Consider the following 144,179-nt stretch of genomic DNA (forward strand, 5'->3'; position numbering starts at 1 on the left):
TTTACCTACTAAGGTATTACATGGTCTGTAGGAGAATTAAAATTTCAGGGAGATGATCTTTTCAATTTTGAGTCCTTCAGGTTCACGAGGAGGTTTCTCCTTGACCAAAAGGTTTAATAATATTTTCTCATTAAAAAAAAAAGTAAGAAAAAAAAACAATTCACCGTTTAAACTGTTTTGTAACTACATGAATCAACGTAAATAGCCAAAGAAAAGGCTCGGTGCTATCTCCACCCACTCCCTTTTTTCTTAGTCTTATGTGTAAAGTGTTTCCTGACTCTTCTTCCCACATACTAAAATTAGGATAAAGGATCTCAAAGAAGATTCCTTTCTAAGCTTCTGCCCCTTGTATCAAAAGGGGGGGGGGAGGCGGATACCTAAGAAATGAAGAGACAAAGAAATGCGAAAAGGGCACACCCAACGGGAGACGATTTCTTTTATGTATATATAGGTTTTTTTTCATTCCTTACTTATCAGTGACTTTGTAGAGATCTTTGGTCTGTGGGACAGTAGGATAAGGTCAACCATTATCTTCTTTGGGAAATTGTCTGGGTAGTGGAGAACACAGAGGGAAAGCTCGTCTGAAAATTAAAGTGAGCAAACAAAGAGAACTCCCCCCTGCTGCTAGCAAGCACAGCGCTGCCGCATCGGGAGACGTCACAAACCTACTAGCGGTTCGAGTCCGCCTTCCTAGGAAAAGTGCAAATAAATAATTGATCGAGAAGATCAAACATCCCTGGGGCGGGCTAAACTAAAGAAAAAAAATTTGCCTCCACATTGAGAGCGATGAGCAAAGCCCTCTTTTTTCTATTGGCTTTGTTATATGTGGCCACGTGCGAGTAAACGAGGACGGGGCGCTGGGAGTGGATCTCGCTGGTCCAGCCTTGGGCGTGGCTTCTTTAGACGTTGTGCCTCCCCGGAGCATTTTTTTTTTCTCCTTTGCTTTGCTTTCTCCTTTCTTCTTCCTTCCCTCTTCAGTCAGTGGTTCTTTCTTCAGTCAGGCCCGGTGCGGTCAGCTCCTGAATTCTATTGCACTTCCTGAGAATAGCCTGGCCCCGCTTGGTACCTCGAGTGGATGCGTCTAGGGAACAGCAGCCGGGCAGCTGGCATCCTGGGTGAGTAATGAACGCTTGCTAGATCACTCGTTTGCTGCCACCACCCACGCCGCCTAACATTAACGCCATTGTTCTCAAGGCTCGGGTGGGGAAGGGGCCACGGGAAGGGATCTATACCGAGAAACTGAACTTTCTTCCACTTTTTAAGAAGCGGTCCACTACAAACCTTCCCTTAGTGTTCCTGGATTTTTTTTTAAACGCTAGAGACTTGTATCTTTCCAAACCGGTCGGAATAATTGTGTGTGAAGTAAGCACTTCTAATACGAAATTCTGGATTCCTGACGAGGCAGCCTACGGGCAGTTGGAACCTGTGCGTTTGGGAAGGATTGGTAGCTTTTGTTATTGTTATTGTAGCTGTTAGTCATTTTGTTTTTCCTTCTGTTCTTTTGGTTTCTTGGACGGAGATTTCTATAAGAAAAGCTTGAAAGAGAGGCTACATTCTGTCACTTTCTGACAACCACGTGATGGCAACTGGTCGCCCGAGTGTGGTGCTGACTTACAGCGGGCTAGGACATTGTTTCTGGACAGAAAGCAGCAGGGCAGACTGCAGTCTAATGGTGAGCTGCCAAGCATGCCCTGGATCGCAGGTGGTCTCTGCCAGTTACAAGCAAACAGGGGTCGACTCCTTAGTGCCCACTGGCATTGTAACTCGATTCAGGTCTCTTGGGCCCTTTCCAATGACTTTGATGCAGTGAAATTTCAGGAGGGCTTGCAGATTTCCTGTGAACAAATAGAATTGGGGGAGAAGATGAAGAAAGCAAGTTGGGACTTACCTTTCTTCAAGGTTTTCTTTGTTCTCCAATTTCTCGGGGGTCGACATTCCCTAACTCCTGGTGCAATATGGATTTGATTCAGTAAATACTGAATATTGGCAGAGGAAAAATGATATTTAAAATATTGGAGGAAGAGAAATAATATATGAAATGATATGTGGAATACTAGAGGGAATAATATATGAACTATATGCAGCCACCAGAGTAGCCAGAAACTACAGTTCTATTAGGAGCAGTTAATATTTGGGAACTTTCTGCCAAGTCATGCACTTTTCCTGCAATCATTTTTAGGTGCTTCTCTTCGGGGTTTGGGGTGGAGGAATCTCAAGATTGCTGGTAACCCCAATATTGCCAATTCGCCTTTTCCAATGGAGAATATTCCATAATCTAATTTTCACAGAGGGTATAAAATGGACTCTGACCTTGCCAAACTGAATCAGGACTGTTCCTGTGTGTTGCTCTGAGTCATTCTCTTCTAGGATACAGCTAGTTCAGGATTTTAAATGAAGTAACAACACTGTGCCTCAGTTTCTTCACATATAAAAATTATTACCTAATTCAAAGGTTGTTGTGAGGAATGTGTTTTATAAATCTTAGATTTCACAGGTAGATCAAGGACTGTAGCCCACCTATCATTTATTAGTCTGAGGCTCAGAGAGGTTAACTGATTTGCTCATGGTCATATCTAGTAAAGGGCAGAGGTGGAATTAAATCCAGGTCTTTCTGACTCCAAATCCAGAACTCTAGCCACTGTATATTACTCCATGCTGCCTCTCAAAATGCTATATAAATGTAAGCTATTGCAATTACATATTATTGTTGTATAAAATTGATCCTATTCTAGTGGAAGTTAAGTTGATAGGCTCTACAAAGTAGAAAAACACTTACCCTGTAAAGGCCAGTGACAGGCTGTATATCAAAACTCTGTTTCTCAAAAAACAGTGTTCTGAATTAAGGTGGCAGCTCTTAGAGACAAAGTGGAAACATCAGGATTGCAAGTTAAATGAGTCAGCCTTATTTTGATTGAATTTTTAAAATACATTGGCTACACTACAGATAGCAGTCAAATTAAAAATAATCGGGATTAACAATTCCCTAGTATTTTGACAAGCCATATTATTTAATCTTGTAGATTTTTTTTTAAAGCTAGACAGTAGGCAGTATAGTGGAAAGAGTTCTGAGTTTGGAGTCAGCAAAACTAAATTCAAATTCAGAATCTTTCCACTTACTATCTGTGTGATTGTGGGAGAATTAGTCAAACTCTTTGGGCCTTAGTTTCCTCAGGAGAGTTAAAGTATACAATTTCTGAGGATCCTTCCAGTTACAAATCCTGAGATTTTGCAGATCATTTAGCTCAACTCCCTCATTTTACTAATGAGAAAACCAAGAAGTACAGAAGATAAGGATCTTGTTCAAGGTTCTGAAGTCTGTGATTGGCAGAACCTGGACTAGAACCAAAGTCTGGATACCCAATCAGTTGCTTTTTTCTGCTTCACCAAGCTGTTTTCTTCCCTTTCGAATAACTCCAAGTGTTGTCTCCACTATGCTTTAAAGTCACATGTGGTATGGATAAATATTCTTGTATCTACCAAAACATAGAAGTTTAGAATTGTTTTGCCTATTTATCATGGTTTTGGTTGTAATACTTTTCTTTCTCCTCTCCCTTTTCCTTTCCTCATGGACCTCCTTATGCTCCCCGTTTCATCTCCCTTCCTCCTATTCTTTCTCTCTTTTCTCCTCTTTCTCCTGCCCTAGCTCCTTCGAACCAAGTCCCTCACTACATAATCACACATAATTTTCCACTTTATATGTCTAATTATATCGAATACAACCATAGCATCCAAAATAGAACCCACCTACAAAGTTTCTGTCTTAATATTAGTATGAAGGGTAATAATGACAGCACATCCCTAAAATGAAAGCTGAGTTGGCATCTCCCAAGACTATTCTCGGATGTAGAAACTTGTCATTTTCCTCCATTAGGAGAAAAGCACATTTGTGTTAAGTACCTCCCAAGCACTATCATTTTTCACTCAGCGATCTCTCCAAAGGGAGAGTACCCCTTTGACCTGTAACAATCAAGACAAGCATGTTTGTCTTCTATTTTTCTCTCAGCTTTAAAGATAAGGCAGTCGGCTATGGCGATGATTAAGAAGGAGGATCACCAAGTGATGAAAGTCGTTCAATCCCTTTTGGGAATGTGAGTCTAGATAAACCATCCGCGGCAGGCCATGAATCAGCTACCTGTCGGGGGCACTGCCCCGGCTGCCTCTGCTGCTGCAGCAGCAGCGGCTACTGCCGCCGCCACCGCGGAGCCTCGCCTTCATCCTGAGGGCAGCAGCAGGAAGCAGCAAAGGGCTCAGTCACCGGCTAGACCCCGGGACAGTACAGTCCGACAGACAGCCACTGCCGCCAGGACCCCTGTAGGAACGAGCACCAAACTCAACTCTGCACGACAGCAGCAGCTTCAGCAACAGCAGCAGCAGGGATTGAAATCCAATAGCAGTCGCCTAGTGACTCCCTCTGGCATCCGGGGAGGCGGCGGCAGCGGAGGCGGCGGCAGTGGTGGTGGTGGTGGTGGTGGTGGAGGCAGCGGCAGCGGCAGCGGAGGAGGAGGAGGAGGAGCAGGAGGAGGAGGAGGAGGAGGAGGGGAAGGAGGGGGAGGGGCAGGGGAAAAGCCGCCGCCGCCTGCTACGCTCAAAGGCGCCCCGCTGGGAGCTGTCCAAACAGGAGGTGGTGCTGAAGCATCCCCAGCCGGTACCCCAACCACGGTGGGGAACAGGAGACCCTGTCCCACTGAGGAGCCGTCTCGGGATGGAGAAGCCGCGACCCCCAAATCAGCGGAGAAGGCTCAGCTAGGAGGAGGGGGAGGGGGAGGGGGAGGGGGAGGAGCAGGAGCAGGAGTAGGAGCAGGAGGAGGCTCTGGGGAAAGGGAGGGGGGCGCTCTGCAGCCGCCGCCGCCCAGAGGCTGGCGAGGTAAAGCCGGGCGCACGCCACAGAAGGGTGGCAGCGGCGGAGGAGAGGTGGCCTCCTCTTCACCATCCTCCTCCTCCTCCTCTTCTACTGGCAAAACCCCGGTTCCCACCAGTAGAAACCCCGGGAGCGTTGTTGCGGGGGGCGGTGGCGGCTACTGGAAAGAGGGATGTCTGCAGTCTGAGCTCATCCAGTTTCATCTCAAGAAGGAGCGGGCGGCGGCAGCTGCGGCAGCAGCTCAAATGCAAACCAAGAGCAGCAGCAATAGCAATAGCAGCTCCCCAGTCGCCACAGCCGCCTCGGGGCCTCTTTCCTCCCCTTCCCCCTCCCCAATGGCGGCTGCAGCAGAGGGCCTACAGCAGGGGGCAGGGGGCAGCCCAAGCAGCGGGGGGATGCAGGCGACTGCTCCGCCCTCGACACCGCAGCAACAGCAACAGCTACAGGAACAAGAAGAAATGCAAGAGGAAATGGAGAAGCTGCGAGAAGAGAATGAAACCCTCAAGGTGAGGGAGTGGAGAAGTGGGAGAGGAAGGGTGTGGGCCTGAAAGAAATAGGGTGTGTCGGGCTAAGGGAGAGATGTTTCTAACCTGTTAATGCGGCTTGGACAGGAAAGGAAGGAAATCCAAGGAGGAAAGGGCAAAGCAAATTCCAAATATAAAGGCCAATTCCTCCCTTTATTGCCTATAATCCAACTAGGCATTTTCCTAGTTCCTAAGTGTTTGTTTTGGAAGGAAATGATAAAGCATGGGTTGGATAATGTTAGATTGTATCGAGAATCCACTTTTGGGCCTTTAATTCTTTCATGGTTGTTCCATATTTTCTGGAAAACAAAGCCAGAGGACGAAAGAAGACTAGGTAGGGCCTAATTTACTACTTTCCCCCTTTTCCCTGACAGTCCTTTCTCACTACTGTATACTGGGGGTGAGTTGTTATAGGGTGGGGTTTTTAGGGGGAAGTGAATGTATGTAGACTCAGTCTCCTACTGCTTTCCCCATTTCCTGCTCCCACCCCTTTCCCTTCCTCTCCTCAGAACGAAATTGACGAACTGAGGACCGAAATGGATGAGATGAGGGACAGCTTCTTTGAGGAGGATGCCTGTCAGCTGCAGGAAATGCGCCACGAGTTGGAAAGAGCCAACAAAAACTGCCGAATTCTGCAGTACCGCCTCCGCAAAGCAGAACGCAAGAGGCTCCGCTATGCGCAGACGGGGGAAATTGATGGGGAGCTACTAAGAAGCATGGAGCAAGATCTCAAGGTTTGTGCAGAATTGGGGTTGGGCAGCTAGGAACCTTTGGAGAGCCTAATGGGTGGGGCATTTAAAGGAAGTTGGGGGAGTGGGCAGGGATCTGCAGAGGCCTAGAGGTTGGGTGGAGTATGCAGCAAGATAATCAGGCCCAAAAGAGAAATCTAGAATAGCTCCAGATATGGGGTTTCTTGCCAGGTAGAACTCTTTGTAGGATCCTCTGGATAAAAACAGACACATTCAGGGAGAAGAGGTGCCTTTCTATTTCCTAGAGATTGGCAAAGGAGTGGCAATGACAACCTTTACTGGAGATCTCTCTCTGAGCTGTTCAGCATCTGAACTTTATTAGGATGTTGAATGCCCAGGATTAACAGAATGGGAACCTCTTCATCGGGAAGCCATATTGAAAGACATGGAATAGGGAGAAATACTGAAACTAAAAATCAGGAGATAGGAGTTCTTGTACAAGATCAGTCTCTCACTAGCTTTGTGAACTTAAGCAAAATTTCTTGCCCAAAGTTTTTTCACCTGTAAAATGTGGAAGCTGGACTAAATGATTTCTAATGTTCCTTCCAGTTCTAAGAAAGTCCAAACTCTTTACTTCTCCCCCAACTTTCTTCATACCTCCCTTTTACAACTCCTCACGTGCCCACTCAAAACTAAATGCGGCCCATTTGCTGCTTCCCAAAGAGCTGAAGAACTGGAGAGAAATGAAGTCATCGGGTTAATCATGCACTTCAGCTGAAATGAGCTGTTTTTCAAAACTTTTCCCAAGGGAGAAAATCTCATCATTGAAATGTTGGAAAATATCAAACAGGTATTATCAGTCAACAGTAGCTCCCCACCCCCCACTTTGGAATCTGAGTTGAAAATCCAACCACAAAATGTATTGTCATGGACAGTAATCACACATTAGATTGATTTCTACAGTGTGGTGGGAGGGCACTAGTTTTTTTTTCAACTGCATAAAAATAAAATATAGTTAACTTATTCTTATTTTGAAGGAAGTCAAGAGGGCATTTTTAAAGGAATTCTGATATTCATTTGGTTCTCCCCTACTACTAAAATCAAAGCCAGATTTCCAAGGATAATTAAAACCTGCTGACCAAGAATATTTGCCTTATTTTCGTAGGAAATGTAAAGAAAGGCCTTCATCGTACAAATTTAATATTGAAAACTAAAATCAAGTATTGAATTTTTTTTCTATTTGCTGCAAACACTTAGTGAGCCCTAATCATAATATAATTATTTTTTAGTGATTTTAAAATATAATTTAATTTAGGTTGCAAAGGATGTTTCAGTGAGACTTCACCATGAATTGGAAAATGTAGAAGAAAAACGTACCACAACAGAAGATGAAAATGAGAAGTTGAGGCAACAGCTTATAGAAGTTGAGATTGCAAAACAGGCTTTACAGAATGAATTGGAAAAAATGAAAGAGGTCAGTGTTGAATTATTTTATGTTGTGTACTTTAAGCTCTTAAAAAAACCCCTTAATTTTATTTAAGATATGACTGTTGTTGAATATCATTTTCTCTATGAAACTTGTAATTAAGAGTTGTTTGACTTTGTGAGATTCTGTCATTTATGGGATGGTTGACAAACAGGTTACAACTGTCTAGATACCTCAGTGGATATATAGCCCTGGGCCTGGAGTCAGGAAGAACTAAGTTCAAACTGACCTCAGATACTTTCTATCTGTGTGACCATGGGCAAGTTACTTAACCTCGGTTTGCCTCAGTCTCTTCAACTGTAAAATGGGTATAATAATAGCACTTATCTCCCAGCACTGTTATGGGGATCAAATGAGATAATAACTGTAAAGTGCTTAGCACAGTGCTTGGCACATAGTAAGTACTTTATAAATGTTAGTTATGATTATTATTAGCAAATATTTGCCTAACCTAGACAGAAGAGTAAGAGTAATAATTAAATAAGTCCTTTAGAGCTTGCAAAATACTTTTCTCAACAACCCTATGAGGTAAGGTGGAACAAGATACATTAATTAAGTTCCATATTATTTGTAAAACACTTTTCTAATCTTAAAGCATTATGTTAGTAGTTATAACTATTATCATCCCCATTTTACAGATGAGTAAACAGAGCCTCTGAAAATTTCAGGAACTTATCCATGGTTACACCAGTAGAAAGTGTTTGAGATGGTATTTGAACCTACGCCTGGCTCCAAGTCTAGCTCTCTTTCCAGATTATGCTAGGGTTCATTCATTATTTCATTTAACAAATATTTAAAACGTGCTTACTTAAGTACTGTGCTTGGTGCTGGAGGTGATTAGATAAGTAAGAAGTGGTTAAAATCTTGAAAGTAGAAATTTTTTCATTCATAGTATTTATATGCACAGTACTTAGTACATAGTAGGTACTTACTAAATGATTATTGATTGGTTGATACAGTCTAATATCAAGAATTAGTTGATAAAATTCTAGTATTGGCCTTACAAATTAACTTGGTATATTAACCATTAGAGAACACTTTGCCATTCTGTTACCTGGAAAAGAATTTTAATAAAAGTAATTTCATTCTGACAACATAAATATGTCAAGAAGGATAGATGGATGAATGAATGGATAGTTTTACAATAGGGGATGGGAAGATTTAGTCTTTTAGTGTCAAGAATAGAGCATGTGGATCTAGATTCTAAAAGAATGGATGAGTCAAGAAATTACTGTCTTAATTACCTTATTATTTGATGTACAATGCCTGAGAACACATAGTACAGCCTTTGCTGACTGCCTTAGTAGTTAGCAGATGTTCTTGTGGCTCTTCTAGTGATTTCAAGTACCTGAATGTGAAATTCTCAGGAGAATCTTAATGGAGACCACTGGATCCAAAGCACCTAGATTCTTTCCCTTATTTCCTACTAGTTTGTACATTGGAACCTAAGACAAATTACTGCACTGTGCTTCATGTCTCTAATCACTTTGCCAACAGTCTACCACTGGGGTGAGTGGTAGTGGGAATGATAACATTTCCAAAACATTTTGAAGCTCTTTGTAGCAAATGGTTTTTGGGAGGGATGGAAAGGAATAAGGGACATGAAATTCTGTAATTGATGCTTCTGCTTGTTAATTTTCATGTTAGCAATATAGTGGTCTTTTTTTTCTTTTGCTTTTTTCCTTAAAGTTGATTTCCGTAATGACTTTGCAGTTTTTAACCAGAGCAAAAAGGATAATAGTCATTTTGGTGATGCTCAAATATTGAAAAACCAATTTTAATAAATGCAATAAAATTTACAGTACATGACATATACTATTTAAGAAGGAAAGAGATGAGAAATAACAGCAACATGGATAAAAGCCAGTTTGGGTCCCAATGGTACTATGCAGTTTAAGTATGGGTCATACAATACAGTATCGATTATCTGCTTATGTGAGTTGATTTCCAAGAAAAATCAAAACAGGAAGCCATTTAAAAGGCTAATGCAGAAAAAGCAACCTGATGATTCAATTTTCTGTTCAGACTCCATTTCCAGCATTCCATTTAGGCCATGTCTATACTCGGCCAAACATATGAATAAAAACTGAAGAATCCAATTGCTTACTAAGGTGAAAATTTTAAATGTAGTCATTTACATAGACTTCTTTTGGTGTCATGGAAATAAGAGTTCAAATGGGCATTAAAGAGTTTGGGGACAAAGGGTTTTTTTTGGTTGTTGTTGTTCTCTTGAGGATGGGGAGGGGGTGACTGGGAACTGGCAGGAAGTAATTCTCAATGAGAGAGAGACAGAGAGAGAGACATTGATTTCAATTTTCTAAATTCAATATTGGGGAAAAGTGTTGTTTTTTTTAAGTCTTGGCAGGATTTGTTTGGGAGCCTTCTGCTCTAAACACTGATTGTATTCAGAACAGTGATGGGAACAGGGGAGAATATTTAGAAACGTGTTGGAATCATCTATAGTTTCATGAAGACAGTAGTTTTATGATCCATCAACACATCAAATAAAAAACAACTTGTAATGGAGAGTTGTTTTGCTTTGTACACACAGGGAAGCAGAGTGCACTTCAGGAGGTAGGAACAGAGGAAATTAGAAAGTGGGTTGGGGGTGAGACATAAACTAGAAGACCTGAGACTAGCCAAGAAAGGTAATAGTATAGTAGAAAGTACACTGATTTTGGAGTCAGATTATGAAAACTTGAATCTTGACTGTGACATTAGCCATATGACCACTTAAGTTTTCTGAGTTTCAGATTAATAACTTTCTCACAACATACTTTGCAAATTTAAAGCCCTACATAAGTATAATCTATATATGTATATACGTATAAACACTTGGGATTATATAGGAGGGGATTAGGCTGGAAACAGCCTTGGGGTGTCTAAATATTATGAATTCTAAGCCTAATTTTATACCTGTTTGACTTTAGATAACTTCAGTTAGCCATCTGTTTCCTTGGTTATAAAACAGCATCATATGCAAGTCCTTGGTGAATCTTAACCTTCAACATAAGCCATTAATCGAGGAAAGAGGAACCAACCCTAATATTCCATTATGGAGTGGAAGAAGCTAATTTCATACCATCATGAAATATAAACTACAACAGAGCAGTGAAAAGTCACCGTCTAGCTTCTAATCTCTGGCTGCTGTAATTGATATGCAGATGTTGCACAGTACAACAGACACCAATAAGCCATCTGCTTCAGACTGGAAGCTTCTGTGCTTAGGGTTTAACTGGCTTCAGGGATGCTGACCAGTTGCTCTCAGAGCAACATTATACCTTAGTTCCTGCATGCACCAGATTGCACATATCTGCCTGTCTCCTACCTTGGCAACTGGGACCAAGGGATGTGAGTGGGGTGGAAAGTGTCTATAAGACAGTAATTCAGTTTTTTTCAGTGCAACTGTATGTTCCCAGGAAGATAGCTAGCCAATGTTCAGCCAACTGGAAGCCTGTGGGACCTCTCAGTGAACTTCGGGACCTATGAACTCCAGACTATATCTCATTTCTATAGTTAGTTAGCATTCCTTCTCACTAAGAAAATAATGTACACAGAAAGACCTATAAGAGAGAGAAAATAGAAGAATAACATAGAAAATAATAGTGTCATAGTCATTCAGTTATAATGTTTAGGGAGATTCAAGTTGTTAACAAGATAGCAACATGGCAAAAGCAACTAGCTTTTTGATTGCTAAGATAAATACTCTGTCTCTCTGTCTCTCCATCTGTCTTTCTATCTGTCTCTCTGTCTCTGTCTTTGTCTGTATCTTTGTCTCTCTCTTTCTCCCTTCTTCCCTCTCTCCCTTCCCCCCCCTTTCCCCTTCATGACTCTACTTCTCCAAAGGAACTATTTCCCTTTCAGAGTATTCACCTTTTCCATTGTCACAGTCAGTCTGATGGACTGAGGATTATTTTCTCAGCTTTTCCCATTTCTTGCTCTAGAGGGCTCTTAACCATTCTGGCTTCGTATGGCAGCATCCATCTTGAGACATCTTTTTGTATTTCTGCCAACTAGCTCTTTTCTATTGAAATGTATTTTTAAAAAAATAATTTTTATTTGAAACTTGAAGAGTGACCAGGTTATATGTAGTCTCATAACAGGTAAAGGTTGCATCTCTACTACTCATCCTCTATTTATAGACAAAATTCTTTAATAAATGGATGACTATATAATTACTTTTTTCCCCCTCAACTGAACTAAAGCATCCCCTCACCTAATGCTATTAGATTCTATATTGCATAATTTCCTAAATTCTATCATTAAATGATAGGTTAGTGAAAACACTGCCTTTGAGCATGTGTTTCTTTGAAATTGTTTTGCTTTTTCAAGGAAAGGCAAAAAAATTTTTTTAGTACTTTTATTTTTTATTTCAATAGGAACATAGGCATGAGCATCTTAAAGAAAATAAACTGGTGTTAGTATTCACAATTTTTTTTTTGTTTTTCAGATAAAACACATTTATAAAATTAATCTTCCTACTACCCTCACTCTATTAAGCAAATAAAAAAGTCCCTCAATATATATACCTGCGTAGTTTGACAAAACAAATTTCCTCATTAACCATGTTCAAAAATGGATGTCACTTCTGCATTTTAAGTTCATAACCTGTTAAAGAGGTGCATGGTCATTCTTTTGGATTTGTGGTCTGTCATTGCACTGATTACTTATAAAGTCTTTCAAAGTTGTTTTTCTGTGTAATGTTGCTACATAATATATACTATATATTGTACATATACATAATATATATGTAGAATACATAGTTATATATGTAGATAACTTACTGTATAAATTATTCTCTTAGTTCTTCTCATTTCACTCTTCATCAATACATAAAGGTCTTCCCAGTTTCCTCCAAAATTATCCATTTTATCAGTTATTATGGTACAATGATATTCCATTATACTCAAATACCACAATTTGTTCAGTGATTAGCCACTAAGAGTATACTTTCTTAGTTTCCAGTTTTGACTACGGGAAGAACAACTTCTATAAATATTTTTGTACCTACAAATCTTTTTCCTTTTTCTTTGATTTTCTGGGGCTGTGTAAGCTTAGTAGTGCCATAGCTAGATAAGATGGTACATACAGTTTGGAAACTTTCTGGGCCTCGTTCCAAATTTCTTCCAAAATGGCCGGGCTACTTCACACCTTCCCCAACACTACCAGCAAACCAGTCAATATTTTCTTGAAAAATGTGGTGGAGGAAAAAAGAAATAACAAATAACAAAATTGCTACAAAGGGTACTGTTCATATTAATTTTAAATGTTTTTTAGTGTGAGAATTAAAATGTTTCTTAGATTTTTATTAAATTATGTACAACTTCTTTAGAAGTTGGAAATATTGTCTCTGTGAGTGTTCCACAAGGCTTATCTAATCCTCAAAGCCTTTTACCCTCTCTCTCCATAATCTCAGAGAACTCATTCTTCTGGCTTGAACTACTATCTCTGTACGTTGAGGACTCTTACATGTCTCAGTCTCCAGTACTGCCTTCTCCTTCTATTGAGGCCCCAATCTCATATCACCACAGGTACACACACACATATATATATACACATACACACACACATACACATATATACACACACATATATATGTATATTTATACATAAAGGACACCTTAATTTAACATGTCCAAAACCAAACCTGTCCCCACCCCCTAAACAATTTCCAGCTGCAGACTTCCTTGTCTTCACCAATCATATCAAGCATCTTTTAGTTATCCACACTCACAACCTCAGCATCTTTAATTCTTTGGCTTTCATCACCCACACCTAGAAAGGCAACATGGCATGGTAGATAGAGTTCTGGATTGGAATCAGGAAGACAAGGGCTCAATTCTTATGTTAGTCACTTAATGCGTGACTGTCAACAAATCACTTAACCTCTCTGAACCTCAGGAAACAAGATTTAACTCCTAAATTGATGTACTAGGGCAGGGAGTTCCCAAATTGACAGAATCATAGATTGTTAATACATATACTCTAATATAATGTTCTGTAGATTTTAAAGTCAGTACCAAATGAGTTCAAATCCTGCCTCAGTCACTTACTAGCTGTGTGACCCTGAGCAAGTCACTTAACCTCTATCTGCCTCAGTTTCTTCCTTTGTAGGATGGGGGCAATAATAGCTCTTGCCTCCCAGAGTTGCTGTGAGGATCAAATGAGATAATACTTGTAAAAGACTTTGCAAATCTTAAAGCACTATATAAATGCTGGTTATTATTATTCCTTCAAAATATCTTCCCTAAGCAACTCATTCTTTCTATTCTTGCTGCCACAATCCCAGTCCAAAACCTTTAACATGCCACATAACTTAATTTAGCAGGTTAGTCTGCTTGACTCTAGACCTTCTTGACATTTCAGTCCATCCAGATGGTGGCCAGACTAATTTGCCTTAGACACTGCTTTGACTTTTTGCTCCCCTGTTTTAAAACCTTCCATTTATGAATCAGGCCAGCTTCCTGAGTGTGGGGTCTCTGGAGCAGAAGGTCCCCTGGGACCAAGTCAGTGCTTTTGAAAATCCTAGAGCCCTTCAATTATATAATTATAATTGTTCTGCAATATGTTTTCATAGTTCAACATCAGATAATTAAGATTTCACTTTGATCTTTGATGAACCAATGATTTTACTCCCTAAACTGGTGAAGATTATTACCTCTCCACAACTTCTTATCCTATACATTATAGTGTAATGGATAAAGCATTGGGCTTGAAGTCAGAAAAAACTTGGATTCTAACTCTGTCTGATGTATGACAGAGAAAAATAAGTTAATTTCAGTTTCCTCACCTGTAAAACGGGCCTAATAATGACATAGCCATAGAGGTTCTACCTAACCTGCTGGACATCTTCCTTTTGTTCTCTTAGGAGTATCTCTCAAGGAATTTGAAGACTACAACTTCCATTTCTTTTGAATCATTCTTTCAACACCAACTTCCCTCCCCTTTCCACTTAAGTCTCTCTCCTACTATTGTTGCTGTTGTTCAGTGGTTTTCAGTCATGTCCAACTTTTAGGGAAGCCATTTGGGGTTTTCTTGGCAAAGATACTGGAATGGTTTGCCATTTCCTTCTCCAGCTCATTTTACAGATGAGAAAACTGAGGCAAACAAGGTTAAGTGACTTGCCCAGGGTCACACAGCTAGGAAGTATCTGAGGCCAGATTTGAACTCAGGAAGATGAGTCCCCCCATCCACTGCACCACCTAGCTGCTGCTTCTACTACTGTGACATCTGACATGATAACTTTTACATCTTTTCTCAATAAATGCTTATGGAGAGAAATGGAAGAAAGAAAAAGATGAAAAAAAGGAGTAAGATTGCTACATGTACTTGAATTAGTACATTTGCTTTACATATCCATTTAGTTTTTAGAGTAAGTATAAAATGGATGAGTTAGCTGAACTCATTGCATATGACAGAAAGTATTGACCATATTGCAATTCATTTTATCCTTCTAGAATTTTATACTTGAACATTTTTTTTTTGTTTAAGGCATTTGGGGTTAAGTGACTTGCCCAGAGTCACATAGCTAGTAAGTGTCAAGTGTTTGGTCTGTGGTCGGATTTGAACTCAGGTCTTCCTGACTTCAGGGCCGGTGCTCTATCCACTGCGCCACCTAGCTGCCCCCTTGAACGTATTTTTAAAGAAAGTAAGATGTTGTGTCTGATATCACTGCTATTATTTTATTGCTGTTTTAGATGAACAGACTCCTCATGATTAGAAAAAAAAACTTTATTCAAAAGATGAATGACATTTTGGCCTGTCATTTAGATTCTCTCTTTAATTTCTCCTTTCTTTACCTGCCTAATTAACTTTGGAAAAGGAAAAGGTCTATTCTTTGTTCTCCAAGATTCAGTGAAGAAGGCCCTTATGACAAAAAAAAAATTCCAACTATGCCTTATTAATCATCTGACTAAATCAATTGTTTATGCAATTTGTTTTCATTATCATAGCCAATTAAACACAGTAGTAAATGTTTTAATGAAATTAGCTGCCGTTGTTTTTCTGTGCTTGACAAAGTAAGATTTCATACCATCTCATTGGCCAAGAGTCTTGAATAACAGTGAAAATAATTAGAAAGCTCAATTTACTATTTGTTCAAGTGAATAATGAACAAATGACATGTTGGTTTGTCGATAAATGCACTGCCTCTCTGCTCATCATAGATACATTTTCATAGATAGAATTTGAAATATCTTCATCAAGTGACAGCCATCACTATGGTATCAGAGGATTTGCCAATTTGGAAGGTTCTATCTTTTTCAGGATAGACTTATGCTGCAGCTGTGAGGGTCATTTTCCTTAAAGCTCTGGTGATTTGTCCAAATTTCAATTTGAAAAATCCTACCACTGAAACAAATGCCCTCTGATTTTTTTTTCAAAATTGTAGGGATTTGTGCCAATTTTTCTTCTTTTACTTTGAGCAATTTTCATAGGATGTGAAATCTTTTCTTTTATTCTTATCTTTTACAAAATGATGCCTCATCTCTATCATTCATCTATTATTTATTAACTCACAACTGTGGATATAGCTTCTGGGTTATACTCCATTGATAAGGAAGAGATTGTTCAAAAATATGATTTGCAAAAACCCATTAGAGCTATGTTAGAATGAAAAGGTATGGCAGCCTTTATTGATCAGATTAAATGAAGTATTTGTTTGAAATAAATCATTCAGGATTTCATATTTGTCTGTTTGTCCCACAATGGATTTCATAGGAGTTGTCTAACTGATCAAATATGACATAATACCAAAGATTATCAAGGTATACCTTTACATTTAATTCATTTATGTATTGCTATTGCAAAGCCTAATGGCAATTGATATTTTCAATTAGCATATCTTCTTTAATTTTTTATGAATTCCAGAGCATCTTGATAAAAGGTAGAGGTTATAGAGATATATGATTGTCTTGAGTGAGGCCTGCAGTTCCCAGAACCATTATTAAGGGTGTGCCTGACATTTACAGTCAGTGTACTGTGGTGCTCGCCATGTACACACTAAAGATCTATATCTTGAGCACTTAATCCAAATGTAAGATTTGGAGCTTAAAAACCCTCAATTTAATTTTTGACTTTTAAACATTCTCTTTAAGACTAAGTTGGGCCATGTACTTAATTTTAGTTCCCTTATCTTTAAGAGGGAGGTAATATTGATTTCCTAAGAAATACCAGCTAAGTATAAAATCTCGGGCCAAGAAGAGATGGGATTGATTTGGGATTTGACTTTGCTCAAGAAAATTCTATATAAATGTAATATATGAATTTTCCTTAATCTATAACCAGTAACCAGCAAACACATTCTCCATTTGATAGCTGTTTTCATTTTAATTATATCACTAGTAAATGCCTACCATCCCCCAACTACTGTGTGGTTAAGCCAAGTTGTCTTTCCAATACAATACAATAAAATAAACATTTATGAAGTGCCTACTATGTGCCAAGCACTGTGCTAGGTGCTGAGGATGCAAATAAGAAAAAGATAGTCTCTGTCCTTGAGGATCTTACAATCTGATGGAGGAATACAACATACCAAACACATTGTCTTTGAAACAGGAAATGGCCTGGCCTGTATGATGGGAAGCAAGATCAAAATGATCTTGACATTTTTTACACTGAAACCACCAAAAAAAATTTCAATGGAGTAAATGCAAACATAGGTCCTTTTTTTAAAAAAATACTCATTTATACAACAAGAGATCTTGATAACAGTTTTTATGGAAATGGTGTAGGAAGGAACAGTATTTGACCATAAATTTAATACGAATCAACAGTGCAACGTGAATGTTTGACAAGCATCACTATCACAGACTGTGTTAACAGAAGTACAAGGTCCAGAGCAAGAACGCTAGTGCTTCCATTTATATGCTGACGTGCCAGATCAAATCTCAAGTATTATGTTCAGTTCTGTGCACCATACTTTAAAAGACATTAGTAAACTGGAACATGTTTGAAGAAGGGCAACAAGGCTAGTGAAGTATATAGATATCTTGTCAAATGAAGAATAGTTGAAGGAACTTGGTATGTACATCTATCTTGAAGAAGAAATGGGTTGAGGGGACGGAGTGTGGTAAATATTTCTAAGTATTTAAAAGGCTATTCCTGAAGAAGCAGGTTTATTCTTGTTGCTCCAGAGAGCAGAACAAGGTCAAAGGAAAGATGTTAGAGGAAGGGAGATTTCATCTTGTTGTGAGGAAAACAATTAAATATGAAAAATAATAATTCATATATACTGGTGTAATACTTTGTCACTTTCAAAGCCCTTTGTACACATTATCTCACAGAATGAGCATGTCACAGGACAGAAACTGGGAGATTGGACTAGATTAATTCTGAAGTCCCTTACAACTGTGAGGTTGCACGATTTTATGCTGTATGAATTTAAGGACTCCTGTAAAGCAGGCTGTTTCTTCTTAGCACCCTTTTGTTGCACTTTCGGAATTTGAGATATCTCATGTACAATTTAAATGGCAGTTTCTATCACATTGTCACATTTAATTGACAGTTTCTGTTAGGATTCTAAGTTTGGTATGACACACATGAGCTAGATTCATTCAAGGTTGCTATAACCATTGAAAGACAGGATAAATTCATTACGGGTTAAAAGGAAGCCAGATAATCAGTTTAAGTAGTGAGTGATGACTGAAGCATGTTATCCTTCCATCACTTTTTAAACTAACTGTGAAGAACTGTTGTTACTGTGTGAACATGATTTTCCCAGGTCAGTTCCTATTTAATCAGAGCTATAACGCTGTTTTTGGAATCAATCTTTTAAATGGAGTAAACCAGAAAAGAATAGTATGTCAAATTCATTACTAGCTACCATTATAAGCATCATTTCACTATGGTTCCATTCATTCAGTAAATCAATCAATTAACAAGCATTTATTAAATACCTACTATGTGTCAGGTCTTTGTTCTGCTCTCTGGAGCAACAAGAATAAGCTTGATTCTTTAGTAATGAACCCTTAAATGTTTGGAGATATTTACCACCCACCCCTCCCCATCTCTTCATCAAGATAAATACACATCCCAAGTTCCTTCATGCCAGCTAAGTACTGGGGAATACAAAGACAATGAATGAAACAATCTTTACTTTGAAAGGAGATTATATTCTAATAGGAAGACAAGTACACTTATAAGTAAATACTGAATAAATATAAATAAACGCAGAGTAGTTCAAAGTAGTTTGTCAGTGAGAGCACTAGCAGTTGAGGATCAGGAAAAGTTTCATGTAGAAGGTGATATCTAAGGTAATTTTGAAGGAAGAGGAGGATTCATTTAGTGGAAGTGAAGAACAATTATATTCCAGGTACAGGGGACCACCACAGCAAAGACACTGAGAGATGTGTGAAGAGAGGAGAAAGGCCTATCTTGGCTAGCTTGCAGACAAAGAAGTAGTGATGTCTAATGAGACTGGAAGGCTTGACTGAGGCCAGGTGGTAAAGGGTTTTAAAATTAAACAGACTTCATATTTTATTAAAGAAATTGGAAGCCACTGGAGGCATTGAGTAGGAAAATGACATAGTTGGATCTGTACTTAAAAATCATGTCTGCATCAGTGTGGAGAATTTACTAGAGTGAAGGGAGGCATAAGGCAGGGAGACCAAATAGGAACTATTGAAGTAATCTAAGCAAGAGGTGAGGCATACCTGAACTAAGGTGGTGGCTACATGAATGGAGAAAGGAAGGGGTCAGATGGAAAAGATTTTATGTGTAGGGAGAAAATTTGGGCAAACAGAGTGACTTGCCCTGGATCACACAGCTAGGAAGAGTCTAAGGCCAGATTTGAACTCACAAAGTTGAGTCTTCCTGACTCCAGGCCCAGTGCACTATTCACTGCACCATCCACTGCGCCGCCTAGTGAGAGACCTACACAAGATATATGTAGATCTGCAGTCACCTGCATAGAGATGACAGCTAAACCCAGTGGAATTGATGAGGTCATCAAGAGAAGTATAGAGAGAAAAGAGAAGAGGGCTTATGACTGAGCCTTGTGGAATACCTGCAATTGATATGAGTGATGATAGAGCAAAAGGAGACTGAGAGGTAGTCAGGTAGGAGGAAAACCAAGAGAGGGCAGTGTCACAAAAACCCAGAGAGAAGAGAGCATCAGGAAGAGTGGATGGTCAACACTATCAAATACAGCTGATAAATCTAGAAAGCTGAGGCCCATGAGAAGACTATCAGGCTTGACAATTAAAAAAGTGTTGATAACTGTGGAGGAAGGAGTTCAGTTGAGTGATGGCATTGGAAGCCAGATTGCAAAGGGTTGAGCTGTGAGATAAGAATTAGAGGCAGAAAGCATGAAAAACTTTTTCAGAGTATTTGGCTGAAAAAGTGAGGGTAGGATGACAGTTTGAGGGAGTAAAAGGGTCTAGTGAAGGTTTTTTTTAAAGACACAGAACACTTGATCATATTTAAGGAGAACAGGAAAGAAACCAGTAAGTAGTGGCTGTGGCTGAAAGTGCCTTTTGATTTGATCCTTTCAAATACTCTAGGGTTCCAGATAAAAAATTAATATATTAGTCCAACATTTTCTTATTCATAAATCTTTTTCTTCATGATTAGGTGTGTCTGTGGCCACTTGCAATATGTTTATGCTAGGAAGCTTTTTTCCCCCAATATTTAAAGTAATGAGTCTTGTTTTGGGGCTAACTCAGTATCAACTCCTCTGAAGATCTTTTAAAAAGCATGTTATTGTACTTATTCTAGTACAGGATGTTTTTAACATTAGCAATTAAAGTACTAAATATTCAATCTGTTTAGTGCTATAGACATCCATTTCAGCCCAAAGAGGGGAAAGAAGAAAAGAACCATTAAAGAAAGGAAATCCAGTCAGTCTCTTTAGTTTGTTTGCTTGTTTGTTTAATGCCTGTGATTGTAGCAGCTCCATTAGAAATTATTTCTTGTCAGAAAAGAAAAGGTTTACTAACTGGGAAGGTCCTTTGTCTTTATTTGTTCTTCCCCTTGCCCCCCAAAAAGTACATGGAGACTGGTGAGAGAGAAGTGTGCCAGCAAAGGGGGGAAGGAGTAACATTAGGGATATGGAACGAGGAAAGGAAAGACTGAAATCCTAAGGGTTTTTTCCTCCTGGTGGGGGTGGTAGGGACGTGTGGAGCTGATTTATTGACTTCAGATGTTGGGTCTCATGTTGTGTGGCATGCTACCCTTAGAATTATTCTTCATTCTGCATGCGAATGCAAAGCTCTTTACTTATGATTATCTCTTGGGAAATAAATTATTGACTTCACTTTCCCATTCCTTTCTAGGATAACTGATCACTTATTCCTACTGTTTGAGAGAGTGAATGGACTAATGCCTATTTCCTTTCTCTTATTCACTCCCTATTTCCTCCTTTCTAAGCTCTTGCATTTTCTCCTGACACTTAGAAGGGGTTTTAAGAAAAGAAATTCATTATCTTCTAGAATCTACATGGCACAATTCCTAGGCATTTCACTTCTCCTTATTTCTACTCTGTAAAAGTGTCTTGATTGAAGAGACAGGTTGAAATTCAAGGCCATTAATCTTTGGTGAATGCATTTTAAAAACAAATATTCCTAAGCATGCCTAGAAAATTATGAAAGGAGCAAACAATGAAAAACTCAAATTTTTCTAGATTTAGAGATTGATTCAGAAGAGTCAGCTGGTGTAGCCACCATGGAGTATTCAGTACTTTCTTCTGGGAAGAAGAATGAGACTTAAGATTCAAATAGGGGACTGACATTGTGCTGAATTATATTCTATAATAAACTTGAGTTGCACAGTAGACTTTATTAGCCTCAAACTTATTGCACCTTCGGTATTAGTTAAATATTTTGGTTTTTATTCAATGATTTTTTGTTGTTGTTCAGTTGTCTGTTGGTGACCCCATTTGAAGTTTTCTTGGAAAAGATACTAGAGTGGTTTGCCATTTCCTTCTCTAGATCATTTTGCAGATGAGGAAACTGAGTTAAGTGACTTGCCCAGGGTCACACAGTTAGTGAAAGTCTGAAGCTGGATTTGAACTCAAGTCTTCCTGACTCCAAGCCCAGCACTCTATCTACTGCCTACATCACGGTCATGTCTTCTTTCTCGAATTGCTACCCTCAAAAAGAATGGTTAGGAAACTGAAGCACTAGAACTCTGGGGCAGAATGACTAGCATGTACTCTTCCTAAGCAGCCTTTCTTTCCCATGTAGGATCATAGGATCATACATTTCAAGTTGAGGACACTTCAGAGGAGGTCACTGATGCCAAACCCCCTTTGTGTTCTAGATATGGATATTTTGTCTCTGACCCTGGCTAAGTCACTTAATCTATATAAGATTTAGGTTGGAATTCTGCCTCAGGCACTTAGTGACTTGAGTAGGGTGACAGAGCCAATAAGTGCTTGAGGTAGAATTCAAACCCAAATATTCCTGATTCCAAGTCCCACTGCCTCACTAAGGCCTCAAGAGCCCACAAGGAAACAAGATTCCAAAAACAGCCAAGTAAATAGTAGTCTCTGAGGCATATGCTCTGGTGCCTGGTCCCTTGGGCACAGGGACCAGAAAGGTCGCAGGACTTTGTGGTGAGAGGAAGGTTCACAGAAGGGAGATCAGCAAGGAACAAAGCTACAGAAGGAGGCAGGGGAAGGAGAGCTGGCAGTGGAAGAAAGGTTATAACAGGAATCCCTTAGCAAGCTGTTTTAGGAGATCTAGAAACTTATTTTGTTCCAGTGGGAACAAAAAATTGGTGAGAGTTAAAAAAGAGTGGGCCTCAAGAATAAAGAAAAATGATACAGAGCAAAACAAAGTAGGTCTCATTTTAACTCTTCTTTCTTGCAGTTTTCCTTTTTAAATTTTTAATAATGAAAGCAATTGCATTTGTTCCTGATGAATGGAATTCTAAAATGACCCTTTTCCCTTGGGCCTTTTGTTTGCCACCCCCAACCCACCACCACGGTTTCTTCTTTCAAGATGCTTCCCAAAAGAGCAGCATGAGAATTAGATGCAGTCATTAGATGCAATTCATTCCTCTGGATCCCTTCCTCCACGCCTCTCCTCACCTCCAAGATCATTTCTTAACCAAAAATTTAGGACTCCACATCTGCCTTCTTCGGAGAGACAATGGAGAATGTGGAGAAGAGCACTGGCTACAAAAGACACTAAAAGTGTATTATAGTGGGGTCATGCCCTAACCCTTCTGTGTCAGGTCCTACTTAAAGGCCTCAGGCATTGGGAGGGGGCAGAGGAGTGATGGAGGTGTATGAGGAGGAAAACTGAGAACAAGTGTTCTGTTTCAAGGCCATGGAGCAAAACCTTCCCTGAAGCCACTTCTGTTGTGCTCTCTACCCACCTGTTGCCCAGAGAACACAAGGGTAGCCATTGCCCAGGCAGGGTCTGCAATCCTGACAGGGTATGTATACATGTAGGGGAAAGGGGCTGGTTGTTGTTCAATTGTGTCCAACTCTTCAGGACCTCATTTGGAATTCCCTTGGCAAAAATGCTGGACTCCTTCTCCAGCTCATTTTACAGATGAGGGAACTGAGGCAAATTGGCTTAAATGACTTGCCCAGGGTCACACAGCTAGTGTCTGAGACTGGTTTTGAACACAGGTCTTCCTGACTCCAGGTCCCAGCACTAGGGTGCCACCTAGCTGCCCCAAGAAGGAAGTAGAGCTCAAAAGAAAAATACCAATATTATACTACCCAATGCAATCTAATTTTGTATTTATAAATATACAAAGATGAAACAAAAAACAACAACAAAACTAGCCCATGCCCTCAGGAAGCTTATATTCTATATGGGGGGAAGGGGAGAAGATAACATGTAAACAGGTAATAATGTGAAGTAGTAGAGAGCATTAATAATTCAGGGTATCCGGAAGAATTCCCCAAAGGCAATGGCCCATGAACATTTAAGGATATTTGGTGATTCTAAGAGGCCAATGAAGAGAGCGCATTCCAAACATGGGGGACAGCCTGGATCTCTAAGCAGGACTTGACCCAAGAGGAGCAGAGAAGGAGGGATCCCAGTATATACACCCTTGCAGCCAATGTTCTTCTTGACCTCCACGGCTCTTGGGGAGGATGGATGTAAGGTCCAAAAGGATAGAGATGGGATAATGATAAGTTCAGAGAATGCTAAGAAGGCCATTATGATTCAAAACAAATGATAAACCTGAAAAGATAGGCTGGAACCAGATTGCGAATGCCAAGCTAAGTGTTTTATATTGGCAACTAGGTGGTACACTGGATACAGTACCAGGCCTGGGGCCAGGTAGATTCCTCTCCTTGAGTTCAGATCTGGCCTTAACTACTTACTAGCTGTGTGACCCTGGACAAGTCACTTAATCCTCTTTGCCTCAGTTTCCTCATCTGTAAAATGGGCTGGAGAAGGAAGCGGCAAACCATTCCAGTATGTTTGCCAAGAAAACCCCAAGTAGGGTCATGAAGAGTCAGATACAATTGAAAAATGACTGAACTGAAGGATTTTATGTTTTGTTCTGTGGGCAATAAGGAGCTACTGAAAATTCTTAAACAGAAGAGGCCCAGAGTTCATGATGAGGATGGTATAGAAGCAACTAAAAATAAATAAATATTTTTTTAAAAAATAAAATAATTCTTAAATTAAAAAAGAACTCTTGCTTAAAATTGACCCTTCTGCTCTCCTTCCTTGCTCAAAGCAAAACTTTGCAAAACTACTGCCCAATGCCTGGGTTTTAAATTTTCCCCCTCTCCTTCCCCCTCCCCTAAGATAGCCTGCAGTCTGATATAGGCTATACATGTACAATTATATTACACATATTTCTACATTGGTCATGTTGTGAAAGAAGAATCAGAACAAAAGGGAAAAGCCACAAGAAAGAAAAAAAAAGAGAGAAAATACTATGCTTCAATCCGCATGCAGATTCCATGGTTCTTTCTCTGGATGTGGATAGCATTTTCCATCATGAGTCTTTAGGAACTGTCTTAGATCATTGCATTGCTCAGAAGAGCTAAGTCTATCAAAGTTGGTCATAGCAGAATATGGCTGTTACTGTGTACAGTGTTCTCCTGGTTCTGCTCACTTCACTCAGCATCAGTTCATGTAAATCTTTCCAGGTTTTTCTGAAACCCGCCTTTAAGCAGGAGTTCTTAATTTGGAGTCCAGGAACTTTAAAAAACAGTATCTTGATTACTATATTTCCATGTAAGTTCCTTTGTTTTATGTATTTAAAAACATTATTCTGAGAAGGGGTCCATAGGCTTTACCAGACTGCTAGAGGCAGCCATGACACAGAAAAGGCTAAGTACTCCTTGTCTAGGTCTTAAACTTATGGTACTGCAAAAATCAAGCTGTGTCACCTATGATAAAGAAAAATTGGGGGTCTGAATTTGGAGTCAGAGAGTTTGGGATCAAATCCCAACTCTTCCATTTGCTCCCCATGTGACTTTGGGTGAGATACTTAGTCCATCTAGGACTCAATTTCCTCATCTATAAAATGAAGAAGTTGGACTAAATGGTCTCTAAGGTTCTTTCTGTCTAAATCGATGATCTTATAGCTTCTTAATATTTCCTTGTTTTGTGGTTGTGATTGTTTTGTTTTTATTGTTGTTCATTATCCCTCAGCATTTTACTTAAATGGTTTTTAGAATGTTCCTCTTACAGCTCCATCAGGGGAGACTTCAAGGGGAAAACACATTTTCTTTTGTCCTTGTACAGAATGCCAAATCCTAACCATGTAGTTATGCAAGATTCCCCTTAGAACTACAGAATCAATTTCAGAGCTGGGAGAGATCCTTAAGGATTTTCAAGTCCTACTCCCTCATGTTATAGCTGAGTATACTGAGGCCGAGAGAATGGATGAAGGGATGATAAAACATTTATTAAGCACTTACTATACTGTGCTAAGTGCTAGGTATTATAAATGTAGTCTTGGTGCAGCTTTAAGCTTTAATAGCTTAAAACTATATGAAGAATTTTGGGACACTGTACAAGTGAATACAATCTCTTTCCTCAAGAAGCTTAAATTCAAGACAGAAAGTATAGGGGAGTGGTGGCCAGTGTTTTGATAGTATTGATTTGATTCTTTTGTTCAGAACCAGAGTTGGAAGGATGGTGGGGGGAAAGGAAGGGGAGAGTGGTATTTAGAGAAGGGTATATGCAAAGTAGCATGAATATGGTTGAAGAGTGATATGGTGTGTCTGAGTCTAGGCTAGATATGGTAAATATTCACCAATAAGAAGCCTAGGATCTCAAGAGAGATGAAAAGACCTAGTCAAGGTCACACCCTAGCTGGGGGCAAAGCTGGTGCTAGTACCCAGCTCCTAGGGCAGTATAATATCTACCATGTCCTGATGACTCCTTTCTCTGAAGTATCATGGGCTTCCACAGAATCACAGAATTATAGAACCCCAAAATTCCTACAATTGGAAGGGATGCCAGGTGCCATCTAGGCCAACCAATAACCAAAAGGAATCCCCACTATATAACATACCTGGCAAATGGTCTTCCAGATTCTACTTTAAGACCTCCAATGAAGATGAACCCACCATTTCCTTTTTGGACAGCTCTCATTGTTAGAAAGTTTTTGCTGACTTTGTTTAAGCCTAAAATTTTCCTTTTTGCAGCTTCCCATCGTTGCTTCTGGTTCTGCTCTCTGGAACCAAACAAAAGAAGTTTAATACCTCTGTCACATGACAGCCCTTCTACATGCTTGAATACAGCTTTCATGTACTTGCTCCCCACTCCGATCCCTGTCATCTCTTTTTCAAGATAACATCCCCACTTCCTCCTATTTGTCCTCTTATGGCATGGCCTTAAAGCCATTCATCATCCTATTTTTTTCACCATTCAATGCTGTCTAGGTTTTCAGTGCCTTTTTAAAACTATGACGTCCAGTGCTGAACACTATATTGCAGAGAAAAGAGGTACTATCATCAACTTATTCCTGGAAGGTATATAAACACATATATACACATTGTATGTATATACACACACACACACACACACATATATACATAGATATACATATAGAGGTATATATAGATATATATAGCTATATAGGTGTATATATATACATATATATACATACATATATATATGTATGTATATGTGTGTGTGTGTGTGTGTGTGTGTGTGTGTGTGTATGTCTTAATTGCAGTTCACTTTATTTAACTGACCCCATTCTTCTTCTTAGGACTTATTTAGAAAAATAGAAACACAAATCCACTCTCTCAAATTCTTGCTCACTTGCTTCCCTGTGAACCTGAGTTCAAATCCTGACTGACATTTAGTTGCTTTTTGACCTTAGATAAATCATTTAACCTCTATTTGCCTCAGTTTCCTCAACTACACAATGGGCATAATAATAGCACTTATCTCTTAGGGTTGTGTGGGGTTCAAATGAGTTAATATTTGTGAAGGCACATAGTAGGTGCTATATAAATGCTACTTCTTGTTGTTTCCAAATGAAGGGTAGTGGTAATTTTTTGTTTTGTTATTGTTGTTGTTCAGTTGTTTTAGTTATGTCCAGCTCTTCATGACCCCATTTGGGGTTTTCTTGACAAAGATACTAGACTTTGCCATTTCCTTCTCTAGCTCATTTTTCAAATGAGAAAACTGAGGCAAACTAGGTTAAATGATTTGCCCAGAGTCACATAGCTAGTAAGTTTCTGAGGCCAGATTTGAATTCAGGAAGATAAATCTTCCTAATTCTACACCCAGCACTCCAATTGATTAATATAGGCATATTAGCTACTGATGGTACATTGAAAACAGGATTGAACTTTTAATCAAAAGACCTGGGTTTGAGTTGCTCTGTCCTATACTAGGTATGTTGTCATAAACAAGTCAGTGAATCTATCTAAGTTTCAATTTTTTCAGGTAATAATTATACCTTTCTTCCATACTTCATGGGGTCTTTTTGAGGGTCTTACAAGATACTAAATGTGAATTCAAGGATGGAGGATTGACCTGCTTGTATGCTCTGTCATAGGACTAGCCTTCAGGGGATTGCCAAGCCCACATGGCAGAGGGGAATGAGGCTACATGATAATACTTTGTAACTTAAATTGCTATCCAAATATCAGGTATCATCATTATAGCTTTTGTCTTTAATGTGTTTATAAGAAGTCTGGAGGATATAGAAGTAAATAAAGACCTGGGATGTTCATTTGACTCCATGGTCTCAACTTCACATTTAAAGGTGGTTGAAACAAATTTTACTGTTTCTCTGCCTCCAATACCTGAATTTATGTCCTCATTTAATATTATGGAGTATCTTGGGATTAATGAGCTGACATAATTAAATTTGATGTATTTAATTTCTTGCCTAACCTCTATTGTTGTGGAAGCTGTATTCTATATTGCATAAGGCTAGAGTTTGGGACAGGACCAATGTCCACCTCATAATCTAACCATAATGCCACTCTGTCCCAAGATAACTAAATAGATAGATAGATAGATAGATAGATAGATAGATAGATAGATAGACAGATAACATCTAATAAGTTCATATAGATATATAAAACTAAAGTGTCCTGAATTAAACTTTAATTCTTTATTATCAGAATAATTTGCCTAGCCCAAATTCACCTATCATTTTCTGTTTTGCAATCTTCCCTAAATGAAGCTATTTGTATTTTATCATTTTTTAATTCTTTATGTTAATTATTTTTGTAGAATGGCTGATATTATTCAATTAGATAGTCTGTATCATGATTATCATACCATTTTGATGAATACCTTTCAGAAAATAAAACTGATTTAGATTTTACATTAAGCCAACTATAAATATACCTGTTCTTTGTTGCAGCTATCACTGAAAAGAAGAGGAAGTAAAGACTTGCAGAAATCTGATAAAAAGTCACAGCAGACTCCTACAGAGGTAAGTTGATACAAAATGCAACTATCACAAATCCTTCCTGGTAACACAACAGACGTGTTCAGATACTTCCTCACTGATTATTAAAATTGCAACAGCTCCATTAGTTAATCAGTTAGCTCTGTGTGTTTTTTTAAAAATATATTTCTCATTAAATAAACTGGAGAAATCTTTTCCCATAAGCTTTTTCTCATTTTTCCTTCTCTATGTCAAGCCCCTGAAACATAAATAAACTTCACAATTAGCTGGCTATACAACATATAAACAGAAACAAATAATAAAACTAACATATAAGTAATGGTTTACTGCTTATCAAGGCATAAGAAAGCAAGCACCCTGAGTCACTTCTATCACTGTTAAGTGCTAACTTCTTAATTCTGGAAATACAAGCCCACATTCAGTTTTCTCAGAAGACCAATTAAATTCTCTTCTCGAGAATTCTCTTCACATTTTTTCTCTATAAAATAAGAGTAAAATAAAAGTTCTCTCAGAAAAGAAGTTATCATAGTCCTTTCCTTTTATTCAGTCTCTCTCTAGAATAAGACTTCATTTATCATTCCCAAGATTCCATTGCCTCTTAAAGAAACAGCAATAGTATCCATAGTGTCTATGAGAGAGGCTATTGAAGCTGGTGCTACTACATATGTTTATATGTAGGCATAGATGTAGGGTAATATGTATATGTCCATAACAAATATTTAATTAGAGTATACATGAGTACATGTATTACTGGTTCAATGCATTCATTGAATCACATAATTTCAGAGTTGGAAAAGAGCACAGAGATCATATGTGACCTAGAATCCCTTCTATCATCCATAGACAGTCATCTAGCCATTGTTTAAAGATCTCCAATACGGATAAAACTTTCACTCCAAGGCATTCCATTCCATTTTATGTGTACTGATTATTTGAGAGTTTTTCCTTATATCAAGTATAAATCTGCTATTTTGCAATTTGCACCCATTGTTCATAATTCTGTCCTCTAACATTAGGAGAAACTAGTTCCTCTTTCACATAACACTGTAAGACAGCTATCACGGTCCCAAGTCCTTTCTTCCCCAGGCTAATTATCTCTATTTCCTTCAGCTGATCTTCTCATGGTTTGAAGTCTTTCCCTGTCTTGATTGCCCTCCTCTAGATGCTCTCCAGCTTATCAAAGCATTTTTTAAAATGTGCCTCTTAGAAATGAATACAGTACTCCAGATATGGACTGTCACTTTCCTCACTCTAAACACTACGCCTCTTTTAAATCAGATTAAAATTGCATCAGCCCTTTTGTAGTTGCCATAAATCATGGTTAACTTATAATTAGTTTGCATTCAATTCAGTTCAATAAACATTTTATTGAGCTCCTACTATGTGCCAGGCATTGTCTTAAGTGATGGGGATACAAATAAGAAAAGGAAAGTCTCTGCTGTCAAGGAGCTTACAATCTAATAGGGGAAGATAACAGGAAAGAAAGCTGGAAATATGTCAGGGGTGGGGAGACAACAGGGGCATCTTGTTCATGGAGCTGAAACCAAGCAGAACTGCAGATGGAGACTCAGATCTTTATCAGCCAAACTGATGTGTGTCCATACCTCTCCCATCTTGTACTTGTATGGATGGTATGTTTGCTTTTAATGGTATTGATTTTTGCTTCTCTTCTTCCAGATTATCCTGTTCTTCACTTTGGTATTTGCATTCTCAATAATTTGTCTTCTCTTTTGTGTCTTTAGTGAAACTTGGCCATTGTTCTGCCAATTATTTCTGCTGTGCAGGCCATAAATTTTACTCTCACAATTCTCATTTCTCTTTCAAACCACTCAGGAACAGCGTTGTGGTTCTATATTCTCAAAATTCAGTGTCCTCTGCCTCATCAGATGTTGAATCATTTTCCTTTGTTTTGGAGTATTTATTCATAGATGTCTGAACTTGTTTACGAGATTTGCAAGCCATATTTCTTCCTGCCCTTAATGTCTTCCCTGTTGGTTTATCTGCTTATGTGCAAGATCTTTATGTTTTTTTTCTTCCTGAGATCTTTAGTAATTTCAGTCTTTTTATCATTATTCTCCCCTCTCACTTCTAGTGGTTCCTCTGGGAGCTGAATTTCTGAGTCTCAGCCTCCAGTTCCCTGACCTACATCTCTGCCCCAAGTGACTTTTGGTGGGGACAGAACTGGTTCCATCAGGATGCTGAGCTCTTTCCTTCAGGCTTAGTCAGTGCCACACAACTCCCCCAAAACACAATGTACTGCCAGGTTCTCTCTGTTCCTCAGTTCTCTAGATCGGAATTACAGAGCTCTACTACACTGCTGCTATCGCAGCCTGATCAAGTTTCTGCCTTGGAGTTTGGATCTCCTGACACTGGCAAGAAAGAGGTTAGGGTATGGGGCTAGGGGATGGGGTTGCATCCTTTTGCAAATGCAGGGGGTTGGATTGACTAGTGAAGCCTTACTGCCTGGAGCCTGGTGAATGGTAGCGGAACAGGGGGCTGAGTGAGGTGAAATAGATGTTATAGCTCACAGAGTCTTTACCTTTGGGTTCTTGTTGTCCTAGACCAGGGAGACAGCTGAAATTGCTTTATCTCTGACATATACTTTCTATTTTGGAAAGATTTGAGAGTTTGTAGGGATCAGAGAAAATGTTTAGTCCTCTATCTTGTTGTACACATGACCCCATTTTGTAAGGTTATTTATTGAACCCAAATAGACCTTTATATTTATCTCCATCAAATCTCACCTCATTGCTCCATTGCTAAAGGAAAACACAGCAACCACCCAAAGTAACAAACAGATCTGTCAAGAATTTTTAGAATAAAAAAAAAAGAATTTTTAGAATACCAACTCTGTCATCCGACCAGTTCGCCACCCCTCCCAATTCTGTGTCATCTGTATACTGTATAAGCGTTCCATTTTTTCCTTTATCCAAGCCATTGATTAAAATGCTAAACTGCAGAATCAAAGGAATATCCTTGAGGAACTTCTACTAGTGATTTTCCTTCAGTGGAACTGGCCTACTAATGACTGTTCTTTGAGTCTAGACATTCAATCAGTTCTGAATCTACCTCCCTAAAACTACTGTCTATTTCTTCATTTTATCCAAAGAAATGGTATGAAAGACTGTCAAATGCTTGTAGAAATCTAAGGAGACTCTGTCTATGGAACCCAGATGATCTAATAACCTAATAATTAAAAAAAATAAAATTACTCTGGCATGATGTGTTCTCAGTTAATAATAATAATAACACATCTTAAGATTTCCAGAGCACTTAACATATATCATCTCTTTTGATCTGAGGCCACAGGCTTTACTTCTGGCTCCTTTCTTGGATTTTCTACTAGAAATTTCTGGGTGTCTCAACGGCTATTCCCTTTCCTACATGGTAGCCATGCTAAATATTATCTACTTTAGCAGATACATGTAGGCAATTTTCCCATTTGCCCTCTGTTCTTTAACTGAGAGATTTTTTGATAAGATTTATAAGGATCCATATATGTTCATATATGTATATGTATATGCATATATACACATATATATGCATATAATTTTTACCAGTCTTTACTATTTAAAATACTTTAAATTTATTTTATATGCTATGAAGATTCATTGGATTTTTACAGCTTTCTTATTATCAAAAAAATTGAGCAGATTTACAAAGGTAGAATTGTTTTCCCATTACTGAGTAAAATTTCCACAAAATTAAATTGATTTCATGTAAGGGTTCCAAATTGTGTTGTTTTCCATTCTCTTATTTCTATACCTTCTTTACCATAATGTATTTTATCCTTATGGTAAATATTTTTTTCTGACATATACATTCCCTGGTTTTTCTGACCCTGAGAGTCTTTATTTCCAAGATCCTCTTCTCTTTTCTCTTTCTTTTTAGAGCTCTTTCTCCGATAATGTACTTTATCTACTTTTTTTTCCTCATTAATTTTAATTAACTTGCTCCAAATGTCTTTCACTCTCATACAAAGTCCAGTTTATTGCTGTATATCCTTCTTCTTCCATCCTTTGGGCTAGTGCTATCTTATTTATCCTAGAATTTTATGTTGGTTTTAACCAGCATTTTATGCAAATCATCCCACGTGGCATCCCCGCTGAGTCCTCATTCTATTTCCCTCAACCTCAATAATAGTTTTAATTTCTCAATCCTCTAACCTATCTCTTAAATGACCACTTCTTTTATCTGGTTGAGGATCTATACCCAGCCTATAAGAAAGGATGAAGTCAGATATGAACACATTATTGTAACCCCATTGTGTTTTCTTGTAGTGTTTAGTATTAACACACATAAAAAGAGTATATTCTACTTCAGGGCAGCAGTAGAAAGGAAAGACCTTTGTTTTTTTCTCATAGGCCAGGCTAGGTATAGGTCCTCAACCAAAAATTTGAGGCAGTCTATCATGTACATTTACGGAGAATTATTCCTAACTCCTTTACAGGGCAAAAAACAGAGTAGAGTAAAAAGAAGTTTGGAGTCAGAAGACCTGGGTTCTTGTCTTAGACCTGCCACTTCCTACTCTTCTAACTTGGGGCAAGTCACTTCAGGTCTCCAGGCCTCAGTTTCTTCATCTGTAAAATGAGGTTGTATTTGATAATGTAATGTCATATATTCATCTCTTAGAGATCATTTTATCTAAACTCCCAATGCCCTCCACTGAAGTCTTTTCCAGTCATAAGGCCCCTGTCAGGTCTGGAACCTATGATTCTATTATCTTGTCTTCATCTGATTTACCTTAATTCTCTGAGATCTTGTCCCCACTGCCTTGGCTAGATGAGTTATGTTCATATATCTTAGTCTTTATCCAATGAGTTATCTTACTAAAGTACAAGTATCTCAGCCCTTTTAGAATCTAGTCCCTTAATCCTTTTTTCTAGTTATAGAAGCCTTTTACTTTGATAAGCACTTCCTTTTCTATCATCCCCTCAGAGACTGAATGACGGACCATGACTTGGTAATGAGTTTTGTGTTCATTTCCTCAATCCCTGGATTCTTCTTCCTCTTGTCTAAGATTTTTCCCTGTGGGTTTCAGGCTATAAAAAAATCTCATTCCCTCTCATTTAGACCCTTTCTTGGAGATCTCAGGGCCCTGGCATTAGAAGCTAGTTGATTAAAATGACTTCTTTAACTGCTTGCTAAAGCTAGCACTGCCCTTATTTGTGAAGTTGGCTTTTCTACGCTGCCCTAACAGGAACAAATTTAACAGACATTATTGAATCATCCACTATGTGGAAAGTGCTAGGGATGCAAAACCAAAACCAAGAAAGTCCATACCTTCAAGGAACTTACATTCTATTGGGAAATACGACTTGTACACCAACAAGTAATTGAAAGGTAATTTGATGAGAGGGTGCTAATGTTTGGGAAGGTGGAATAAGGAACACATCATATAGGAAGACTCATGGGTTGCATAACTAGCCTTTGGGCCCTCTTATCTGTGTTTTAAACAGAGAGCATGAAAGGTAATCTACTCTTCTGGACATCAAACTCCTTTTCTATTTAAAACCAAATCTCCAAGCTTTTAAGAAATGAATTTACATTAGTAACATTGCCAGAAATAGCCACATCTTTATAGAATAAGATAGTATTTTTTATTTTATATCCCACATCCTTTATTCTTTTTTGCACATAGACCCTTGTCGGTCTTAACTGGATCACTTTCCTTTTTACAAATGTATTTTATTCAGTTTTTATGTGTATCCAAGGAAGTGCCTTTTAATTCTATAGTCTTATAAATTGATGTTAAGTAGTTGGCTTTGTAAGTCAGTTTAGTGGAGGGAGTATTTTCATCCCTACCCCTTTTCCCCAAGATACAGTTAAAATTCCCATAGCATTTTCCTTCTTGTTAAATACAGGAAAAGTTCCATATCCTTAAATAATATTTCCCTTAAATAAGGTTATTTTTTACAGGTGGGGTATGGGGAAGATAGCTGACCTTTGTCTTTCCCTAGTTCACATTCATGAATTCATGATCTGCCAACCAGTTCATTTATCTTTTGAACAATAACATATATAGTTGTTAAACTAAAATTCACTCCTAATGTAGTTCTCTCTCTCTGTCTTTCTCTCATTCTCTGTCTGTCTCTCTGTCTCTCTCCTTCCCCCTTTCCTTCACACTCTTTCTTATTCTTCCCTTTTGAACAATAGGAATACCTTAAACCCATTCCATTTTAATGATAATTTTCTTTCTTCATATTTAGCCTTATTTTTTGAACTAAAACTGTATCCACTTTTTCTTCTCCATAAGTGAAAATCAGAGATCAATATACAGAGGACTATATATCTGACCTTCAGCAGTATTACGCAGTTTGCATTACATGTTCCTATTTTAAGTAGTACCTTTACAAGGTCATACTTTATTTATTTAAAAATGTTCTTCAAAACTTTCTTTGAAATTTCTATTTTCCTTCGAATTTTGACTGGCCTCTTTCAATATCTTGCATTTGTCTTAGGTTCTGTTACCTACCTCCCTAGTCTACCCCCTATGCTCCTGATTTCCTATTTATTATTAGACTTGGGTTTCATGGATAGTGAGTCTGTTACATATTTTTTTCCTTTGGCCCTTCCTTTCATTTCTCTAAAAGTTGTTATCCCATCAATTTCTTTCCTCTATTGTAGGGCTCAGATAATGTTGTTTCTATTGAGTTAGGATCAACTTATTTTCTTTCTCCATCAAGAGATATATTTTCCATATGTTGCTTACATTGGAACTCTTGTTCTTCATGTAAAGAAATATATCAGGTGAAAGAAAACTAGAATTCACAATCAAATCCTAGACCACAATAATAATAATAATAGTATTCATATAATCCTTTAAGGTTTCTGTATTATCTCATTTGATCTATTATTATCCCTATTTTATAAATGAGGAAATTAAGGATGAGAGTTGTTATATGATTTACCCAGGGTCACAAAGCTAATAAATGTCTAAGGTAGCATGCTAATTCAGGTCCTCCTGGCTCCATAGCCAATATTCTGTGCACTATGCAATCTAGCTTCCTATTTTAGTATAGCTGGGTTTTTTTTTCCCCCACTTTCTTATAAGCCAGCTCCTGAAACTCTCTTGGGAAGGGAGAAGGGAACAGAATCCACCTTTCTCATCTACTACTAATATTAGTCTGATCTCTACCAACCAGAATCCAATAGATAGACAGATTGATAGACAGATGCATTAAGAGAGATACATAAAGAATATAAGAGGAGGAAGAAGAGATAGCAAAGGAGTCACAGAAAGAAGTCATAAAGAAGTGTAGAACAGTGAGGGGCAGCTAAGTGGGCAGTGTATAGAGTATGTGGCCTGGAGTCAGGAAGACTCATCTTCTTGAGTTCAAATCTTGTCTCTAACATGACTAGCTGTGTAACCCTGAATAAGTCATTTAACCTCTGCCTCATTCTCCTCACATTTAAAATGGGAATAATCATGGGAGCTACCTCACTGTGTTGTTGTAAAGACTAAAAGAGTTAACATCTGTAAAGAACTTTGTAAACCTTAAAACTCTATAAGAATGTGAGCCATTTTATCATTTTTTAAAAATTTTTCCTCCTTTTCTTTTTTGAAGTATCTACATATTACTAGATTTTTCTCTAACAGCCCTGGGTAGCTTCCCAATATTAATTTGGGCAAAAGATGTCAGTTCCCTCCCAGTTCACCTTTTTGGTAGTTATCATGGAATAGTAGAGAGGACTTTTGGATATTAAGTCAATAGTATCTGAATTCAAATCCCACTACTGACAGTTAATAGCCATGTGCCACTTGGCAAATCATTTAACCACCCTTAGCCTTAGTTTCCTCATCTATAAAATGGGCATAATAATAATTCTTATTTCATGGTTTTGTGAAGATCGATTGGAGCAATAAAGTTATTTTGTAAACCTTAAAGTTCTATAGAAATGTTAGTTATTATTAATGAAGTTATATCATCATTTCTTTAATCATGATATCCTTTGGGACAGTTTATAGAAATATATAGTATTCTTATTTTCCACAAAAAGTGTTCATAATTCTGTTTTTATGGAAAGCTTCCCTGCAATGCTTTGCTATTAGATTTATATGATTTTTTGGGCGTATGACTTAGACTGTCTCCATTACTTGTTATGATCCTTCTTCATCTATTTAGAGAAAAATGCCTTTATTTCCATCTTCTACTTTCCAGGATTTGATTTCCTACTTATACTGTCAAAAATCCAGACTAATCTGATCATTTTCTTGAGATTGTTAATATGTCACAGTATCTTTTAAACTAAAGTCACAATGTTTCCTCTAGACATGGTTTCAATCCTGAAGATAATGAGCAAATGCTTTACCTAAACTTGCTAAGTGGAACCTCTGCAAATTTATTTCAAAAGTTTGGGCCTTCTATTTTCTAGTGTAATATCCTCCAAAAGAAATATGACTTCTCTACTGCTCTGTAGTTTCTGTCAAGCTTCTCTCCTCTGGAGAACTGAACTACTACACATATGTATCTTGGTTTCAGTCCAGTCAAATTGATAACTATGGTCTCCATCCCATGATTTTTTGCTGAGCAATGGTTCTCACGCCTCACAAAATGGCTTCCACAATAATTCATCTTCCAAAATAGTCCTTGAGTTGTCCTATTCCACATACAAAATCTATATTGGTTCTCTTGTCTGTTTTCTTTTATTCCCATTTCCATCTGTGTTCTTTTACAGAGAACAAAATGAAGAAATTAACATTACCTGTATCTCTTTTCCTTTTCTTCCTTTCCTTTATTTTTTGCTTCATTTTCACCATCTTGCTACCAATCACCAGCTTCTTCCTGTCATCATTCCCTTTCAATTCTCCTCTTTCCTGTAGATAATGTTTGCTGCTACTGTTTTTGTTCTCATAGGTCTCTTTTTTCCTTCTGACTCTGTATATCAAGTCCCTGCTCTCCTCTTCTTCCTCAGCCTCTAAGTTTGTCTGTTTTACTGTAGCTTCTTGGTCATCTTACAGTGGTTTACCATATGTAGCACATGCTGCTCCCTTGCCAGTATATGCTACATACACTACCCACTCCCATAGGTGAAGCCTATTTATTTCTGGCTTTGTGCTGGACCTGAAATTTCATCTATTTTGGGAATTCCTCGTGAGAAAACACCCTCTACCAGTTCTAGACATGCCCTGCAATTTGTAGTTCTAGAGAGTGGCCTAGTACTAGAGACAAGGGTACACTAGTAAATGTTTAGCAACTGGCTTTCTGGGGGAGGGGAGGAAATGTTAGCACAACACACTACCAGGTTTAATCTCCTTTATTGACTTCTCCATTACTTTCTTAAGTCTGGACAATCAACAAAACAATAAATTAAGCTCTAATTTGTAACATTTGCTGATTTCTGGGGTGTAAATGCTCACACTGAAAATCTATCAGCTCTTAAGAGCCCATACAAAGTAGATCAATCATACCTCTGTCTGGGGATTAAGTGGCTTACCTAGAGACACACAACTTGTATATGAAAAGGCAGGGATTGAAGCCAGGTTTTCCTGATTCCAAACCCTGCTCTTTGCTTTTTATGGTACCACCTCTCAAAACCCATTTGATATTTACAAAAAAATACAAACAGGTAGTGAAGGCCAGCATTATATTTGCATTTTATAGATGAGGAAACTGATTATAATACAACTTTTATTGCCTGAGCAATAGTCTACAGAACATAAAAATAAAACCCAACAACAATAATAGTAGAACTCTCTGTCTCAAGGCCACTTGTATCTGAACTCCATAAAAAAAAAAGCAAGAAAGAAAGAAAGAAAATGGGAACAGGATGTATAATAATTATACAGAATTTCGGGGATTTCAATGGCCATCTAGTCCAATACACACCTGGGGGAAAAAAGCAAACCAACATTCCTTTCATAATACGCCCAACAAATCACCATCCAAATTTGGTTTGAAGCTCTCCAATAATGAAGCCATCCCTTGTCAAGTCACCCCATTCCACTTTGGGAAATTTTGTGGGGAAATTTTTCTCAACAAATTTGTCTCTCAGAAATCTCTGAGAAGATTGCTCCTAGTTCTGCTGCTAAGGTCAAACAAAACAAGTCTAAAACTTCTTCCACAAGAAAACACTCCAAGTACTTGAATACACCTATCATATTCCCATGCAGTAATTTTTCCTTTTTCAGTTTTAAAATGCATAATTCCTTAAACAGTTTCTTAGGTTGCATGAATCTGAGGCCCCTCACCATGCTAGTTGCCATCCGGTTCATCTTTTTTAGCATAATCACAAACATTACATAATTAAAATAACTTGCTCGCATTTATATGGTGCTTTGCAGTTTACCAAGCTCTTTCTTCACGAGAACATCATGAAGTCCATGATTCAAATATTGCTATCCCCATTTTACAGATCAGGAAACAGAGGCCCAGAAAAGGGAGCGCAGTTAGTCACAGCACCAAGTACATTAAAGAAAGCTTTTTCTTTCTATTCTTAAAGAGAGTTTTTCCCTTTATTAAGTCTGTGATATCTTTCAAGGTGAAATCTATGCTTCCTCGCTTCGCCTCAACCCATTTCTATCTCTTGAGCTTTCTAGCCCCATATTTTCAGCTGCTCACTGTCTATATCCACCTGATTGTCCCATCGATATCTCAAACTCAACATGCTGAAAACAGAACTCATTATATTTTCTTTTAAACATATACTCCTTCACCTATTTTCCCTTTTTCTGTTGAGTGCATCACCCTTCTCATTATCCAGAATGTTAATAACCTAGGAATTAGCCTTGATTTTTCACTCTCACTCTCCATCTCATCTGATCAGTTGTCTATTCCATGTCCTTAATCTGTCTCACATCTTCCCCATTCTTTCTACCTATACTACAACCACCCTAGTTCAGTCCCTCATTATCTCTTGTATGTATGATTATAATAACATCTGAATTTTGCTTCCTGCATTCAGTCTTTCCCCTCTCAAGTCCATCCTTTATCCAGCTGTGAAACTGAGATTCCTAAAGCATAAATATATAAATGTCACTCTTCTGTTTAAGAAGTTTCAATGGCTCCCAATTGCCTTTAGGTTAAAATACAAATTCCTTTGTTTGACATCTAAGGCACTGGACAGTTTGATGCCACTCTGTCTTCCCTGGCTGATTATATATCACTTTGCAAGCTAGCTGAATTGAGCATGCTTTCCTGAACATGACATCCCATCTCCTACCTCTTTGCCTTTGCAAAGACTGTTTCCCACACCTGAAATGCCTTCCCTCCTCATCTCTACCTATTGGAACCTCTCATTCCCTTCAAGATTCAGTAAAATGCCATTTCCTTTAAGAGACCTTTCTTGATTTCCCCAGTTGTTAGTGCATCCCGTCACTGTGTATTTAGGAAAATGGATCCTCTACTTGTTCATATGTGAACATGTTGCATAATACATTTCCTGAGAGCAGGGTTCCCTTACTTGTGTTTTGGTATCCACTGTGATAAGCACGGCGCCTGGCACATGTAAGCACCTGATAGACGCTTATTGATTGATGACATTGGTTGACTCTAACATTTGTCTGTTGTTGTAAGCTCCTTCACCAAATTTTAACTGTACACAGTTACAACAGACAATGATTAGCTAATGTGAGTGCCTACAATTTCTTTTTATCATAGCCCTTTCATGTTCAGAGATATAGCTTCCCAAATATTTATTTTCCAAGTAATTGTTCAGACTTCCTTGGCACACAAACAGCATTTTCCTTCACTCTCCTTCGCCCACTCCTTCCACATACACATCCCTTAAATCAGAGCCTAGCCATAAGGGAAAGGAAATTAGCTTTGCAGGTGTCTTTTTTTGGTTGTTCATTTTCATGATTTACATAAAAATGATTCCTATTCCTTTCTCTCTTTTTTTTAAAATGAGGAGGATAGTGAAGATCTGAAATGCCAGCTGCAATTTGTCAAGGAAGAAGCTGCTCTGATGCGAAAGAAAATGGCAAAGATTGATAAAGAGAAGGACAGATTTGAGCATGAGCTCCAAAAATACAGGTCATTTTATGGAGACCTGGACAGTCCTTTACCCAAAGGAGAAGCTGGAGGACCTCCCACAACGAGGGAGGCTGAGCTCAAGCTTCGTCTGAGGCTGGTGGAAGAAGAAGCCAACATCCTGGGGAGGAAAATAGTGGAACTCGAGGTAGAGAACAGAGGCTTGAAAGCTGAACTTGATGATTTGAGAGGAGATGACTTCAATGGGACAGCTAATCCCCTCATGAGGGAGCAGAGTGAATCCCTCTCTGAGTTAAGGCAACACCTGCAGTTGGTGGAAGATGAGACAGAATTGCTCAGAAGAAACTTGGCTGACCTGGAGGAGCAAAACAAAAGGATCACAACAGAGCTAAATAAGTACAAGTACAAGTCTGGGGCCCACGAGAGCTCGAGGCACCATGACAGTGCCAAAACTGAAGCCCTCCAGGAGGAGTTGAAGGCTGCCCGTATGCAGATCAACGAACTCAGTGGCAAGGTCATGCAGTTGCAGTATGAGAACCGAGTACTTATGTCCAACATGCAGCGTTATGACTTGGCCTCCCACCTGGGGATTCGGGGCAGCCCCAGAGACAGTGATGCTGAAAGTGATGCTGGAAAGAAAGAAAGTGATGATGACTCCCGTCCACCACACCGCAAAAGGGAAGGGCCCATTGGTGGAGAGAGTGACTCAGAAGAGGTCCGAAATATCCGATGCCTCACCCCCACCAGATCCTTCTACCCAACCCCAACCACCTGGCAAAAAAACTTCACAGACCGGCAGCAAATGAAGGATATCCGCTCAGAAGCAGAGCGTCTGGGAAAGACAATAGACCGGCTGATCTCAGACACTAGTACCATCATCACTGAGGCAAGAATTTATGTGGCCAATGGGGATCTGTTTGGACTGATGGATGAGGAAGATGATGGCAGCAGGATCCGGGAGCATGAACTGCTTTACCGGATCAATGCACAGATGAAGGCATTTCGGAAAGAACTCCAGACTTTCATCGACAGGCTAGAAGTTCCAAAGTCATCAGATGACAGAAGTGCAGATGAGCCATTGTCTGTTAGTCAGGTACAGTTCCTCCTATTGCATCCTAAGTTGATGAAAAAGTCACTCCCACATAGGTGAGGTCTATGTATTTAGTCTGTATTTACAGGTTAGTTGTGATATACTCACTGGTTTATCGGCTTCCAAGTTAAGTTTGATAAAGTCCGCCAATTCTTTTTGGATAATAGCAATTGAGTTTGCTTTTGAAGTACATATAACACAAATGATCATTTTATGTTCATCATGCTTGAATTTGGTTATTTTCTTAGTAATTGTTTTCTTTACATTTTAATTAAGAATAAAACTTTAAACTCCAAATTTCTTGATATCTTAAAGCCTGGAATTGGTTATTTCCCCCTACTTCTCTTCATGTTTTCCTAGGCGGTACTGTTTTACAAAATGCCTGACCACAGGCTAAAATATGTTTACCAAGAATCAGGAACATAGATTTGTCATTTTACCCTCCTTAGAAGGTAGAACCTGAAAATGGAACACAAAAAATTAAAAAGTATATTGGGGGAAATAATATGAGGAAGGGATTTCAATGTCATTTGAACAATTCTGTCCTAGGACAAACTCTGAAGTAGGTAGTGCTAAGAGAGTAGGTTTACCTTGTAGCTTATATCAACAGTAAGCCAAAAAATAAGCAAATAAACTTCAGGGGGGGAAAAAAGATATGGCCTAACTGTTTCTGTAAAAGGAAAAACTACCTTCTTCCTTCTCTCTGGTTCAGAACAGGGGCTGATGAAGCAGTGTTTAGTTCAAAATACTAGCCATTTTAAATTTTAAATTGCCTTGTACACAGAGGCATATATGCATCAATTACACATCAGCGACTGAGTATAGGACAGAAAGACTGGCATTGTTATATGAGGCCAGTTACTCATGATATCATCATTCCATGAGAGAAGTCCTTAAGAATTTTCCACCTAAGCCATTATGCTGAAGTGTTGAAAAGAGACGAGGGATTGATATGCTTTTATCAAAAGATCAGTTAGTTACTGACACATAACTCTGGATTACTTTAATGTTTCCAGCAATAGCTAGAAACAACATGACCCTAGCTGTTATTTTAAACCTTTTCTGGTGAGCTTTCTAGGGCAAACTATGGAGGAGGGTAAGGGAGGGGGAATGGATTGAGGAATAACTTGCCTAGTGATGAAACAGGTAGTTTGAAATAGAAAGCTTAAAATAGTCCTCTCCTTTAACACATCAAACATTTGGCTTTGGGTTTCCTTGTGGCACAAATCACAGGTACTGTGAGCATATGGCTTGACAAAAAATGGTCCCCTTGGGGGTAGTGGGATGTGAGAGAGCACCTCTCACTTCTAAGTGAGAGAAAATAGTAAGTACAGTGGGTTTTCAGCTAGAAACTTTTTGAGAATATAGGCTCAAACTATGGGATTTTCCCTTCCTTTACTAGATATAACAGTATTGGATTGTTGCTTATTTGATGATAGTTTTTGGATGGTCACTAATTAACTCTTCTGTTTGTCTCTGTATTTACCTTCCCAGATGTTCCAGCCTATCATTTTACTTATTCTCATTCTTGTATTATTTTCATCACTTTCTTACACAACAATATTTAAACTTGTCTTTCTTTTTACGCTGTTTTTTGTACTGTAAGCCTTTCGTCATTTATTGTTCATTGTAGTATTATTTTCCATTTGTTTATTTTGTCCACCCTCCAAGATAAGAAGTAACAGAAGTATAGTTTCTGTAGTAACCAATGCTATAAAAACACTGAAGACTGCTTGTTTCTTAAAAAAAAAAAAAGACACACATACACACACAGCCAAAGCAACTGACTGATATAAGAATCCGGTCTACAAGAATATTTCAGGTAAGGAAAAGAGTCAGCATAACTTTCTGTGAAACATCTTAATTCTGGATTTCTTCTTTTAGGTCATTTTTCCTGTAATCATCCTCACCATCTTGACTGAGCAATTGTTGGAATTCCTCAGTTGATCCATGTTTTAAGATGACAGATCTAAAATGAAAGTGTGAGAGGAGGAAGTGGAGGAGACTAATATGACAATTTTTCTAATGGCCACATAAATGTAGATGGTCATAAAAAGTGTATTTTTGAAAAATTGAAATGGCCTTATTTACATTTTCCAACAATACCAGGCTTATTTGAACATTCGGTCTAATCCAGTCTAGGCAATTGCGGGAAAAAAATCCCCTTTATTTACATTGCGTCCATTGAGCCTCACAACAATTCCTGTGAAAAATGGAGTATTATCCCCACTTTGACAGATTAGAAAAATGAGGCTTTAAGAAGTTTTGTGACTTATTCATGGTCACACAGCTCTGATACACAAGTATCAGAGGTAGGACTTAAACCCATATCTTCCTGACTCCAGGTCCAGCAATCTATCCACAGCCACTCACCCTTGGAACTGGGATGAGTAGAAATGGTTTGGATCATGGTGGTGTCTAGAAATGGAGATCATGTTTTGAAAAGATGTGCTGTTGTAATAGAAAACTGGGTAGTAATTTAGTACATGTAGAAAAGTAGCTATTATTGCACTGCTTCATTGAACTAGGTCACAGAAATCCAACTGCTGTCTTTTGTCACACCTAGAGCCAGCAGTTCCTAGTCTAATGTGTTAGGGATTTTTTTGCTGTTATATTTAGAGTCCAGTTCTCTGTAACAGATCTCTAGAACAAACCTCCCCCGAAAAAGGAAGACTAACTCTATTTGATTATGATTTTCCTAAAAGGTTTGCCATTGATTGATTCCACATTTTCAATTCAATTCAATGAGCATTAACAAAGCAGTGACTTTGTCACAGACTAAGTTAGATGCTGGGAATTCAATGGCAAAAAAGAAAAAAAATAGTTCCTTCCTTCAAGGAGCTTACCGTCTATACAATACTCATTGTGTTGTGTGAAGAAACCCTCCCTAAGAGACTGGAAACATCTTCTGCACCTGAGCCCTCGAGCCCTTCTCCAGAGTCTTTCTTCCTTCTCTCCTCAACTGCCATCAGCTTTTAAGTAGATCCCAAAGGAATTTTAATTCTCTGATTCATTCTTCCTTCCACCAACTCTCATGGCCCAGTGCCAGTAATCTCTCACCTTCCTTGGTTCATCCAAAATAAAAAGAGTTCAAAGTTGAAAAGCTTTGCTAGAAAATTAAGGGATGGGGAGAAGTAAAATAAAACAAAAAGCAAAGTCTTTTCAGTTCAGCCCTGTTTGATCCTGTCTTGTATCATAAAAGATTATATTCTTACCCCTGACCTATCTCAGTAATCAGCTCAGGAGCTGGAACATACTCCCTAATAATAGTCATAAATGGTCCCTCCTTTCAGTGAACTTCCACTGGCTTTACCTTTCATTAGTGTTTAGACCTAGTCATAGATTGTTAGAATTGGAAGAGGTCATGGCTTTTAAGAGTCTTGCCATCTTTTTTCTCAGAGCTCTGTCCTCTAGTCATTAGAATGGATTGTTTGTGTTTTCCAGTTTCAAACCTCTTCTTAAATCGTCCTCCATTTCTAGTTCCATTTCCAGGAACTTAGCTTTCAGCATGGTCCAATTAACAATCACATCCATCAGCTCCACCCACTTCTCTACATTTTCATGTTTTTGACTCACACTCCTACTCATCCCCTCAAACAAAGTGGGCCCCTTCTGGTGTCCTCTCACAACTTTATAATATTTCCATTTAAAAAAAATACCTGAGTATTCGCACAGTTTCTACCCACAGTAATATTCAAATTTCCAATATTTCATAAAAATAGGAATCATTTTCTGACATTTCCCCATACTCTAACCAATACAGATAGATTTCTGTGGACCAAGTGAGCTAGTGTCTCTCTAGTGATTTGATTTTCAGCCCTTGCAGATGCAGTAATCGCCAGGAATGTTTCCAGATATTTATTTAAGTTATGAGTTCATTAGAACTAGTGGTATTTGTAGGGGCTGAATAATCGTAGTGAAGTATTGGGATGGAATTTCTTGGGCCCAAAAGCAAAGTGAGTCTTGACAGACTCACCTACCCTAAAAGATATGAATGCCCTGGAAGTCTCTATTTTCAGTCCCCAAAAGGTACACAACACTGGCATTTATAAGCATATCCTCCATGGATTTTATTCTCTTTGTCAAAAATACTTATGTGTGCATGTGTTTAAACATACATATATACACATATTTCATTATTAGAGCCAAAACTGTTTACAAACTTGGAAACAGTGCGAACTTTTGATATTCTTAGTTGCAGTTGTAATTTGTCAGAATGCAGTATGGCTTTTTTCTTAATTATTCCTTTTAGCCAGACAGCCAAGGGTCACAAACGAGATTTATAAGATGTACAGCTGAATCGAGACTAGCCCTTTATATAATAACTCAAATGGAATACTCAGATTTCTTTTTCTACTTTCCTTGATCTCAAACCAAAGTCATAATCTACTCTCCAAAACACATTCTAGCTTGGGAATTCTTGGATATACCCTTGGAATAGCATCTATCCAAGAGTAGTATTTGGCCCTGATACTAAAACTGGCTTGAAAATTCAAAAATACCATTAGATCTGACTATTATCATTTATGTACATGCCTTCTGATGGATAGCTGTCACTAATTTCAAAGGCAATTGTGTTCATGTGTGTGCTGAAATGTTTGGCTTGGAGGATGTGGCATTCATTTAGAACTATCCATGAATATTCTGGAATCAGAAATTGGCCACATCCTTCCTTTCAATTATTTAAATTTTTTTGAATCATGAAAACTGATAGAGGCAACTAGGTGGCATAGTGGATAGAATACTGGAGTAAGGGAGTGTGAGTTTCAGTCCTGCTGCATACACTAGCTGCGTGATACTGGGCAAGTGTCTAAAACTCAGCCTCAGTTTCTTTATCTGTAAAATAGGGATAATAATAGTACCTACCTCCTTGGATTCCTGTGAGGATCAAAGTAAATCTGTGTGCAAAATTCTTTGCAAATCTTAAAGTACTATATAGATGTTATCTGTTATTATCATCCCTATCATTAGCTCCACAAAGAGTCCTTCTCTACTGCCTCATTATGGTGTAGAAAGGCTGGAGAAGCTTTCATTCCAGGCCCAATAACAGTCTGCGTGTCTGAAGATGAGCCTAGCAACATATGAAGAGCTTCATCACCATATGATTGTGCAATAACAGGTGATGAATCTTTTGAAAATGATAAAAGAATACATAGCGAGTACATGCTCAACCAAAAAGACTTCATTGCATAGTAGATAGAGGGTTGGTTTTCTTAGAGTTAGAAAGATAGAGTTCAGGGTCTTCTACTGACACATACTGGCTTGTCAGTGCCTTGGGCACCTACTGAAGATGATAAGTTGCTAATGGGTTGGCAGTGAGGGCTGGGCATTTGTGGAGGGAATTTATTCATAGGCAATTCCCCACAATGATGAAATCACAGGTCATAACCAAAACATAGCAAACCAAAAACATTCTCTAGGAAAAAAAGGAAAATGACATTCCCCTAGAGATCTAGTCATGTGCAGTGAATTGAACATAGTCATGCAAATGAAAATATCCATCTAAATGTAAATTCACGGACTAGGCAGACACACAGCCACTGGCATAGATGCATTAAAGGTAAGTACAAGTGCTATTAATAAGAAAAGTCACGATTTGAATCCAGGTACTCTGATTATAAATCTAGCATCTTTTATGTTAGAAATCACTGGGAGGCAAACATACATTAGGCTCATAGGACTGTAGATTTATAGCTAGAAGAGACTTTGCTATTCAGTCATTTTCAGTTGTGTCCGACTCTTTGTGACCCCATTTGGGTTTTTTTGTTTGTTTTTGGCAAACTGGAATGGTTTGCCATCTCTTTCTCCAGATGAGGAAACTGAGGCAAACAGAGTTAAGTAACTTGCCCAGGGTCACACAGCTAGTAACTGTCTAAGGCCAGATTTAAACTCAGGAAGATGAGTCTTTTTGACTCCAGGCCCAGCACTCTATCCACTGCACCACTTCGCTGCCCCTTAAGAGACTTTAGACACCACCTAGTCATGGAGTTAGAACTGGAAGGAACCTGATAGGTCACAGAATCCAACCCTATAATTTTACAGATTAAGAAACTGGGGTTCAATGAACTTAAGTGACTTGCTTGAGGCCATATAGGCCACCTAGTGGCAGAATGGGATTTGAACCTGGGTCCTCCAACACAAAATCCATTGAACTATGCTGCCTCTCTTCTTCAAGTCTTTTCTTATATAAATGAATTATGCTGGCATCTTGACTTCTATCCATTATATTTCAAGAAGCTTTAAACTGTCCCTATATCCCTCTCTCTTCCCTCTCCCCACTTCTACCGGTCCTAATACAATGGAATCTACTGATCCTTCCCTGCTGCATATGAACATGCCCATGTCTCTCTCAGCCTCAAAAAACCCCTCACTTCATCCATTTATCCCTACTAGCCATCATATCCCTTTTGTGGCTAAGTTCCTTCAGAAGACTGTTGACAATAAATGTCTGTATTTCCTTTCCTCAAACTCTCTTCTCCATAGTCTGGTTTCCATCATCACCATTCAACCAAGATTGCTCTCTCCAAAGTCACTAAATATCTCTGAATTGACAAATCTAATGCCTCTCCTCAAACCTCATCATTCTAGGCCTGTCTGCACCCTTTCACACTATTGATCACCCTTTTCTTGACATTCTCTTCTCTCTAGGTTTTCAGGACACCACTCTTTCCTTGCCTTCTCTTCCTACCTATCTGAACATTCCTTCTCAGTCTTCTTTGCTGGAAATTCATGTTGGTCATGCCTGTTAACTGTGGGTAGCCTACAGGGCTCTGCCTTGGGCCCTCTTCTCTTCTGCCTCTGTACTATTTCATTTAGGGATCACATTAGCTCCCATGGATGCAATGATCAGTTCTATGGTGATGATTCTCAAGTCTACTTATATAGCCCTAACCTCTCTTCTGACCTCTAGTTCTGCATCTCCAACTGCCTATTGGACATCTCCAACAAGATGTCCGGTAGACATTTAAACTCATCATGTCCAAAACTGAAATCATTATCTCCCCCGTTCCCCACAAAAAAAACCTTTCCTCTTTCTGACATCTCTATTACTACCAAGGCTACCACAATCTTCCCAGCCACCCAGGCTCACAACTTAGGTGACATCCTTGACTCCTGACTGTCATCCCTCTTCCCATCCAATCTATTGATTGTTGATTTTACCTTGGTAACATCTGTCAAGTAAACCCCTCTTCCTTTGACCCTGCCACCACCATGGTGTAGGCCTGCATCACTTTATACCTGGACTAGTCCTTCCTGAGGTCATCACCCCTGCCCTAGCTACTCTCTCCTCTTTTCCTCATCTTGACCCTCTGGTGAACCAGTTAAACAGTTCTTCACCATCCCCTTGAGACCCTGCTGCTCTTATCATATTGCTGATTGTACCCTGCCAAATCTCAGCCTTGGATCATTCCCACCACCTGCTGTCTTTGCTCTTATTCACATGCAGCTGGATGAAAGTGGAGAAAATCGTGCAGTTGTTCTGACTGGATCTGCTACAGATTTATATTACACAACCTCAATTGAGCCTTCACTACTGCTAGGCAATCCCTTTTCAATTCTCTACCCCCCTCTTTTTTTTTTCTTACACAGTTAGGATTAAGTGACTTGCCAGGGTCACACAGCTAGTGAGTGTTATGTGTCTGAGGTCAGATTTGAACTCAGAACCTTCTGACTCCAGGGCCAGTGCTCTATTCACTGCGCCACCTGGCTGCTCCTCAATCTGTCTTAATTTTAGTGCAATCCCTCCATTAATTATTTCTCATTTATCCTGTACATAGCTTATTTGTACATATTTGTGTGCTTGGTGTCACCATTATTAGATTATAAGCTTCTTAAAGGCTGGGGTTGTCTTTTGCCTTTTTTAAAATATTTCCAGCACTTAGAACAGTGCCTGGCATATAGTAGGCATTTTATAAATGCTAATTGAACCAACTTTCTGACTATTGCAATAGCCTGCTAATTGGCTTTGCTGACATTAATCTGTCCTTACTTAATTCCATTCTCCACTCAGCTTTCAAAGTGACAGGTGGGAACATCTTCCATTCCCCTCCCCTGCCTCTCCACACACACTGTAACTCTAGTGGCTCCCAATTACTTCCTAGAACAAATACAAACTCCTCTGAATGGCAGTCAATGCACTTCATAATCTGTCTCCCCCCTCCTCACCTTTCCAATTTTCTTACACATTGCACCCCTCCGTATCTTCTGTGATTGAGTGACACCAGCCTCCTTGCTATTCTTTGAACAAAATACTCCATTTATATTTCAGAAATTTTCACAGGCTGTCTCTCATGCCTAGAATTCTCTCTCCTCATCTCTTCCTCTAGGTTTCCTTCAAGTCCCAGCTAAAATAGCACAGGAAGCCTTTATCGATCCTCCTTGTCTAATGCCTACCCTCTATTTATTATTTCCAATTTATCCTGTATGCAGCTTTCTTGTCCAGAGTTGTTTGCAAGTTGTTTACCCCCATTAGACTGTGAGTTCCTTGCATGCAGGAACTGTCTTTTGCTTGTCTTTGTATTCCTAATACTTAGCACAGTGTGGGCACATAGTAGGCACTTAATGAATGTTTATTGACTGACTGGAGACAAGGAAGGGACTGTTTCAAAGTAGTTAGAGTCTCTGGAGATATCCTTCAGAGCAGTGGGAAATTTATTCCTCCCCTCTTTTTCAGGGTGGATTTTTCCAACACAACTCCTCAGAATCTCTAGTGACAGCACATGTGGGTAGCACGTGACTCTATCACCCAGAGAAACCTGTTCCCATCAAACTCATCCCACTTACTGCTGGTGGTGACAACAGCATGCCTCGGAGGAGGAAGTTGCCTCTCTAACCACCCCCTTTCTTTCGACTTCTATTTCTACCTCCTACTTAATTATATGCTTCTCCCATGTGAGCATTCTAGAATGTATCTCTTCCTTAGAAATCACATAATAGATTTAGGGAACGCAATACCCAAGGATAGTATTCTAACTACCTTCCCTCCTCCCAAAAAAGGTTCTCCATACTACAAAAATTCTTTACTTCCCCCCCCTCCCCAATCCTATTGGATAAATGCATGAATCTGGAAAATAACGTTATATAAAATCATATGTGAGAAACTTCCAGGCTTCCTCCTGCTAGGAGAATAATATCCCTGGTAACATTTCCCTTTCTGGAGAAAATCATCAGACAGCACCTTTTAAACTGTGTCATTTAAAAATAACATCCCAATGAGAAAATCCCCCTTTCTGAAACACATCATGCACACGTGGACTTTGGTACAGAATGCAGGTGATTGGTGAATTGGCTTAGATAAAAGGAATTTAGCTGGTTATTTTTAAGCCTAACTGACTCCAACTCATAAAACAAAGAAAATTTCAGAGCAGGGGCTGGAATGTGAGTTGGCGGGCAGTCCCTAACCCTCACTTTTATTCAAAGAGTGGAGTGGGATGGGGTTGTTTAAGCAGCTGCCAGCAAACAATGGCATGCCAGCATAGGGCTTAGCCTTAACTCTACATTTTAAAAAACGTTTATAGCTGTGTTCTTCCAAAATTGCCCCTCATTTTAGACTCTGGATTCATTATTTAGGCTACAGATCCTCATTACATGGCATAAGACTTTTAGGATTTGTTTTTGGGTGGAGAAGTGCAAGGAATAGTGGAGTTGGGTGGAAAGGTCAAAAACTTTGAATACTAATTACATTTTGGAAGGTTAATAATACAAAAGGCAGATTTTGTATAAACATAGCTGCCAATAACCAAGGCTTTGTAAATTTACCATCTCTACTGGAAAATATTTTAGGGACTATTGCTTATTCATCTTTATATACCCTTCTGGGCATACATAACATCTTGTATATAGTAGATTATAAACCTTTAGTAGTAAATAAGTGTTTGAGGGAGGGATGGAAGGAAGAAAACAAGATGAGGCAGTGGAAAAGAACACTCACAGGGCCAGTGATCAAATTCTTTTGTGTTGTTTAATTGTACCTCACTTCTCCTGTCTGTAAGAAGAAGGGATTGAAGGGATTGCACTAAGTGACCTCTTCTATCTGTAATTCTAAAGGAAGGAAGGAAGAACGGAAAGTGGGTTATATATGTTCAGAAAAAATCCATATTATGAAACTAGTATTCCCTACATAAGCCACTTTTTCATAAGTAGCATCTTCAGTGCCATGCACCATGTCAGGTACAGAAATGGTCCCTGCCCTAAAAGGACAAGTGTGATAGGAATATCTGATCGAAGCCTCTGTTGGCATTGAATTTTATGCTATGCAAAGAAACCTATTCCCTGGGTCTGTCTGTATGCCTGAACAATAATTGTAATAAGTGTGGCAATGATCTAAATAGTTCTAAAATATATTCATAGTTCTTTTGATCAGCTGGGGTCCTTTGGTTCATAAAAACAAAAGATGGGTGAATACAGGAAAGATGTATCAGTTTTGAATAAGGATGTTCTCCTTGACAAACTGCTTTAACATTGGGATGACTGACGAAGGAAACCTCGGAATCACCTTCTCCAGATAACTTGGGGTATGGGTAGGAGTGGTTTAAAGGGTTAAAGGGTAAAAGAATTATCCTCCTTGAAGGTGGGCAAGAGACTATAAGATCCTCTGCATGGAATGTCATGTGAGTCAGCAGAGCTCCTGCATTAGAATATGAACTCCCTGAGAACAGAGGCCATTTGTTAGCATTTACATGTGCTTCAAAGTTTTTTCATCCTCATGACAAACCTGTGAGATAAGTGCTATTTCTATCCCCATTTAACAGATGAGGCTGAGCACCCTTAGAAGAAGACTTGCCCAGGGTCACACAACTAGTAAAGTGTCTGAGGCAAGATTCAAACTCAAGTTTTCCTGACTCCAAATTTAACACTCTATCCACTGTACCACCTGACTGCCTCCAACCACCATTCCTTTCATAGTAAAAAAAATTTGCCTTATAGCATTGTTTTAGGCTTCTGAGTTAATGGCGAAATGTGCCTGCCTTGTTATTGTAGAACAATAGGAGTGAGGGGTCTTGAGGAATCCATTTACCATGCTTGTACCCAAACTATTTGTGCAGTCTCACAGCAGTTATAGTCAGAAAGTTTAAATCAATGAGTCCCTTTTCCTTTTATCTAATTCTATTCCCTTTTTTTTCCAGTGAAAGCAATTAAAAGTGGCATGTTCTTCAGTCATATACCTTCAAATATTTGAAGTATTGCCATTAAACTCAGGTTTCTTTTTGCTCTGGTTTTTCCTTGGGACACTTTCCCAAATTTTTCATATTTTGGAATGATTTTATGGACATTTTCTCATTTCCTCTCATCCTATTTCATTGGAGGGAAACTTAGAAGATGGCATATTCTCAAATTTAAAAAAATGGATGAAAGAGAATCAACTAAATTGTCCGATCAGTGGTGTAGGGGCATTTTGGAAGCATATGTAATTCTCATTTCTCCCTAACACTTAGCTCTTAAAAGGGTTTCTGAATTTTAAACCATTTTCTGCATTCTACCAATAACTCATACTATGTTAAGGGAGAACTTAATAAAGAGGAATAGTTCACCTATCTGCTACTGTTTATACTTTTTTTAAAGAGAGATCAGAAGAGATTTGTGCATCCTAATTTGACGAAAAATTGTTCAGAAAAAAATGAGTCTTTGGATTACGACAAATCCTATGGGGATGAGAAGCAATAGAGTGTCTTAAAAAGCACAGTGGAATGGGAATCAGGGAAACCTGGGTTTTCATTCCAATTCTACTACCAACCAGCTGTGTGACCTTAGACAAGTCAGTTTCCTCATCTATAAAGTGAGGAAGGAGAACAGTAGATGAATCAAACTTCCATCCTTTGAGTAGAGATATGAGGGACCACAGTGGAAAATGTTGCATATGATTTTGATTGGTTGTTTTTCTGTGTTACAAGAGAGGGTTCAATTGGGGTGAGGAGAGTTATTTCAGGAACGGCATTAGTAATACTATTTTAAAAAGTGAGAGAGTTGGACTAAATGAACTCTGAGTTCCCTCTCAGCTCTAAAGATCAATGATTCTGTGATATTTTGCCAATTTCAAGCAAAGCTAAGCATTCTGGAGGTCATAGCACAATTGCATCGTTACACATACTTTTTTCAAATTTTTTGACTGGAGTGCCTCTCCTTTGTCTAGAGTATGTGCATGCCTTCACAGACAAATTTACTTGCCTTTCTGGGCATATAATCCTAGAGACGGAAGATAGAGTCATTTAAATGGTACTACTGCTCAGTCCCTTGGGTTCAGATTGAATTGATTGCTCCAGTCCTCAGAAATGCAATTGGATCCTTGTATGTCACTATTGTGATAAATATAAGTTAAGCATAACTCATAGTGATTTGCCAGAGTCAATCTCTGAAAGTAATTTATGTTCAAAGCTATAGCAGTGTGGAGAAAACAATGTAAAAAATGCTATGCAATATTCAGCCCAGTTCTCCAACTTGCAGATGGAATATTTGGCTGTAGGAGACCAGCAGATTTATGAGTAGATATATTTATATGTTCCAATAAGAAACTCATTAGTTGTTTTAAAAGTTTTCAAAGACCAATCAACAAATAGTTCTGAGTGTTTGTTGTACATAAGGCATTGTACAAAATGCTGTAACTGCTCTTAAAACCTCCCAAAATGGGGGGGGGGGGGGAGAAGGGGACGACATCTATCTATATTGGGAGAGGAATCCAGAGACAGTGCTAAGCAATGAAAATGAAAGGTGTACTTCCACACCTCTCACAGACTATAGTAGGGAATTGCAAGACATGATTTAGTCCTAGCTGACTTCCTCCAGGCCCACCAAAACAACTATTGGTCTTGTTTCTATAGAGAAGAAAACAGAATAAAATGATATCATCCAAATTTGGTTAAGACATCAGAATCTATGTCAGGTCTTAAATGACTATTACAGTCCTAGGATTTTAAGTACTGGGGAAACATGGACATCCTTAGGCTGTTCCAACCCTTTCCCACAGTGACTTGTATAAAAAGCCTATCCAGAGGCAGGTTTGTAATGGAGTGAGTGAATAGAGGTAGTTTAAATACCTAGTCTCTGGTTTAACAGATTTGAGGTGAAGAGCCTCTGAAGGTATTATGTCCCTGTAACTATCTTCAAAGTGTATGTAATGGAACACAGCTATTTATCTGAGGTCATTTAATATTCTCAGGAAATGTCTAATCTTATGGGATGAAGGGGGACAAATGGAGAAGGGAAAAGTTCACAATAGTTTCCCAGGCCAGGAATCTTGCTGTATATAGCATCTTGATATTACTGGTGTGTTATTATTATTATTATCATCATCATCATTATTATCATTATTAAGCTAATAGTTAACATTTGTATGGCTCTTTAAGGTTGGCAAAGCAAATATATTTGATTCTCACAATAGTCTTATGAGGTAGATGCTAATATTATCCCCATTTTACATATAAGGTGACTGAGAAAGGTTAAATGACTTGTCCAGGGTCACATAGATAGTGAATGTCTACCATAGTATTTGAAATCGAGTCTCTTACCTCTAACTCTAGCTCTCTAACCACCATGTCACCTAGCTGCCTAGTAGTATCCATATCAAAACTATTTAAGTTCCTTTTGAAATAAAATGTCACCTCCTTCCTCCTATATGGACAGTTTCACACCAGAGCTAGTATTAGAATATCCCCCATTGGACACTTATCAAGTGATCTATAGGGTAACCTGCAACTATTTGACTTTTAGAAAGTGGAATATGGTACGTTAGTAGCCTGATACTCCCTAGAAACTGCCTGGTACTTTGAAAATCAAACTGGACTGCTTTTTAAAATTCATCCAACCAAGGAAACCCCATGTAAAAATTGTAAACTACTTTTTTTTCCCCTTTGGTTTCTTTATTCCTTTTCCTTTCTTTATCATCTTGAAAAACTCTGAGTCTTTCCATTGTACCATGCTTCCTCATACTTCCCCAAAAGCAAGGCTCTGATATTGCCACATGTTAGTTAGTCCAGAGTCCAATCATCTAAGTGATTTCTCATGGCTTGCAGGGTCCCATGCCCTAGATAAGGTACATAACCCTTCCTCATCAAATTTTACCTGTCCTATGTTGCTTGCCCCTAGAAGCCTGGTCTGAGGTAGCTGTAGTTCAAAAATATCTTTAAAATCAGAATGTTTTATAGTTGTAAAGACTAGCCAATAAAATAATCTAAGTAAAGTTATTAATGGATAATGCATAATTTAAATATACTTTGTAAATATTTTTCATTTCCTTAACTGTCTACATGTTGTATGATCATACTTTCTCAGTCCCTTCTCTCCCTATTACACACACGCATGCACATACACACAGAAGGAAATATAAGCTTTTTCCTATTTATATTGCCTGTGTTTTATAAATATTACAGGCTTAATAAATGTCTGGGGTATTAAATTGATCAGGGACTCTTCATGAGACAGTGCAATAACCTAAAGGAATGCCATTTCCAAAGGGAGCCAGGATGGAGGAGGAACTACTTGGGGAGACCACTCAAATTATACCCTATAGGTGACCTAAGGCCCAGCTTTGAATCCAAACCTAGAGAAAGCAAGTTTTCTCTCTGTTGATTGTGTAATACAAGTATAGAGATAGGCTGCAGAAACAGAGGCTCAAAGCGCCCTCTGGTGGTGGATGGCCTTCTCTGCTCCCTGAGCAAACAGAACAGAGTGGGTCATCCTTATTTAAATTGCACAAGCTTAAATAAATAAATAATTGCACAAGCTTTCCCAGGTAATGAATTTGGAAATGTTATATTTAGTCACAAAAATGAAAAAAAAATCAAGCTGGTTACTAAGTAGCTTCCATTCCTAAAACGATTTTTGGCTGTTTCTGCAAAGTAAACACAGAGCAACATTTGGAGAAGAGAGGATAGTTGGAAACTTTCCAAAAGGGAAATATTTCTGTCATCTGGAAACATCTGTACAGAAATCCCAGATATTAGATAAGCTCAGCAAAGGAATTTTCACCAGTTTTCAAAACTAGAAGCAGAGCATCCCTATGAAGTTGGGGATAGGTCCATAGCAAAGAAGAAAAAAAAATATATTAGCTGAAATATGGCAATCCATGAATGAAATTGTCATGACCAGATCTGGATGTGTCTCCCACAATTATCTGCACAGAAATGAAGAGTAGAGTCTGGTCATCAAATCTCTATTTCTTCTTTCACTAACAGAGGACTCAAGTGACAGAAGACCAAATTTCATCCCACTTGCCTTTAGTATGATCAAAATTTGTGTGATACTATGCCAAAATCCAGGAGATGGCCAGAATTCCATTCTCTGACTTTGTATTTGTCACCTCATAGTGACTGGTCATAGAACCACATAACTTTAGAGTCAACCCATAATGTAGTTTACATAAAGTTTATACAAAGGAACAAATATTAAATCAGATGAACCCCTAAAAGGAGGAAAGTGCCTAGGAAAGTAGGATACAATTTTAGAGCAATGCTGAAGAAATGAGATCATGTAATTTAGTAATTTAGAAACAGTAAAACATTCTCTAGATGTGAGATAAGTTCTGGGGTTATGCTTCTGGAATTGGGTGTAATTGTAGCCCTAGAAGTCACCTATAAAAGTGCCCAGACAGGGCATGATTTCAAAGGTCTCCATGTCATAAGATAAAATTTTGATTTGCTTTTTTTAAAGACCATTAATGTTCCACCTATAGACACTTGAAAAACAATATCCATTTAAGTGGGATGGTTGTAAACAGATGTGGGGAAAAAGGGACTAGAAAAGTATTTGTGTATGGCAAGAAATATGATGCTGCCATGTTATGCCATTAAAGTTCTAATATCACCCAAATTAATAGAGCCTTGGCTGACAGTGAAAGAGGATCCAATAAATAGAGATGTTTTGGGGGCAGCTAGGTGGTGCAGTGGATAGAACACCAGTCCTGGATTGGGGAGGACCTGATTCAAATCCAGCCTCAGACGCATAACACTTACTAGCTATGTGACCCTGGGCAAGTCACTTAACCCCATTGCCTAGCCCCACCCCAAAATAGAGATGTTTTTGTATCTCCCTCTAGGATAAGGATTATTAATTATACTCAATCTATAATGCTACTGGGAAAGTTGTTGCCATCAGTCCTTCATATTTTCAACTACAACTTCTGCTCTTTCAATTTCTGTTTTGTGATCCAGCATTTCTATAAGCTCATAACTGGCATAATACACATATACATATTTTTCTAAGGACTCTTCACAATATCCACAGGTAGACTAACATACTAGTAGAGAATGACTAAATGCCCCCACCAATGAAATCACAGATCCATGGAATCATTGAATGATGCCTATGTTACTCACCTTACTCAAATAGGTAAATAATACAATGACATGAAGCTCTTTATAACTAGAATGTAATACGTAAATTTAAAGTATCGTAACTATTTCTTCAGTGATGTCCTATTTCAATTCCTCATTGGTGCACGGAGGTGGCTCATGTATTCTCAAAGACTGTGCCAGGAGATATCAAGTAGTAGTCTAGGCCCAGTAACAGACAGCTAGTTTGGTTCTTAGATGGCCTTTATACAAAGCATTGTTAGCATATAACTAGAAGACCGGCTTCCAAGGAATTAATTTTTTTCAGTTACAGCAACTCATGAAGGCTAAGATAGAAGGGTGTCAGCATACCCACACCAAATAAAATCACAGATCCTTGAAGTATGTGAAGGTATGAAGGGGTGTGGTGTGTGTGTGTGTAATTATTACCTTCCTATTAAACTGATAAGAAAGTTGAGGCAATTTAGAAATCAGAAGGCATCTTAAGAGCTCATCTCATACAATCCTTTATCACTTTATAGATAAGGTACCCAAAGCCCAGAGAGGTTAGAATAGCTTGCAAAAAGTCACACAGTTAGTTAATGGAAGATGTGGGATGAGAATCTGGGTCTCCTGACTCTCTTTCCAGTGATCTTTTCACTCCACCATAGCTGCCTTATTTTTGGTGGATTCGAACTGCAAAGCTCATCCATACTGTTTCATGGTCTTATTGTCTTTCTTTAAATTAGAAACTGACAAGTGACATTAAGCTGGCAGTTGGGAGCCCTAGGTCCTAATCTGAGATTTGCTACCAACTTTGACTAAGTGAACTTAAGCTTTCTGAGCATCAGCTTCCTCACATAAAAGAAAAAAATAGAAGGTTGATTGGGGGAGTCATGTTAGAGATCTTTAAAGTCCATTCGAGTTAGGAAATTCAGTAATCCTATGGATTTTTGGTGCTGTCCCTCATGCTCCTCCCACTCTTTGCAAACTCTTTGACTTTCCCCAGTGGTGACAGCTTTCTGTAACTAAAGGACCTTTTCTTCGATTTTTGGTTTAGTATATGCCATGACAGCATCTTTGGCTTTTAGACTAAATAGAAAAACAGTAAAGGCAGTGAGGTGTGGTGGACAGAGCTGGTCTGAGAGTCACAAAGACTTGGGTTCAAATCCTGTCTCTGATATATACTGACTATAGGACCCTCTTGCAAGTCATTTAGCCTGTAAGAGCCCCAGGCAACTTTAAAAGACTACAGTTAGCCAAGTAGGTGCCCAACCTGCTTTGGTAGAGGTGGTTTCCTCACCTGGGAGTTCCCTATAACAATAAAATCAGATCTGTTTCCCCCCAAAAAAAGTCTATCATGGCTAATAAAAATCATAATCTTCCTTAAGTCCTAGAAAAACAGTTCTAGTAAATTTAGTGATTTGATTAAGAGGTACAAACATGTCCTAAGCTATCCTTACACAAGTGTAGTATTTTTCCATTGGAATTTGAGCCTTTCTGACACCTGCTTTAAAATGTTAAATAGCAATGAAAAGGTCAGAATACCATTATAGGACTGTATTATCCTCACTTCATAACATCATCTTCCATTTTATTTATATTTCTGTAAGAACTCCAAGCGCTAGTCTTAAGATGTTCTTGTTTTTCCTAGAAGGGTTTAAAAATACACTGAGAAACTATTTGCCCTAAGAGCCTTGTCACCTCAAGGGGCTCCTTTGTCTCTCCTCATGTGAAAATGGTAGCACAAGGAGCCTAACTTACATATGAGGAGGGATTTTCCAGCATCAAGGGTTATTAAACATTTGAATTAGGGGTAATGGGCACTGTGGAATCTCTTTCTTTGGACATCTTTAGAAATAGAGCTAATTGTCATTTGCCTGGAATGGTTTAAATATGGCCTTGCATGACTCACTAGAGATGGACCTGAGGACCTGCTAAGGTCCCATCAGAGCTAGTGATGCTATCTATACACAGTTTCTGAGTCTCACGCCTTGACACAAAGCACCTGTGTTCAGCATTCATTAAGTATCCACTGCTAGGTGGTGCAGTGGATAGAGCACTGGCCCTAAAGTCAGGAGGACCTGAATTCAAATCTGGTCTCAGGCCAAACACTTGACACTTACTAGCTGTGTGAACCTGGGCAAGTCACTTAACCTCAATTGCCTAAAAATAATAATTAAAAAAAAAGATAAGTATTCATTGAAACTTGTTTTAAAATGGAAAAGGAAAAGATTCCTCCTTAGGTTTGACTGCTATGAATCACTTCTTATGCAACACAGCCAAGGCTGGAAGGATTTAGAAAACAACCTTTATTAAGTTTGATATACAAATAATACAGCAAACCCCCCAGACCAAGAGCGACTCTGTAGTGTGAGTGGGCATGATGTTATCAGTTAACTTGGTTTAAATTGCCCTCAATTTAATTCAATTCAACAAACAATTATTAGCCTGCTAGACAATATTTGCATGTTGTCTCCCCCATTAAACTGTGACTTCCTTGAGACCAAGGACTATTTTTTGTTTTGTTTTATTGTTTTGTCTTCCTTTGAATCTTCAGGGCTTAACACAGTACCTAGAATATAGTAAGTGCTTAATAGATATTTATTGACTGACTGATTGTATGAGATCCTCTGCTAGGTACTGAAGATACAAAGATAGAGATGACATAATCTTTACTGTCAAAATCATACTGTCTAGTAATATTGTCTAGTCTAGTCTAGTAGGGTATTAGATATCAAATGTTATTGAACGAGATATTTTATCAAATAAGATGACATATAAAGTGCTTTGCCAACCTTAAAATACTATATAAATGCTAGCTGTTTTTATTAGATATAGAAAAAAGTACTATACTATTTTTTTTTTTTTGCTTTTTGGTGAGGCAGTTGGGGTTAAGTGACTTTCAGGGTCACACAGCTACTAAGTGTCAAGTGTCTAAGGCCGGATTTGAACTCAAGCCCGCCTGACTCCAGGGCCAGTGCTCTATCCACCTAACTGCTCCCAGTACTATACTGTTTAGAAAATGATTCCATTCTTAGCAGATATCAAGCATGGTACCATTAGAGATTTGAGGAGGGATTTTGCCTTTTAACTGGTGAAATTTGAGGGACATTCATAGAGAATTTGGTACCTAAGCTGGATCTCAAAAGACAACAAGGATTTTAATCAGTGTAAATCTCTGGGAGAGGGGTCCTGTCCAGGTGTGTGAAAATTTATGAAAGTTCAAGAAAAGATTAATGACCAACAAGGAGTACAGTCTAGTTGGAGTGCAGGCTGCATGAAAGAGAGGACCATAAAATAACTGGAAGAATAGTCCAGAGCCAGATTGTGGACAACTTTGAATGCCAGGTTGAGTTTATATTTTATTCAGAAACCAATAGAAAGCAACTGTTGGCTTTTTAAGCTAGTGAATGGAATGATCAAGTCAATGAATTAAGAAGACTACCATGGTAACAGTGTGAAGGATGGCTTGAAAAAGAGATTGGAGGTAAAAAAAAAAACAGTTAGGAGACTCATAATAGATATTCAAAAAGGTATTGAGAAGGGTAAAAAGGAAGAGATGTTTCCAAGGTAGAAATCATAGAGCTTGACAATGGATTGGATGTAATCTGAGTTAGTCAAAACTGACCCTTAGGTTTCAGATCTGTGTGGTGAGCAGAATGGTGGTATCATCACTAGAAATAGAAATGTTAAGAGGAAAATGATATCTAGAAATGGTGAGTTCAGTTTGGGATATACTGTAGGATTTAGGTGGGGATGTCCAGTAGACAATTGGAAATGGAGATTCAGGGGACAAAAATGGAACTAGTGACAGAGATATTAGAGGAGTCATCTACGTAGGTGAATATTCGAATTCATGATAGTGGATAAGAAAACTGAAGGTAGGAGAGAAGAGAGGGCCAAGGGCAGAGCTCTGAAGAGTAGGCATGTTCACTAGCGACTACATACCTCTATAATCTTGCTGTCTACATATTGAAAGCTTTTCCTACCATAACGTATTACTTGACCTCTAATCCAGTTACTTCGTCTCTTGGAAGTAGTGCTCATCTATAAACAGACCAAGCCACAGAGATTACTCAAGAAGAATCTTTTACAGGACCCATTTACATTTCTGCCATGAGAAATATATCAAGAACCAAACAGGGCCAAAACTCAGATTCTCGTAGCCTAATCTTTAAGTATTAATAGAATTTTCTTACTCATTTATGAGTAGCCAGTTAAAGAAGACACTTTCTTTGGCCTGATGTACATGAGTGGGAACAAATCTATTCAAACTACAAAAGACCACAGATTTAGAGTTGAAAGAACTGTAGAGGTCATGCAGTCCAACCCCCTCATTTTAAAGAGGAAATTAAGGCCCAAGGAAGTAAAAGTGGATTGCTTAAGTCTGCCCTGATAATAAGTAACAGAACCAGTATTGAAATCCAAAGTCTTTTTGATCCAGATCTACCATACTACTTTATTATTATTTTTATTACATAGGACTGAACCTGTGATTTCAGTGATATACCAATTCAGGTCAGTGCTTTTTCTGCAACTCATTGTCTTAAAAGGTTGTGTAGAGCACTGAGAAGGTAAGTGACTTGCACAGGTCACACAGTCAGTATGTGTAAGAGGCAGAACTTGAACATAGGTAGTAGCAGTAGTAGTAGTTGTCATCGTCATAGTAGTAGTAGTAATAGTAGTAGTAGCAGTAATAACAATAACAATTATAATACTTTACCAATATTCTCTTTGGTACATATTTTGGTACATTTATTTAACAGAAGTCATTATATATTTATAACCAAAAGATGCGAACTTTAAACACAGACCAATTACATATTTATCTACAATATACAAAGCATTCATAGCATTTATTACCCAAAACAAATGTATTAACATTTGCATATATACATGGTATATACATATGTGTGTGTGTATGTGTGTGTGTGTGTGTGTGTGTGTGTGTGTGTGTGTGTGTATACAGAGAGAGAGAGACAGAGAGAGGAACAAAAGTCTTGTGCCAAAAAATTGCAGGGGGTATAAAATGTACCTAATAGTAAAAAATAGTGATAAATAAATAATAACTATGTTCACATAGTACCTCACATGTAGTCTAGTTCATCTGATCCTCACAATCATAACACATCAGAGCCATTATTATGTAAGTTTTACAGATGATGAAACTGACTTACCCGGACTCATGCAGCTATTGAGTATCTGAAGAGGAATTCAAAACTAGGTCTTCCTGAATCCCAAGTCCAACATTCTATGAATACATCACTACTGACCACTGCTGGCACCTGAAAACATTTGCGATCACTTGTGGGCTTTACACACTGTGTCTTATGTTGCTTAAGTCCTGGTTTCAGTTGGCAAGATTTATAAAGTTGTTTTATTGCTAAATTTGAGCTAGAAATCTACTGAAGAGTTTATCAAAATGGAGTGAACATTTCACAGGGTAGATCTTATTATGACAGTGAGGAATGTATTTTTTGTTGTTCAGTCATGTCCAACTCTTTGTGACCCCATTTAGGATTTTCTTGGCAAAGATACTGGAGTAGTTTGCTATTTCCTTCTCCATCTCATTTCACAGGTGAGGAAACTGAGGCAAACAACATTAAGTAATTTGCACCCAGGGTCACACAGCTAGTAAGTGTCTAAGGCCAGATTTGAACTCAGGATGATGACTTCAGGCCAGCATTCTACCCACTTCCCCACCTAGCTGCCCTTCTGCTGCATTACTCCTTCCTACAATGTGTATCTTCAATGGCAGACATGGACAGAAAGAGCTGTTATTCTTTGAGACTTAGCTTAGTGTAATACAGAGTGCATAAGACTCAGAGTTAGGAAGACCTGAATTCAAATTCCACCTTGGACTTTTCTGAGCTATATGACCCAATGCAAGTGACAATTTCTATGAACCTCAGTCTCCTGAAGTGAAAAATTGTTACCTCACAGGATTATGGTGAGGATTAACTGAGACAATATAGGTAATGTGCTTTGTAAAACTTAAAGCATTATATAGTAGTAGCATTACAAAAAAGAATTACTACCTTGGAAAATGGCTGTAGGGAAGTATGAAGAGAAACATGTCATACATCTTCTGAGCAGAAACACATTTTCCAAGTCGTATTTTATATTAAATAAATTGGGCATTGCTAGGTTTTTAATCCTAGAGTATGAGCAATCTAGAGTTGGAAAGAACAGTATGTCCCCCCCTCCAACACATACCCCCCTTTGAAATCTACTAAGTAAGTAGTGAATATCTATCTGTTTTGGTGTATCAGGACCTAGCCACACAACTTCAGATGACACTGAAATATGTACATTGAGATTGCATGTAGGGTAGTTTAAAAAAAAAATAAGATCTTGAAAACAAGAGTTAAATTTCCCTAACAAAAGAGATCTAAAATGGGCCATTGTCATCCGTTTGATATTAACATCAGCTCTTTTGGCAAGTTTGAAAATACTGGGCTATGCTATAAAGCTAAAAATGTCCTGGACCTAAAGTTGTTTACACAAAATATGAACAGATCTAAAGTTACAGAGCTGGGGTTGGAAGAGGTGGCTTGAAGGCCATCCTCCCCACAGCTGACGTCACACCACTCCCAGCTGCTGGTCTGACGCTGAGCTGAACTGTGGGGTTTTTTTTCACTCTAAAAGTAGTGAAGGTTTCAAAGAGGCTTACTAGTGTTGCTATGCTGAATTATTGCTCCTGCTTTGGCGTCTCCTAAAGGAGTGAACTTCACAGAGCTGGAATTTTTTTTTCTATTCTTATAGCTATACATTCCACTTGTTTTTCACTGCTAAATTTACCAATGGATTGACAGAACTTTAAAAGGATTTCCTCCCTGCAAAAAAAAAAGGTATGTTTTATTTCTGGAAGCCTAAAAGTGAGCATCTAATTGTTATAAACTAGAGAGGGAATGATATGTTTTAAAACGTTGAAACTGCTGGAGCTCAGGATTATTTAAACATCTGTCTCTGCCCGTGTCTGTGCCTGAAAACAATGAGGTATGTTGTAACGGATTGCACTGAGTTCCAACAGGGAAAAAAACCCTTCAGCTACTTAGACGGTGTCTTTAGATTTTGATTTTTTTTTTCCGATGAGAAAATGCTGACAATGCCATCAAGTAGTCTGGTTTCTACTTTTGTTTGACGGTGTTTTCAGAAAGGAGATTTGGGGAGGCTTAATTTTTCAAAATGTACAGTTCACAAAATGCTCAGTCTCAAGTTTTTAGAGGTAAACAACCTCCCTTTCATCCAAGCTTATCATTTTTTTTTTGTTGAACTTTAAGTATACTTATCAAATTTGGGGAGAACTTCATCTCCTAACAGGTTAATGTCTTGAAAGAAGGAAAAAAAAATCACTATATCCTCTGACATAAAGGCAAATTAATTTTAGATACCTGCATCTTTATGTCAAAGGTTTATTTTAAAACCAATTACTTTATTATTATTTCTTGAAAGAGAGGCAGCATAATGTCATATCTAGAGAGATGGGCTCTCAGTCAGGAAAACCTGTGTTCAAGTCTTGCCTCTGATACATACTAGCTCTGTGACCCTGCACAGGGCCTTCCAAGGCCCAGAAAGCTCTATAAGTTTTAAATTGCAGAAAAGATGCTCATGTACATGAGTAGACTACTTGAGGGGTGTGTGTGTGTGTGTGTGTGTGTGTGTGTGTGTGTGAGAGAGAGAGAGAGAGAGAGAGAGAGAGAGAGAGATAGTGTCCTTTTGAGAGAGCCAAGCTACTGTTGAAGTCTACATCTAACTCTTGATAATGCTGATAGATTCAAATATAATAAATTAAATAAACCTGGGCAGCTAGGTGGCACAGCGGATAGAGCACTGGCCCTGGAATCAGAATGACCTGAGTTCAAATCTGGCCTCATATACATAATACTCACTAGCTGTGTGACTCTGGGCAAGTCACTTAACCCCAATTGCCTCACCAAAAAAATTAATAAGCCTACCCTAGATAAACCTTAGGGCAGCTAGGTGGTGCCAGGCCTGGAGTCAAGAAGACTGAGTTCAAATTCAGTGTCTGAACACTCGCTAGTTGTATGAACCTGGGGAAGTCATTTAATCCTATTTGCCTCAGTTTCCTCATCTGTAAAATGAGCAAGAGAAGGAAATGGCAAACCATTCCAGTGTCTTTGTCAAGAAAACCCCAAATGGGGTCAGATAGAGTTGGATATGACTGAAATGAGTGAACAACAACAAAAACCCAAGGACCAAAGCAGATTTTGGATAAGAGTTATGAAGGGTGAAAAGGCAGCAGAATTTTAAAGAGAAGGCAAAGCAAAGATGGAGCATCCCTTTCATCGGAGGGGCATGGTTTTGGCTAGCATTGGCAATAATTTTCTGTGGTAACTCCCATGGTATCATGTCATGCTGGTCTGGAAGGTTATCAAAAATGGCTTCCTGAGGTTAAGGATTCTGACTTTCATGTAAGGCTGGATAGCACCTCAGAGGATATCTAGTCGGATTCCCTCATTTTACAGATAAGAGATCTGAGGCCCATGCAGGTTATGTTACTTGCCTAGGAACATACAGACATAGATTTTCAGCTATTCTAATCTAAACCTCTAATTTTTGCATATGAAGAATTTGAGGTAGGATTTGAACCTAGGCCTTCTGACTCCAGAGTCAGTCTTCTTTCCATTATAGCCTCATTCTATCTTTGTATCCCCAGAACCTAGCTCAGTACCTTACACACATTAAGTACTTATCACAGAATCAAGGGCAGTTAGGTGGCACAGTGGATAGAGTGTCTGGTCAGGTGTCAGGAAGACTCATCTTCATGAGTTCAAATCCAGCCTCAGACACCTACTAGCTCTGTGACCTTGGGCAAGTCACTTAATTCTTTGCCTTAGTTTTCTCATCTGTAAAAAGTGAGCTGGAGGAAATGGCAAACCACTCTAGTGTCTTTGCCAGCAAAACCCCAAATAGAGTCACAGAGAGATGGATGTGACTGAAAAATGATTTGACAAACAGAATCATAGATTCTAAGGCTGGAAGGAGCCTCAAAAGCCATCTAGTTGTCATTTCTACAGGTGAAGAAACTGAAATCAGCAATGTTGTCAGTAGCCCACAATCAGCTAGGTAGTTGCCAGAGCTGAGATTTGAACCCAGAACTTCTAATTTCAGATCTTTCTACTGCTGTGCTGCCTTTCTTGTTTGTTGAATTTCTTGGTTAATTGTCTAGAAGCACCAGTTCTCTCACAGCTCTTAGAGCTATAAGAGAAAATTAGGAGTGATAGAATCACTCAGCTCTCCTGTTACTTTCTGATTGTTCTCATCAGGACATTTTGATCCAGTCTCCAGATCTGAATGGAGTGAAATGGGACAGTTAGAACAACCCAGAAAATAGATCTTAGAAATCTTCCCTTTCTCCCACACAGATACCAAAGTCTGTAGGAGAGGAGGCAGCAGAGAAGCCTGTAGGAGCTGGGAACAGAATGGACTTTTATAGTTGCTTCAATATTATTAGTAAATGGTGACTTCAGTCAAAGGTTACATTTTTTTTTATCATGCCTCCTACTATGACATGTATCTCACTGTTTTATTGCAAAGTTCTCTTCATATAAAAGTGTTCTTAGTTTGATAATATTTATATCTTCTTTATAATAAGGCAGTGATTATTATAGCCTAATATTATATAGGATTGTCTATGTTAATTTAAAGTAAGAGGGAGCTTGCCTCTAAATATTTATTCTGCATTCTCTACCACTGGGACATTTAAGGCTGATGAGAGAGAATGATTAAGGATGGAAGAGCTTATGCACAATTGGACTTCTTTGAAAACATGCAATTAAGTAAAGGCCAAAATTAAAAACTGCATTTCAGAGAAGCAAGTTATTATCCCAGGTTATTGCCTTTACCTAATAGAAGTATAATGGCTTCTTTGTTAAATTATATCAAGAGGGGAATCAACTTTTACCCTCCACACAGGGTCATAAAGATGTGGGAGATCTGAGAGAGATTCAAGGATCAGAGAAGAAAATTTGAGGGAAGACAGAGAGGCATCTAGGAACCTGGCAGTGAGTGGCGATGGATCTGAAAAATCACCTGGGGAATAGGGATCAGCTGGAAAATTTGGAGATGAGGGCAAGATGAGAGACAATCAGGAGGTTGAGGACATAAAATGAGTATAAGGATGTCTGGGAAGGGGCAGGTAAAGGGCTGAGAAAAAGAGAACGGTGAGGAACCCAGAAGAAGGAGCTGGACAAAGAACCACTGTGCTGTTCAACTCTAGGCCCTATATTCCCAACACAGATAGTTGGAGTTCTTGATGACACCCCATCATCTGTCTTCAATCTTTCAAGATTCATTTCCTCCTTACACTCAGCAGCTCTCTTCATCATCCTCCATTGTTCCTTTCTCCTCTTCCTTCATTTAATGATTTAAAATGGATCCAAAGCAAAGATAAGGGGCTTCAAGTGTCTGCCCAAATTCTGACATAAAGAGAACTACAGATCTGTGGTCTGTTGGAAATTATATGCCAGTGCTTGTTTTTGATCTCCAAGCGTCACATTCCTGGCACTAAGCAAGAGCTTTGGCCCCAGAGAAGTGCAAATTCTGCCCACTGGCTTTCTTCCACATTAAGTGAGGAGTTTGGCTTTTCTCAAGTAAGTACAGAATTAGATTTTCCTTTAGGAAAGTCACTTGGCTAAGGGGAAAACCATTTCTTGGGACAATCCTAATTTATTATTCCTATAGATATTCTTTAGATGGGTGAAAACAGAAGGGGTTTGCCTGAATTTATACTCTAGTTTGGAATAGATTCAGAAAGAGCTAAGAAAAAAACAGAAAAGATGAAACCTCTGAAGTTAAAATATTCAAAATGTAAGTGTCAGACAAGCTAGGAAGGGCCCTATTCTCCAGGGGAAAAAAGATTCTTCAAAATTATTGGTGTGTAAATTATTCCAAAAATTCTCCAATGTTACTGATTTGCCTGGTAGGACCAGGCAGAAGCTCTTTTTCTTTACTTCTTTTCCCTAAGACCTGAAACTGTTACACTATCTTTTTATAGTTTCCTTGATTAAATATGTCCTTGTAGATAAGCCATCCTCCCTTTTTTCTTCTCTAATGTAAATGATACACAAAATATCTCAAGACTTTGGAATTCTAATTCAAGGTCTTCTGTTCAGCAAGTCATTTTCTCCACAGTTAACTATATACAACTTTTAAGCCAGTTTATGAGAAACAGCACCTGCCTGCATTGCCCATGCCTAAAAATAACTGGCTGTCCCTAGGGCAAATTAGGTGAGTAGGATAGGCAAAAATATAATTAAAGAAAATTCAATTCAATACACATTTATTAAGTGCTTACTATGTTCAGTATACTGCTAGACAATGAGGGGTATAAGTACAAAAAGTAATCATCCCTGTCTTCAAAAAACTTTCATTTTATTAGAGAAATATAGCATATGTACTCAAAATGTATCTGTAATGTCATCAATATAGGTATTCTCTTCAGTAATAGAGATTGAAACCCATCAATGCCTGTTCATCCTGTGAAAATCTTGTCCATCTATATTGTCCTATAACTTTGCCGCAGGAATTTCACCCAATATGTTGGTGTTCTTCTCTGAGTTCTCTTGAATTGTGGGGATACCAAAGGACCTAGATTATCCACCAATGTTATCCTTCGCTCTTGTCACATGACCATCATATCTACTTTTTCAACCACATATTTCTCTTACGACATCATTTACTCTGGCTTCTCCTTTGTAATTCCTTGTTTATTGGGTGCTGTAACCTGTTAATGTCCACCAAGTGCCTTCTCATTGCCTTTTTAAATTATCTTTAAAATATTTTATTTTTCCTCAATTACATATAAAAACAATTTTTAACATTCATTTTTTAAAAATTTTGAGTTCCAAATTCTTTCCCAACCTACGCTCCCCTCTCATTGAGAAGGCAAGCAATTTGACATAGGTCATACATGTGGAATCATGCAAAACATATTTCATGTTGTAAAGCATGAATATATGAATATAGCATGTTGTAAAAGAAAACAGAGACAAAAAAACCCAAGAAAAATAAAGAAAGTAAAAAACAGTTTGCTTCACTCTGCATTCAGACTCCATCAGTTCCTTCTCTGGAAGTGGATAGCATTTTTCATAATAAATCCTTTGTAATTGTCTTGGGTCTTTGTATTGCTGAGAATAATTAAGTTATTCAAAACTAATCATCATACAATATTGCTGTTACTGCATACAATGTTCTCCTGGTTCTGCTCACTTCACATTCCATCAGTTCATATAAAGTCTTTCTGGATTTTTTCTGAAAGCAACCTGCTGGTCATATCTTATAGTACAATAGTATTCTATTTCAATCATATACCACAACTTATTCAGCCATTCCACAATTGATGTGCATCCCCTCAATTTCAAATTCTTTGCCACCACAAAAAGAGCTGCTAGCAATAATTTTGTACATACAGGACCTTTTAATTTTTAAAAAATCTCTTTGGTGTCAAGATCTAGTAGTGGTATTGTTGGGTCAAAAGATATGCATGGTTTTATAGTTTTTTGGGCATAGTTTGAAATTGCTTTCCACAGTGGTTGAAGTCAGTTTACACATCAATGGTGCTTTAGTGTCCCAATTTTCCCACATCCCCTCTAATGTTTGTCATTTTCCCTTTCTGTTGAATTAGCCAATCTGATAGGTGTGAGGTGGTAGCTTAGAATTGTTTTAATTTGCATTTTTCTAGTCAATAGTGATTTAGAGCATTTTTTCACATGATTATTTCTCTCTCTCTTTTCATCCTGTTCCTCCTCAAAAGTGTTTTACTTCTTAGTGTCACCTCCCTCAAGCTACTCTCGTTTCTATTAACATCCCTACCTTCTCTCATACCTTTCTCTTCCTCCTTCTCTGTAGGGTAAGATAGATTTCCCCTCCCTTTTTTTCTCAGTGGATCCCTCTTTTTCATTCCCTAATTTTGTATTTTTTAGATATCATCCCATTGTAGTTTACTCACACCCATGTTCTTTGTCTAGGTATATTGCTTCTAACTGCCTTAATAACGATAAAGCTCTTAGAAGTTACAAGCATCATCTTCCCATGTAGGAACATAAATGGTTTAACCTTGTTGAATCCCTTATGATTTCTCTTTCCTGATTACCTTTTTTGCTTCTCTTGAGTCTTGTATCTGAAATTCAAATTTTTTATTAACTCTGGTCTTTTCATGAAGAATGCTTGAAAGTACTCTATTTCATTGAATATCCATTTTCCCCTTGAAGGATTATATTATGCTTCTGATAGGTAAGTTATTCTTCATTGTAATCCTAGTTCCTTTGCCCTCCAGAATATCATATTCCAAGACCTCTGATCTTTTAAAGTGGAAGCTGCTAAATCTTGTGTTATCTTGAATGTGGCTCTACAACTTGTGGATTTTTTCTTTCTGGGTGCTTGCAATATTTTCTTCTTGACCTGGGAACTCTGGAATTTAGCTATAATATTCCTGGGAGTTTTCATTTTGGGATCTCTTTCAAGGAGGTGATTGGCGCATTTTTTCCCTTTCTATTTTACCTTATGGTTCTGGAATATCAAGGCAGTTGTTTTTATTTTTTTTTATAATTTCTTGAAAGATGATGTCTATGCTCTTTTTTTTTGTCATGGCTTTCAGGTAATCCAGTAATTCTTAAATTATCTTTCATCAATCTATTTTCCAGGTCAGTTTTTTTTTTCTCAATGCGATAGTTTACATTGTCTTCTATTTTTCATTCTTTGGGTTTTATTTTATTGTTTTTTGATGCCTCATGTAGTCATTATCTTCTACTTGCCCAATTCTAATTTTTAAGGAATTATTTTCTTCAATGAACTTTTGTACCCTCCTTTCCCATTTGGTCAATTCTACATTTTAAGTAGTTCTTTCCTTCAGTGAATTTTTGTACATCTTTTTCCATTTGACCAGTTCTGCTTTTTAGCCACACTTTTCTCTTCAGTGTATTTTTGTGCCTCTTTTACCATTTGGTCTATTCTGTTTCTTTAAGGTGTTATTTTCTTCAGTGTTTTTTGTGCCTCCTTTACCAAACTGTTGATTCGTTTTTCATGTTTTTCTTGCATCACTCTCATTTCTTTTCCCAATTTTTCCTCTACTTTTCTTATTTTTTTTTAAATCCTTTTTTTGAGCTCTTACAGGAATTCTTTTGCAGCATGAGACCAATTCACATTTTTCTTTGAGGCTTTGGATATAGAAGTTTTGACTTTGTTATACTCTTATGAGTTTGTGTTTTGATCTTCCCTGTCACCATAGTAACTTTTTATGGTCAGGTTCTCTTGTTGTTTGCTCATTTTTTTCCAGCCTATTTGTTAACTTTTAACTTTATGTTAAAGTTGGACTCTGTTCCTGGGGTGGAGGAGGAACAGTCCAAGCATCATGTTTTTTGCTCTGCTTTTTTCAGAGCTAGTTCTGGGAGTCTGTAAGTTTTCAGTTCCTACACGGTGGCATGATCTAAAAAGAGGTGTGATCACTGCTACTCTGGCCTGTGCTCCATTCTATGAGCAACCACAGAACCAACAGTTCTCCCCTAGAACTGTGACCAGGTTCCCTGTACCCCAGTGGCCACACACTCTAGTGTGCTAGTGCTCATCCTCACCCTGGGACTGTGACCTGGAACCATGTATGGGCAATGCAACAGAGTCATGCACCCAATGCTAGTAATCTTCTTCTGTTTACTTGTCTGATTCCCTTGCCATCTGTGGGTTGAGATCTCCAGAAGCCCTCACTGCTGATTCAGTCACCCTTGCTTATTCAGTTGCTCCCAAGAACTGCTACTGGCTTGCTGGGGTATGGATAATATGGGGATGGCCTGCACTGGACTGTGCTCCACTCTCACCCCAATGAGACAGACCTTTCCTGCTGACCTTCTAAGTTGTGTTGGGCTGGAAAATTGTTTCATCTCTTCCTCTCCTTGGTTTTGCCATAATGGAATTCATTTTGAGGCATTATTTTAAATTTGTTTGGAGGAGAATTTGGGAGAGCTCAGGTATATCTTTGCCTTTACTTCATGGTCTTGGCTGTGCCCCTCCTCATTGCCTTTTGAGTGATTGTCAATTTTAGTTCTTCAGAAGTATATAGTGTTCTATGAGTCATAGCTCTGCAGCATTATCAGAAGAATTTTGGCATTAAAAAGATGGGTCTTTATTTCAGGGAGAAGTTATTTGTAGTGTCCACCAAAGACAGAAAGATAGATAATTATACACATGTATGTGAGTGTAGATTTATGTAGATAGATGATAGATGGATAGGTAGATCGATAGATAAACTCTCTAGGTTGTCCTTCCAGCTGCATACCTTAGTATGAACATCAGGGATTCTTTATCTACATGGTTTTTACTGGGTGTATAGTTATGCTAAACTCTTTTAAGTGATTACGGATAGCATATTAAAAACTTTATCTTTCTGTGACTTCATGTAATCAGCATAATATCATTGGAAAATAGCACCAATTGGAGAATCTCACCATCAATAAGGAATCCCTCTTCAATTTATACTTTGTATTGCATATCCTGTTTGACAATATTGAAAATACCTTTATTTAGTATACGCCTCACTGATATTAATCATCATTGGGTACCTCATGTAATTTTGATATATATGGGAGAGACACTTTGTTGAAGGAGTGCCTTGAAGTGACATTTTGTTCTATTAAATAAAATTCTTATTTATAATCAATCAACAATGATTCAGAATATTGGAGAAAAATGGAAATTTGGAGGGTTTTATTAAGTTCTTGTGAAATTCTTTGAGAAATTTCTCTATCTTTTCATCCTCTGTGACATCTGTTGGTGCATAAGCTACAGTTATTTTCGTGGTGTTCACTTCTGCAGATAGTCATCATGATCATGGCAATACCAGATGGCTAAGTTGCCCATGAAATGATTTTTGTGGTTGCCTTTGGATGCTCATTATCCCAAATCCAGCACCTCTTTTATTTAGCTTAAATTGTAAGAATGTGAAGTTGAGATGATTTCATTCCTCTAGTAGTATATCTACTCACTGATCATGTGATAAGTAGCCCACATTTAGAGAACTAGCAGCTAGGCTGATATTTATAGACAGCCATGGTTCTTAGGAAATTACATGCAGATAAGCACATACACAGTAATTTATGAAGGTAGATAGAACTAACTTGGGGCATCATAAAAGGTTAGACCTGAGCCTTAAAGGCTGCTAAGAATTAGAAACAGTGGGCATATGGATGGAATGTGTTTCAGACATGGGAGGCCAATCTGTATAGAGTAGGAGATGGAATACTGAGTTCAAGGAACAGTCTATTTTAATGTATATATAGTAATTACTGAAGAGAAGTCATATAAAATAAGTCTGCAGAAACCGTGGAGAGCTTTAAATGCCACACTAAGTAGTTTCTATTTTAACTTAAAAGAAATATAGAACCACCGAAAATTTTTAATCAGGGAAGTGACATGGTTAGACCTGTGCCCTAAAAGATAATATGGTCAGATATATGGAGAATGAATTGGAGGGGAGAGGTACTAGAAACATGGAGACCAATTAGGCTTATTCTAATAGGTAGAGATGAGGGCCTGAACTAAAGTAGTTGTTATGTGAATAAAGAGAAAGGAATGGAAGCAAATTATGTGGAGACAGAGAACACAAGATGTAGCAAGTGATTAGTTCCGAGAAATCAGAGAGAGGAAGAATAGAGAATGACTCTGAGTTTATGAGCCTGCATGACTGAGATATGGTGGTGCTCTCAACATAAACAGACTGCTAGACTGGGAATTAAGACTTGGTTTTAAATTCCACCCCGACACTTGCTAGCTTTGTGACCATGGGCAAGGCATTTAATCTGTATGAGACTCAGGTAAGCCTCTAAGACTATGTGTATTCAAATCTATGTAAATTGCTGAAGGGATTTCTTGTATCTACTGATGTAATGACATTGGGTTTTCCTAGGCTGACTGAATTCTTATACTTATTTTCACAACTACTTTAAGCAAGGTCACCAAAGGCTAAATTTTGGCTCTTGGTGCCATTGAGTTAAGATATCAGAGGACATTTAGAACATGGTTGAATGTCAAAAGTACTCACTCAAGTCTTTTACAGGAAGGAGCTATATCCAATGTTACAGACTTGACCCATGTCTCAAATAAAAGTTATTGACAAGCAAGTGTCCCAAAGCAGCAACTCCTGCCAAATTAGCCCATTTTGTGCAGTGATATAGGAGCCAGTTCTATCCAGATACAAAAAAAAAAGAACCCACAAAAGGCCCATGACTCATTTAGTTTTACATTTTCCCCAACATCTAGCAAAGTGTGTTGTCAAGATGGGCATTTAATCCAATTTTTTGAATAGGGAAATTGCTAATTGAGAGAGAGAAGTAGAGGCAGAGAACTTAACATGTCTTTATTCTTTAAAACAAAAAAAATTAATATAGTTAAACATAAACATTAATTACTATTGTTCATTATTTAAGAACAATTAGGAGCCTTATGCAGTGTTCTTTAACCTTTATTAATCACTGCTTAGCCCAACACTTGTTTTTCCTAGACTTGAGTAAAATGTTCCCTTAAACCTCTTGAATTGTAACTATCTAGACAGGCCATATCATACAGAATATGGAAGAGAAAGTATGTATGTATAGATTTTATACTGTGGATCTTTAGGTTATTTTAATATTTCAGGTATAATTTAAGTAAAATTATTACTAATTTTTTAAATTGTCATTATTTTAAAATTTTAACCTGGTTGACTTAGAATTTTTGGTTTTTACCTAAAGATCCTTTTAACTTCATACTGACACAGCCTAAGCCTCTGAATATTGGCAGCAATGATGTAGTTTGACTGCAAATGAGTCATAGAGTTGTGTGGGGAGGCTACAGCAAATTAGGAAAACTGATTTAATTACATTATATCCTGCTATAGTCATATGGCCAAGAGCTCAACTTTAGTTTCCTTTAGGCATTTTGACTCTGCTGAACTTAATCATTAGTATTCATGAAAGAATCTCTCTCTAGGAGTTAAGTTGTCACATTTTCAAAACAGCAACATACAAATGCATCACACTCAAGCATTTGGGCTATTTTCCTTAATATAGTTTTTCTGTCTGTCTCAGATAACAAAGCTTTGGGTCTGTTTTCAGACTATTAGTGTCCCTTTCTTCAGCAGATTGCTATCATCTTCTTTTCTTCTTTCCCATCCAATTTTCTTATAGTTTGTTTACTGTTCATTGGTTGTTGACATTATGATAAAATTCATTTCCAGAAAGCAAGAGGCCTTGGAACTGTGTCTTGTTATATTTATACTGTGATCTATTTTAAAAGCTACACACAAAGGCAAGAGAGATTGGTTCAAATAAAGTAATTCCCAGACTCCAAGAATCAGTAAGGAGAAACAAAGGAGAACAAAAAAATTTCAAAAAAACACCTCTTCATTGGCTCTTACTTGGTTGCCATGGACCTCCATAAGCAATGGGAGACTACAGAGTCAAACTGGATTAAGGAAAGGATGGAATTACTGGACCAATTTGACAATGAAAGGAAGGAATGGGAAAGCCAATGGAAAGTTATGCAGAAGAAGATAGAAGAGGTAAGTGATGGTTTATTGTGAATATCTTATAAATCCCAAGATCCAAGTGATCCTCTTTTGTTAATGTTTGTCTTTGGATACCACTCTTACCATTTTTCCTCTTTCAGCCATTAGGCACCCACTACAGTAAAATTTCTTTAGATGAACAGCAGTCATAACATCTAATGGCATCGGGTAGAGAAGAAAATGTACTTATTTTATAATACTGAATAGAAATCTTTAAAAAAACCTTGAAATACTACTCCAATATATATTTTAAGATCAAATTTATTTGTTTAATTGCTAGAATTATGTACTGTTGCTCGAGAGACTGTAGATATGAAATGAGATCCATGAATTTTCTGATAGCAAGGGCATGTGGAGAAGATGCGTGAAGGTATGATTTAATTGGAAGAACATTACTTAGTAAAATTACAGTTGGTATTAGAAAATATATCTTTCTAATCTGGGGATAATAAATGAATTCTGTCTCCCTAAAGAAATTATATGCTATATAGGCTAGGAAAATAGAAAAGTGTCATGCATCAAAAAGCAAATGGCATCAAGCTGTGAGATTTATTTTGGGAAGCTCTGCTGTATTTATTGATGACATTCAATAGAAAAGGGGTTATGATAAATAGTATACCACAACCTTGACACAAATAGTAATTTTTTTCTATTAGCCATTACTCACTCTGTCAAGCCTAGAACGTTGCCATCAGGTGACAGCTTTAGTATTCTCACTTGTGGATATATATGGACGTGCAAGTCCTCACAAAAAGTAATTAATTTTAACTTGCTTCCTTTGAACAATATTTGATTACTTATTTTTATGTATGTGTTTATACCTCCAAAAATGGTAGGTTAGCAGTCCTCAGCTTAGGCAAGCAGGATCTTAAAATGCATGCTTTGATGGTCTTTATCCCTAAGCATTTTTCAAAAAATTAAATATCAAGCAATCAGCAGTTAGTAATATTAGAATATAAGTTAATTTGGGAAATAGTAAGGAACCACTGAATGCCAATGCTGCTTCTGCCAATAAGGCAAAGGGATCCCTGTAGACTTGTACATAGCCTAGGCTTACAGCTAAACAGAGTACAGCATGACCTTTCAAACCCTCTGAAGGAAAGCATTTCCTCCAGTCCCCAATATAGCTCTGAGAGTGTGTTACTTTCCCCTTCCCCTCCTCTGCTCATAGATTTATGGTGTGTTGATACAGGGCTACTGGATCAAATCACAGCTAAAAGTTAAAGTGCAATCTTGACCTGTCCTACATTCGTGAATTAATTAGGCTGCCTCGATTGATTTAAAGCTTTCATATAACAGCCTTATATAGACACAAACACTGGCTCATCAAACTATCCAGTGAGGGAAGAGGGAGGAAAACCATCCATAAAATCATCAAACCAATTATTTGGTACCACTTAGTTTAAATAGCCTTGGGAAGTGTGGTTGGGGGGTTGGGAAGAGGATTGTAGTAGGTCCAGGTAATGATGTGCTTGCCTATTATTCTCCAGAGGTGCTCCCTGGTTCCTCTAGTCAGGCAGTTTTCAACCCTTTTGGTCTGAGTAACACTTTATGCTCACCTTTTACTGAATTAAAAATTAAAACATAAATTTTGAAAATTTTTTTTTATTTAGAATAACAGTAAAACCATTAAATGTTAACAAATATTTTATGAAAAAATAACTATTATTTCCAAAACAAAAAAAAATTAGTATAAACAGTGAATCATTTTGCCTATTTTTGTAAATCTTTTTTAATATCTGATTTAATAGAACTTAGCTGGATTCTCATATGTTTCTTCATTCAATCTCTTGTGATATGTTGTTTTGGTTGAGGTATATGAAAAAAATCCAGCATCAGACAGATATGTAGTTGGAAAAAGACTAGTATTTTAATAGGCAAACGACATCTTAGTATTATGAAAACAGGTTTGACCTCATGGACCTCCTGAAAGTGTCTCCGGGAGACTCCCTTAGTGAAATACACTTTAAGAACTGCTGCCTTAGTCCAGAGGTTCTTGTTATTTTTTGTGTCATGGACCCTTTTGGCTGTTTAGTGAAGCCTCTAAACTGCTTCTCAGAATTGTTCTAAAAATTCATAAAATAAAATGCATAGGATTACAAAGAAGACAAATTATACTGAAATACAGTTATCAAAAATATTTTAAAACATGTTATCAGACCCAAAGTTAAGAATCCTGGGATTAAATCTTTTAATAGAATTTCCCATGCCTATGAAATAATATTTGGTTCAAACAGAAAATAGTGTTGCACTGACTACAAAGAGACAATTTGGGAAACAGACCAAGGAAACAGGTCCTTGATTCTATTGTTGGGAGAACACACATTCTATAGAATAAAAGAGGGAATCTAGTCCATTTAAAGATGTTTTAATGGAATGGATACTTTACATTATTTTGCAAGCATAGCTCATTATGAATATTGAAAATATTTGTTACTATGGCTGTTCTTAAAAGATCAAAAGTGCATAATGCCTTGGTTGGAATAAATTTGACAAATAAACATTAGTCAACATGGCATGCAAGGGTGTGTGGAATTAAGATCTTGCCTTTATCATTTCATGATTCTGGATACCTAATGATATATCAGACTAAATAAAATAAAAACTGGTTTTGTAATTCTACCATTTGTTTTGAATGAATCTCTGTTTAGATAAAACCATAAATTTACTCATTCATAGTTGTGCTGTTATCCTGAAGTCAGATACAGATAATTAGGCAACCTAAAGTGGGTTGTAGTTTCTACTGCCCCTTTTAGCATGACTTGAGCAAAGAATGTCTGCACTACACTGTAAAGCAATATGATGAAAACATATTTGGGACTGAGTCCTTCCATTCTCCTTCTGGCTTCTTCATCCTTCGTATCCTTGGTATTTACTGCCCAAGCAAAGGTAGTAACTATAGTGCAATCTCAGGTAATTGGGCCCTTTAAGACCTGAATAGTCTGAAGGGATGTCCTGAGGCTCCTCCCCATGACATCAAGAGGCAGCATGATAAAATTGAAAGAATGCTATAACTGGAGTCAAAAGAGCTTAATGTGTGTGGGGTGGGGGGTGAGGCCTTTGGTGACTCAAAATTTCTCTGAGCCTCACCTTCTTCACTTATAAAATAAGGGGAAAAAAAGAATACTTACACTATCCACTTCACAGGATGCTTTTGAGGCAAGAATTATTTAAAAGGATAACACTATATTAAAGGTAGGCATCATTGTTATTATTAGCAATTCCATTATGATTACCATTTGCCCATACTGCATGTATTACTCAGTAAATACCATTTCTCCAACACCTCTTCTATACTAGAATAGTCAGGAAAATTAAAACATCTGGATCACAGAATCAGAATCCAAGAATTTCAGAATTAGAAGGGATTTCAGAGGACATTTATTCCAGGCATACCCAAAAGGGTTACCTGATAATCCATTCTTTAATTAAAGCCCACTAATGGAAAGAGCTCACTCCTGCTCAAAGCCCATTCCACTTTCAGATAACTCTAATTGTTTAGAAATCTTTCCTTATGTCAAACTTAAATTTCTCAAAGGCTGGATAATAATACATAATGATACAAATTATTAAAATTACATATTTATACATTGCTTTACTCATTTTGTATCATTGGATTGTCACCACTTTGTGAGATAGGTAGGTTATTCTTATTCCCATTTTGTAGGTGAGGAAACTGGGATGCAGAGAAGTTATATCCTTGCCCAAGGTCACAAGTCTAGTGTGTGGCAGAACCAGGACTAGACCTTTGCTTAGCTACCATAGAACAGTTCTGTAAGGGATCAATAAATCTTCTCTTCATAAATGACTTTGAGGTCTTCAGATATAGAATACCATAAAAGGATCAGGTAGTTCATTAATAATAACATGCAACTAACATAATAAGGAGTCTAAATGCTTGCCCCAGGCTGAAAACTGACATTGCAAGTGAGATGTAATTTTATTGTCTTTCTAGCTTTGCCAGGAAGTAAAGCTCAGGAGGGAAAGCAAGAAGAACAGCTGCTTGAAAACCGTTCAACAGGATAAGAATGTCCAAAATAAAATGGTGCCATTTTCGCCACATTCCCCAAATCCAGGACAAGATGACACTGCAATGCTGAGTGGCGGACTTTGTCCTGTAAGTCTAAATCCAGACACCGTGGAAGGAGGCAGCTTCCTTGAGGAAAAAAATCAAATGAGCAAGGAACAAATAACAATGAGGAAATCCAAAGCAGTGTTCATGGACCCTCTGTCCACAAAGAACCAAAAGAAATATGAGAGTGGGTCTTGCTTGAAGATTTCTGAGGAAGAAAGAAAGAGCTGTACTAATGCCCTCACTACAGTAAGTAAAACATGACCGGACATAATGTTGTTTCTAAAGAAATATTTACATTTTAAGGAGCTAACATGATATTGTTTATATGTGTAAAGGCTCTTGAGGAACTTGCCAAAGTTAGTGAAGAATTATGCAACTTTCAAGAGGAAATCCGAAAGACATCTAACCACAGAAGGTAGGTTGGTACTTTTATGGTTCTTTCATGTTGAGGAATAATACTATTTGGTAAAATGATCCTATTTGGAATTTGAATATGTCTCCAAATTAAACTTAAATTCAGTAGAAATTTGATTTGATTACATACTATACTACTTTCTTAATGTGAATAGTTAGCATCTTCTCCAAAGGGAAAAAATTGTACAAATATTGATTATGGGTTTTCTGCTTTCTAGTAGTTAATATTGATTTTCACCATTAAAGAAAAAAACCAACAAATTTCATTTTTTGAGTGTTTATTTAACATAGTCTGGCCATAAGACACTGATAAGACAATGAAATCATGGATTCAGAGCTGGGATGGATGTAAGCTGTTATCTAGTCAATTCCTTATACAGAGAAAGAAGCTAAGGCTCATAGAGGTAAATGACTTGCTCTAGGTCAGAAGAAGAATTTGAACCCACATCTTCTGATCCCAAATATAATGCTTTTTCTACTATATTAAACTGCCACCCCAAATGCCTATTATTGGGGCAGCTAGGTGGTGCAGTGGATAGAGCACCGGCCCTCAATTCAGGAGGACCTGAGTTCAAATCTGGCCTCAGATACATAACACTTATTAGCTGTGTGACCCTGGGCAAGTCACTTAACCCCATTGCCTAGCCAAAAAAAAAAAAAGGAATACATCTCCAAATACCTATTATTTATTGGGGAACTTGTAAGTTATCTTAAGTTGTCTGATTAAATTAATTTTCTAACCTAACAAATTGTTAGTGTTATATTTGAACCAAATCATAATGTTCTTCTGATATGATACCTCATGTCTAAAAGACATCGATTAAAGACATACAATAAAAGTAGACATTGTATGTATCGACATTGCAAAACAAGTGAAATTTTAGTCATGTAAGACACATTCAGTGGAATTGTGCAGAAACGGTGCAAATAGTTTCAACACACAAGATTAATTTTTTAATTCTTACAGAGTTAATGTGTGGGGGTTGTTTTTATAAATAACTTAGGGCAGACATATCACTTTCCCTATTGTATCTACTTGGACAGAATTTTCTTTGCCACCCTATTTAAGTAAGGCTCCCACATAGCTTTTGAAGCCAATCACCTCTATCCACTGCTGCTGTGACTTGATATCAAGTGCTTCCCATAGTTTCCTTCATCAAATGAAAGGTTTGATGAGAGAAAATCGAACTTCAAAGACAGCAATAAGTTAGCCTGATTTTCTAGAAATATAGAAGAAGTGAAATCAATGGGATCGATTGAGATATTTGTACCTACTGGGGGAGAAACATCTAGAGTCAATGAGAAAAGGGAATTGAGTTGTGCAAAGATGTGAAATGGTTTGCTCCATCCACAGAGCTTTAAACTGAACAAATTATTATTTCGGGTCACTACAGTGTCTCTGTTTGAAGACCTATCGAAACATTCCCATATTTCTAATTCCCTGTTTGAGGTCTGATACTTTCATCTTACTGACTTTCAGGCTTCATTTCCTATATCGCTAACAGAATTAAAATCTGCTACCTTTATGTAACTGTTGTTATTCTTGGTTTTTCTAAAAAAAAATATTGGCGGTATAGAATATAGAAGTAGATTTTTCTAAAGCAATTAGGGTTATTACTTTGATACAACTATTGTTGTTCTTGGTTTTTCTTTTTTAAAAATATTGGAGGTAGGAAATACAGAAATAGATTTTTTTGAGGCAATTGGGATTAAGTTACTTGCCCAGGATCACACAAATAAGTGTCTGAGGCTGTATCAGGTCCTCCTGATTTCCAAGCCAATGCTCTATCTGCTTAAACACCTAGTTGCCCCAGAAATAGATACCGGGATCTTTATGAAGTAAATATTCCTCAAACCTGCTAGAAGCTTCATCCATTTTTCCTTATTTCTTATAGGTATCTAATAAGAGAATGTAAAACTGGAGAAAATATCAAAGAGTTGTTTTTTTTTTAACTTGGTCCATGGATAAATTTCACGGGATGAATTTGAACTTATTTTTTAAAAATATTTTGATAGCCACAATTCAATGTAATATTTTCTTTGTAATCCTCTGTATTTTATCTTATGTATTTAAAAACACTGTTCTTAGAAGGGATCCATATACTTTACTAGACTACCAAAGGGATCTATGACACCAAAAAAGATTAAAACTCCTGACATAAAAGATAAGGCAGTTTGGGAATCTGATCAGGAATAATTCATTGACAGTAAATCAGGAATACTTTCTATGGAATATTCTCCATGTTACCATAGGAATAAATAATAGGGCAGAATAAGTGCTTTGAAGCTAATATTTTGCTCTGTTTCCTGCAGGTCAGTGACTTTCCCATATTAAGGCAATAATCATGCTTACATGCATTTTAATCCCTTTTCTAATGAAATTTCTTCAATGAAATGTAGACTAAGCTTCAGTGATAATTTCATCCATAAATTAATGAACAGATCTACCAAATATCTCCTGTGCAGTAGGCACTAGAATATGAATACTATGAAGAAGAAGAAGATGTAGCTCTTGCACTCACAGAGTTCATTGTCCAGTTTGAGAGACAAGAAACATACAGAAAGATAACAGTCTAAGTCTAAATGAATGGTATAAAATGAGAATTCAGAAGTGGTCATCATGGGCTGAGGCATTCAAGAAGGCATCAGAGAAGTGGTAGAGCTCATTCTGTTTCTTGAAGGATGGGAAAGGATAAGAGTAGTAGGAAAGAGGTCGGAGGTCTTCAAAGGAAATGGGTGCATGAGCAGCATCATGGAGCTAAGATTAAGCAAGACCTGTGCTCAACAGTAAATAGTTAGATCTGACTGTAACAGAGGGTTTGTGTAGGGAAGAAAAGAGACATTAGATTAAAAAGGTCCAGATTGGTAGGGTGTTGACTGTCATACTAGGCAAGGAGTTTGGGCTTCAAGGGATTCAAAGTCATTGGAGGTTCATGAGCAGGAAAATGATATCACAAAGCAATGCTTCAGCAACATGTGTGGCTCCTCTTTACCGAGTCACCTGAGACCCAATCCCCTGTTTCTCCAGTGGGCCTCTCCTAAATAATGCTATCATGAAATTGTTCTGTTTAATTTCTATCCAGGACGAAGTCAACTCCTTTTCCCCAGGAAACAATTAGCACCGTTGATCCTGACATGAATCACATAATCAGCAATGACTCCCCAACTGCTTTAATCAGTCTAGATACAGAAAAACAGATAAATAAAAAGAAGCTAAGCCATTTTGATGATATGCCCCATGACATTCCTGTTGAGAACAGTGCACCAGATCCACTTTCTTTGCAAAGAAATGAAGCTCCACCAATCCCTCCTCCAAGAAGCACTTCTCGAAACTTTCCAAGCTCATATTCTGAAGAGCACACCGTCTTCAACAGCATAAAGGAAAATTTAGACAGCAGATGGGAGACACAAGACTGCAGAGGTAAAAGGAGTTGTGGTAATAACTTCCCTACAAAGCAGCCTGAAGCAACCGTGTCCTGCCCAAGTAAACAGAACACTTGGAAAGATCGAGTTACTTTTGCCACTTCAAAGCAAATAGCCAAAATAAATAGTGAAGCTCAATGTAACAAGGACTTGGAGACTAATAGACGGTCACAGGATGTAAACGAGCTTAGAACAGGTACAAAGAGCGTGCCCTCAACACTGTGGTTCCCAAAAGCTCGCCCTAACTCTGCGAAGCTTCCAAATGAGAAGTTGATCCAAACCCGCCAGACTAAATCTGGTTCTGCTTCTCATGAAAGTGATGCCCTGAATTCTTCTTTAGATCCTAACAGTGACTCATTTGCAGGAGTTGGTTGCAACTTTGAAAAGATTTCAAAGAATGAAAAATTGGCAGCAAAGACAGATGAATTTAATAGAACTGTATTTCGAACAGACAGATGTTGCAGTTCAGCACAGCACATGCAAAGGCTCTTAAACTCATCCAAAGACTCTAAGCCCTGTGCTCCAGTAGGTAAATGTGCAGTTCATGCAAAAGAAAATGACAATCTGTGTTGCATTCAGAACAACAGCCTCTCAGTGCCCAAAGAGAGAAAGTCAAACAGTTTTCCCAAAAAAGTCACGGGAGGGCAGGTGAAGCAAGCTCAGGAGCATTCCAATGCTAGCAACTATCACCACATGCTTCATGAGCATGACTGGAGACCCAGTAATTTGTTAGGTCGTCCACGATCAGCTGATCCCAAGTCAAACTATGGAGTAGTGGAAAAGCTGCTGAAAAACTATGAGATATCAACAGGGTCTTTGTCAAAAAACTCAAAATCCTGCCAAGATCAACGGACCAAATTGGATTGTAATGTCATCAAGAGTGACAAGGACCCCATTAATCAGTGTTTAGAAATGTTTCAACCAGAACAAGAAAAGCAAGAGCTTCAGATGAAGTCAGCCATGTCTATGGAACAGCAAAGCAAGCAAGAAGTAGAGAGGAAAGAACTAACAGAGGTAAGAGGAGACACTGCACTTTTGTGTAGAGCCACATCAGAATTTAGCAACAGGTAAGTGTTAAATTAGTCAAGTATCCTTTAGCCTAAGTGACTAGCATTGTGCCACTTGCTAAACTTAATTGTACCTTTGGGAACTTAGCCTTGTAACAAACTTTGAACTTTAAAAGTTTCAACTTTATTATTTACTTTGGTACCTCAAGGATCTATGATTTCACAAATCTGTTCCTCTCTTTCCTCACTAACACAGATCACATACCCCTCTATTCCTTTGTAGACTGTTTTTGTGTATTGAAATTAATAAATAAATAAATAAGCAAAAATTCAGCAACTTGCAGCCAACCTTGTGCTAAGCCTCTCCAAACTTGGCTATGATGGTCCTCAGAAAACATATAATTCATCACCAGCCCATCTTGCCAACCTTTTCAGTTTGGTAGCCATTGCCTGGAATTGTAATCAACTGGCATAACCATCAAGAGCCCAGAGTTAGCTCCAGGACCTGGTGAGGTTTTAGGGTAGTACTTGAATGAAGGTTGAATTTTATTTTACCTGGGCCAATAAAATCAGCATTTATGAGGGTGAATGAATTTTTTTTTTTTTTTGCTTTTTGGTGAGGCAAACAGGGTTAAGTGACTTGCCCAGGGTCACATAGCTAGTAAGTGTCAAGTGTATGTAGCCAGATTCGAACTCAGGTCCTCATGATTCCAAGGCAGGAGCTCTATCTACTGCACCACCTACCTGCCCCAGGTAAATGAATTTTAAGATCATTTAAATATCATAAAATAGGCATAGGGTATACTGAGAGCTGGCCTTGAAGTTCAGAATACCTGGGCTTACATCTGCCCCCTGGAAAAGGCTTCATGCAAAAGGTGGGACTTTAGCTGAGACTTGAAGGAAGCCAGGGAAGCTGGTGGTGGAGATGAGGAGTCGGAGCATTTCAGGCATGAGGGACAGTCAGTAGAAATGCAGTGAGTTGGGAGATAAAGTGTTGTGAGTAGGGAACAGCAAGAGGCCAGTGTCACTGAATTGTAGAGTACATGAAAGAGAGTAAGAAGACTGGAAGGCTAGGAAGAGATCACGTTATGAAGGGCTTTAAGACCAGTGAAATTTATATTTGATTCTAGAGGTAACAGGGAACCACTGGAATTTATTGAATAGAGGTGGGGGTGGAAATGATATGCTCAGATTTGTACTTTAGGAAGAGCAATTTTACAGCCGAGTGGAGGATTGACTTGAGTGGAGAGAGACTTGAGGGAGAAACACCAACCAGTAGGATATTGCAATAATGTAGGCATGAGGTGAAGAGGGGAAAACTCTTACTGAAAAGATTTTTTAAAATAATTTGTAATATAATTAGATTCATTTCTCCCCAGAATCAGCTTCATTTATTTTTTTTTCATAAGATTAATAAAATACACATCTGTTTAGGTTAAGGATCTCATCAAGGTACATATCTCTGAACAGATTTATTCTTTGTTATCAATAAGCATCTTATATATGAAAATAAAAATAAAGATAGAAATTTATCTGATAATATGTCAGTGAATTGCAAACAATTTTGGGCAACAACAAGAATGATAGTCCCTGACTATTTTTTAAGAAGAATTAGGGTTTTTTTTTCTTTTTTGCTTAATATGTTTTAAAAACCCATCATCACAGATGTTACTTTGTAGTACCACAGGGATACCAGAAGTAGGGATGTTGAAGCAAAGAACTATCCAGAATTCTTTTGCTTATGATTTCTGAGGTTACCTAGGAAAAGTTGTTGCTTGCATTTGTTCACCGGGATCCTAAAAATATTTCCTGTGACGTTATACAAAATCTACCAAAGCAAGGATGATGTGATACAGTTTTCAGTCAGAGAAGCTACCTTTCGTTAGAGTGAAAAATTCATCACTAAATCACCAAAATGTTTTGAGCTGAAAGGGATCTTGGGCATGATTTAATCCAATTTTCTCAGCCCAAATTCTTTTTTTCTCCTTTGCAAATCCCAGTATGAACAGGAGTTTTCACCTGTTCTATTAGAAACTTGAATTTTCTCAAAGAGCACAAAGGAGAACCTTACCTGGAGTCTGTAAACTTAAGAAAAAAAATTATAATTGCATTTAATAGATTGAATTCCTTTGTAATTCTTTTTATTTTATTTGATACATTCAAAAAGTCATCCTCAGAAGGGGTGCATAGGTTTCAACAGACTGCCAGAGGGGTGATTAATTAAGATACTAATTAAGAACCCCTTTAATGTTTTCCATTATTTTATTTTGACTTGAAGGAAGACATGCAACATTTTTTAAGGAGAAGGGAGTGGGGTCTGAAAAACTCTCCGCATTTACAATTCCCATTTCTAACTGCCTCACAATGAGCCAGTTTATTAGAAAATTGCAGATGATGGCAGATAAAAGTTCCTTCTTTATCCTCTGACTTATTTTTGTTTTTGTTTTTGTTCATGGAAAGAAGTGGTTATGTAACCCACAAGGAAAATCACTCTCCTGGGTAACTGTAACTGCCCTATGCATGAGAAATGGAGTCTTAAATTGGGGGTGAAGAGGGAAGAGGTTGTAGAGAATCTGAATGCAGAAAAGAGATGCAAATAGTCAGTCAACAAGCATATATTAAGGCATTGATAAGTTCCAGGGAAGCTAGGTGGTGCAGTGGATAGAGGCCTGGGCCTGGAGTCTGGAAGACTCATCTTTCTGAGTTCAAATCTACCATCAGACATTTATTAGCTATGTGACCCTGAGGAAGTCGTTCAACCCTGTTCTTTTCCTCAGTTTCTTCATCTGTAAAATAAGCTGGAGAAGGAAATGGCAAACCACTCAAGTATCTTTGCCGAAAAAGCCCCAGATAGGGGCTTCATAACTTAACAATAACTTAACAAGTTCCAGGCACTGTGCTAATGGGCATATTAGGACTGGAGACTCCTTGTGTTACCAAAACATTCAGGACTTCAAAGAAAGTCAAACAGAAAGTTTTTACTTCCTATTGCTAATGCTCTAGGCAACCATCTAAGATCTTAATAGTTATAGGTGTTGACCTGCACTGGTAGAGGGAATTTATTAACCCCGGAGTTCCCAGAACCAGAGAAATTGCCCTATCTTTGCCTATGACTAGGATCCCCATCTTTTTATTTTTTCAGTTTCATTTTATCTTCTAGTAAAACTAACCCTAACACCATCACAAATGGAACCCAACCCTTTCTAGATTTCAAAATTTGCAGCTTTCCAGATTAAAAAATTAAGATTCCACTGAGGGAGGTTTGGGTTTCCCAATCACCCCAAAGGAGAGTTACTTAAAATAACCACCCTGAAATTGGGTTCAAAAATGAGAAGAAGAAGAAGAAATTTTTCTAGCCAAAATGTTGACAATGTGAAGGTTTTGTCAACTCCCCAAGTACAATATTTCACGATAGAGATGATATGAAAATGGCCACCAAGAAAGTCTCTAGAGTGCAGATTGATGCCACACAAATATCTCTCTGAGTCTTTTCAGTATTGAGAAAAATGTGTCTAAGTTCACCAGCTGAAATGTTACTTTGCAGTTTTGTTGGACACTTCCCCAAGTAAATGACTGTATTTGTATTCTAGGAGTCTGTGGCAATGAAATCAATCGATGGGAAAGGGTTTTCTCGGCCTGCGCGGCCAACAAATCGACGCCCTCCTTCCCGATGGGCACTCAGATCCCCATCTGCACCACGCGCCTTGAAGAAGACAGTGTATGGCTATTCTTTTTCACTGCACTCAGAGACTGCAGTTGTCTGAGTCTCCCTAAGACAGGATGGGTAGACCCTATGGCCAAAGCTCTAGACCTTCTTTCCAAACAGAGCATTCTGTGTGTTTGTAACCAGTTGTGTCCTGCTCTGTATCCTTCAAGATTAAGAATTACATTTCTTGATATACAGAACAAGCAGTTAAAAAAATCTTAACTTTCCATCAGTCTTCAGTGTTTTTAATCGACGGATGAACCATCTTCCTGTATTTGTTTTTCTTTGTTTAATAGCGCAGTACCGCTTTTTTTTATGTCATCCTCATCTATTTGCCAATTGTATTTATGTTTAAACAGTGTACAATTTTGTATATTCTAATGTTCCTGCTAGTGGCAGGAAGTGAGCTTGTATGCATGACAATGTGTCTGTAGGTGCATGTATTGAATAGGAAGTATCCTGGTATGTACTTAGGTGAGTCAAATTTATGTGCTAGTGTTGACCTTACAATTATAACTTGTTTACCTATATATTCTTTGTGTTTATTTTAAAAGTTTGAAAATATATAGTACTGATATTTATATTTTGTTTATCTCTTACTTAGATAAGAATACTTAGGTATGCAGCTATGGTGTTTCGGGTACAGAGAAAAAGCTGTTCTAACACTCCCAACCACAGCAACATGCATTCATTGCAAAATATGTATCATATACAGACTCAAGCTTAGTGGAGTATCTTTGATAGTATTCTTATAGTACTTCTTTATAATGAGAAAACACCATAGTTGGGCTGATTTTTTCCCCTTTTGTAATGAAAAAATTGCATAATTTGTACCAGAGTAGCCTCCTTTTGCAGACAGCCCTACCTAAAATACCCACAGATACTTTTCTGCATTGCTCAGTACAGGAGGTAGCTTTTACATGCTGCTTTCCTCACTGTAATTTGGGCAGCCCGATTCATGGGAAACTAGATCTTAAGGAGCTTCTTTTGGTATTTTAGTAACAAACCCCCCTGTGAGGGGACATGAAATGGATCTGCTTTGGACAGAATTCTTCTCTGTAATGAATAACGCTCAATTCAATTCAACAAGACTTTATGAAGCTTCTATTATGTGCCAGGCACCGGGGATTCAAAGCAAAATAGTACCTGCCCTCAAAGAGCTTACATTCTATTGGTGGGAAAGAGCAAGGTTTTGTGTAGTCATTCTATCTAGACTAATGAACATTTTAGGGCAGTGGAAAAAAGTGTACACACACCTTCAATTTTTACATTTTTCCACCTCTTTCCCTAAAATTATTTGGATAAAGAACAATTTACTTTGTAGTATAAAACAAGAATCATATTTTGATTCCCACCTAAATTATGGTGACTTTTCTCTTTTTCTGTGCAAACAAGTTACTAAATATCTATGTTCCTATTGTAACATCAGTTACAGTTTTACAGTTGTAAACCTGAATTCTGAGAGCACATAAATTTCATTTACAGAACTGAAGAAAAGCAAAGTGCTCTAATGCCTGAAACATTAGGACTGGAGGTCTTAGAAGTAATCATGACCTTTTACTTGTCTCTCTGACAAGTTTTATACTATATTTATTTCTCAAATATTAGTTTCTTTCAAGGGCTTCCTCTGCTGCCAAAAAGTTACTTGGTTCACATGATTGGAGAACTGTCCCTACAGGGATTCAAAGAGCCTTTTTTATCAGCAACCAGATTAGAGAAATGTCCATTAGCCTAGACCAGGCCTTGAGGTAGAGTATTTAGGTCTTAAATCCCAGCTTGCCTTAAAAAGCTCAGGGCTGTTGCATTGTGGTGGATTGAGGTTTAATTTTTAACTGTAAAACAGATGGAAATTAACAGGAGTTAAACTGCCTGCTTCTAAAGATCTCAGTGGATTTAAATTTGGGCCATTCAGATTTCAGGACCATCGTCCTCCATCTTTTGTAGTGCATTGCAAGCCTTCATCAGAACACAATGCTGCCACCCTCAGAGAAAACCTACATAAATTCTAAATGATGCAGACTCTCAAAACATGTGCATTTTTCCATTTGGAGCTAGGGGAGTGAGGGGGTAAGAGAGAGGGAGAGCAGAACAGCTCTAAGAAGTGTGGTCTGTGGTATAAAATTCTGTATTTATTGGGAAACCACTACTATGTAGCAGGATCAGAGGGACCTAATAATGAATGCCCAGATGCCCAACTAGTTTGTTGTACTTGCTTGTGTTCTACCTTAGAGAATCTAATGTAGATGCCATCTCTTGATAAGATAGATGTTAACCTTCACATTCATGCCATTTTCATTTTTACTACACTTTAAATGAATTAGTGATATACTTGACAAAACATTTTTCACCTTAATCTGTATGATTTCTTTCTAAATATGCTATACCCTTCTCAGGAAAAAAAAACCTACCAGGTATGTGGGAAATGATTCTTTAGTAATATTTGTGTTGATGTTGGGATTTAATGGATGATTTTTCAAAATTAAATGATAGAATACTTATATAATCTTGGAGCTTTAAAAAAAAAAAGTGGCAGATACTTCAGCAATGCAGTCTATATAGGTAATTCTAAAAGGTGCAGATAAGTTGCTGACCTGCAGTGATGAAGGGAGCTCCCTATGCTGATGAAATCACAGGTGTAGATCAAAAAATAATGATGAATGGCTTCTGGTATATATGAACATTTCTTAAAAAAGTTACATAATAGAAACACTTTCATCACTACTGGTTTCTCCTAATCAGACATTTTGGAAAAGACTTGGAGCAATCCAACTTCATGTGATCAGCTTTAACTATCCTTAGTGAGACTACCAGTCTAGACTAAATATGGTAACTGGCACTTCTTATCCCTTGCTATCCAAATTTTGGAGAGCCAACAGTTGAACCCAGGGAATGGAACGGAAACAGGACTAAACATCGAGGGGAGTATGTGAGTTTCTAGTATGCGTGCTTGTGTGTTTGTTTGGCTTTATATCTGAGTGTTCAATATGTCTCTTTGTGTTCCAAGACCAAATTATTTGGATTATTTGGATTATCAGCTGTTTTTATTATCCATAACTCTTCTCCTCTCCTTTAGCCCAGGTAATTATGTTGGTTGTGTTTTATTTTTAAGATAGTCTTATAAGGTTGACACTAAAAATGGTTATTGTCAAATAAATAAGGGATTTCATAATGGTCTCTGTCATCCTGTAAAAACATTTGTTCCTAAGAGAGGTTTTATTTTTGTTTATTTTTTCAATGATTGAAACCATTTCATTTGGGAAATACATGTTGATAAGCTCTTGTTTTTGGAATCTCTCCTTAGACTGTTGGAATATGCCCAAATAGAATGTGGGTTTATAGAAATACCTGATGTGGACTTTATTTCAAGAAATTTGATTTACTCTTTTTTTTTCCAAAGGAATATGAGCCACATACATTCTAAACATAAATATAAACATGCTTCTTTCTCCTTGTCTCTCATGGGGAGGTAGAAGATGGCTCCAAGAAGCAGAATGGGAAGCACAGCTCACCTTGACTGTTCAGTTCTGGCATTTTTTTTTTTGGTGAGGCAATTGGGGTTAAGTGACTGGCCCAGAGTCACACAGCTAGTGAATATAATGTGTCCAAGGCCAGATTTGAACTCAGGTTCTCCTGACTCGAGAGCCGGTGCTCTATCCACTGTGCCACCTAACTGTCCCCAGTTCTAGCATTTTCCTACACCCCCGTGAACATGATAGCTAAAGACTTGTATAATACTTATCCACTCTGGGGATTTGAATTCACATCTTAATTGAATTGAATTTGTGTGAAAAGAGCATTCCCCTGAAACTTGCATCCAGATAATGCTGATGACCTAAATGTTGCCCAGATATGTATGTTCATTTTTGATAGTGTTGCTTGAAATTGTATAGTAAGTGCTGATGCTAGAAATAATTGAGGGTACTCAATTATACTATTAAATTATTCTTCAAAGAATCTCATTAGCAATAAAGCCCAAAGGAAGGTGAAACTAAAAACTCTTCAGGAACTGGGACACTGTTCTTCAAAATCAGAATCTTCTCTCAGACCACATTTATAGGGCCTAAATATAGTGCTCTCTGGAAGCTGAAGCTCTATTTAATTGATTACTACACAATCTGAAGCACTCTTTGTTGTTTTTTGTTTGTTTGTTTGTTTGTTTTGTTTCTAACATAGCACCACCACTTTAAAAAATATGATGATTTGCCTGATTTGGGTATGACTAAAATGCTGCTCTTTTGAAATCAGGCCACAGGTAATATCCTAAAGCCATTCCACCTCCAGTATTTCCACAATCCATTTTATTCTATAGGAATTACTTTCATTAAAATGGCGAGATTACAAGAGTTTAAACCTTGGTTTAGACTACACAGAGCTAGAGTTACAGAAATAAGATGCATATGACTAGTGAGTTCTGCATAGTTTATTACCTGCTAATATGGAATTATATTTAATTATTATTTATTTAAATGAAACAATTTAAATGAAATTTTTTGACTATGAGAAGAGGAGAGAACAGCTATTTTTTAATTACTCATTTTCCCTACTGAAATATCTTTGACACATATTTTGAAACTGTCCTTTTTTCTTACTTCTTATAAATATAACTCCAAACTATGTTTTATATACAGTGTCTCAAAATTCCTAGTACTGTTTTTGAGACAATATAGTTACTATTTAATATCAGTTTCTAAAGCATTCTAAAGGTATGGTTTCAATAGGTTCTCAGTGGAGCCCACTTTATTAAAACATTTTTCACCTTGAATGTCTGCACTTTGATTTTGCATTTCGGGTATTATAATGTGGTATGTATGATTCTGCCCTGAAATATTAAGTCATAGCAATGAGCAAGTCAATGAAACCTTCTACCTTGAAAGCACATGGTCCCAGACTTATTTCAACTCGTTACAACTTTTAAAGATTCAGCACTGATGATGAGTTATGAGTCCCCAACATTTTGTTCTTATGGTTTTATTCTCCAACCAAATGAATCACTCATGTCATTTTTATTAAAATATAAAACAGTTGAGAGAACATGCAGCGTAATGAATAGAAAAATGTCCTTGGATTCAAGAAGATCTCAATTTAAGCCTTCTTTATGACACTTACTATCTGTGTGACTATAGGCAAGTCCCTTAATCTCTTAGAACAACCCAGGCAACATTCTGTGTCTTTAAATTTCAGCAGAATTGCTGATTTGTTTCTCTGGAAGAAAGTTACCACACTGGGAGTTCTCTCACATTAATAATGTCACAGATCTTGACCAACCTCACACCCACCCCCCAAATTGATTTTCAAAATCCCTGAGGTTTTATTTTGCATAATATTGTTCATTCTCAAAATAAGGCCAAATGAACTGTTGACATTATGTTTTTCTTAGTTTGTTGGTATTAAACTAAACTAGGTAAAGGATTTTCTGGAGAAAGGTAAGCAATTTGTAATGAAGTCCAGAGATTCAGTAGCACCCTCTTTCCATCTGAACACAGAAAATCTCCTGAAATCCTTCAAGAAAATATCTTTCTAGAACTCTCCTAAAACTCTTTAGGTTGGTCAATATAGAAATAGAGTAACATGACCTCAGAGAACTATTGATAGTTCTCAGCCAAAAGATCTGGGCCTTCTAGGCACTCAACAAATGTATACTAAATTGAACATAGAAGGGCAAAGCAGCATCTTGAAGAAAGAAATTTGTAATCCTAGAGTGTAACTTTCAAACAACATTTAAGATATCTTTTCTTCTTTCTAATGTCCCTTGGATTCCATGCCCCTTTTAGCTTTCTCTTTCCAGTGGCTAACACCTTTAGACAAAATTGTGAAGTAGGTAAATTTTCTGTTCAATGGCTTCTTATTCTTTTACAGATTCTCCCCCATCATTCTACTTTCACTACTCATGACTTCCTGCTTCCATTTGCTCTTTCCCCTCTTCGTCATGTTTCCCCTTCTTTCCCCAATGTAAATTTAACTATAGATCTCCAGAGTTTCAGGTATCAATCTGTTAACCTCTCCCCTAGACATTAATACAGGACCCAGTAATAATCTAAGTTCCCTTCAAAGACAGTGCATTTCCCAACACCCATTTCTTTGTCTTACCATTAAATCACCCTAATAATAACAATAATAACAACATTAGTTATTCTAATAGTGTGAATTTGAGGTCAGAGGCATTTTTAGTGGATAGGACTGTCTAAAACCTTTAGATCATACTGAGGGCATGGAACTATCTATACTGGCCTTATTAAATAGCCTTTTTCAAGGTTATTTAATGGTGTTGAAAAGAGACCCAGTACCATAATAATCATCAGTGTTAATGTCTATACCTAAGACTGAGACCAGGTCATTATTAGAGAACAAAATTGTAACAATAGAATCTATTTTTACAGCCCTTATCAAAGTTTGGTTCTTCTTCCCATTGCCTCAGTGGCACCTGATGTTAAAAGCAACTGTAGGGGCAGCCAGGTGGTCCAGTGACTAGAGCTCTGGCCTTGGAGTCAGGAGGACCTGAGTACAAATCCAGCCTCAGACACTTAACACTTACTAGCTGTGTGACCCTGGGCAAGTCACTTAACCCCTATTATCTCACCAAAAAGCAACAACACAAAAAGCAATTGTGGTAGAGAGTTACTTGTCACAGGCCCATGTTTGACTCCTGTTAATTAACATCTCAAAACCACTCATTTTATAGATGAGGCAATTAAGTACTAGAGATCACAGGATCATAAATTGAGAACTAGAAGGTAACTATGGAGTCATCCAATTAAAATGCTCTTTTTTTACAGATGAGACTGAGGACCAGAGAAGTGAAAAAATGCTCAAGGGTAACTGGTTCAAAGATTTTGTTAATGGTAGGATTTGCATATGACCAGAAGACATTACCACACATGTTCCCAAATACATTGCTATCTACATATTTAGAAGAAGGCAGGAAAGGTAACATAGAATAAAATGAAATGCAAGAATACTGACCTTAGAGTCATAGTACCTAGTTTTTAAATCATAAGCACCTGACTTGAAAGTTCAGTGAATTAAGCCAATGACCTGATTATGTAAATAGAAATAGCTAGTACAAGATTTTTAGTACTGGTACTCAGCATTTAGTGCAGCACCAGGCACATAGTAGGCACTTAATAAATGCTTGTAGAGAGATTCAGTGTGCCTGTGTTTTCATTGTTACAAGAGGGACTGGAAATGAATGAATGGGTGAATGAACGAATGAATAGATGAGAATGCCAAAATAGGTTCCTTCCAGTGGGATATAGACTTGAGAAAGTTCCCACACACCAATGGTAACTATGGAGAAGTCTGTGGAATCAAGAATAAATTCCTTAGTTGAAAAAAAAAGTATTCTCAATTTCATCAATGATGCTAAAGCATGAGTTATTTTGAAAAAGGGTAACGTAACAAACCACTGTTAAGGCAGCAGCTCCCAAATGGAACACCTTAGAGTCCTTAATCTGTGGCCCTACATCTTTTGTCTGCCATCAGTATTTTTAAGAGACTACCACTCCAAGATTGAAGCCCTTGAACTCTGTAGCCTCAGCCACTCATTGCCATCTCTCACAGGATTTAGAGGCAACAATTTAATCAAACCCCTCATTCAGTTCCTATCTAACATGCTATCATGATGAGGGATGTTATCTATCAAAACAGGATAATTCCTAATCTATATTTAGGCTGATATGTTTTTCTAAAAGTTCAAAAACAAATGCCTTCAAAATTAAGACTACCTTTTATATGGTCTTGTCATACTGCATTGTTCCATCACTGTAAAATATTAGTCCTTTGTCACTGACCTCTCTACACTGTGTACCACTTGCTGTTGAATATTCTATTTGAAATTCTTTTAAAAAAAATGTTCTTTCTTGCTTCTTGATGAGACCACTGACAACTATATGTGCAATAGACTTTGGTTTTCTTTTGGAGATGCATCATCTTTATTAATTATTCATACCCTCTTTCTCATAAAGTGTTAACATATAGTCTCTGATGTTGAACATGCTTCTATTGTTAATTTCTGGTGGGTTTTTTTACAATATGTTTTTTATTTGCATATGTTTTGCAGCATATAAATGATATGTAAGCAGGTGATCTGGGGGTCCAATCCATTGAATTATCCTGAAAAGAAAAGAAGATAATTCTACCCCTCACCCCAAAATCCTGTTATCACCTCAGGATGATTTAAATACAATTTTCAAAAGTAGCAAAAGGGAATTCAAGTAATTAACAGTATATTACATAAAAACACGCCAGTTCAAAATGTAGCATAAATGATATATGATAGAAAAGATGACAGAGAAATCCAATAACTCATTATCTGATTTCTGGTCTTTCTTATAAATACCATAATTCTTTACTTCTAAAGTAAGAAGTCTTGGGCAAGTGTTTCTAATAAATAAAAAATGGTGCTTTTAAAATTCAACCATCATATTTTTTCTGTTTAATGATCTTTAATAAAAGAGAGTAAAGGCTAGTACAAAAACATTCCTCACATAAATGAATTCTACATACGTTGTCAGTATCTAGGTCTTTATAAGATGTTCTTCATATTCAATACAGCCAAATTGTACTTTCAGAGTGGTGTTTTTATGCTAAGTAACTAATTTTTGGAATGAAAATTATACTTTTAATGCATATAAGAAATAGCTAAATTTAGCATTATTATAGTCTTACAAAAATTCTATTTAATAGAACTATCTGAAAAAAAATGTAGAATTATTGGTTTAAAAAGAACATACTCTTTGAAGTATGCGGGCGCAATGTCCCACTGGTTTTATAAAGCCTCTTCACACAGCTATATCTTTATGAATCACCTACATAATTTTCATTTAACATTGGCCTACCTTGAAAAAGGAGGGAGCCTGGGTTAACTGAGGAAAAACCAAAACTTTTCTAAGGCCTGGAAAAAAGTGAATTGAGCATCCTGTTACATTTTTGCTATGCCAGGGACACCAGCCATTCAAAACTTCAAGAAACATTCATTTCTTTTCCAGCCTCTGATACATTAGAACCACAATCCCCAGTGAAATAATGGCATTTTGTGATTATTGTAATAAACACAGAAGGATATTACAATGGAGCCTTTATTCCTTATGGAAAAAAAAGCATTAAATTTATATGTAACAAAAACAAGAGTTTTAGTGATGCTATTGCCACCTTAAAAAGGGAGGGAACAGAAAGGAAAGAAGAGGAGGAAATGGGGAATCACAACAATTGTAGGAAAACAAATGCCCTCAAACAGCTCTATAATTTTGTGAGAACATTGAGTGGGACTTAAGCATTTTTATTCCCATGTATGCCAGTGCCCATATCTAGGAATACAGATATAAGGAACATATATATGCAAAAACATGGACATAGGAAAGCATGGGGAAGGTACAGGAGACAGCAAATAGTCCAATTTATCTGAAGCATAAATTATACCATATAATGTACATCAGCTAAGATTGAGAGGACAACATGGATGGTTTGAAAAAGGGATTGACCAACTAGGAAAACTCTGGAGAGGAGAGGATTTTGAGACAATTTGAGGGAGATATAAATTAGGGAGTCATCTACAAATTCTCAAAATACTCAAATGGATGTACCATCTCATCATTATGGGTATTGCTTCCAACAGTATAAGTGTTACCTTACCATAACCATGCCTGCACATCCTGTACAATATCTTGTTCATGTCAAAAGATTACCACAGGGCATCTATCCAGGAGAAGAAGCCTTCCTCTTTTTTCTTCATAGTATGATACCAATGGAATGCACACAAATTGTCCAGCAGCTATCCCTTGCTCTCACCACATAAATAATCTTTTTCATTCACATTTCTTTGCTGACATCTCTTATTCTATTTTTTCCCTTTGTAATTCCTTAGTTGTAATGTGTCAAAGCCTATTTATATCCACCACGTACTTTTCCATTGTCCTTCCTACATCTTATAATTCTTTGTAAACCATAAAGTTCTATGATTAGCAGCCTTACAATAACACTAAAAGAAGGCTGGTATTAAAAATTGTCTTTTGTAACATGGAGAAGTTGGGTGTAATTAAAAAAAAAAACTTTGCAATTTACTAATGGCAATTCAGCATACTCTCTCTGTGCCTGTTCAGTGCTAGCCCAATCTACCCTCTAATTGCACTGTCTGTTTTATACATATGTCTGTATGTGCATATGTATATACACACATATGTGTATTTGTTGTATAATGATGTACAAACTTCACAGGTTGTCTATTCAACTGCATGCCTGGACAATAAGTATCCTTCATCCATTTGGTTTTTCCTATGCGGATTGTTAGGCCAAACTTTTATAAATGATTATGGATCTCATTTAGGAGGCTCTATAAGGTTTTGGAGCTTGATAAGGAGTATCTAGAGGACATTGCTTAGGAAGTCACCTGTATATTTGTGATGATTAAAGTTATGAAAATTGATGAGATCATCAGGAAAGAAAGTAATGAGCAAAGAGGATTTAAATTGAACCTTAGGGAAACATCCTCCAATTTAGGAGGAATTTACAGGGAATAAATAAGGGAAAAGTAAAAAGCTTTCTCTGCAGTAGTGAGACCTGTTGAGATCAGAGAACATGAATTTATTCTGTATACAGTCAGCACAATTTTGTGATTTCCTCTGACATCATTTGGAAATTTGATGGTGAAGCCAAGGATGCTAAGAATAAAACCATTAGGAATAACAGAGGAAGTACAGAATAAGTGTCTATGAAAATGGCCTGGGGTAGCTCATAGATAGGAGCAGGATAAACAAAATAAGCAATTGTAAACTGAATTTAATCAGATTAATTAAAGCTACTATTTAGCAACCTCCAGTAAAGTCCTACTCACATAACTCATCATAATGGGAAGGAAACTGTGTATTCCCTACGGCTATGCCAGCAAAGTTTAAACTCTAGCAGTTCTTGCCTGCCTGGAAAAACTTCTAGCACAGGTCTGCTGACTGCATGGATGCCTGATGTACAAGAACCAGCCTACCTAACCTCAAAAGAAGCTCTTCCTCACCCTGTTAGTAACAAAGTAATGACATTTTCAGCCATAGTAACATTCAGGGACCATCTACTATGACACAGGGACGTTGAAATCTGAATTGGTGGTGAGAGAGTAAGGAATGATGAAATCATATACAGAAAATTATAAATGTACAGTGGTTCTTTATATCTTTTAAAATTCTTTCTCTTTTTCCATTGTTTAAAGTGAATTTAATTTCATTTGTTCTAATTTGTCTTTCTTGGTTAATAGCATAGATAGGCATGTGGAGTAACCTGTCCCTGATTTTCTTAGTTTTTCCAAGCCAGAAAAAGTCCAACACTCTCTGCCCTCCAAAATAGTATAATAAGGTACCACTCATATCAAAGGATAACTATCAGAGGTATAGTTGGAGTGATATTTGAAGCAAAATAGACTTCTTAAGACATAGCTCAAATCCTCAATCTCTTACTTGGAAGAACTACATTCTTGATTGAGGAAAATTTTGTTAAACATTTTGTTTAAAATGGGAAAGTAGATTCTGGTTTCTTAGATGGCACTGTTTGGCACTGGCTGCCCATTTTCTGCTTCATATTGTCACAGTGGCTCCAGATTGTCACATTTATCCTGAAACCTATTCAAATAATACTTCGATTCAGGAATCACCAGAAAGTCTGCTGTTGTAATGCTGGAAGGATGAAAACAGTATGTTAAGGGACTAAGATGGGGGAAGAAATGATTGGCCAATCACCCAAAGCAGTACCCATTTTTTCCTAACCCTTCTCCTTCTTGTTTGACTTTCCCCCTCTTTAATTATTCCAGTTCTTGTCAGCCCTTTGGAAATTCTAATTAAAGCCACTGGGCCTTGACACAGAGTCAGCCACTAATAGGTTGAATTACAAGACAGTCTGTAGCCAGAGAAACAGACAAAATGTCAGTAAGCGTGGCATGAGACACCACCTGGAAAACCCAGGGAGAAAAAAAAAGCACCATTATCGTGTCAATATTGTGGTTAGTTAGATTTAATGGGAAAAGTAAAGTTTGCTTAAGACAATTTTCAAAAAACCGTAGACCAACTCTACTGGCCATTTAGACCATTCCAAAGAGTCCCATTTTATTTTTTTTAAATAGTACTTTATTTTTTTCCCACTTACATGTCAAGACAATTTTTAGCATTCATTTTTCACAAGATTTTGAGTTACAAATTTTTCTTCCTCATTCTCTCCCCTCGCCTTCTGAAAATGGTAGACAATTTGATGTAAGGTGTATGTGTGCTATCATGTAGAACATATTTCCATATTAGTCACAGTTGTGAAAGAAGAAACAGATCAAGAGGGAAAAAACCATGAAAAAGAATAAAGTAAGTGAAAAAAGTATGCTTTGATCTGCAGAGTCCATCAGCTTTTTAACTGGATGTGGATAGCATTTTCCCTCGTGTGTCCCTTATACTTTAAGAAAAAATATTTTTAACTTAATAAATATAAATAAATAAAAATAATCATTTGATTTTAAAATGATTTTTCAAATGCAAAGTGACCCCAAAGAAAGCACATAGAATAGTTTATAGCACATGGTTGTTTAGTTGTGTCTGACTCTTTGTGATCCCATGGACCATACCGTCCATAAGGTTTTCTTGGCAAAGATACTGGAGTAGTTTGCCATTTCCTTCTCCAGTGAATTAAGGCAAACAGAGGTTAAATGACTTGCCCAGAGTCACATAGCTAGTGTCTCAGGAAACATTTGAATTCAGGTCTTCAGAGCCATCTAGCTGCCCATACAGCACATAGTAGACATTAAATAAATATTTTTGAGTAAATGAATAACTTTTTCTCAAAAAAATTGCACAATATTCACTTATTTCACAGATTAAAAAGAAGTCACACCTGAAGTCCTTTAGATGCATTTTGTTGGCTATATCAGTACCTACTGAATTTATCAACAAATGTTTATTGAGCAACTGTTGCATACTGTTGAAAGTACCAAGAAGTTTGTAACATTTCTCCAACCTCAAATATCTACAGCCTAGTTGAGGAGACAACAAATACATTAAAAAAAAACTATCCTTATAAAAAGAGTATTATAATTATCAGATAAGAAATATAGATAGTAAATGCTGCTAGAGTTTGTTCTGTTTTACTTTGTCTTGTTTTAATCTCTAAAGGTCAAGGAAGGTTTCATGAAAAGAAGTATAGCTATGCTCCTGAGAGGAGACCTGGGACTCTTCTGGAACATAGTGACAGGAAGGTAAATTTCAGCTCCACATAAGGAAGAAATTCTTAGCAACTAGAGCTGTCCAAAATTGTAATGAGCTGCCCCATGGGGTAATGAATTTCCTGTAACTGGAAGTCTTCAAGTAGAATTTGGATGACCACTTGTTAGGAATATACTGGAGGGGGTTCATGTATTGAATAGAGTACTAGACAGTGTAACCTTCAAGTTTCTTCTGACCTCTAAAATTCTGTTGTTCTATAACTTTAGCATATGGAATGCCTGTGAAAGCATTCCACATAAGTGGAATTGCATTAACAAGGCAGGAATAGGAATATACAGTACACATGGAAGGAACTGCAAGTAGACTGGAACAGCTGGAGTGGAGGGTTCATGAGGGGAAGCAGTGAGAAGTAACATAGTGAGAATCATAAAATCATAGGAATTAAAGTTGTTTGGGGTCTGGTAGTACAGATTTAATGCAGATTTTTTAAAAAATGGACCTTCATCTTGTAGGAATGAGGTATCAATGGAGGATTTCTAGCAGGAGAATGATATTCTATTTCCTAATCAGAAACTATGAATGCATTAGTTCTAAACAAAGTATCTGTGTCAAAATTGTTGTCCACCTCTCATAAAGTTTGACTTTAAGAGTGCAAGAAAGACAGAGGTCTGGAGGTGGGGGCGGGGGGTGAGAGGAAAAGGAAGGCTAGGGAGAGGAAGGAACTAGACTCAGGCCACTGTCTGATAGATAGCTTCCTATTTTAATTAATTTTCTTGCTAACTGGGTACTAACTTGAAAGACTCTGTCCTTTCAGTGCCCTCAAAATTGAGGCCTTGAGGCAAAGCACCAGTTGCCCCCACCCAAGTTAAGTCTCTGTACTAGAACTCATGCCTATTCCTGCTTACTCTGTGCTGGAAATTGAGTTGTATTTAAAATTTCTCTCCTTGGATCTCCCTCCTCCCCCCTTGACTTTGATGACTTAGAATCCTGCTATTCTCTCTCATAGGATGTCCTTATTCTCTGAATTCATAGTATTCTAGTTTATTCAGTGTCTCAGCCCCATACCGTTTCTTTCTTGCCTATAAGAGAAAATACAGTAAGTAGAAAGTACTTGTCATCATACAGATTCCTCTTTTATTACTATTCTGCTGTTTCTCTATGCTGACTTTAATTTAAAAAAAAAATCAAACTTCTTGACTCTCTACTGGGCCATATTTACTCCTAAGGTTTCAGAATCCTTCAAGTTAAGATACTCAGGTTCTTTTTGACAACAGCCTAGGAAAAAATCTTTATATACCCTATGATGTAATGATTCTGCCTTCACTGGTAGAGAGGAATGTTCTATTATCTATTATTATATGTGCAAAGTATGTTTCCTATTATGAGCATGGATTCTAAAAGACTTCTTTTCTGGATAGAGGGGAAGGGCCCTGAGAATTAGTCATCAATCTAAGAATGCAGGGAAAAGGGTGGGCATAATCCTTTGAGCCATGCTTATACATTGAATGAAGAGCCTGGGGGAACAGGGCTCTTGAATGTTAAGGTATGAAGTTTAAGATTTATTTGTTAGGAAACAAAGAACTACTGAAGGATTTTGAGCAGAATCATATTATCAGAGCTATGTTTTAGGATGACTCAAAGGTATAGAGGATAAACTAAAAATGTGCATAAAATGGAATCAAGGAGATCATTTAGGAGTCTATGTCAAGTGTAGGCAAGAGGTAAAGAGGATATGAAATAGGGTAGTTCATATGGGAATGGAATTCATAGGAATGCAAAGGAGGGGATAAACAGGAGGTCTGTTTCAGAAGCAGAGTCAGCAGGATTTGCTTTTCAATTGCCAGTGAGAAATAGGGAAGGCTTAGAAAGGATGTCAAGGTTTTGAATATAGAAAAAAAAAAAGATGGATCTCATTGCTATGAATTGAAATAGGAAATTTCAAAGGAGAAACATTTGGGAGAAAGAAAATCAAGTTTGATATGTCGAGTTTGAGGTGGTGGCAGGACATTCAGGTGAAGATGTCCTATGGATATTTTGGAATTACGGATCTAGAGTTGAGGACAGAGATTATACCTAGAGATAAAGATTAGCTGAGACATGAAGAAAAAGAGTACAGAAAGAGGGCAAAAGAGAGGACAGAGGAAAGAGCTTTTGGAGAGACTAAGAATAAAAAAGTACTTTTGGCCTCACAAGGCCTGGAACATCATGCCCAATCCTGGTCCTATAACTCAGCATGCAGTTTGGATTGGGTTCAGCCCTAGGGAGCTTGGCTCTAATGACAGTGGGCAGGCTTTTTGTTTTTATACTCCATGGTTCACTAAACAACCCTCAAACAGGTCCCAGGTTCAAATTTATTTATAGCTTAGGTACTGTCTCACATCCAGGATTTCCCCAGAAAAGGGAGGTGAAAAAAAATCTGGTACATATACCACATATAGAATCTGTGTGCAACTGAATCAAGTATAAAACAGGTAATTTATTTTTACATAAAAACCAAATGGTAATCATAAAAGATGTACCATACACATCAATAGGATCACTAAAAATAGGATTCAGGAACAACTTTTATAACCTGCTAGGATGCTGATACTTAAACCTCATCAGAAATTAAAGTAGTTGGCAAGATAGTCAATTAGACAGCTTACATTTTGCCTCAGCCCTACACTAGCCAAACAATCCCTGACTAGTCCAAAGGCATGGAGGAGATGAAGTGTCAGGTAAGAGAAACAAAGAGGTCCGTTTAGCTGGATCACACACTACAAGAGGGAGAGTAGCGTACAGTGAGGCTGAAAATGAGGCTGGAAAGTTGGCTTAGGGTCAGAAGGGCTTTAAAAGCTAAAGAGATCAGTTTCTATTTTATCCTAGAGGCAAAAGGGAGTCACTGGGGTCACTGAACAATGGCAAAAGGTAGGCAGTGCAAGCCTAGAAATCCTCATTTTATGGCATTATATACCTCTTCTTTCTGGTTGGGGATGAGAGAGAGCTGAGCCCCCAAAACACATGATGAATGTAAGGAGGAAGGGTAAGAACACTGTTTTCCATCTTTCCACATTTCTGTTTCAACATTTTGAGTCAAGGGGAATAGTGTTTTGTTTTCTCAGGAGACAAAAGCTGTTAGTGTAATTCTATCCCCAAAGTTCAATGGGTGATGTCAAGTGATTCCAAGGCTGTTCTATTCATGATCATGTTTCAGGAATAATGTGCAGTTGTGCTTTTCATAAGTAACAAGGGCTATGAGCACAGCTATGGACTAATTCAAAATGCAACTTTTATTCAAGTCTTCTTAAGGATCACTTGAAAAAAATCATTTGTGCTTTTTATTTGAGTGTTGTCGGTTTGGCTTAGGGAAAGAGAAGTGAAGGAAGTATTCCTAGCAATCAACTATTTAGCTATGTAAAACCAACTGACCCCAAGGAAAAGACTGAAGTGAGGAATTTGACATCACATCTCTCTCAATACTTTGATTTTTCTGTGATCTCATCAACGTGGTACTGCTGTCTCAATAGTCTGGTAGTTCCACTTAAATCAACCTCCTAAAGACAAAATAAAGACATATATTCTTCATCAACTGAGCAGAGATCATAGGATTTCAAGCTGGAAGAGGCCTTGGAGATTATCTAGTCCAAAGCCTGCATTTTATAGATAGGGAAACAGGTTCAGAAAAGGAGAATAACTTGCTAGTCACACAGCAATTCAAATTCTTCTATACCCCAGTACAAACTCTCTTTTCAGTACAGCACGCTCCCTCTTGAATGAGTACAAACTGAGTAGATCTAATGGTTCAGCTTATGCCAGGTTCTTGTCACACATTCCCAGTTAGATGCCGCCATGCCTGGGTCAGTCTCATAGAACAGTTGGAAAAGAGGGCAGTTATTTCTAAGGGAGAAGTAGAGGCTTGCTCAGACTCATCTGATTTTTTAAGGACAAAGTAACCATGTTCCACAAATTGCTGCAGGCATGAGGGTATAGGCAAAACCAAAACAGTGTCTGCCTTCAAGAAGCTTCCACCATACATAGTATTTGGAACCTATTTCCCTGGCAGTTTAATGGGCAAGGTTAGCAAATTTAGATCTCCTAATGAAGGAAAACATTTCATCTTAGTGAGGCAGTCCTTGAGATGGGATGCTTCTATTTGGTAGCAAATTAAGGGGAAAAGCTAGGATTATCATTTCTGATATTGGATCCAGGATATTTAACTATTGGCTCTGACAGACTACCTTAGGATTAGTGGCAAATAATGGTATTATTCTTTGATACTGTATTATCCCAATAATCTCCTGTTGCTAGATTGTATTCATTTAAGAGAAAGCACCTTATGTGTCACTGTAATAACAAAATTAAATTTGGAATGGGTAAATCCCTCCCTTTCAAATTTGTTGCTACAATTGTATATAGAGGTGCTTACTTTAAGATATTTGGAATGAACAAGATAATACGAAATATACAGTACATATGTTATACCAGTATCTATAGAATATTACAAAAGCTAGAAGTAGGCCTCCAACATTTTGGAAGTATTTTGCTGAAGATTTCTAGAAAGACATACACAAGGATCACACAGGATGAGAAGACGGGTAGATTTCAATCTGAACTAGTGGAAATAGTACCCACGTTGATGAAATCACAGGAGAATTAAAGTATTGACAGAGATGCAATGTCAAATCCCTCACTTCAGTGCCTTTTCCTTGAGGTCAGTTGGTTTTCATAGCTAAAGAAGCACAGGTAAAGGTTAGCAATTATCTACTCTGAGCAATGGTGGAACTGAATTGTACAGACTAGCATTCTATATGGCCCAGATTTGTTGAGTGATTTTTAAATCTCTGCGTTAGTATCATCTAGACATAGACTATGTGACTTAACTACTTTGATTACTATTCATTGGAAAGACAGTGTGGCGTAAAGGGAAGAATGTTGGATTTAGAGGCAGAGGATTTGTGTTTAAATGCCACATCTAGTATTTACTGTCTGTGTAACCTTCATCAAACCTACCTAATCTCTCTTTAATTCAAGTTTTTTTCATATGTAAAAATGAGGGAAGGTGGAATATATGACCCTTTATTCTATTCCAGTTCTAAATCTATGATCCTATGATTTAGTGCTGGAATTGGGATCGGGAAGATCTGGGTTCAAACAAGATCTCTGATATTTATTAGCTATATTCATTGGCAAGTTATTTAGCCTGAGTCTCAGTTTTCTCTCATCTATATGATGAGAATAATAATTATTATTGTTCTTCATTCACAGGGTTGTGCAAAGCACTATAATTAGACAACTAAAAATGCATTTATAATTTGCTCATCTGGTTATATTCATATCCTTCAGATTTGAACAATTAACTGGTGAACTCAAGTAAGGTAGATGCAATGAATCTGTCTTTTAAAATCTATAATTACTAATTCTACTCTTTTGATCTACGTTATTTGAATTTGCTATTTACAATGCCAGATTATGCCAAATAATTATATCCCCTCCACTAAGCAAATATTCATTCAACAAGTGTTTATTAAACACCTGCTACATACAAAGTATACAAAGAAAATGAAAAAGCAGCACGGTATAGTGGATACAGAACTAACCTCAAAGCCTAAAGAATTTAGGTTCAAGTGTTACCTCTAAATCTATACCCATTCTGTGACTCTACACAGGTCTCTTAGTTTCTGGGTCCCCAGCAACACTCTAAGACTATAAATTGCAGAGAAGGTGTTCCACATGAGAATTTCCTGTACCAATAAAATCACGGGTCCTATTTTTTTTTGTAAATAGTATTTTATTTTTTCCAATTACATATAAAGATAGTTTTTAACATTCATTTCATAAGATTTTTGAATTCCAAATTTTTCTCCCTCCCTCACTTCTCCCCTCTCCAAGATGGTGAGCAATACATGTGGAATGATGAAAACATATTTTCACATTAGTTATGTTGTGAAAGAAGAAACAGAACAAAAGGGAAAAGACACACACACACACACACACACACACACAAACAGTGAAAATAATATGATTTGATCTGCATCCATACTCCATAGTTCTTGGATCATTGTATTGCTGAGAAGAGCTAAGTCAATCATAGTTGATCATCGCACAGTGTTACTACGACTGTGTACAATGTTCTCCCAGTTCTGCTCACTTCACTCAGCAACAATTTATGTAAGTGTTTGCAGGTTTTTCTGAAATTCACCTGCTCACCATTTCTTATAACACAATAGTATTCCATTACATTCATATACCATAATGTGTTCCTCCATTCCTCAACTGATGGCCATTCCCTCAATTTCCAATTCTTTGCCAATTTTTAAAATGTGCTAGGCACTAGAGATAGAATGACAGAAAAGAAAACAGTTATTGTTCCTACTAGAAGGATACATTTTACACAAGTAAGCAAATACAAAACTATTAATACAGTATAATTTCAAAAGGGAGAGAATAATAACACCTGTCAGAGAGAGGGAGAAAGATCTTCAGGAAAGACATGTAGGAGCTAGCATACTCAGGAGGCTAGGGATTTTATGGGGAAGAGATGAAGAAAGAGTGCATTCAAAACCCAGAAGACCACTTGGGCAGAGGTGGAATATACTAGAAAAGTGAACAGTTCAGTTTGATGAAAACAGAAAATTGTGAGTTTAATATGAAATAAGACTGGAAAGGTAAGTGGAAGCCAAAGTGTAAAGACCCTTACTTGTCAGAAGGAGGATTTTTTTATTCCGTCTTACAAGGAATATATCATAAGCCATTGAATTTGGGGGATGCCATAATGAGCTCCATGTTTTAGAAACATCTAATTTGGCAGCTATGTGGAAGATGGGTAGGAAAGAAAAAAAAAAACTAAAGTTAGTGACACCAGTTGGGAAGTCATTAGAATAGTCCAGTTGAAAGGACCTGAACTAGGATAAAAGCTCTGTGAGTGGAGAGAAGGGACTGTGAGAGACGTTGTGGAGGGTAGCAGCAACAAGACTGGGTAACTGGTTGGACACGGACATTGAGGGAGAGGGAAGAGCCAAAGATGGCTCCAAAACTGCAAATCTGGAGGATGAGAGAGGTGGCAATGGCTCAATGGAAACAAAGGAGACGGGACAGATTGGATGCTTTACACTGGCATCTGCCCCTTTTTCACTTTATTTTTGATATGGCATAGTTGCCTTTTTTTCTTAAGTTGTAGCACAATAAAGGCATGCTCATAAATTTCTATCCTTATCTTTCTTCACATCTTCTATTTCATAATGTTTCTGATGCCTGGAATCTTCAAACGTTGTTTCTAAAAGCAGAGAAGATTCCAATGAGACAAGTGAATATTAAATTCTTGGAAGCTTCTCCCTCCCTCCCCCAATGCCAAGAGAGAAACCTGAAAAAACTGTTCTAAAAGTACTTAAGAGAACAGTCTCGGGTGTAAAAAACACTCTGCCATTGCCAAGCTGGCTACAGTAGAGGGATTGGATTCAAAAATGTAAGCACTTCTGCACAGCATCAGGAGAGTGGGTCAGATTTCAAGGTTATTTGATGCCTGCACTTTAACTCCCACCAAAATCTGGGCCTGAGTTTCTCACAAGTTCCTCACATCCTTACATATTCACTTCACTGTCGTGAAAAGCATATCTCCTAATCAAGAAACTGTGCCAGGAATGAACATCTAATGCTAGCAGATCACTTTAGGGAAAATAACTGAGAGCGCTACCAACATGTACTAACTTAACCACTTCAAGTTCACGTCCTCCACTCTGGACAGGCTAGTTTTACTGTATCATGAATACGTCATGCTCATCCCAGTTTCCCTGTCTTCTCCCATCTTCTGCTTTCCTGGAATGCCCTCCCTCTTCTCTTTGCCTATCTAAAAAGGTCTTTCCTCACAATTACCTCTACGAAGGAGGGTGTGCAAATATTACTAACCCAGATAAAGACACTGAGTCTTAGAGAGAAATTAAATAACTTGCCCATGTATATCATACAACATCTAGGATTTGAACTCAGTTCTTCTGAGTCTGGCATTTAAGGTCCTCACCAAGAAAAAAATCCTCTGGTTCTCAGGGTATAGCAATTCTTGCCAGGATTGGTCTCAATTCTAGAAAGGCCTTTGCTTCTACTTGCTCTACCCCCTCTCTGGAATGCTCATCCTAAAAATCTCCATTAGATTGTAAGGTCTTGAGGACAGAGATTGTCCTTTGCCTCTGTTTGTACCCCCAGCACTTAGCACAGTGCCAGGCACATAGGAGGTGCTTAAAAAATGTTTATTGGTTGATTGATGAAATCTTTATTACTGAAAACTATTAGCTTCCTAGCTAATTGTCATCCAACTACCTGTGACATCAGAAATGGGAAACCAATCAGCTATGTCTGATTAAGCCCCAACCCTCCCTCTAAAATACCTCTTTACCAGTTGTGTGGGATTTACCTAGGTGTAACCACATCTAACTGGAAAGGAGTGGCTAAAGCCTGGCATAATCAGTGAGATTTTGGGTCCAAAAGACACAAAGACCCAGAATTCCCCCTCAATCTTCCCTTTCTCCCAGGGGCAAAGCTGCAGACATAAATCTCCTTCTGGACATCCATTCTTATCCTTGCCTCTTGGGTGACTGTAATTCTGACATGTCTTCTCGCCTTTTCCTCTTCTCTACTGCTTGTCCCTCACATAGATGTCTCTTAAACTAAAAACCTTCCCTTATAAGAAATAAAAAGTTTATATGATAAAGGACTAAAGCTTTTTAACATCATCTGTTCCTTTAGAAATCTCTAAATAAATATCCTAAAACAGCTGCAACTGGCTGAGACTGTATGTACCTTTTCTACATCACTTCCCAAGTCACATTACATCCTGAAGCTCCTCTAGGGAAGAGAACAAATCTCATTCACTTTTATGCCCTCCATGATGCTTTGAACATTAGTAGGAGAGTTATAGGGACTTGACTATTGGTATTGGGGATTCCCAGGTAGTCTAACTCACTCCACCACTATATATGGGTGCTTTCATGCTACTTAAAGTTTCAGAGAATTGCCTAGGACCCTGAGAAGTTAACTGACTTGGCTAACTTGGCTAAGGTCATACAGTGAGTATTTATAAGAGTTGGCATTCATATGTAGGTGTTCTTGGTGTGATGCCAGCTTTTTATCTTTTATCCCAGACTCCCTCTCACAAAAGTAGATATTCAAAAACTATCTGAATTGGTCCTGAATTGAACTAAATCAGTCCTCAAAGTGGTCAGCTTCTGTTCATCCACGTTATTTCTTTCTGGAATTGTATTCATTTTGAAGCAATCATTGTTCTTGGAGCAGTTCTTTCTTTTTCTGCTTTCTAGGGCAATGCTCCTTTCTGAAACAGTATGAAATAACTGTCCTCTCAATCACGACTTGATGAAAATGTATACTCCACCTCTCAGCTCTCCTCTGTCCCCTGCAAAGGAAATCTGACATCATTTTCTCTCAGCTATATCCAATTAGCCCCCACTCCAATGGGAATGGTTCCAGACTCTGTAATTTGATTTCTTAAATGGCTCAGATGTCTTACAACCATCACCAACTATAATAATAGTAGTTGACATTTAGATAGAGCTTTAAAAAGTGCTTTGCACACATATCGTCTGATCCTCACACAACCCTGCGAGGTAGGTACTAGGGAATCATCACCCCCAACTCAAAGAGGAAGAAAATGAGACCCCAAAATATTAAGGGACATGTCCTTTGTCACCCAGGTCCTAAGTGTGAGGGGTGCAATTTACCCAGGTTTCTCAGGTATCCAAGCCTAATGATTTTTTTTTCTTCAAGCATTGAATTATAACATGGGTAAAATATAACTAAATTGTTTAACACAAGAATTTTAGAATAAATACTCAATAGTTCAAATCAACAAACATTTATTAAGCATTAATCATACACATGGCATTTTGTTGGGCACTAGAACAACTTGGATTCTTCAATGGATCTGTGATCTCGTGCATCCAATAACCTAGGCTATGACTCATCTATGCTCTCCCATCCTGGGTAACTGGGTAACTCACATTCATGTTCTTTGGTAAATCTGTGACAGGGGATCCACCCAACATTTTAGGGATTTCCTCCAGTTGATAATGAGTGGATGCCAAAGCATGCAGAATTCCCATTAGTCATCTCTTGCTCTTGCTATGGGATGGTAAGAGATGCATGACCAATCTGTCTTTTTTTCTGGACATGCCTCTCTCTGATTGTCTTTCATGCTGTTTATTGGTCCTGTCTAACTCCTGGTTAGTCATACATTGCAGCTTACTCATGCTCACACCACGCGATGGTCAACTTTAGTTTACAACCAACTTTAATTCTTCTGAATATGTGGTGTTATATGACTTGTAGCCCAACAGTATTACAGAAGAATATTGTTACTTGTTAGAAAGTTAATGCAGCTAAAAATTTGTCCTTGGTGGTTTCTAAAAACTCATTTTATGCTGGGATTTAGCCTTCTTGACACTATTCTTATAGGACTATATCACTCTTTTGAGTTATTTTCCTATGGGGGCATATTGGCAAGACCCTTAAATGCTGGGCTATTTGGTAGCCTGGTACCAGGTACCTTCACTCTGTCAGTAACTGGAAGCTCTAGAAGATTTTTTCATTGAAACAGTGGCAGGATGACATATGATGTGACATAATAAACTGGTACACTAGCAAAAATCAGGCCTATGTATAAGCCGTTTGTAAACTGTAAAGTGATGGAGATGGCCTTTTCTCATTCCTCATCCTTCTTGACCTGTTTCTCACCTTCCCCTCCTGTATACTCTCTCTTCTCTGGGTTTCCCTAACGCTGTTCCCTCCTGGACCTCTTCCCACCTGTCTGATTGTTCCTGCTCAGGTGCCTCGTATGATTCTTCATCCATGTTATGCCCACTAACTATGAGCGCTCTTCAAGATTCTGTCCTAGACCCTCTTCTCTTTTTTCTCTATACTATCTCATGTGGTGATCTCATCAGTTCCCTTCGGTTCAATTATCATCTGTATGCATATGATTCACAGGTCTATAAATCTAGCACACCTTTATCTAGTTTCACATCGGCCACTTCTTTTTGGATATCTGAAATTGGATGTCCATAGGTATCTCAAATTCAGTATGTTCAAAACGAAAAACATTATCTTTCTTTCAAAACCCTCCCATGTTCTGAACTTCCCTATTCTAAGAAAGTGCCACCATCTCTTCTCTCACCAAGGCTTGCAACCTGGTATCCTCACTATTTTGCTTTCACTCTCCTTATGTATCCAATCAAAGAGATATTTTCATTTCTCTCCTATGCCTCCTTACCCCTTCTGCCAGAGTGATTTTACAAATAAATCCTTATGCCTGGCATGAAGAAAAAATAGTCATCACCAACCTTATATTGGATATTTCGAAATAGAAGAACCATAATCATCTCAAATTGTACATGTCAAAAACAGCACTCATTATCTTTCCACCAAAGTTTGCCTCATTCTGAACTTCTCTATTTCTAATAAGCGCAGCATGATCTCTCCAATCACCCAGAGTCATCCTCACTTCATCCCTTTCCCAAATAGTTGCTAAATCTTGTCAATTTTCTCTCCACAACATCTCTGACATTCATCCCATTTTCCTCCACTTTCCTGTTGACTACCCTAGTTTATCATATTGTTATTACTACCTCATTTAACTTCTCATCCAGAGTACTGCACTACCATTCTAATTAATTTCCTAGATCACTTTTCTGCCTTTCCCAGCTCATTCTCCAGTGTCATGCTGCTTCTTCATGAATAAATATTTCTTAGAATGATTGAGCCACAAATGAAGATCATTCAACACAAGGACGCAACTTCTAGCAAGATAGTCAAATGAGCAGTAGTGACTTTGTCTAGCTCCCCTTGCCTCAAAAATAACCAAAAACATAAATAAATTAATTACAGGGAAAATAGGGGAGGTTGAAAAATACTTACAGAAAAAAACCACACAAAACATTTTTAAAAGAAGCAAAAAAAAATCCTCTCAATAATCTTTAATAAACTGGTCCTTTTTGATACCTCATGGATAATGAAAGAGGTGCTGCTAGGACTAGAGATGGGCAAAATATAATACTTAACAAGGAGGAAAAGATGTCTTCATTCAATTCATAACTGTGTTTTCATAACTTATTTTTTTATATTATTAACCCTGGTTCCTGGGAAATTTTTAGAATTTGAGTACTCAAAAAGGAAAGAAACAATCAGTTAAGCCAGACTGATCCCATTTCTTTTATCACATGCCTGGATTTCAGCAAAGACATTTGACCAACATTGTCATGATATTCTTGTGGGCAAGATGGAAAGGTATGATATGGCTTAAAATATGGTTACATGAGTTTTGAATTATTTGAATCAATGAGTGGTGATCAGTGGACTGAGTTCAACCTGGAGAGAAGTCATAGTGGAGTACCTCCAGGGAGCTATGCTCAACCCTGGACCATTCATCATTTTAATCAATGACTTAAATGAAGCAATAGAGGACAAATTTATCAAATGGCACAGGTTATAGATATAGATTTAGAAGGTACCTTAAAAATTATCTAATGAGAGGCAGCACCAAGCTGACAGAGAAATAGGAAGAAATACCAAGAGCTCTCTCCTGCCCCTGCCTCAACCAAGCTCTTCTGAAAAGCGATAGAAAATCTACCAGATCAAATTCTGATTGAGAAATTCAAGAACAAGTCACAGTGAGACACTTTTCTAACTCAAGTCCACGTGGTCTGTGGACTCTAGAGTCGGCATCTGGAGAGGAGTACACTGTGGAGCATTCCAGCAGCCAGGGACTAAAAAAAGTCCTAGACTGAGCCTCAAGGCAAAACAAGATCCCAGACCCATACCAGGGCACCGTAACCTCATGTAGGATGTGGGAACAGGTGCCAGTTGGTTGCTTTGTTGCTCATTGTGCATTTTGAGGACATTGATCTAGTGTGGACTAAGAAAAGAACCTGGTAAAGAGGGTAAAGAGAAGTTACAAGCCCTAGGCTTTGTACTGAGTGAGGAAAAAGTGCAGAAGCAATCAGCAGCTGTTTAGCTCAGATTCCAGGAGCAGAGAAGCATTTCATTGACAATTTCTAGCTTTATTATTATAACGATAATAATAATGATAATATTTATGTAGCACTTACTACATGCCAGGTACTGTGCTAAGCACTTTTTACAAACATTATCTCATTTGATTTTCACAGTGATGTTGTGAAGTAGATACTGTTCTTCTCACCCCCCCACCCCCATTTTACTGTTGAGGAAACTGAAACAAACAGAGGTTAAATGACTCTCCCAAGGTCAAACAGCTAGTAAGTGTCTCAGCCTGAATTTGAACTCAGTTCCTCCTGACTCTAGGCTTAACATTCTATCCACTGTGCCACCAGCTGCACTGGAGTTGTTAGTTCCACATCAAATGACAGATAGATAGATAGACAGATAGATAGATAGATAGATAGATAGATAGATAGATAGATAGACAGACAGACAGACGGGTGGACAGACAGACGGATGGACAGACAGACAGATAGCCACGGTCAGACAGAAAGATTAGGTTTCACTAGCTGGCAAAATTGTGAGCAGTTGAGGGTAGGTGAGGAAGAGAGAACTTCAGAATAATAGGAATAATGTTAACTATCCATAGTTCATCTTTTTAAAAAAGTTTTAAATAGTTATACTGATATAAACATAAAGAGAAAATCTTTATTTTGGAGTTTTTCATCTCAAATGAAATCCCAGAACAATACAAATGACTCTAGCAAAACAAAACAAAAAAAAGTTTAGTTTCTAGAAAATCAGACTATATAAACAACACAAAATGGTACAAGAAATCCTCCTAAGTTTCTAACATGAAGGTGTACACTTACACCATTTATAGCTCTGCATCTTGGGTGTTGTATTCTCTGCATTCTGTACTAATAGTAATAAAGGTTACTCAGGCTGCAGACACAAATGTCTGCAGAATCAAGGCAAATAACAGGACACTGGACAACTAAGTTACATCCAAATTTACCTATTCTTTCCATTCTAAAGGGACTGTAATCCAAGGAAACATTTTGATTAATGAGTAGGCTTCCTTTCTCTCTGGATAGCAAACTTCATTTTGAGGGCAGAGGAAGGAAGAAAAAATCGTTTATCAGGTTATATAGAGAAAGATTAGGTTAAGAAAAGTAACATATGGCTCTGCAGTTTTTTTGTTTTGGTTTTTTTTTGTTGTTTTTGAAATCTGCATTTAAAGTGTGCCTTTACTGCTCATTAAACGATTGCTGTGGAATGCAAAGAGCACAAGTTAGCAGAATGGAGAGGACCAGTGAGCTAATGAACAGCAGATGTTAAGCAGTCAAATATAGATTTCACTGTGGCTCCTGAGTCATTTCAGCAACACTTAATTGTGTGATTAGCACCTGAGCCCTTGTTAACAAGACCTAGAGGTCTTGAGAAATATTGACCTGATGTAGCTGTGCTCATTCTATTCTCTCAGTTTCATTGCAGAGCATTTAAACTTGTTTTTATTTTCCAGTCCACTAGAGGGTTGTTTAATAAGCAGAGTGTGCCAGATTCCCATTAGTCAAGACACAGTCATGTAGAATACTCATTCCTTTGTTCTATTTTTTAGCTCTGTGGGGGGAAGAAATAAAAGGAGCAAAAGGAGTGTATTTCTGTAATTTAGTTTTATGTTTATTGGGCAAGAAATGCAAGCCCTCAAATGGAGGGAGGCCTCAGCAAAAATATTAGACTGCATAGGTAAATAGCACAATAAGGTCTTAGGTGATTAAACCACTGGCCTAATTCAAGTAACCATCCATCTCCACAGCTATATCTATTGCTTAAATGTTGGCAATTCATCATAGTATCCAGAGTCAAATACCTGCTATCACATAGGAAAAGCAGCACATAAAATGTCTGGTGCCTGAGAACTAACCTGGAAAGTGGTCTTTTAAATTAAAAAGATAATTTTCATTTTAATTAGTGCATTAACAAAAAATGCATTGTTTCTGAAAACCTCAATAATTCTCCCTGATACCTCTTATATTCAATCAATTGATCAATCAACATTTATTAAGCCCCTGTGGTGTGCCAGGTACTATAATAAGTGCTGGGTATTCAAAAAGAGGCAAAAGACACTCCATGCCTTCCAGGAGCTTATAATCTAATGGAAAAGACAACATACAAATATACAAAGCAAGCTTTAGAAAATATAAATGGGAAATAATTAATGAGGGAAGACATTGGAATTAAAAGGGTTGGGAAAGGCTTCCTGTAAAAGGTAGGATTTCAACCGGAATTTAAAGGAAGCCAGGGAGGTCAGTAGTTGGAACAAAGGAGGGAGAGCACTCAAAGCATGGGGTCATCGAGAGAGAATCCCCAGAGCTGAAAGGTGGTCTTATTCGTGGAACAACCAATTGGCCAGTATCACTGGATAGAAGAGTATGTGTTGAGAAGTAAGGTGTGAGAAGACTGAAAAGACATACTATTCCAATACGAATTTTAAAGTTGTCAAAGGGTTTTCCATGCAGTTTCTTTTGACCCTCACAACAACTCTGGGATGTAAGTCCTACAAAACTCATTTAATCCAATTTTACAGATGAGGAAACGGGATCAGAGGCAGTTAAGTGACTTGCTCATAGGCACACAGCTAGGAAACATCAGCAAAATTTATTCCAATATATCTTGGTTCCTCTCAATACCATCTACAGCCTTTCCTTAATTAACCAGTCTAGTAACACCTTCTCCCCCTCCCCCCCAAAAGGAAATGAAGTTAGTACCAGAAGTAGGATCTGAACCCCAACTTCCTCCTGACACCAGGCCCACTCTTTGCCCCCTCTAGCACACTGCTTCTTTTCATAAGTTAATTATCAAAAAACAATACAATTCGTATTCTGTTGGGAAGGATTCCTGACCTGAAGGTTTTCAACTGTCAGAGCTATGATGCACACATCCATCCCTTTAGTCATTCAATAAAGTGTTATTAAGAGCTTATTGTGTGCAGGACACTGAGCAAAGAGCTGGGTGAGATATAAAGTTTAGAAATGGCACGTTCTCTCCCCTTGGAACGAATGAATGAAAGAATGGGAAAAAAAGCATTTATTAAGTGTTTAACATGGGCAAAAAACTGCGCTAAACACTGATGACACAAATAGCAATCAAGGCAGTTCTGCTGTCGAGAAGTTTGCATTCTAGGGGAGACAACACATATTTAGTTCAGCTTTGAAGCAGATGGAAAGTACCACTGGCCCTTAGCAGGGCAGCTTCCTATACTGACCTCATTCTCTGTTCCTGACTTCGTGGATTTCAAAACCACGTACGCCAGGTACCTTCGTTTCCCTAACTCCACCATGGCTTTTCAGCTCCTTTTTTGGGTTCTTTGTCCCTCCAAAAACTAAAAGCTCCAGGAGGACATAAATTATCTTTTTGCTTATTTTTGTATACTTAGCATAGTGCCTGGCACATAGTAACCTTTTAATAAATGTTTCCTTCCTTTCTTCATTCCTTCCACCCTTCCATAGTTTTACCCATTATTGCTCTCTTCCTCCCTCCTCTTCCCAGAGAACCATCCCATATAACAAATATCATTTTTAAAGATAAAAAAGAAAGAAAAGAAAGGGGAAAAACTCAGCATAACTAATGAACACATGAAAAAAGTCTCAAAATAAGTGCAATGTGCAACATTTGTAGACTTCCCATCTCTGCAAATAGATAAGATGGGTATGTTTTCCCTTCTCTTTTTCTTCCAGCCATGCTTGTACTTGATAATTCCACAACACTCACTTTTGATTTTTTCATTTCTTTCCCTTGGTGTTGTTATAGTCATTGTGTATATTGTTTTCTTGGCTCTGTTTACTTTACCCTGAATCGATTCAAACAGATCTTTTCCATGCTACTCTGTATTCATCACATGCATCATTTCTTACAGCACAGGAATATTCCATTACAATCATGTACCACAACTTGTTTAGCTATTCCCGAAGGTTGGGCATCCTTTTTGTTCCTAATTCTTTGCTATCACAGAAAGTGCTGCTATGAATATTTTAGTGTATTTGGGGACTTTCTTCTTATTGATGACAAATCTGCCTTGTGCATAACTGAAAATAACAATAGAGATCATCACAGGTACTTTTTGTAGTTCCCATGGATAGTATTTCTACATATTCACAGGTGTTAATGTGTGAGATTTCCAAAAATCATCTTTCCTGGATGAATGTCTTCCACACTATGTCAGGAATCATGTATTTCAGGTTTTCATCCTTTTCCAGTTTCATAGGTGGCTAAACTGAGGCACTGAGAGCTGATGAGGCTCAATCAGGATCATTTGAGTTTCTATACTGAGAAAATCAGAACGAGTCAGAGACGTTTTGTGACTATCAATACTTGATAAATATTTTTCCTATTGTGCTTGATTGTATCTCCTACAATTGTCATGGGCTATTCTCAGGTTAGAGTATGAAGTAATAAATATCCTTCTTATCTCTATGAATGACATGACCTTTAGACTATGACAGGCAATATGGCATAGTGGATAGAAAAGTCTTCTCAGACATAAGAAAACCTGGCTCCAAATCCCATCTCTGACACATAATGGCTCTGTGTCCCAGAATAAATCATTTAATTTTTTAGCGCTTTCAAACAACTCTAAAATTACAAATTGCAGAGAAGATGCCCATCTGCATTGGTAAAGGAAGCCCTCATAGGGAGCTCATTATGCTGATGAAATCACAGGGCTAGTGAAAAAAATACTATAAATAAATTCCCTCTCATTAATCTAGAATGCTTTGGTTGAGTCATACAAGAATCATTGTGGATCCAAGACAAGTACAAAGGATTCATGAAGGAAAATACTATCCACATCCAGAGAAAGAATTGATGGACTCAACACAGAGCGAAGCATTTTTTTTCACTTACTCTATTCTTTTTGTGTTCTTTTTTTCTTTTGATCTGTTTCTTCTTTCACAACTGTGGCTAATATGGAAATATGTTTTACATGATAGCATGTGTATGACTTATATCAAATTGACTACCATTTTTGGAAGATGAGAGTGGAGGGAAAGAGGGAGAAAAATTTGGAACTCAAAATCTTGTAAAAATGAATGTTAAAAATTATCTTGACATGTTAATTGGGAAAAAATAAAATGCTATTTAGAAAAAGAATCATGGGTTCCCTGTAGACAATAGCGGATCTAGGCCAACTTATATGGCACAGCAGGTAAAACATAAGAAGAAAAAAAGGAAAGATAAATGTTCCCTTACTTATGACTCTGTTTCCAAATTTTTATAAACTGTGTCTGTGCTGAAGGAATTATATTTAATCAGTGTGTATCATCTTATATGCAGTGAACCCATTTATGACATTTCTGCTTATTAGTTAAATTTTTTACAAGCAACGTTCACCTTTTATAGAGTTATTCTAACAACTATCACTCATAGTTTGACACAGAACTGGACTAATCCAAAGAAGCAACCTTTCAATTATTCATCATGCACCTACAAGTATATTTCAGTCCTGCACTTGAGCTTGACTATGTGTAACCATTTTAGGACTATGAGTTTGATTTTTCTATGCCAATTTGAGAAGTGAGAATAGTGTCCACTGTCTTTTGTTTATGAATCCATTTTGTTAACAATCAACAAACATAATTTTAATGTATAAATATATATGTAATAGACTGTAGATATATGTGTGTGTATGTACCTATATGTATATATAAATCAAATATATATATTTACATATAATGTGTATATGTATATATGTATGTACCTATATACACATAAGCAAGGCCACACCTACCCTTCTTAAACATGGACAAATCACTTAGAGTTATTCAGCCTCTTTGGGACAACTGAAATAAATTGTATGACCTTACCCTAGCTCTTAAAATAATTGATACAAGGCTCTGAAAGCCTAAATATGTCTCACAAATGTTAATCAATCAAAAAATCAATGAATAAACATTTATCAAGCACTTTTTTTCTTTTACTGGACCAGTGATTTCATAATTCTAAGAAACTTCTGATGAAAAACTTACACTGAAGATTGGCACCTGTTCTATAGTATAGATTTAGAGAGTTGCCTGGGTCATTGAGAGGTTAAGTGCCCTGTCCAGCATCAGGAAGACTTGAAACCAAACTTTTATGACTCCAAGGCTGGCTCTCTATCTATTATTCCATGACATTATTCATAATAATAATAACAACATACAGTACTTTGAAATTTATAAAGTGCTTTTATACAATATTTTATATAATTTCTATAATAATCTTGTGGGGTGTATATTACAAGTACCATCATCTGACAGATGAGGAAGATGGAGGAAATAAGGTTCAGAAAGGTTAAATTGTCTGTGTGTGTGTGTGTGTGTGTATATATATATATATATATATGTATGTATGTATGTATGTATGTATGTATAATGGTTACATCTAGTAAATATCAGAACTTGAACCGTGGCCTCTCTTCACTCTTCACTATAGTTCCTGCTTACCCATATTCTATGTTCTTTCTGATACAAGGAATTGTGAAGTATTAAGTGAGACACTGAAACATAAGTAAGACACAGTAGAATTGTAATTAGTGAAAGGTGAAGGATTTAGTGAAGGACTCAGACTTTGGGCCAGGGTACTGACAACCAGGGAATCATGCTTCCTCCCATTAGTGACAATTATCCCTATGCCTTATTACACAGCCTTCCACTGGTCTGTGAGATTAGATGACAACCCTCATATAACTACCCCACTGTCCCATTGCTTCCTTGAGGAAAGCAACCTTCCCCAAGGCCTGCCTTCTCTCTCTCCCCCAGCACCTGCCAGAATAAGACCAGACTTTTGGGGGAATGAGCTACCTTCTCATTCTCAAATAGTAAGCATGGTTAGTTTGCCCTCCACCACCAACTTAACTTGCCCTAGGAACACAAATTCATAGTTATGGCTCTGGGACACAATTTCTACCCTTAGAGAACTTTGTTTAGTTGGAGAAATAGGACATATGCACATGAAAAGAGAACTAATAATGAAGATAGATTGTTCTCATTATCAAATAATAGAGATAGAGCATTTATTAAGTATATAACGATATGTTAGGCATTGTGCTAAACACTGGAAATATATATACAAAACCTCCCCAAAACATTGCCTGCCCTCAGTTGTAATAAGGAAATATGACACACGTAGGGACCTGGAAAGTGGAGAAAAAGGAGGGGACAGGGCAAGGAGCTGGCAAGAAGGAAGAGAAGTCCAGGGTCAGTTGAGTCTTGAGTGAGTTGAAGCAGACCTGGGGTCCTTCCTAAAATAGTATTCAGGCAAGGGAGTTTGAAATCAGAAGAATGGGCCCTCAGGACTGAGACTTCTCCAAGGCGGGAAGGTAATTACATGAGAAGAGGGAAAGACGTCTGAGTATAGGTTAAGGTATAAATGACAATATGTTCTTAAAGGAATTCAGAGAAAGAAAGCATAATTTTTCACTGGGACAGTCAGATAAATGTTTATAGAGGAGAAGAGATTTGATCAGGTCTTTGTAGTATGGACCAGATTCAAACAGTTGGATAGAAAGAGAGATTGCATGCCAGGTGGTTGGGAAAGCTATGAAGAAAGATGTAAAAGCAAAAAACAAAAACAAAAAACCTCACTATATTTGGGGAACAACAATCATTTTTCTTTAAGAAGAGGGTTTTTATTGGATAATTATTGGAGATAAAGTTGGCTGTGGGCAGAATATGAAAAATCTTAATTGGGAAATTGGGAAGAGGAAAAAGTGGGCAGAATTAAGGGAAAAAATGTGATGTATGGGTTAGACTTGAAAAGGAAGAAGACTACATATTATCTACAATAGGAAGAAAGAAAGTATAAATATTTAGAGAAAGAAATCAATCAATGAGCATTTATTAAGTGCCTATTATTTGCCAGGTATTATCCTAGGCAATGGGGATAAAAAAAAGAAAAAGAATCAATCTCTACTCTAGTAAGCTAAGAAGTAATGTTATCTGCTGGGGGAAAAAAGATAGAAATGTTAGAGAATGTGAAGGTCTTGAAGAAAATGGAGAACATTTCAGTTGCTTGATATAAGAAGTGAGCTGACACATGAGCAAAATAGGAAATGAATAGCATAACCAAGGATCAATGATAGTCACTTCAAGTTAGAGAGGATGACTTTATATCAGAGAAAGCCAATTTTAGTGTTTTGGTGAATGTCCATTAATGAGCTACTAGTTATATGAACTGCAAAGCCAAAGAATGAGCATTAATCCAAGGCTAGATTATGAAAAGTCAGAAATAACTTAACATACAATGTTAATATATCTCCTTCTAGGAGCTGGCACTTAATGTAATTGGTTTTGTTGTTTTGAGGGTTCTTTGGGTTTGGTTTTGGTTTGGTTTGGTTTTTTGAGACTAGGTCTTTCTATCTTGCTTTGTTTCCAACCTGGGCTGGTGTGCTCCTCCACAGACATCCTGATGCCCCACTCCCCTCTCCTGAAGTCTTACCATATTGGTATCAGACTCAGTGTAGGTACCTGATCAGATTAACTTACTGCAGTCAGAATTCCTACCTCCTGTAGGAGTTATTCACCACCTTCTGTGTCCTCAGTAGGAGGGAGAACAGGTGTGTTCCACCATGCCACATTGTTTAATTTTGGATGGTCCTAAATGGTTCCAAGAATTTTGCCAGGAACCCAAGAGGGAAAACATGTTAAAGAGCACTTGTGTAAAAAAACAATGCAGGTAGAAACAGAAAAAAAAAAGTGGTAACGGCATAATACAGACTATTTGAACAGAAGGAAGAATTAGATGGAAGCCTGAGAAACATATAATAAATCTGACATAGAGCAGGATAATTTAGTATTAGAGGGTAATACCAGGTTTCCTGGTAGCCTGCCAAAAGATGAGTGACTAAGAAATATTTGATTTGCCTTAATGATTATTTCAATATTCAAAAAGTAGAGGAAGTGACAATGTGTATTGCTATTCTGAATCTGATTCTCATCAACAAGGAGAAACTGGTTGCTGAAGTAGAAATGAAAGGAAACTTAGGGACAAAGGTCACTTCATCACAGTTATATAGTAAGGAGAGAAAAAGCCATGACTAATGTAATAGGCACCCTAGATTTAAGAATGGATTTCAAAGAGCTCAGAGAAAGGTTTAGGTAGGATCCAGTGTGCTAATATTTTGAAAGGCCCAAGAGTCAAAGAAAACTGCAAAGAATGAAATTCTGTTCATGTAAGTCTTCTTAGGTCAAGTGATGTAGAGTGAAGTGAGCAGAACATGAAGAACAATTTATACAATATCATAAAAATTCTGGAGGCATCAAAATAGCTACAAGCATAGCCTCAAAGGAAGAAAAATGGTGAATTGGATATAAGCCCAACAAAAATTCCTGAAAGATAGAAGAAAAAGGATTTCAAATAAGAGCAGAGGAAAAATTGTAAAAAGAAATGAGAGTGATGCAAGAAAATTATGAAAACAGAATCAACTTGGTAAAAGAGGGAAAAAAATACTGAAGAAAATAACACCTTAAAAAAAACAGAATTGGGCAAATGGTAAAACAAAAAAAAGAGGCACAAAAATTTACTGAAGAGAATTCCTTAAAAAAGAGAATTAATCAAATGGAGAAAGAGATATAAAAACTTACTGAAGAAAATAATTCCTTAAAAATCAGAATTGGCAAGTGGAAGTTAATAACTTCATAAGACATCAAGAAACAATAAAACAAAGTCAAAAGAATGAAAACAATAGAAGAAAATGTGAAATGTTTCATTGGACAAAGTACTAACCTGGGAAATAGATCAAGGAAAGATAATTTAAGAATTTTTGGACTATCTGAAAGCCCTGAACAAAGAAATAGCCTAGATATAATATGTGAAGAAATTATAAGTGACAACTACCATGATATCCTAGGAGGGTAAAATAGAAATTGAAAGAATCCACCAATCACCTCCTGAAAGAGATCCCCAAATGAAAGCTTGCAGGAATATTATAGCCAAATTCCAGATCTTCCAGGTCAAGGAAAAAATATTGCAAGAAGCCAGAAATAAACAATTTAAATATCCTTGGAGCTACAGTCAGAATCACACAAGACTTAGCAGCTTCCATGTTAAAGGAATGGAGAATTTGGAATATGATCTTCCAGAAGGATTACAACCAAGAATCACCTACCCAGCTAAACTTAGTATTAATCCTTCAGGGGGGCAGAAATAGATATCTAATGAAATAGAGGACTTGACAAGAGCTGAATAGAAATTTTGGCATTTAAAAAATTCTGAAAGATTTAATTACTTTAATTAGCTAAATGATTCCAAAGGATTGGTAAAGAATTCTATCTTTACACGTAACTTGGGGAAAATAAAAACAAAATATTTATAACTGAAAAATAAAAGAATTCTGCCCACATCATGATAGAGAGACAATGGACTAACATGCAGACTAAGAAACACATTTTTGAATATGGGCAATGTGGAAATCTGTTTTGCTTAACTGTGCTTATGTGTTACAGGGGGATGGCTTTCTTTCTCTTTTTATTTTTCTTCCCCTCTCTTTCTCTCTTTCCTTCTTCCATGTGAGTGAAGGGATGAAAGGGAAAAAATGTTTGTTGTCACTCTGATTGAAGAAAAAAGAGAAGGGAAGGGAATAGAAAAGAAGAAAAAAAATCACAAACAAGTAGTGCAATTTTGAAAGTTACATGTTGAATTTATTATATAATTAAAATAATAGGAATACACAGTTTCACATACAGACATCTTCCTCTGTTATATTATACGCATGGAACTACCTATTTTATTTTGTGTTTCTCAAGTTCAAAATAAAAATAAACGAATGACATTTTGAAACACAAGCAGAAATGCTTCCAGGGAAGAGAAAAAAAATGAGGAGCTGTTTGAAAAGACCCATGTACATGCAGAAGCAACTCTTCAACAAACTCAGAATTTTTAAAATATGTAAATAATAGCAGGAGCAAGGAGCTGAGGATTGGATTCTTGAGAAAGACACAATGCCACTATTCTCACTTCTCAACTGGCATAGAGAAAACAAATTCACAGAGCTGAAGTGGCTGAACATAGATAAGAACAAGTAGTGGAACAAAATATACTTCTATGTGCATGAAGACGAACGAAAAGAAGTTAACTGTTTCTCTGTGATGGTTGTCAGACTTTGAATAATGGTTGTTAGAATGGATCTATATGAGGTGAACATTGCATGTAAAAAACTATTCTAATAAACAGAAACATCATAAATGAAGAACGTTGATATAGTACAGTTCTCTGCGTATAACCAGAAAGACAATTTACCAAAATCAGGAAATAAATCCACAAGAGGGAACATTTATCTTTCTCATTTTTGTCTCACATTCCACCTGCTACATCATCTAAGTTGGCTTAGATTCTCTACCATCTACAGAAAAGAATTATGATTCCTATATGACTCAACCAAGGCATTCTGGATTTAATTAGAGAGAATTTATTTATAGTATTTTTTACTAGCCCTGTGATTTCATTAGCATAAGGAGCTCCCAATGAGGAACTTTCTCTACCAGTGCAGGCAGCTTCTATGCAATTTACAATTTTAGAGAGTTGTCTGGGGAAACCAAGAGATTAAGTTACTTGCTCAGGGTCACAGAGCCATTATGTGCCAAAGGCAGGATTTGAGGCCACATTTTCCTGAATCTGAGAGTAGTACTCTATCTGCTACACCATGCTGTCTCTCAGAGTGTCTACTAAAAGTCAATTTATTCATATAGAAAGAGAGGATAGTTATTATCCTGTATGCTAACCTGAACATAGCTCATGGCAATTAGAGGAGATACAATCCAGGGCAGCAGAAAGAACATCTATAGAGTATTGGTGGTCACAAAATCTCCCTGGCTCTTAATTATGATTTGCTCTGTATTCAGCATTTTAATCTCCCTCCAGGAATTTACATTGATTGGTGCTGGGCAGAGGGTGTACAACATGTACAAACACAAAGAAATACAAAATATATAAAAAGTAGTTTGTAAGGAGAGGGCACAGGTCTAAAACAAGGTATAGTTTATTAGAAATAGACCACAGATCCCAGATGGCATAAGAGGATAGAGAAGAGTAAAATGGAAATACTGAAGAGGGACAGGTAGTGGCAGTTAGAGAAAGGAGCTTTGGCCTAGGCAGCCTACAGCTCACAATATTTGAGTGAACGTTACAAAGAAGCAGATTTCAACTGGGTTTAAGGAAAAACTCTAACAATTAAAGTTAACCAAAAGTAGAACAGGTTGCCTAGGGACATAGTTGGTTCCCCTTCATGTGTATGTGCAAATCTACACGCATATATGTGTATGTGTGTGTATGTATGTATGTATGTATGTATACATGTGTGTATCTATATAGAGAGACACAGGTACACACATATGGTTGGCTCTTGTCCTTTGTTCTTAAAAAAGGACTAAAATGACATCACTATGTTGGAGTTCAGGTACAGTGTGTCTGACCAGACCAGCACGAGCTCAGAAGGCTCTACCACAGGTCAAGCACAAATAGTCCATATGAACATCTGGAAGGGAGATGTCTCTAAATTTGCACATCTCATATTTCTTTTGAGCTACTGCAATCCTGCTTAGTTCATAGAGCACAGCACCTTTTTTGATGCAGGTATACTATGCAGGGTGACCCTATGCTAGGGTCTCCCATGTCTCATAATCAGTTCCAAAGTTCTTCAGAGACACCTTGAGAGTATCCTTGTAAGCATATAAAGTTTTGTTTGAATATTTCTTTTAATTATTACAGAATACACTACATTAAATATTCATAATTATTTCATAATAAGTTTTATAATTTTACATTTAAAGTTTTCATAAATTATAGGTAGAATAAAATTTTCTATTTTGTGATATATAATTGTAATTTAGAGCTCATGGTTATTGTAGGCTCTTAATAAATAAATCTAAAACAATACTGAGTAGCATATTAAATTATTTGGGGGGATCACAACACATTTTCTTGTTGTTGTTGTTGTTGTTGTTAAAAAGTGTTAGTGGAACAAAAAATATTGAGAACCATTGCTCTGTAGGTCTGGTCAATTCAGCCATTTTTGAGTTCATTTCCCTTACTTGTTTCCAAGAATACCATGAAAGATTCTATCAAATGCCTTGCTGTCTTTTGCTGTACTCTGACCTATTTGATAACTGCACCAAAAGAAAAAAATGAGTTAGTTTGAGTACAATGTGTTCTTTTCTTTTATTATTTTTTTACTGTGAACTTATCATCAACAAGTATTTCAATGTACAATAAAGAATAAAAAGATTGATAAAAAACTATTACATGATGTGCCTTTTCAGAAACATATACACTAAGTTTAACAAGCTTGGTAACAAATTTACTCCTCTTGTGTTCCCTTCTGCAGTTCTTTACTTTTTTGCATTTTAAGCGATTTATTGATGTGCCATTTTCCCCCTATTGCACCTTCAGTTGTTGATGAATCCACATTGACTACTCCTTACCTTTTTAAATGCTAACAAAGCATACCTCTCTCTCAGTCTCTCTGTCTTTCTGTCTTTCTGGTGGGGATGGGGGTGGGAGTGGACTTGTAGACATTGGAATTGCCAGGGAGGAAACTCCTTGTACCAAAGTACATCAGAAAGTATTCTGCAACTAAGTCTTGAAGGGTTCCCTAGAACATTGAGAAGTTAAGTGATTTGCCCAAAGTAATAGCCAGTATATGTTGGAGGTGGGAATTGAACCCAGGGCTTCCTGACTCTGAGGTCAGCTCTCTATCCACTATGATGATATGCTGCTTCTTAATGCCTTTAATAACCTGAAGCCCGGGGTGGGGTGGGAAGTTGATAACAAGGTAGACCATGGGACTTGAGGTTTCACTGGTATAGAGAATTTCCAGTGAAGAAACTCCCTCTACCAAGGCAGCTCAGAATCTGCTCTGCAACTTATAGAGTTGCCTAGCACATTGAGAAACCAAGAGACTTGCCCAGGGTCACATTGGCAATATGTATGTGTCAGCAGTAGGATTTGAACCTAGGTCTTCCTGACTTCCCATTCAATTTTCTAGTCATATGCCACATTCATTCTGATGCCTATAATCAAACACTTTTAAATTTTGTCAAGAATTGGTCACATTATACATATTTGTTTGGGTTTTTTTCTTGTTTTCTCCCAGGAAGGAAGGTAGAAGAAGGGAGAATAGGGATCTTCATTTCAAAATAAAATAAAACTTAATTCAAAAAGAACTGAAATCAAATTCATTGACTTCAAAGCATCTTACTTCTGCCTCTTTTTGAGAATCAGAACAACTTTGCTAGTCTCTAGACTTCTCATACATATTATTCACAGTTTCTCAAAGATTGTAATTTGCAGCTATATCTGCCAGTTCTTTCAAGATTATAGAATGTATTTTATGTGGACTTGGAGGCTTTAAGTTATTGAAAGAAGTTCTCATTATCTTCTCAATTATTCTAGGCATTATTGATAAGGCATATCATATTTAAGATCCCCTGGGGAGGAGGGAAGAAAGGGGGGAAATTATGGCGTGCTATTTCTTGACATTGATTTTTTTAAAAAAAATTTTAAAGGAAACTTTAAATAAATTCAAAACCACTCTCCTTTTACAAATAACAACTCTTCAGGTGGATTTTGGCATGCTATTATCCACTACATCAATACTAAGAGAAAAACAGACTACAAATATCACCTTCGATGGGAAAAATGACAACAATATCTTCCAAATAACAATAAAGACTTAAGGTGAGAGACATCTGGTTACTTAAATATGACTGAACACAGACTAGCAAAGACACTAACTTTAGTAAAGCTCAGGGTATGTTGCATAGCTACATGTTTGCTGTGCTGATTCTATTTTGATCAATGAGAATGTCATGCCCTTAAGGCATCCTTGCAGTCAGGAAGAACACACATGCTAACCAAATTTTCAAGACAACTGTGTCGTTTACAATGCGGTAATTGGATGGTAACAAAACTGAGAGCAAACTTCATGTAAGACAGATGACAGAGACAATTTACTATACTCTTTCTTTTCCTAGTAATTTCCTATGAATAGTTCACTAGTGGTCAAGCTTATGACTGTATATAATGTAATTGAGAGGATGGAAAATGAAAAATGCAACCAAATATTAAGATATATCTCCCATATGTCAAAATATTAAATATCCATTCAACAAACAGCCAAAATTTTTAGTTTTGATCTGTACATTTGGCAAAACAATAGTGTCAGAAGATGTCAGAATCCTATCTCTGTGACTCTATGTGACCTTGAGCTAGTCACATAACTTTTTTTGGCCTTTGGTTTCCTTATCTATAAAGTGAGGAAGTAAAACTAGATGGTTTTAAGATCCCTTGCTGCTATAAATGTATGATCCTAAGTCAACACAATCCAGTACTGTCTCAGAAATAAAGAATATTCCTTCCTTATCCAGTTCAAATTGCCAGCATTAATGTAATTTCTTGGATATAAATAAGTCACCTCCATTAACTGTCTCTTACATTCAGAAAAGAAAGGCACAAATTCCTGACCCTTCCCACTGAAAGAAATGTGTATTTCTTTCTTTTGCCTGTCAACAGTACTATGTGGTATTTTCAGGCTTTAGCTTATAAAGTATACCCTCCACTGTGATCATCTATTTTTACACCTAGGAAAACTGTGACTAGAAGGGAGAGGAGTTATTTAGGGTACTGTCACCTTTGACTCTGCTCCTTTCAATTCAAAGCATTTTAGAGCTCCAAAAGCTGGTAGCAGTAGCATACATGAGGGTGGCTGGAGTGTGGGGGGGCAGAGAAGAAGCCTGCAAAGCACCCTGACAGGGGAACCCTAGACAGATGGAAGCCTTCAGCAGCACTCTAACCTGAACAGCCAACTGCAGTGTTCTGCCTGGGAACACTGAATATTACCAGAGCTTACAGTGCAGACATACCAAGGTAGATGAAAGCCAATAGTAGAAGCCCAGGAAATGGAGGTCAAGACTAATCAAGGCCTGAGCACCCCATTCAAGAGTGCAGGAGGAGGCAGATGGTTACCCTGGAACAGAGTCCCATTTCAGGAACCTGAGGATGGAGATAAGAATAAACGGAAAATAGCAAACGCTAGGAAGAAATATCACGGGTCGCGCAATACCTAAAAGGAAGGCCCAGAAGGAGACAGTAACTACAGTACAAGTACAAACAAAGCCTCACAAAAAATAAATGGCTGGCCCACAAGGAATGTAAGGGTAACTTGAATAAATGAAGCAAGATATGAAATATTAGATTCTTTATTAGAAGGAAAATTTTGTAAGAAGAATAAATAGCTTTAAATAAAAGAAAGAAAATCTTACCCAAGCAATGAATTTCCTTTAAAAAAAAATGGAATGGGAAAGATTAGAATTGAATAATTGCTTGAGAGAACAAGAAATATTTGAAAAACATTAAAAGACTGAAAAAATTTAAAAATCAGGTATGTACTATCAAAAAATGACATATAAAAACAACAGGAGGAAATAATTTAAGAATCATGAGACTCCATGAAAAAACATGAGCAATGGGGGGGGGGAAGATTAGATATATTTACAAGTGAATTCTATAAAACATTCAAAGGACAATTCATTCCAATATTACATAAACTGTTAACAAAAATAGAAAAATAAAGGATCCTACAAAATTCCTTTTATTATGTGAAAAATCCATATATTTTCTATAATTATAGAAATTCCTTCTATGATGGTCTTGATACCAAAATCAGGGAGAAACAAAGCAGTAGAAACACAACTATAGATAAATATCCCTAACGAATATTGACACAAAAATATTAAATGAAATAATAACCAAAAAAGGGGCTAGCAATATATTTAAATTATTTTACACTACAACCAGGTTGGACTTATAATAGAAAGAGAAGGCTGCTTTAATAGTAGGAAAACTATAACAAACCATATTAATTAAAAACAACAAAAATAACATATTAATATCAAAAACATTTTTACAATATACCATATACATTTATGTTTTTAAAAATTAAAAAAGGAATAAATGGACCTTTCCTTAATATGGTAAATAGTAGCTATATAAAACTAAGTGTCAGCACTCTATCTAATAGAAAAAAGATAGAAGCCTTTCCTATAAGATCAGGGACAAAGCAAGAATATATATTGTTTCAATTTTAACTTTATATAATATTAGGAATGCTGTCTACAGCAATAAAACAAGAAATTTAAAGAATACACAAAGGCAAAGATAAATCAAAATAATCACTTCTGCAGATAATATGATGGTCTACTTAGAGTATTTGGAGATTCAACTAAAAAGTAACTGAAACAAATTTCAGTAAAGTAGCAGAATATAAAATAAACTCATACAAATGATTAGTCTTTCTGCATATAACAAAACTCAACAGAAAAAGGAGAAAGAAAATTCCATTGAAAATAACTACATAATATATAAAATATTTGGGAGTCCATCTACCAAGACACCATATAGAAATTGTATGAACACAACTATAAAACTCTCTTTATAGAAACCAAGACAGACCTAAACAATTGGAGAGATGTTAATTCCTTGTTTGGGCATTTCCGTTATGCTAAAAATGACAATGTTTTTAAAATTAATTTGCTTATTCAGTGTCATATCAAAGTAACAAAATGTTGCTTTACTGACTTACAAAAAAAGTCCAACTAAATTCATCTGGAAGAATAAAAAATCAAGAATCTCCAAGGAAATAATGAATGAAAGTAAGAAGGAAGGGCTCTAGCAATACTTGACAGTATTAAATTATATTCAAATAAGTAATCATTACATGTATTTGGTATTAGTTTAAAAATAGGAAAGTTGATCAGTGGGACATATGAGGAACATGAGATCCAAAAGCAAACAAACATGGTAGCCAGATGGCAAAGTAGACAGAATGCTGGGCCTGAGCTCTGGAAAACCTGAGTTCAAATTTGGCCTCAGCTATATACTAGCTGTGTGACCCTGGGCAATTCACTTAACCTGTTTGTCTTAATTTTTTAAACTGTAAAATGGGGATAATAATATCACCTACCTCCCAAGATTGTTGTGAGGATCAAATGAGATAATATTTATAAAGCACTTAACACAGGTGCCTGGCACATAGTAGTCACTATACAGATGTTATTATTATTGTTGTTGTTTTTGTTACTATTAATCTTATTACTTAGTGTTTAATAAAAACAAAGTTTCTAAATACTGGGAAAAGGACTTACTATTCAACAAGAAATACTGGGAAAGTCTGTCAGAAAACAGATTTAGACAAACATATCACATCACAAAACACAATAATCTCCAAATAGATACTTGAACTAAATGTAAAATGTCACATCATAAACAAATTAGAAAACAATGTAAGGAGATCTCTTTCATGACTATGCATAGGAGAAATTGATGAAATAAATCACTAGACAAGATCCTAGAAGATTAAAATGGACAATGGTGACTATATAAAATTAAGAAGCTTTTGCACAGGCAAAATCAGTCCAGCTAAACTCAGATGTAAACAATTAATTGGGGGAAAAAAATCTTTGCAGGAAGTTTCTCTGATAAAGATTTGATATCCAAGAAATATAGAAGACTGATTCAAATATATAACAAGTAATACCACTACTTGGCATATACCTCTAAAGAGATAAAAGAAAGGAAGAAATTCATATATACAAAAATATTCATAGCAACACATTTTTGTTGTGGTAAAGAAGTGAAAACAAAGGTGGTGCCCATCAAATGGGAACTGGGTAAACAAATTACAGTTAATAATAATAATAATAATAATAATAATAATAAATAGCTAATATTTATATAGCACTTACTATGTTCCAGGCACTATACTAAGTACTTTATAATTATTATCTCATTTAATCCTCACAACAACCCTGAGAGGTAGGTGCTATTATTATCCTCACTTTACAGATGAAGAAACTGAGGCAAACAGAGGTTAACTGACTTGCCCAGCTAGTTTAGTGTCTGTGCTCATATTTGAACTCAGGTCTTCCTGAATGAATATAATAAAATATTATTGTTCTGTAAGAAATAATGAAAAATACACATTCAGAGAAACCTGGGAAGATTTATGTGAACTGATCAAGTAAAGTTATCAGAATCAGAAGAGTAACTTATACAATGACTATAATATTGTAAAGAAAAATAATTTTGAAATACTTAAGAGCTATGATTCCAGAAGACCAATAGAAGGCATGCTTACCATCACCTGACAGAGAAGTAATTAGTGGTCCCTTTCCTTACTGCTTTGTGTTATTAAATGACTATCTTTAGTCATTTTTTCAGTTGCCATAAAACAGTTGTAATTGATTTGGAACAACATTGTCACTAAAGCATCCAATATGGTAGATATAATTAGATTATTGCTCATATTTGTTAAGCAAGATAACAGAAAGAGATGCTGTATGCCTTATTTTAACTCAGAGCACTAAAAATGTAGCATAGATCAACGACCAAGCATCTCCAGATTATTTTCACATTTAAGGTCTCTTTGGGTTCCATATAAATGTGAATTTCATCACAGTCAGGAAATTTAGAAGGGCCAAGGGGCTTGAAATCTGTTTTCTTTTTTTTCTTCACCTCAAGTAATCCTTTTTGGCACAGACTACCCCTGTGTCTTAGTAAGAATTTGTTTAATTTTTAGAAGTTGGCAGAGAGAAGGCACTTCGTGTTAAAAAGAGAATGCTTATTGAATTACAGGAGCTTAAGTGCTGCCCTCTGTTGCAGTACAATGACTCCACCCAGTCATGCCTGAGCAACCATGCCCTAGGCTTTGGCTGAGGAATGGACTGTCTCTGGTAGGTTATGATTGGGAAAACTGTACAGAATGCTCACTCTCGCTGTCTTGATACCTTTTATCTTTCATTATTAATTAAACTATTTAGTTATAAACTAGACAGTTTGTAAGGAGAGACATATACCACCCCTATAGCTTACCTAGTATAATCTGTATGTCACATTGAGCAAGTGGGTGTAGTTTATTAAATCCCCAAAAGGTTATCTCACTATTCTTGCCAGGGCTTATTTTAATACTGTGAATAGCGTGGGTGCTCCTTTTAGTAATTCAATGCGCAACCAAACTTCCCTCCCCCTACCTCCCACTTAGTAGTCAATTTAGAATGTTGCTGTGGCTACCTATGACACACCTAGTGAAATGTGTCATGCCAGTTTTATGCTGCCACGGCAGAAGTCCTGCCAAAACTATTTTCTTCACATTTAATCAGATGCTGAAATGTAAATTTTTGTATAATTGTTTCCTTCTACTTGATCTTGTACCTTAAATAATTGGTAATACAATAATTGATATATCAGTGTGTTAATTATATTAATATGTTAATTATATAATTGATTCATTATATTTGGGGGGGGGCAGCTAGGTGGTGAAGTGGATAAAGTGCCAGGCCTAGAGTCAGGAGGACTCATCTTCCTGAGGTCAAATGTGACCTCAGATACTTACTAGCTATGTGACCCTAGGCAAGTCATTTAACCCTGTTTGCCTCAGTTTCCTCATTTGAAAAATGAGCTGGAGAAGGAAATGGCAAACCTCTCTAGTATCTTTGCCAAGAAAACTCCAAATGGGGTCACAAAGAGTCAGATGTGACTGAAAAACAATAATTTCTTTTTATTAAGAAAAACATCAAAAGACTTGCAGGATAATGAAAAGTGAAATAAGCAGAGCCACGAGAACACTGTATACAGTAACAGCAATATTGTTCTAAGAACAACTATTAATGATAGTTATTTTGAGTATTATAAATACTTGAATGAACTACAAAGGATCTATGAAGGAAATGTTATCTGCCTCTAGAGAAAAACTAATAAATAGAAGTATGTATAGTATAATTTTTTTGGGGGGGGGAGAAGCAATTGAAGTTAAGTGACTTGCCGAGGGGCACATAGGTACTAAGTGTCTGAGGCTGAATTTGAACTCAGGTCCTCCTGACTGCAGGGCCCATGCTTTGTCCCTTGTGCTGCCTAGCTGTCTAGCATGGTATACACACATATACACATACATATCTATGTCATGGCCTACTCTAATGGAGGGAGGGGAAGAAGGGAGGGGAAAAAAAGCATACAGCAGAGAACAAAAGAAAACTCAGAAGGAAGTATAGAAAAGCAGGGTTGCTTTGAAAATGACGAGTAGTGTTTATATTGCATCGCTTTTTAAAAAAAAAAAGCAAAGAGTGTGAAATGGAGACTGAAGATTTCATATTGAATCCTCTGTGTATAAATGGAATTTTTTTGTATTTTTGTATTAAGTTCAAAATGAATTTTTTAAAACCTTTTAAAAAAAGATTGATTGGTTCAAAAAGTAGTAGACAGGTGGTATAGTGGACAGAACACAGGGGTTAGGAAGACCTGAGTTTGAATCCCACCTTAAACATTCACTATGTGATCCTGGGCAAGCTTTTAACCTCTCTGTGTCTCTGTTTCCTTATCTGGAAAATGAGGATAATAATAGCAACAACCTAAAAGGATTGTTGGGAGGACCAAATGAATTAATATATGTAAAACATGTTGCCAACCTTAACATGCTATATAAATGTTAGTTATTATTATTATTATTATTATTATTATTATTATTATTATTAAAACTTAACAATTGTGAATAGAGGTGGAAGATGAAAAGGATGTGTGTTGACTAGACTTGTGATTTAATTGGTGTAGGGAACTCCTGATGAGTAATTTCCTCTGATAATGCATATAGATACCATCTCTGCAACTTAAAAACTTAGAGACTGGTCTAAAGAACAAAGAAGTTAGTTGCCTTGCCCAGAATCACACAGCCATTATATATCAGAGGCAGGCTTGTTCCCAAGAACCCAGGTCTTACTGCCTCAAAAGCTGGCCATCTTTGTTACCTGGCCTTTCACATACCCACAAATGCATAAATGTAAACCTGTATATATGCACAGATATATATTCATAATAGAAAATATTCCCAGATACAAAGGTAGTGACCAATGGAATATTATTGTGTCACAAGAAACAATGAATGTGAAGGATTCTGACTAACATGGGAAAACTTAGATGAACTGATATGGATGAATAAGTAGAACCAGGAGAAGAACATATACAATGGTTGTAATAATATAAGTGAAATTGAATGCTGAGTAATTATAATAACCAATCTTGACCCTGAAAAAATAGGAAAACACCCTTTTCTTTTTAGTTAAGAAGTTAAAGTGCCTACAGCCATGGAATATTGCCTGTACTACCAGAAGAGGTCACTGTGTCAGTGAATTTTGCTTAATTGTTTTTCTTTATTACAAAGACATTGGGAGTTAGAATACCTAGAAATGATTGTGATATAAAAAACAAAGGTTATCACTAAACATACTCTTAAATGTCATTGTTTATATGCTGTGATTCAAATTTACTAGGATTTTTCCTTCTTCATAGTACCTCCTAAATGACACCAAAAATACCTCAAAAAAGTTCCATTTAACTATCTACCGCTGAATGTAATTTCTAAAAATTGAGGAATAAGTAGATAAACGAAGAATGTCTGTTATCCAGACTTTGACATTCAGTTGGATGGATATGTCATAGAGATTTTTCATTAGAATATATATTTTAGACAAACTGTACATGGATAATGAGCTCACTACTGAATAAGAGGGGGAAAATGAGTGGGTTAGATTACATTTAAGAAATAGCACCAAACTCTGGGTCATGTCAACAATAATATGGAGGACTAGATATTTTTTCTGTTCTCCATGACCTCTCAAACCTCTCTGAAACTAAAATTGTGCACCAAAGACAAAGTAACTTTAGCTGTCTCCATGGTCTAGGACATCTAAAATTCAAAAGAAGGCTTAAATAAAACAAACTCATGAACTGATGTTGACTGACCCTGAGCTCAATCAACACCCCGTCTCTACCTTCCATACTACCAGGAGTGAGGCTGCATTAGAAGACCCAAGGACACAATACAGGCTCACCTTCACACCCCAGTCCTCCCTCCCTCTTTCCAGTGCTATGTAGACCCCAACCACGCAGCAGAAATTTGCCCCAGCCTTGACAATCAGCCAGGTAACCTCATAGCATCAATACTACAAACATTTGAACTGCCATCGCCAAGAAGGATAATCCTACAGCATGAGCAGAGCCAGAGCTGGGCCAACAACCCCATAAGACCAGCAAGAGCTGGGGTCGACAACCCTATAGCACCAGAACTGCAAAGGTCTGATGCTAAGCTAAAGAGGTAAAGAATAGAGGGATCAGAAAAAGACACTAGGAGATGATACTATGTTGGTTGTTATCCTCTGTTCTGCTCCTGGCATTTCTCCTGTAGCTGTCAAAAAGCAAACAGCATATCAACCATTCCTTGGCCCTTTCTGAAGCCATACTGGTTCTCAAGTAGATGATCTTAATAGATTGATCCTTCACCTGGAAAGATGGAGTCTGACAAGAATCTTGGCAGCAATGACTAAGAGAGAGACCCCGCCTTCCCCAATTTGATTGCTAATACTATGTTGGGGGGACAGGGAGGGGAGGGGAGAGGAGGGAGGACTTTGCAGCACTTTCCTAACCCTGAAGGACTCTTCCAGCTGCACAGCATTCAGTTTGGGACAGTTCTAGCATACAAAAGTCACTTGTGGCACTGGTGAACTGTGAATTGCATGGGAGGAGGCAGAGGAGCTTTGAGAACTAGTCCCTAAGGAAACCTAGTTGGAGGTGTAGAGTGAGCAATAAGGAAAATAAGGGGTAGAAAAGACTGAAATTACCAAAGATTTCAGGAAGAAGTAAACTCAATGACCTTGAATATAAACAGATAAATCACCAGGAAAAACAGTGACACCAAAAGGAAATAAGGCCCCCAGATCTAGTAAACAAGTTCAGGCTTCTATGAATAAATACTGCAAAACAAAGGAAAATGATCTAACACTTGATGGATAGAGGACCCTGTAGAATTTGAAGAGGACATGGAACCATAATATGCTATACTTGAGTGGTTCAAAAGAGAAATGAGAATTATAAGAGCAGAATTTATTTCCCACACAGCAAAAATACTGGGCAAATTAAAAAAAAACTGGAATCTGTAATGGCAAGCCTCATCAAAGAAACAAAATTGAGAATAATATATGGAGAATGCAAATACACAGAAATAAAAGACAATCTAAAAGAACAGAAGCAAAAGAAACCAATTACATGAAAAGAAATATGCTTGATATGCAATAAAACATACTGACTTTAAAGAAAGGCGACATGAAGACCACCTAAGGATCATAGGTGTCCCTGAAAAACATGATGGGAAAAAAATTCTCAACATCATAATGAAAGCATTATGCCCAGAACTTCTAAATAGAGAAAATGAAATATCAAATGAAAGAATTTGCTGATCTCCACTAGAAAAAAGCAAATAAACAAAAAAAGGCTACAAATCCCAAGACACATAGTGGTTAAATTTAATAATTCAATACATACATAAAAGATGGACATTCAATAATAAAGAAATATTTGAAACATTTTTAGAAAGAAAAACAGAACTGAAGAGATGATTTGCTTCTCAAATACCCCAAACAACAGAAATGAAGAAATGTGAGACTGCAACAGTGACAGCAGAAGACCAGTAACAGACTTTTTCTAAATGTGCACAAGACAGCAGTGAAGGTGGAAATCTGGTAGAGGTAATAGTGAAGAGGCAGACCAGGGCATTAGAGACAAAACCTGGTGACACCCTAGTGAATTAATGTTTTTTGTTTTGTTTTGTTTTATGCTTTTTTTTTGTGGAACTACATTACAACATGGGAAGGCATATGAAGCAGGGTAAGGTGAGAGAGAGAGGTGTGTGATGTGCCAGGGTTAAGAAATAACACCATGCTTTTAATAATCCTACGCTACTCCCAGAAACAAAATTCCAACGTTTTAACACTAACATTCTTCCAGTGATTTCTAAAGAAAAACCCAGAAGGCAATAAAGAGGTTCATGGTGAATGGAAATTTGTTGCAGTAAACTATGAACAATGATTTGTGAGTCACAGAATGGAAGAATTTTATAGCCAGAAGGTAGCTCAGCATCCATCTAGTCTAATCCATACCCCAAACAAATCACCACAATCACGTCCAAGACAAGGGGTCATTCAGCCTTTGCTTGGAAAATTCCAGTATAGGGGAAACTACCATCTCCTGAGGGTGCCAATTTTGCTTCCATACAACCTTAATTATTGAGAAGGTTTTTTTTTCCCACTTATAAGATTATATATCTAGAGCTGGCAATGACCTCAGAAACCATCTAGTCCAATCCCTTCATTTTACATATAAAGAAACTGTGACCCAGGGAAGTTAAATGACTTCCTCAAGGTTATAGACAGGAAGCATCAGATATGGGATTTGAGCTGAGGTCCTTTGACTCTGAACCAATGACATCAGGCCTACGTTTTCTTCTTTGTAACTTTCACTCAGTGTTCCTGGTTTTACTCTTAGGGGGCCAAATAGGCCAAGTCCAACCCCTCTCCTTTCTGACAGTCCTTCAAATACTTGAACACAGATATTAAGATCCCCCTCAATCTTTTCTTTTTTGAGGCTAAACAAACATCCCATGATTTCTGCAACTGATTTTCATGTGACAAGAACTCAATGCCTACTGACATCCTGGTTGTCTTCTGCATTCTCTGAAGCTTAGAATCAGAGATTTAGAGCTAGAATAGACCTTAGGGATCGGCTAGTCACCTCCCCAATTCACTTAATAGGGAAAATGAGGTTCAAATAGGTTAAGCAACTTGCCTGAAGTCACATAGGTTGTAACATACATAGGATTCAAACTCAGGCCCCATGACCCCAAGTTTAATGTTCTTCTCAATGTCCTATTAAAATATAGTTGTATAAATTGTAGGTATAAATACTAGATGGACTCAAACTAAGGAAAAGATCATTTGAAGATGGAATTTGTCCCATTCTATTGTGATTTGTTACAGAATCTTTATAAAAGATCATAAGACCATAGATTTTAGAACTAAAATGAACATCAGAGGTCATCTAGTTCATTCCCTTCATTCTACAGATGAGAAAACTGAGGACAAGAGAAAGGTTAACGAAAAGTACAAAAGCAACACGGTCTAATAGAAAGTACATTGGACTCAGAATCAGAATAGCTGTTAGAATCCTGCTCCAGCTATTTACTAGCTATATGAATTTGGAGAAGTCTATTTACTTTGGTGAGCCACTATTTCCTCATCTACAAAACTGGCATAATGATACTTGCAATATCCACCTCACAAAGGAGTTATTAGGATATGAAAATAATAATATTTATATAGCACCTACTATATGCCAAGCATTATGCCAAGTGCTTTTCAAAAACTATTGCATTTGATCCTCACAACACCCCTGAGATGTAGGTGCTAGTATTATCTCCATTTTACAGCTGAAGAATCTTGAACCAGAGAGCTTAAGTAAATTGTGCAAATTCATATAACTAGTAAGTGTTGAAGATGGGATTTGAACTCAGGTTTTCCTGACTCTAGACCCAATATTCTATCCACTGTGCCATCTATGTAGAAACTCCCTCTCAGCTTTAAAAACAAAAACAAAAGCAAACAAACCCCCATACTATATAAATGATAATTATTATAGAGAAAGTGAATTTTGACCTATCAGTATCAACATTTATTTAGATCTGTGGTGCTATGGATAGAGTTCGAGGCCTAAAGTCAGGAAGACTCATCTTCCTCATTTAAATCTGGCCTCAGATACTTACTAGCTATGTAACCCTAGCCAAGTCATTTAACCCTGCTTGCCTCAGTTCCTCATCTGTAAAATGAACTAGAGATGAAAATGGCAAACCACTCCAGTATCTTTGCCAAGAAAACTCCAGATGCAGTCATGAAGAATTGTGCACAACTGAAAAGGAGAAGGAACAACAAACGTGCTAGTCACTATACTAGGGATTTGGGATACAAAACAAACAGACAAAAAAACTTGAACAGTTCCTGCCCTCAAAAAGTTGGTGTTTTATGGGGTAAACAACATGCATACGTGTGTGTGTGTGTGTGTGTGTGTGTATGAATTGAAGATCATTTCCAAGATCAACACTAGGAAGACCAGGAAAAATCTCATGAAGACATTGGTGCTTAAGTTGAGCTCTGAAAGAAACTAGGCTCTGAGGCTCTAAGGCTCTAAGGAGGAAGTACATTCCAAGTATGAAGGACAATATGTGCAAAGGCATAGATAGAAATGATAGTCTATTGTGCTTGAGGAAGCACAAGATTTGAAGTCAGGTGATACCCAGCCTAAGCAGGGTATTCATTGAGGACAGAGTAGCATGAATAGAGTAGAATGCTCAGTTAAGGGAATTGAAGCCTGAAGTTGCAAGCCTGGCAGATAACCAACTAAGAACATTAAGCAAAGATCTTGGGATTAGAAGATAAGAGTTGGAAGGAATCATAAAGACCATGTAAGCCCAGAGGTTTGTAGCCAGGAGCCCATAAACTTGTAGTAGTTGTTGTAGTAGTAGTAGCAGCAGCAGCAGCAGCAACAGTAGTAGTAGTAGTTGTGTTGTTGTTGTTGTTTTAGTATTTCAATATAATTAGTTTCCTTGAGAATCCTATGTATTTTGTGTGTACATTTTTAAAACATTCTGGGAAGGGGTCCATAAATTCACCTGCTGTGGGCTTTACCTACACACGTGTTAAAAAGCCCTCTGCTAGTTTTGCAAAGGAAATCTAAAAATGGATTTTATCAAGCTCTTGCCATACTCAATATTCTCAGGTAGAGTTGTTAACATTTTTTAAATTAAGATATTTTCCAGGGAATATAAAACTTGGCTAAAGGTCAGGTACCCATTAAGACTCAGTAGGATCTCACAGCCATAAGGTATCATAAGCTCAGGGATTTAGACCACTCTAGGTGGTCATATAGTATAATATTCTCATTTTACAGATGAGAAAACAGGCTCAGGGAGACAGTGACTTGTCCGAGGTCATACAAGTGGGAAGGAGAAGACTTGCTATTTGGACCCAGGACCCACTAATCAAGGTTAAAACTTGACACGAGTTAAAGGGTTTTCGGACTTTGAGGAGTAGATACTTTTTGATGTGGGGGTGGGGTTTTTTTCAACACCCCCTGAAATTATATCTTGCATGCATACACCTTTCTTGCTTACCCAGAAGTCCAACCTTGACCCCATGGTATTTTGAACAAAAGGCAGCAGCACATTTTGACACATTGGCAATAGTCTACGGAAATCCCTTTGCTCTTTAAGACTGAACAGTTAAGATACATAAGGAACATAAGGAGACACAAAGTGCTTTTTTCCCTGTTACAATCATCTGGATTTCAGAAATGCTTCCCAACTAACTAGAGACTTTTTATCAAATTTCAGCTAAAAAAAAAGTCCTTCAGAGTTGGCAAAGAGCTACATCTATGAGGAGAAAAAAAAATATAGCTTCTCTGTGCCATCTGTCATATGAACAGCCACAAACTGGTTTTCTCTGGGTGAATGCACATATATACTCATAAAGTGCAGGAAGAAAGAAATTATGAAAAGTGTTCCACATTGGCTTGTTAGCAATAATAACAAAATACATTTATATAACACTTTACAATTCAAAACATTAAGCATTTAAGTGCCTATTATGTGTCGGCCACTGTGCTAAGCACAGGGGATACAAAGAGGCAAAAAAATAGTCTGCTCTCAAAGAGCTCACATTTTAAATGTGGGAGACATGTAAACAATTATATATAAACAAGATTTATACAGGGTGTATTGGAGATAATCAACAGAGGAAGGTATTAACAATAAGGGGGAATGGGAAAAACATGCAGAAAGTGGAATTTTAGCTGGGAACTTGAAGGAAGCCAGGAAAACCAGGAGACAAACATAAGGAGGGTGAGAACTCCAGACTTGAGGGACAGCCAGATCATACAGTATATGCAGAAGAGGAATAAAGTGTTAAGAAGACGGGAAAGATGGGAAGGGTCCACAGTAGAAGCCAAAGAGGAGGGTTTATATTTGATCTTTAGGTAATATGGAACAACTGGAGCTTATTGAGGTGGGTAGGAGGGGTAACATGGTTAACCTTGTGTTCTAGGAAGATCAATATGACAGCTGAGTGGAGAATGGCTGAAAGGGAGGAGATACCTGTGGCAAGGAGACCAATCAGAAGGTTATGGCAAGTCTAGGAATGAGGAGATGAGGACTTACATCAGAGTGGTAGCAGTGTCAGAGGATAGGAGGGGGCATATTTAAGAGCTATTATGAAGGTAGAAATGACATGATTTGGCAACTGATTTGGTATGGATACTGGAGAGAGTAAGGAATCATGGAT

General features: G+C 37.4%; 2 protein-coding genes across 2 annotated transcripts; both read left to right on the forward strand.

Moving 5' to 3' along the window:
* The first annotated feature begins 618 nt into the window (after window positions 1-618).
* MTCL3 (MTCL family member 3) lies at window positions 619-76,061 on the forward strand. Its single transcript, XM_020987004.2, has 10 exons — window positions 619-1,115; window positions 4,004-4,426; window positions 4,547-5,364; window positions 5,892-6,116; window positions 7,387-7,545; window positions 28,318-28,389; window positions 40,216-41,391; window positions 42,883-43,210; window positions 64,419-64,504; window positions 75,880-76,061. Exons 2-8 carry the CDS (start codon window positions 4,120-4,122, stop codon window positions 42,991-42,993), a joined length of 2,868 nt encoding a protein of 955 aa, XP_020842663.1. The 5' UTR covers window positions 619-1,115; window positions 4,004-4,119; the 3' UTR covers window positions 42,994-43,210; window positions 64,419-64,504; window positions 75,880-76,061.
* Window positions 76,062-76,068: 7 nt separating this feature from the next.
* On the forward strand, window positions 76,069-88,892 carry KIAA0408 (KIAA0408 ortholog). Its single transcript, XM_020987164.1, has 5 exons — window positions 76,069-76,203; window positions 80,165-80,530; window positions 80,620-80,699; window positions 83,782-85,135; window positions 88,719-88,892. Exons 1-5 carry the CDS (start codon window positions 76,069-76,071, stop codon window positions 88,890-88,892), a joined length of 2,109 nt encoding a protein of 702 aa, XP_020842823.1.
* The last annotated feature ends 55,287 nt before the right edge of the window (window positions 88,893-144,179 follow it).

Source organism: Phascolarctos cinereus, unplaced genomic scaffold (assembly GCF_003287225.1).
Source record: "Phascolarctos cinereus isolate Bilbo 61053 unplaced genomic scaffold, phaCin_HiC Scaffold_5;HRSCAF=322, whole genome shotgun sequence".
Lineage (NCBI taxonomy): Eukaryota > Metazoa > Chordata > Mammalia > Diprotodontia > Phascolarctidae > Phascolarctos > Phascolarctos cinereus.

Excerpts from the sequence above, each read along its gene's own strand:
- MTCL3 (XM_020987004.2), top strand. The coding sequence starts at position 4,120 with ATGAATCAGCTACCTGTCGGGGGCACTGCCCCGGCTGCCTCTGCTGCT. Across the intron at positions 6,117-7,386 it reads GCATGGAGCAAGATCTCAAG|GTTGCAAAGGATGTTTCAGT; the intron begins GTTTGTGCAGAA and ends AATTTAATTTAG. Across the intron at positions 7,546-28,317 it reads AATTGGAAAAAATGAAAGAG|CTATCACTGAAAAGAAGAGG; the intron begins GTCAGTGTTGAA and ends TCTTTGTTGCAG.
- KIAA0408 (XM_020987164.1), top strand. The coding sequence starts at position 76,069 with ATGGACCTCCATAAGCAATGGGAGACTACAGAGTCAAACTGGATTAAG. Across the intron at positions 80,700-83,781 it reads AAGACATCTAACCACAGAAG|GACGAAGTCAACTCCTTTTC; the intron begins GTAGGTTGGTAC and ends ATTTCTATCCAG. Across the intron at positions 85,136-88,718 it reads AGAGGAAAGAACTAACAGAG|GAGTCTGTGGCAATGAAATC; the intron begins GTAAGAGGAGAC and ends TTTGTATTCTAG.